Source organism: Diorhabda sublineata, chromosome 4, assembly GCF_026230105.1.
Source record: "Diorhabda sublineata isolate icDioSubl1.1 chromosome 4, icDioSubl1.1, whole genome shotgun sequence".
Taxonomy (NCBI): Eukaryota; Metazoa; Arthropoda; class Insecta; order Coleoptera; family Chrysomelidae; genus Diorhabda; species Diorhabda sublineata.
In genome coordinates, this window is record NC_079477.1 from 9,133,885 (window position 1) to 9,247,887 (window position 114,003).

At 31.2% G+C, this 114,003-nt stretch overlaps 6 protein-coding genes across 12 annotated transcripts; 3 read left to right on the forward strand and 3 right to left on the reverse strand.

Annotated features, from left to right (window-relative positions):
* Positions 1 to 3,261: 3,261 nt before the first annotated feature.
* On the reverse strand, positions 3,262 to 11,443 carry LOC130442814 (larval cuticle protein LCP-22-like). The gene is made up of 3 exons (XM_056777171.1): positions 11,258 to 11,443; positions 5,285 to 5,718; positions 3,262 to 3,575 (listed from the first exon to the last, which is right to left on the reverse strand). The coding sequence occupies exons 1-3, from the start codon at positions 11,267 to 11,269 to the stop codon at positions 3,326 to 3,328; spliced, it is 696 nt and encodes a 231-aa protein (XP_056633149.1). The 5' UTR covers positions 11,270 to 11,443; the 3' UTR covers positions 3,262 to 3,325.
* Positions 11,444 to 23,470: 12,027 nt separating this feature from the next.
* On the forward strand, positions 23,471 to 34,057 carry LOC130442916 (nibrin). 3 transcript variants are annotated; one of them, XR_008909808.1, is made up of 10 exons: positions 23,471 to 23,852; positions 24,058 to 24,173; positions 24,258 to 24,397; positions 24,790 to 24,949; positions 27,402 to 27,654; positions 27,795 to 28,323; positions 28,550 to 28,613; positions 30,749 to 31,228; positions 32,969 to 33,040; positions 33,114 to 33,482. XR_008909808.1 is itself a non-coding variant. In XM_056777323.1 (9 exons), exons 1-9 carry the CDS (start codon positions 23,822 to 23,824, stop codon positions 34,027 to 34,029), a joined length of 1,953 nt encoding a protein of 650 aa, XP_056633301.1. In that variant the 5' UTR covers positions 23,471 to 23,821; the 3' UTR covers positions 34,030 to 34,057. The 3 variants fall into 3 exon arrangements, 2 of the variants coding, with proteins under 2 accessions (XP_056633301.1, XP_056633302.1); XM_056777323.1 differs by lacking the exons at positions 32,969 to 33,040; positions 33,114 to 33,482 and adding an exon at positions 33,850 to 34,057; XM_056777324.1 differs by having other exon boundaries at positions 32,969 to 33,482.
* An 8,750-nt stretch (positions 34,058 to 42,807) lies between these two features.
* On the reverse strand, positions 42,808 to 45,123 carry LOC130442657 (transmembrane protein 256 homolog). Of its 2 annotated transcripts, none has more exons than XM_056776969.1 (3): positions 44,984 to 45,123; positions 43,304 to 43,579; positions 42,808 to 43,086 (listed from the first exon to the last, which is right to left on the reverse strand). In XM_056776969.1, exons 1-3 carry the CDS (start codon positions 45,059 to 45,061, stop codon positions 42,943 to 42,945), a joined length of 498 nt encoding a protein of 165 aa, XP_056632947.1. In that variant the 5' UTR covers positions 45,062 to 45,123; the 3' UTR covers positions 42,808 to 42,942. The 2 variants fall into 2 exon arrangements, with proteins under 2 accessions (XP_056632947.1, XP_056632948.1); XM_056776970.1 differs by lacking the exon at positions 44,984 to 45,123 and adding an exon at positions 43,846 to 44,213.
* A 120-nt stretch (positions 45,124 to 45,243) lies between these two features.
* LOC130442655 (PR domain zinc finger protein 15-like) lies at positions 45,244 to 57,352 on the forward strand. 4 transcript variants are annotated; one of them, XR_008909790.1, is made up of 9 exons: positions 45,244 to 45,513; positions 45,626 to 45,940; positions 45,999 to 46,161; positions 46,217 to 46,389; positions 47,008 to 47,472; positions 48,551 to 49,024; positions 50,760 to 51,553; positions 52,094 to 52,268; positions 53,690 to 55,841. XR_008909790.1 is itself a non-coding variant. In XM_056776964.1 (8 exons), exons 1-7 carry the CDS (start codon positions 45,442 to 45,444, stop codon positions 51,531 to 51,533), a joined length of 2,436 nt encoding a protein of 811 aa, XP_056632942.1. In that variant the 5' UTR covers positions 45,244 to 45,441; the 3' UTR covers positions 51,534 to 51,553; positions 57,028 to 57,352. The 4 variants fall into 4 exon arrangements, 3 of the variants coding, with proteins under 3 accessions (XP_056632942.1, XP_056632943.1, XP_056632945.1); XM_056776964.1 differs by lacking the exons at positions 52,094 to 52,268; positions 53,690 to 55,841 and adding an exon at positions 57,028 to 57,352; XM_056776965.1 differs by lacking the exon at positions 52,094 to 52,268 and having other exon boundaries at positions 45,246 to 45,513.
* LOC130442656 (cryptochrome-1) lies at positions 56,244 to 72,604 on the reverse strand. The gene is made up of 8 exons (XM_056776968.1): positions 72,496 to 72,604; positions 69,416 to 69,654; positions 66,693 to 66,903; positions 63,669 to 63,906; positions 61,171 to 61,553; positions 59,484 to 59,624; positions 59,280 to 59,431; positions 56,244 to 57,208 (listed from the first exon to the last, which is right to left on the reverse strand). Exons 2-8 carry the CDS (start codon positions 69,604 to 69,606, stop codon positions 56,929 to 56,931), a joined length of 1,596 nt encoding a protein of 531 aa, XP_056632946.1. The 5' UTR covers positions 69,607 to 69,654; positions 72,496 to 72,604; the 3' UTR covers positions 56,244 to 56,928.
* Positions 72,605 to 78,748: 6,144 nt separating this feature from the next.
* On the forward strand, positions 78,749 to 111,442 carry LOC130442658 (cadherin EGF LAG seven-pass G-type receptor 2-like). Its single transcript, XM_056776971.1, has 10 exons — positions 78,749 to 79,129; positions 83,499 to 83,591; positions 93,735 to 94,007; positions 94,996 to 95,404; positions 96,818 to 97,100; positions 97,178 to 97,441; positions 98,624 to 98,855; positions 100,711 to 100,936; positions 105,329 to 105,572; positions 111,269 to 111,442. The coding sequence occupies exons 2-10, from the start codon at positions 83,513 to 83,515 to the stop codon at positions 111,359 to 111,361; spliced, it is 2,103 nt and encodes a 700-aa protein (XP_056632949.1). The 5' UTR covers positions 78,749 to 79,129; positions 83,499 to 83,512; the 3' UTR covers positions 111,362 to 111,442.
* The last annotated feature ends 2,561 nt before the right edge of the window (positions 111,443 to 114,003 follow it).

Below are 114,003 nucleotides of genomic sequence, written 5' to 3' on the forward strand. Positions count from 1 at the left end.
ATATGTCGAGTAGAAAGCCCGGAGAGTCACATAAAATTTTCAGGGATCCATAAGCTCCCTGAGTATGTTAATATTGTAGAGAAAATGTTGCAAGCGTGTGTATAAAATAAATATATCACAAAATTAAATAGTTGCATTTTGCTATGCACATAATCCCAATCATGTGAAATTATATTCAGAATTTTATCAAAATGCGGATATCATTTCAAAAAAACTAAATATTTTTATAAAATACTAATTATATAATTAGAATATAAACAAATATGAGTTTACTAATAGAAAAGTTGTCTTGAAAGATTCAAGTTGTCTTGTCTCTCAACGTAAACCATTTAAATACATATTTCTAATTACTAAATGACAATATAATTAGCCAAGTAATAATACATTATCATAACAGATAATTATATAATGTAATGTAACCAAGCAATAGGTGATGACGAGGATGGAATAAAAATTAACGGCAGGGCATTAAACAACATACTTTATGCAGACGATACGGTTAACATTGCGTACAATCCAGAAGCCCTTCAACGCCTAATCAACAAAATTATGGAGAGGTGAGATCAACTAGGAAAAAAAAAATTAATGTAACAAAAACAAAAGTAATGGCCATAAAAAAACTTCCAAACCCACAACTGAACATCTATGACACCGCAATAGAGAAAGTTGAGAAATTCAAATATCTTGGCAGCTGTATAACGACAAATGTAGATCCTGACGTCGAAGTAAAATCACGTATAGAACAAACTAAAGCCACATTCCTAAAAGTGAAAATTATGTAACGCAACTTTGAACTTAAACTTAAGATAACGTTTTGTAAAGGCGTACGTGTACAGTTCTCTTGTATGGAGCATAAACATGGATATTAAAAGTGGATATCATGAATAAATAAAGTGCTAAGACGAATAGGAAATGAAATAGAGTTTCTTATAACAATAAAGAGAAAAAAGACCCCTTATCTGGGCCACATATACCGTAACAACAAGTATGATATACTGAAATTAATAATAGAAGGAAAAAACGAAGTAAACGTGGACCTGGTCGCAGACAACATTCATGGTTAAAAAACATACGCGATTTGACTGGTATGAACACTTCATCTTTAATTCGCACTCAGAACCGAAATAAGTATGCCGAAATTGTCGCCAACCTTCATTAGATGGAGATGGCACCTGAAGAAGAATGTGGCATACTATCGAAGCAAATTACGACAATAGAATTTGAGTTTATAAATATTCAAAAAGGTATCCATAGCTTTAATAAAACTTTATACCTTTGATGCACAATTGATTTACAAGTATTTTATTTTAAGTGAATTTTCCATTTTACAACTACTTAACAATCGAATGAGATTCGATCAAAAAACGGCTTATGTATGATGCTATATTGACTTTCGTAACATGATTTTAATAATCCAAAAAAAAAACAAAATATACTGGATTAATGAAGAAAAAAGTATAAGCAACCAAATTAGTTTGTAGAACAAAGACAATATCTGATTATACTGAACAGGGAATCTAAAATTTCCACACTGATAAAAATGTATAGGCTGAAATGTACCTAAAGATAAATGTATAACTTGTTATTGGAATATTATGTACACAATTTGGATAGTTCTATTACTCACAAGTCAACGGAAGTTATGCCAAGCCACGAGTTATCAGGGCAGATAGAAGCCGATTGCTGATCATCCATCAAGGAGGTTTTGGCAGAAAATTCTAAATCGTAATTTCATAATACTTTTTTTTGTCTTAGTCTTTCATTACTCATTGAAATAATTAAATTACATTGATAAATGAAATTCTAAGCCAATTATTATTTTTAGCTAGTTACGTTTACTAACAATCATCGATCAAAGTAAAGTAAATGAAAGATAAATGACGGAAGACCAATATTTTCATAGCTTAAAAATATGAGTACTTAGACGAATATCCAGAAATATTAGCATAAAAAGAAATAGTTTCCAAGTCTTTTCCTTGTTTTTTTAATGAGACCTTATTAATTTTCCTTAATAAATCAGCGCAGTGATAAAGTATCGTCTCAAGAAAGTCTGAAGACGCACCAGGCAGAATAATTGTGAGTGTGTTCCGTATTATTATCACCAACTTAATAGGCTCACAATTCATTATTTTGATTATCTTCAAACTCTAGCTTCATTCAACCATGATTGGTAACTTGTGTCATTCATTGCAGTAATGGAACCTTTAGGATAAAATCGAATATTTACTGATACCAATTCTTATATTTCTATTTTTTCTTTCCAAGCCCAAAAACAAAAATACTTAGACTAGAGAATCTAATATTTCTTTGCGGAAAATGTGCAATTTTCAATTTATTCATTTCATTATCAATCAATTGATTTATTACGCCGTTGCTTTGATGGTAATTTGAGGATCACTTGACTAAAATAGCTCACAGAAACAAAAGTCTTTTTATAATGGATACGAGTTGATTGGAAGGGAAATCAGAAGCAAAAAAGCTTTCAATAACTCGGACGAGGAAAAAGGATGCCGAAGAGATAGTTACAATATTACTGCCCATAAAATTGATTAGATACTTGAATCAGAACCATGATATTATAATCAAACTGAAGTGATTTCGTATATGATCAACGGAGACAAAACAAAAAGACAATAATAATCACTACTCACTCACGACCATCCTTTTTATCACTAGACACTGTACTGTTAGCTTCAGAAATGGAACAAATACTGAAAGAGGGTAACGAAGAAGAACGCGCGTCTTCTCGTACAATGCTCTGTCTTGAATGAAATATGATTTCAAATATTGATACAGTAAAATATCTGAGCCTTTTGCAATAAGCTTAATGATAGTTGGAACACGAGCACGTGATTGATCGGTTGTTTATATTGTAGATGATATTTTGAAGTAGAATGTTTGCAGCGGGTATTTTTGTCAAAATATAACGGGTATACAAGAATTTTTAGAAAGGGCGACTAATAATAGGTTAAATGCGTTAAAATTTTATGTTTGTTTGGTGCACATTATTCATATTTTACTTAGTATGAAATATGTCATTAAAAAAAACATTTTTGTTGGCTACAAAGTTTTCGGATATTTAATTTGGATGATTATAAATTTAAAGTGCTTTCATATTTTATCCCTATTTAATTACTCATCATATATTTTTGATGCATCGACTATTGTTCTAAATTTCTTTCTGCATCTGTTTGTTCCCATCACGTACTTCCAGAATCTGTTTTCTTCGTTTGGTGTATTAAAAACAAACAGCAAATATTATTATTAACCATTTATTACATAATAATAAAAATAAAAAATATCATACTTTATCAAATTAATTTATTTACTTCGTCTGAGAAGCTGTTGCAACGACTGGAGCTTTTGCAGAGTAGGGGACCGGAACAACACCTCTTACATCATTACTTTGTTGAGCGCGATAACCATTTTCATCGGCAACATATGTAGTACGGAAGTGGAGACCTTCCGGTGATGTGAAACTAAATGATCCGGTAGCTCCGGTACCGGGTTCGTTGTCAGGTCCTATCACTGGATAACCCTGTTGCTCAGCAGCAATGCCGTTGTCGGTTTCATAGCTACAAATAATGACACAACATATCATTTCGTATAATTCATCATCTATCGCATAACTCAATAAGTACCGGGTCTGATATAATGATAGCAGTGCCATACCACAACAAGATACGAGAACCACTCTGGATATTTTTAGATGCTGAGATTTGACCGTAGTTAAGCCACTGCTATTAGTGGGACATATAATTTCAAGGTGGATTTGAATGAACAATAAAGTCTTAAACTGTTGTAACGGGTATTTGTTAATGGAAGTCCTTCAGGAGCAGATACGAACATCGACAAAAGTAAAACCATTAACAATAACATAGTGCTCAAATACAAAAGAAAAAATTTGTTCCATCCAGACCTTGTAATAAAGCGATGAAAACCGTGGTCACATTGCACCCTTTGTATTCTCTAGATCTAGTTCCATTGATTGCTGAATCTTTGCAGATCTCGAGGGAATGTTACAGAGAACGAGGTTTATCCCTGATAAAGAAGTAATTAACGAAGTTGAAGGATATTTTCAATATTTCACAAATACAATACGTTCCATAGAAATATTCAATGTTCTACAAAGAATAATTTCTAGATACAAATAAAGAGTATGTCGGACTTATAAACATGTACATAGAAGTGAAGCTTCAAACAAATAACATAATATACGAACTAAAAAAAGCCAGCAGACAGTTACCGCTGTCAAAAACAATAAATTATTGGTGTTAAAATCAGTAGTTGATAATTCGAATAAAAACACCAGAAAAATTGGTAGACATTCAGGTTCGAGTCAATACATTGTTTCTAGGATTCTTAGAAAAAAAATACGAATAGGCTTCTAATCATGTTTCTTTGATTGCCCAGGAAGAAGAATTTTTCTAATTTGCTATAATCAAAATGAATATATTTTCGGCGATAATGGTCTAGTACATAGTCATAACCGTTAAGAAAATAAATATTATCGACTTCTGCCCAAACCAAAATTCAGGGTCACGCCTACACCTACCAAATTGTTTATATTGATCTACTTCGAGCTTACAGTAACAGATGCATTTTCCAAATTCGGACGTGCCTACGTCTTGGAGCATATTCCTTCAAATATCGGAGGTGTGCAGATGTAACTACAGTAACATGGTACTCAGGTGCATTTTCAGTGAGTTGCAAGAAATTATCCAAATAGAAAATTTCCAAATAGATGGATGGGAAAAGAAGATCCATACAGTTAACCACCCAGATTCCCAGATCTTACTATGATTGAATTCTTTTTAAGAAAAATATTTAAATATATAAAAATTTGTATTACTAACGTGTTTGACATTTCAAGAGATCTGAGTTTTGGATTTTATATTCAGGATTACAAAACAATATGCTCATATCTAGTTATATTTGTAATTTATTTTTTATTATTCTTTCAACTATTTATTTTGTTAATTTTTATTACCATGTGAGAAATTTTTTATTAATTACTGAAGAATTGATTTCAGTCGAAAGAGATACTTTTTAAAATATATGGTTCTCATAACGAGCCACTATTGGGGAATTCCATCAACCTGGTAAAAAAGCTCATGATAAGTGACTTAGGTATCATTCCTAAATAGTTCGATCGCACTAAATATTAGAATTCATTTGGTAATACATTTTTGACAAAGAAATAATAATAATAAATAACAGCAACAGTCCAAAATAAAACATTTGTTATTGTTCAAATAATCACACAAATCATAACATCACTTACCCATACTGGTAGGTTCCATCAGGATTGACATTACTTTCGAATCTCACAATTCTAGCAGCAGCCTCTGGACCAGCTACATAGTTCTTTGTGTAATCAGGATAATTATAGAGATTCTTATAGTACAAAGGATCGCTTTTATATACGTTATTCCTGAAGTCATTTTTTCTGTAAAATCCATCATTCCATTGTCTGTTGTAGTAATCGTTTCCAAAGTAAGGGCCAGTCCTATAGTTATTTCTGTAGTAGTCATTACCCCAGTAATTACCCCTGTAAGGATCGATGGTGTTAAATCTGCGGTATGGTTCAAATGTGTTTCTGTAATACGGATCGTATTGTCTATAATAATCATTTGTAGCAGTTATAGGTGCAACTGTTGTAGTTGCAGCTTGAGGAGCAGCGTATGTTGCTGCTACTGCAACAGCAGCGATTAAGAACTGAAAATCAATAAAAAGATTATTTTAATTTTGTCTTCAAACTGATTTCTTTCCTCCATTTAATGCCTGTATCTTATTTCAATGATTGTATGATGAAGAAACTACTTCTAAGTAGGTACTCTATATGTTCATTTGCTCACACTAAATTAAAAGATAAGATTCCATAGAAAAACTTGTTTCAAAATACATATTGATTTGATATTAATACTAAAGCTACTCTGTATATTTTGAGATACCACGAAACTAAAGTACTTTGAACCATAATTAAGTAGTAACCTTTGTCTTTAGTTAAGTCGTTGCCATCACAGAGGTACATAAAATTTTCCCCCAAAATATGAATTCCTAAATAAACATCGAATCCGTACCTAAACTTAGCAATAATTCTATTAAACTTTTATTCTCTCAACATACAAACGTAGAGTACAAATTTACGTCTTAATCGTCTTTGTAGGAGCGTAGGAGGAAAATCGCTATTCGAATTAAAGTTATAGTACAGTAAAATTTAGTTATAGTTTCAAGGCAGGTTATTCGATGATATTTAACTTCATTATTAATTAGTTTCCATCGATGAGTCAAATAAGTTGTTTGGATAATTACACTACTTTATACATTTTAATATAAATGATGGAATTAATCAGTTTTGATTTGTTGAAAATAAACAAGCAGTTCCAAGAGTCATATACGGTCGATTTCTAAAAATAATTTATAATGTTTATAGATTTACGCAATCTAATATAAGGTAACCATCAAATGAAGTCAAATTTGTTGTAGAAGTGGAGAGAAGGAAAAACTTGATGTAGTCACCATCATTTGTCCAGCTAAACACTAGCGAAATATGGAAATTTTCGAATTTTCTGGAAGGAGAAAATATTAATCTGAAAATTGTAGTTGAAACAGTGAAAAGTATATTCAACGAGAAGAAACAACGAAAAAAAATTACGCACAAACCCTTGGTGAATATTATAATAAATGATGTAAAAAAGAAAAGCATTTAACTAACAAAATAAGGACATGGAGAACCTTGTATAATGTTATAATTTCAGGAAAAATCATGTATGGAAATAAAAATTAAAATAAACTGTACATTTTAGTAGTTCTTTCTAAAAACAACACAAAATAGGGAAATGAAAAGTATATGAGGAGGAAGCTAAGGATATAAAACATATGGCTGACCTAGAAAGACACAAAAACAATTTCGGGGAACAGAACATATTAAAAACTTGTAATAATGAGAAGAATTAATTAATTAATAGCTGCTCTTTACACCAACTCCAAAAATTTATTCGACGAATACGGCAAGATCATCAGAGTTGTAGATATTAAATTTTGACTTACTGTATTGTATGGTATAACTATAATTGTATGATAGATGTATTACAAATAAAAATCAAATCAATTCGAGGTCTTCAATGGATTCAAGGCATCAATATACTTTTCTAACGTAGCTTATTTTTCACCAGTGGCCTTTTATTTTTGAAAATATTAGGTTTTGAAATTATCAAAATCGAAAAAATATGAATAGTAAACTTCTGTTGAAAATATGATATTTAAAACTCCTTTCAAATGTGGAACTCAAACGTCAGTTTATAATCTTTTCCTGGTACTCGAACTTGCTATACGGATTGTATTCAACCTGAGATGAAAGCAGTGTCGAAGAAGTGGAAGAAGTGGAACTATCGCCAAAAAAAAAAAGTCAAGTGCTTTATTCAGTGCAAAAATTCGTGCTTGCATTGAAGGAAATATTCATATATCAAATTATTTTCGAAAATTAGTCGTATTTTTAGAAAATAGAATAAAAATTCTTCTAAGGAGCCCAAAAAAGCCTCTATTGTTTCTAAATTTGACATAAAGTGGCAATAAGAGCATCAATTCATGGTTTTCTTTTGGCATGAAAACATCGTTTTCATGCACTTTCTACTTCATACTGAATATACTACCACCACTACACCAACACTAACAATTTCACTGTATGACGCGCGTTTCGATAACCAAGTTATCGTCTTCAGGGACTGAAGGTAAACCTTCCAGACAATATAATTGTTAGTGTTGGTGTAGTGGTGGTTGAAACAGTATATTCAGTACGAATATCGCCAACGGCTCCAGAAATTCCAAACGAATGTGTAAACTTTACCTTTTATTTTACTTCTGTATGTGTCTAGACTTCTCTTTTAAAGCTACACCTTTTTAAACGGAATCATTATCAAAAAATAACCTTATAAAATAGAAAAAGATTCCATGGGCGAGTAAGCAGCGGCTGTTGCTTGAAATTATATATCATACAAATTTAATTAAATGAAATAAATTTAACAGTTTTCCTAGAAATTAATCACTTCGATAACCTTAGGAAATATACAGTTACTATTCGATAAAAGTTTCGACGAGATGTAGGTATATAAGCAGCGAAGACATGATACGAGAGTGGTATCAATTAAGAAGCTAAAAAGTGAACAATAAATATAGTTTGAAGAAACTAAAAAACGCGCTATTAAAGTACATGAATCAATCAATAATTTATTAAAATAACCTTAAAACAACAGTGAATGAAGAATACCAGTATTATTTTGAAAAAGTATGGGGCGTTTAGCTCCATATTTCTCATACATCGAGCACCAAACCCTTTTTTCACAATAATATATTATTATTATAAGCTTATTTTGATGTGCTTTAGAAGAGTATTTTTTAAGTTTTTCTAAACTATATTTATTGTGGTCAAAAATTGTTACGAAAACTGTTCATACCACAATTACGAAATATTTGTCTTACCACTATTTGGAAATGTTTAGATCACATTACATAGAAAAGTCTTACATGGTAATTAATCAAATTATAGATTATTATCTTGTGAATAATTAATCACAAATGTGTGAAATTTTTTGTCACAAATAAATCATAGTACAAATAACATAACCTTGCAAATAATTATACTAATCTTCACGGTTTATGATATTTGATCATTAGGTTTGTAACACGTCTACAATTAATTAGGACTATAAAAATCATCTAATTAACTTCCAGGAAGTTGTGATAATATTGAAAAGTAAATAATGAAAACTCTCAACATTCATAACACAAAATTTTAAGGAAATATTATTGTTATAAATAACAATTACTATTGAACACTCGATTTTGAAAAAAAAATAATAATCAAAGTGGAAGAAAAAAAAGCTTTTGTGAAGTATTTGGAGAAAGTTTATTATTAATTTCCTCGTTTGCCTAATATGTAAGTGAAATAAACAGCTCATAATGAAAAGTAAAGAAAAATGAAGAAATGAACATAATCGATATAATTAACCTCTACTAAAATTATTTATTATTATTGATAGTGTTTATAAATACATTAATGGTACTTTTATTTACTTCTGGACCTGATTTTTAGCTTCAATATATACCTCTTATTATTTCTATAACTTTACTGGCTGAAGTAAAAATATACAAAGAGTCTGAAGATTTTCTTTCTTATCAAGATAACTTAAAAAATTATAATCTTAATATATAACTGTCTAACTGCTTTCCAATACTACGAGTATTTCTCTTAACTAGTAATGTTGTTTCAATTATTCTCATATTATTTAGCTACAGTTCGGGGATCTTGACTTCTTGACATACTTGTCTCATTGAATTCTTCTTAAGTTTTGTTCAATAACCTTTATCTTTTACCAAATCCCGGAAATGATAATTGAGATAAGAATTTTGGAAGATTTGGTAAACCATAACACGAAATGACTATTATTTCTTCAACGACAAATATTTCTTAAATTATGTATGTATGCACTATCTATTTGCGAATACGTTACATGTCGTATATTATAAAGATTATTTATTGCAATATTTTCCAAAAAAAAAACAATCCGCCTTTGATACTTTGTTATATAAAAAAGGATGTCTTCAAATCTCATACAATTTAAATTTTATGAGGATTATTAGTCCCCCAATTTCAAGACGATAAATATCATTTAAAAAATTACCTTGCGTCAGTTAGCAATTATCGTTATCACATTTCCCTTTGACGTGCCTCGAAAACGCTATACGTTTTTCGTAAAGTACGTGAAATATTAAAAAAACGATGAACAATCATCACAGCAAGATAATTGGTTATATATCTCATTAAGCTTTGTCAAATTGATCTAATGTAAGTTGTTGGAACATTTCTATGAACTATAATTATTGGCCTAGCAACAGATATTTAAACAGAAATTATCATATAATCACATTTTTGGTAGAGGTTCGAGAAACTATAAAACTTCTTGATCTCTGTTGGAAAGTTTCTTTAAAATAATCTTGAAATTAAAATGTTATTATACAATGAAGTATTGTCTTTAGTTAGTGAGTTTATGCTTGAGAGTCAAAGTTGCATAACAATTACGAAAAACAAAGCCACTTCCTGAATTTTTATGATTTACGTGGCTAATACGAAGTCTTCTTATTGTAGTAGCTTCTACTTCTACTACTCAAAAGTTTATTTTGAGGTGAGGAGTAGAGAGATAGTAGTTTATATATATGTAAAATTTTGTTTCATAAGGCATAATTTGATCCTTACTAATATTAAGTTGGAATAATAAATTGAGAACGCTGATGCATAGATTCACTCGATGTGTCGTAAATATATATATTTACACTACAATGATATTTAGTGGAGTTGTGGGTGTTTTAAGTTGAACTTCGCAGGGGATGCTCTGTTGCCACAGGAGAATAATCCACAAGCATAATCTCCATACAAATGCATAATTTAAATTTTTTCTTGTTGACATTTTAAATCTATCTCATTAGAAAGCAAAAAATTCAATAATGAGTGATATTCAACACTTCTATCCAAATATTACACACAAAAAATCAAATAAAAAAAACTGAAAAAGTTGTTAAATAATAAACGAATTAAAAATGATGATTTTGTTATGAAACTTGCTATATGGAGTTAAGAAAATATTCTTTTTAACATTTTTCAATCATTTTTCTCAATATCTCTAACGTGAAATAAATATCGATTATTTGGCTCGTACTAATTCGGGTATAAATTTCAGTTGATCGCTTGTGTGAAGGGTTGAATCTTTTAAAACGACGTAATATAGTTATTTTCATTCGAAATGGGACAAACTTGATATAAAAATAAATGAAAGTAAATTTTTTGAATAATTATATATTAAACCATTTACTAATAAATTTTGACTACAATTTAATGCAGAGATATTTTTGATCAAATTATTGCTTGCCCGGAGGTTGCATATTAAAATATTTTTCTGTAATTTGGAATTTGGAGGTTATTTCTAGCATTTTTTGATATTTACTATATCAATTGAATTTTAAAATTGAATAGAAAATACAGAGATCGTGATAGTATTGTACAAAAAGTTATTACAATTATAAGCAAAAATGAAATTATGGAATTATTTATTAGTTATTATGAATATTTGAGATCACAACAAATATAAATTTGGTTTTTTTTCTAAATTTATGTGAAGAACTATGATATTAATATACGTAATTCAGAAGGTAGTATGAACTATTAAGTGAAATAATTTGTCAATAATCTCAAAAGACTCACCAATTTAATCATATTTGCCACTGATTTTTATGGATCTGTGCTCAAGCGATACACACGGATTCTGAATTTTCTGAAGATTTTGCGCTATATATACCAATCCAACAATACAATAATTCACCAGAAGACGTTTTTAAGTGGTTCATCATCACTTTGGTACAGGGTCGGCCGCATAATTTAAAATTCAAATCTAGATAATTAAATACGTTACAAATATCTACTCGAAATTTTATAGTTATTTGTATTTTTTTAATCTTATACAATTTATTGTAATGTACAATTTACTAACAAGGATTCAGTAGAACCATTCGTACTTTAAAATTTACTGAAAGAAAATTGATATATTTTTGTTAAATAATAAAAGTTACAATATGTACTTTTTCACTTTCCTCTATGTTTAAATTTGGAATCAAAAACTCCATAGGCATTTGATTGTTAATAGATAAAAACTTTTAACTTCGGCATTTAAATTTTTGAGCGTACAAAAATTTGAGAGGCATTACAATTCAGAGGTTTTATTCACATTAGTTAGATGAAAACTAGACATTGATAAGAGGATATCTGTTCTAAAGTTTCTGGAAATTCAATATCATATCCCACACACGTTTGATGATATTTAAATCTGGTGACCGGGATAGTTATGACAAAACACTAACGCCCGTTTCTTGGAGAATTTCTATAGTTCGACGTGTAATAAGGACGTTCATTAAGATAAAGCTTTATAATTCTATATAAGACAAAAAGTCAAATGTCATACATTATCGAACAAATACTGAATTTCTCAATAGAATAAATTGTATTCTCAATGGGCCATAATTCTTTTAGAATCGCCTTCTAACTTGGAGGCATTTCGTTAGGCTTTAAACAAAAGTAGACTATGATCTGGTTGGAGATATTACCAAAAAATGGAGATCAAGAAACTTTCCTACTGGATTAAACACTTCTAATGTCACATTAAGATGGCTGTAATTGAATAAACGCAAAAATGTAAATAATTGTATGTAATAATTAATGAAAATTCGTAAAATTGAAATTTATTCAATCATAGCCATTTTAATGTATTATTTTAACTTACACTTAAATATATCCTCAAATGCAAATTCTAAGTTAAGTACCTGAATTTTCGATGTAAGTTACTTTGAAGTATCCGAAATAGATCTGTCAAAAATTGTTTGAAATTATGAGGTAGTGACGAAAATATAGATAAAAAGTGACTTTTTCTGTATTTTGGGAAAACGCTAAAAGAAAAAAAACTTCAAATCGAAGTTGTAGATCTTTTTATTTTACACAAAAATGCTTCTTTCAAGTGTTTGACTAATATTTACAAACTTAGGGTGGCTGAAGATTAAGGGATGATACTTACAGCTTCAAGAAAATCATAAAAAAGTGCGATTTAACCAAAAAACAATGTAATTTACTTTGAAGTTTCCGCAATAATTCTATTAAGAATTCTTCATAATTAGTTTCCGGGAAAATTTGATAAAAAGTATTGTTTCTGAATATTGGCAAAATAGTAAAAGTATATCAAATCCAAGTTGAAGGCATTTCAATTTTACACAAAAATGGTTTTTAAAATATTTAACGATTACTGATATTTACAAACTTAGGGTGAATATAGATTAAGAGGTGAGAGATAATGCGTTAAAAATCATAACTAGCTAAAAAAATTGCGATTTTCCAAAAAAAACGCAAAAATTCGTTGATAAGTTATATAAGAAATGAGAATTTTGGAATTTCATTTTTACCACTTTGCTTGATAATTTCAAGTAATATTTTCTGAAATATGTAAGAAAATACTTTGGAGCATTAAAAAATATTTTTTCCTATTAACCAATGCGATTTAAAGTGGAATTTGCTACTACTTTGAAATAAATATTTCAAATAAAATTTTCCCATATTAAAATTCATAATTTTCCAACTAAATGCGGATTTTGTCTCTTTTTGGAAAAATTGCATTGTTGAGCCATTTAGAATTTTTCGAAATTGTAATTATCATTTCTTAGCCTCTAAACGCCTAACATTGTAAGTAACAGTAATAGCCGACCATTCTTGTAAAAAATTAAAAGATATACAACTTCGATTTGAATTTTTTTTCGTTTTACGAAAGTTTTGGAAAAAAACTCTAACTCCACCCACTATCAGTGTATAATAATAAAAAATACTTAAGAAATCTATTAAAGTAGCTTAAAATTTGGAAATTTATTCAAAATGTGCATTTGAGGACCCATTTTATTAGACAATTCAAGACCAGAGCATAATGGCGCATTCGTTTGTTTTAAGTCGTAATTTTTTTTAAAATGTCCGGAAGGTGTTCCTGATTATAAAAGTGTAAGATGACACTTGATACCCTTTGATGTTATTGTTTAAACAACGAATAACTGAATAAGCCAGAAAAAATGCATTTTTTGCAACGAATTAATTTTTTTTTATATTCTTTACAATATTTCGAATGAAATTAATTGTATGAATTTTTAAAAATTCAAAATCGCCGATAATCCTAATTTTCCTGAATTCAATAATATACCTAAAAAATTGAAATGTTATAATTTTTAATTTTTTATCAAACATTTCAACTATCTTAAACAAATTAACCTAAATACATTTGAAGAATTTTGTCTTTTTATATGTTTTATTTATGTTATAACATTATGCTCCCTATGCGCAGATATTTTCGAGAGAGTATTTCTATCTCACTCCCATCTCAATGTATAAAATGAGTGAGAGAAAGGCCGACGACGCGCTTAAAAATTGTTGCTATTTTTCAGCACTAATACGTTAAAAAATATATTCTTACTGCTTCTAATATAAATCTATTGGATTTTCCAACTTATTGTTATGTGTAATGAGATTTTTATTTATTATTAAAATATTTTATATATAAGTTTTTTTATGAACCAGTAAACCAACAATGTTCAGTGAGGTTCAGGTTACTTCTTAGACGGTATTTGACAATGATTTTTTCATAAATAAAAAGAAAACAATAACATCAAAAGATTTCAAGTGACATCTTACACTTTTATAATCAGGAACACCTCCCTGACATTTAAAAAAAAATAACGACTTAAAACAATTTTACAAACGAATGCGGTACTACGCCCTTCATTATTACATATTCAATTGTAGGACTACTGCTTCTATAAAACTCTTACAAAGTGACTGGCCATCAGAAACCAACGTAGAAAATGCTTTGGATGAGAAGCTTGTTGTAACAAGAGCGTCTCCTTAAAACTATCTCAGATACTGAAAATGGAGGACAATCTGATGATGGTTCAGTTACAAGGGCAATTCTGATAGAATGAGCAATAAACCTTAGAAGTCACTATATAATTCTACTTCCTATATACTTCTACTACTTATCATATGTTAGTGAATTCTGAATCTTAAAGGTTCTGAAACTGTTAATGATAGATTAATTATCTATTCGTCACAAGATCATTGTGTCTAATGTAACCTTATACCTAGAAAGCAACACATCTTCTCAAAAGTATTAAAGAAACCTTCTCGATGATACTAATAAGTATTTGTTTTATTAGTATTTATTTATACTGAATAAAAATGAAATTTTTATATTACTTGCAGATTGAAAATACAGTTTAATAATTTCTAGGAGAAAGCTCCATTTTACTTTCTGATAGTAAAACATTTTATTTCGAAACTCATTTACTTTTGCAAATACATCTACGGAAATAGATCTACACACATTATTTTAAAATATCTTCATTATCAAGTTTAGTGGCTTTAATAAAGTTTCTCATCTGGGGAGTTATAAAAATAATTTCATGTTCAATTCGTTCCATTAAGTCTACTAAATTGTTGTCAGTCAACGTATACTCGACTTGTTTATAATCTCAACAAAAAAGATCAAGAAGAATAAGATGGGGTGACCTAAGTGGCTACTTCATTGGTCCACGTTTTCCAATCGACCTTCCTTGTAACTGGTTATCTCGAAACCTTTGAACATTGATACCATAATGTGATGTTGAACCATTCTTTTGAAACCAAGTACTAGTCTCAAAGTTCTCCCTATTAGATGGAACCGGAACTTTATTCAAAAAATATACTTTGTATATTGGTTGTTATTCATTTTGTATATTACTTTATCATAACTCTACATAAAAACTTGGGCCATTAAAAAATGCTTAAATTAGAGAGACACTATACAAAGACTATTGATATTATGAGAAAACGATTTACCATATCTATTTTATGCAGAAGCTGGAAATGACCATTATCTCAATAGATATCGAACCATGGATAACTTTGTTCGATAGATATCATCAACATCTATCTGTGTGTGAAAAGTCATGATGATTGACGTATGCGCAGAGGAGTTTCTGTGGAAAAAGTATTCAAATGGATTATTTTCATGAAAAATCAATAGATAAAATGAAAATTTAGTAATTTTTGTAGAGTTAGGTTAGGTTATGTTAGGTTGTGTTAGAGACCGAAATAATGGTGAACAAAAATTATTTTCTTCAATCAAATATTTTAATTGGACTTAAATCTACAACTTTTACATTTTAAAATCTTTTTTGATTTCTTTAATGAAATTAATGAAACGGATTCTATGATACGTCCTCCCAATCTTCTGAACTCTTCTGCGCATGCGTCAATCATCATGACTTTTCACACACAGGTAGATCTTGATGAGATTTACCGAACAAAGTTATCCATAGTTCGATGTCTGTTAGCCTTCCTGAGATAATGACCACTACCGGTGTCTCCGGATGTAAATGTTTCCGCATAGATATGATAAATCGATTTCTCTTATCATCAATAGTCTATATATAGACTTTTATGATGATCGTCGTGGGGTGGCTTATTATATTCTTACCCATTAGATTTTATGACAACTATCCAGATGTGTTTCTTGAATTCCACAGTATATTAACTGAATTAATTATCTACTGCTCTGCTTCTATTTAAACCCAGTTGCCAACACTGCCATTAATACAAACAAGATTAAGTATCATTGAAAAGGTTGTTCCAATACCGTTGCCATAGGGTACAGACACAAATTGTTATTGATATTCAGTGTTAAAATTTGACTTATGTATACTCTTCTCAAAGATAAGAAAGACCAAGAGAACTTTTGAATAACACGGAATAATCTAATCAACAACTTCTTCTCCTGTTCTCAAACAATATCCACATATTTAACACTTTGATAAATTATACTTTCAATTTGATCATTGTTATATCATGTCAAAAATTGGAATTTCATTCATTTCATAAATTTATTCACAAATTTACAATTCAATATCCAATAGTCTATAAATGTCTATAAATGAATGAATAAATTAATACATAATCCCAATATTTTAAGCACGTATTTTATGGCTTAAAATTTGATTTGAGTCTACTAATTCCTATATTACAAGGTGATTACAATTTTTTCATATCATTTCTGTCATTCCAATATTTAATTCTTTCCTTTTGGTATATCGTCATTTAATAATAAAGGAATTTGGAATCAACCATGGAATTGATCCTTGACTTCCCACATTTATTGAAAATACTGTCATGTAGAGATTAGGTTATAGAGCAAAATACAGTAGGTGGCTAAATTGTTAGGGATAGTACTTAAATTTTTGTATTTTAAAGTTTACCTAAAAAAATAATTAGTTATAGACCTTGTAACTATTTTTTAGTGTACGTGTATTATTAGGATCATATAAACATTTTGCGTAAGGAAGAAGATTGATAAGTGTATAAAAGTAAATTATAAAATAACAGAAAACTATTAAAAGTATTATTAATATACAAGGATATATTGAAAAATTCTTAGCCTACTATAGAACCAAACAAAATTTCAATATCAAAATATATTATTACTCGACATATTCTCCTCTTAATTGGATACATTTATCACAGAGAACCTGCAAAGTCTCTAGACCATTCAAAAAAATGTTTCTTCTTGCTCTGCAAACCAGACCTCCACAGCTTTTATTACCTCCTTGTTGGAAAAAAATTTACGACCTTTTAAACTTTTTGTCAGTTGAGAAAAAAGACGATAGTCGGACGGAGCCAAATCTAGTGAATAAGGGGGGTGTTCTAGTAATTCAAACCGTAAATGACGAATTTTTTATATGGCAACATGAGATTTGTATGCAGGGCGTTGTCCTACAAAAACAAATCACCTTTGGATAGCTTTCCGCGTCTTTCCTCTTTAATTTTTCCCGTAGACTGGTCAGTAATGTCGAATAGTAATCTCCAGTTATTGTTCTATCCAATAAACTGAAGCAAGAACTTTTCCAGCAGATTTTTGGACACGAAACTTCTTAGGTCTTGGAGAACCAGAGTGTTGCCATTCCATATATTGTTGCTTTGTTTCTGGATCGTAGAAATGTACCCAAATCTCATCCATAGTAACAATTCGGTTTAAGAAGTCTACATCTTTTTCAAATCGAGCACAGATGGAACGCGATGCTTCTACCCTTGCACGCTTTTGGTCAACATTTGGGGATCCATTTTGCAGCAGTGAACTATATGATGAACGCGTTCGTATGAATTTATTCAGTGCTTCAGATATCCGTTTTAGTCCAATTCAACGGTCAGATTAAATCATGTCATGAACTTGCATTAGTAAACTTTCCAGACAAGAATAGAACAATGATGTTTTTTTCAGTCAGAAAAGCAGTTATACTTTTTGTTTCGTGGCACAATTTCGAATCTTACATGAAGATGTATTTTATATCAACAGATAACCACACTTCGAGTTGTGGCAGTAATCGCGTTTCGAGTAATCGTTTTTACTTATCCTACGTCATAGTTGCATTTATCTGAGATGACAGTCTAAATACACCATTACACTAACCGGATGCTTAACTCTCTCTACAAAGCAGTCTGCATGGAACTGTTTACCCGGTTACCTATAAATGATTATAGCAATAGCGATCTGTGCAATTTTTTAACAGTTGTACTGCTTATTTATTACGCAATTGTTGAATTAGGAAGAAGTCAAAATATTAGCCAAAACAAGCCTCACAATTCTTCTTAAAATATTTTATAAACTTTGAACGGTAAATTTAAAAAAAAATGTTTAACAAAAAAATGAAAGTTACAACGTTTGCCTAGACTTCTATTTGCCATCACTCGACCATCATGTTTCAAAATTAAAAAAGATAACCTCAATTGAGGTCGATACGAAAAGAGTGCAAATCAAGTTATCCGTCTATAACCACTTCACATTGTTGTTGATGAGATTTTAGCCCTTTGTTGTCCAAATCATTCTTGGTGCCTTACTTGAATACATCTCATACCCTAGTTCATTCTACTAGTAATTTTTGGGAACATGAACAATTGTGAATTTCTATTAGGTAACATTTAAAACCATTGAACACGAAAGAATTCTGTATACTTGTATCGAAATTGTCAGATTAGCGCAGTACTCACCATAAAAATTGAATGAGATGAAATAGGAATGCTAAACTGACACCTCTTGAATTCATATCTTGCATTAAGAACTTCATATGTTGAATATTTTTAAATTGAAAAAAAATTTAGTGGATATCCGAGTTTCTATGTCACTGCGTATATTTTCACATCTAAATTGTAATTTAGAACCTATACATTAAAATTTATATAAAAACTATGAATATTAAAATATAAATCCTACTTAGACAAGAAGTAAAATTCTTGAAATCAAACAATTATATGGAATTTATGCGAAAATGTTAAGCACCATCTTTACTAAACAGGAAACATCAACAAAGTTTAAAACATTGACGAGCAAAATGCCACGTGTAATATAATGAAAAATTATCAACCCACGTCAAATAAAATTGATCGTATTTGATTTTAGAAAACACAAACTATTGTTAACAAATATTTTCTATTTTAATATTAAAATATTATAATAGACAATATGCGTTATTGCTTAATGGACAATATCGATTGGTTCATAAACATTTATCAATTATTATAATGATCGAAATAAATACAAGAATGATTTTGGTAGTAGGTAGCTCTATTATTTTTAATGATTTATTTGTTTTTAAACAAGACACAAAATTGAATTAGCATCATTAACTCAAAAGAAATAACAATATATAACATGTCATAACAATAATAAAATTGTAAAAGAATAATCTTGATAGATAATTTTTAAGGATGTACGTAGGCGGTGAAAGAAAAATGAATTTTTAGTTAGCTTCCGCCATGTTTCTGAGGTTATTTGACAAAATTTTTGTTAAGGTACGTGGTTAATCAAACAAATCACTCGTAATAAAAAGCTTTATTGCATGTTAATAAGAACAATGAAAAAAACATCTTACATAGAACTGGGACCTGTCAAGGCACACAACATACAAGAGATCATGCGCTCTCCGCACAATGATACACATGCGCACAAATATAAATGTAGTAGCCTCCACATGCCTCCTTACATTTATAATGTACTCACATTCATCTTAGATTCAATAGTCCTCGAAATTTTTCGAATTTTTCTCGGCACAGTGCCTTCGTGAAAATATCAGCAGTATTTTCATCAATATCAACTTTGATAATATTGATCATTCCTTTTTTTAAACATTCATAAACATAATGATAATGGGCCTCTCTACGTTTTAAATTCTTCGTAAAATTACCATTTCTTACAATATCTGTTTCTGTCTTCACTTATCTATACTTGTTGCTGGTCGACGTAATGCGCTTTTTCCATGCGCCGACTGCCGAAGTTGTTATGCGCTCTACTGTAGCTTCGTCTTCCGGCACCTCGCCGGCCACGCGGCGTTCGCTATGCTTCGCTTAACAAATCCGCTCCTGTCGACTTTTATTTACAGTAAATGGATACGATTTTCCTTCGGGATTTACGTCCTTTTTATTTTTGAACTCGCTCATTTGAATTTTACTTTTAACGTAATCGGCTGTTTGATGTTCTTTTAACGTGTCATGTAGATCACTGTTATAATTACGAAGAAACCACTGGAATATGCGGTTGTGAAGTGGTACAAGCTTTGTATTGTTTTCATATGTTTTTTTTGGTGGTGAAGTAATGTGGACCATGAAAGATTTAGGCCATAACCATGAAAAAATTGATACCCATGAAAAAACGAAGCAACACAGTATTCTAACACACAAACACTGCTTGTAGATAAACAATTACAGCTCAAAATGAGAAAATTGGTCATATGGATATTTTTAAATTAATTAACATGACGATCTAAGGACCCGATGAACAAAGCGATTTTTCAACGACTAGATTGCAGATCCCAAGTAATATTGCTTCGAGGTACTTTGGATGAAATTCGCAGAGAGACGCTGTGCTGTTTCTATGTCTTTCTCACAGAATTTGCAGTTGTCGTCCTTTGCCACACCTATTGTCTTAAGATGATATTAGACGAAGCCCAGTTTCTCAGATATGGTTATGAATCTATTTGATTGTCATAGACCTGGATTGTTTCTCTAGTAAGACTCTATCATATTGTTTAGGTCTAAACTATATAAACGGTATAAATAACACGAATAAATCTTTTTAACAGACCAATATTCATGCAATAGTGAATGTATGTTAGTGGAACAAACGCCCAATAATGTCAATTTTATGTATGCCACACGTCGAAAGTCATAAAAAATTTTCGCAATTCAATTTCATTTTTTGAACAAGATGAATTTTCCAAGTATCTGTAAGCAACTCAAATATTACTTCTACAACATGTTCGGAGTGCGTTCACCATTAAAAATTTCAAAAATTATGTAAAAATTATTACGTAAATAGCAACCCTCGTATACGTGTGAAGATAATTATTTTATTTGCAGTTACATACAAGCTACTTTCGTTTAATAATTAATAGTTTATAGATATGGCAAAATTGATGTGAAAATGTCAAATTTTAGTAGTAAACGTAGGTACTCAGAACGTGTTTGAAGATACTTGGAACATTCATCTAGTTCAAATAATTAAAACGAGAACATTTAACATTACTTTCGACGTAGATTAGGTAAATCAATAGTAATATGCCGATTAACTAGTTTCGACTCTTGGTGATGAAATACCATCTGTAGCCATCGTGATGGCTAGAGATGGTGATTTCAATCGAGGTCGCACTTCGCTAAAAGATGAATTCCGTCAAAGTCGTCCAAAACCGTCTAAAACAGTCTCTGCGGACCAACAATGACAAAAAATAGATTTATTTCGAACCCTATTAGATATTTTGCTGACCCTTCTCTTAACGTCACAAGCTGCCACTGGTATATTGGATGAAGTAACTCTAGTGGTGGGACGTAATTTATGAATAAAGCATATCATGGACAAAGATAAATTTTAAGAAGAGCTGTCAGGATTAAAAAAATTATTGTTAACCAAATTTTTTGCACAGATTGTCATCTTAAAATGCATCTTTTGCATACATTATGAAAAAATTATTAAAATGTGGATTTCTTCACATATGTCGACACTACCTCATCCCACGCTGCCAATTTCATAGTGAGTATCCCTCTGCTGTCTGAGTCAATATGTTGTTCCGCATTCTCTTTTCGTGAACTTTCAATTGCCTTCTTTACGTTGATTTATTTCTAACATTATCCAGTTTTAATCATCTACTGCTTTTTCTAAAGTTTTCCTTTCATGGAACACACGATGCTGAGACACAATATAGTCTTCGCTTTAACGCATGACAAATAAAAATGATTCAATTTTATTATAATTATATTGATATCGTGATAAAAATCACTACTTACCATAGTAACACATGTTTTTTATATAATTCGAAAAAATCACGCAGGAATTTTCCGTTTAAGACATTTTTTAAATGAAAACAACAAAAAATGAATTTCGAAACCTGCAGCAGACTTGCCTGCAAGACGTAAACAGCAACGGTCATAATTTACAGAATATATTGGTAAGAAACCAAATCGCATCAATTTTTAGATAAATGAAGTTTATTCATCCAAAACAAGCTTGCATGCTGAAGTTTTACAATTGGTGTGTGTTTATTCAGTTTTGAATGTTACCAGTGATAAAGTAATCTGGCAGAAAATACGAAAAGAACTCGACATTTCAGATGGTAAGGAACTTTTTGTTAATAAACTCTGTAGTGTTTGGTAAAAAAATTATTCCTTTATAATCACAAATGCCTCAAATAAATGGTTTGTCGAATAATACATTTGACCTCTTAATCAACCCATACAGTCGCGGGACTCATCACACACACGACACCCTGCTATCCAATAAGCGACGTAAACGCAGCTCAATATGCGCTTATGTGTCCGAACACATAATCTGTTCACGCTGCGCTATATGTTTCTATCTTAAAAAATTAGGTCTCGATTATTGAATGAAAATATTAATATTCAAATATTCCTGGTACAAACAGCAACAACTACATCTAAAGGTTTAAATTAGATCTGGCTTTGTATCATACTTAGCCGAAAACATAACAGAAAAGTAAATCCTCATCTGTAATGTAAAGATCACTACTGAAGTGGTTTTATTTTTACTTCCATTTAAAAACGGAACATATTTCAAATTACTACGAAACTAATATATACTCACAATCTATTCATATTATTCAAGCTATGAAACATATAACCATAATTCAAATAATTCTTATCAATTTAAGATAACATCGTGCATTGATATAATTAAATTCTTCTCACGGTTGTCTAATTAACCTTGGAATATATATTTTTGTTTTGTTGTCATCATCGACATTCTTCCCACGCTTTTTCAAAAAACCAATGCGAATTGCTCCTTAAATATTCATTCACAAGACATATTTCAACATCTATAAACTTATAAACTTCGTATAATTCAAAAATCCTTGACATTTCGACTAATATACCAATAAAACAGTAAATTTTTATGACATGTACTCATTATAATTAGATTAATGTTCACTTAATATATGTGTAAAATGTAAATAAATTGTCGATATACAAAAACAATAAATTTTTGTTTCATCAATTAATTTGCATTCGAAGTATAATTTAATCTGTAGAGTTTGGTGCAAAATTACGAATCAATTTAAAATGAATGGCAGCGAGAGAGAGAACTTCACTCATGACGTTATGACTAACATTCACGACGACCCTTGACAAGAGATTGGTCGGAGTAATCTATGAAATAATTATCGAAATTTTCAAAACTCAAACAACGCAGATTGCAACCATGAGAATATAACTCATTATTAGTACTTTTGAAGCATTCTTGTGACGCACCATCAAATATTTTACTATCGCCGCAGAATATATTTTGATTTTACTTCAATGTAAATCAGTTAAGCACTCGACTACAAAATTCAATAACTTACAAATTATAACATAATCTCTTAAAGCTTTCGCTTTATTTTTTCTTTTCTTCCATTCGTTAATATTTATCTCAACGTCTCGTAAGCCATTCCATTTTTGTTTACAATTATAAAGCTCTGGATTAAGTGGAACGGGAAAAATCGTGGTTGTGTACGTGATGTCCTGAGTGCTTAGTGGAAAGCACCCAATATGAACGGAATAGTGGCAAGAAGTTGAATTCAATTTCCAATGTTGGTTAAACTGAAAATTTGAATGTAATAAAATGTCAAACATATGATTTAAACATTATTTTTAAGGGAAAACTAAAATAGATTGAAAATGTTATATTATTTGCAAAATATTAGTACTGGTGAGTAGATAATAATTTTGAAAATCATTTGCTCTTGTCATTGTCGTAACTCAATTATTATGTATTATTCTAACACTAGTTGTTACTGATGTTAACTTACGTATTAATTGTTTGTATTCCAAAAAACTAATTAACGAAATAGTAAATAAACAAATTCTATTGTTTTGTTTAGAATAACAAACTAAAATATACATTCATTTTCCAGGTAAAACGTTTTATCTTATTAATCAGAATGAATTTATTATTGGTCGAAAAAATTGTGATATATTGATAGAAAATGATACTTCCATAAGTAGAGCACATGCTAAAATTTGCATCAAAGTAAGTTACTCCTTTTGTAATAAAAGTTTCTTTGATAATGTATTAAGTATATTGATGATTATTAAGGTACATTATACTTTTTAGGATGGTCATAAGGTTACTATTGAAGATTTAAAATCCACATATAAAACTTTTATCAATAAGAAAGAAGTAACACCAAATGTTGAAGTGGATCTTAAGGAAAATGATAAAGTTCAGTTTGGTGTCTTTAGCAGCATATTTAAGTAAGTTGATAAATGTATTGAAATAATATGTTGTAGGTAAATATGTGAGCATATTTTCTTGTTTATTTGCTTCATTAAGTTGAAATTTTTGAAACTATTGATAATATACATTTTGAACACATTGAGTGAATCATTTTTCTGTAAATAAATTCATTATTCTTAATATGTTCACTACCATTGAGCCGTCACTTACACTGTCACACATATATTTTATCTTCAATATCTGAAGATTTTGTTATCAAAATGTATATAAATTATTGAGGTATAATTACATTAAGAATAGCCTCAAAATTTCTCGTTTCTACTAAAATATTATCCCACAGATTTTATCTTTGCTTAATTAGAAACATAAACTCAATAGTTTATTATATTTAATTTGTTCTTTTTTTTAGATTTCATCAAATTCACTTTGTAACTACAGCCACTCAATTATCTGATAATTGTAAAGAAGCTTTGAAAAAACAACTTGATACCATTCAAGGAAGGTATTTAGATAATTGGACCTCAGAATGCACTCACCTTACTTTGCAAAAAATTAGTTTGACAGTAAAGGTAAAATGCAATTTTTTTTCATCGTACATATTTTTTATTACAAATGTATACATATGAGGTGTGTGAAAGAAGTAATGAAACTTATTTCTTATTTACTTAAGGTTTGATTTCAAAATAAAAACAAGTTATTGTTGTCTCTCTTGTAACAGCGTTGGAAATCTTCAACTAGTCGGAATTCCAAAATTATATATTTTCAACTTCTGGAAAAGAAACAAGTAAAAAAGACATCGTACTGTTGGCTCGAGAGACTAATTTTTACCATTAGCAATCAGTAAATATTAACAAAAAGCTTTCATGAAGAATAGAGCAAAAATAATATCAATAATTTCATTTATTCAATAATTTTGTCCTCATTATTTGGTGACAATTCTCATAACAATTGGTTTATTAAATGAAACATATGATTCATAAATGAAAATATCAATTTGGTAACCCCTTGATTTACAGATTTTTTCTTAATACCACCTTCTTTTCGCCTCACACCCATCCCCATTTTAAGTTTGCATTTTATAATATTTCCAAGTAGTAATCTTTGCCTCCTTGGACTCGTTCCCAAGCTCAGTTTTCTAAAATTTTATCAGCAGTGTCTCTATTGGCTTTTGGAATATGCTATATCGTGCTCCCACGCGTCTTTATGTAGCTCATGAGGTAATTGATCAATAAATTGACCACTCCTTTTTTAGTGTTGCATTTATTTCTCTTTCAATTAACCATGATCTTCTATTTACATATACCCCCAGTATCTTCAATAGGTGGTAAAAATGCAGGGTAATTCCCATATCTCTTTATATGTGGTTAACCGTGATTTTTCTCGTTAAAATTAGCAAACACGGTGCATATTTTTGTGATGATTTGAAATCATTGGACCTGGCAAAAGTGGTAAACAAATGCATTGCTGTCATTAATTTATAACCCCAATAGATTGAAATTTAAAAATATTTAAGTGAATTATAAAAGTTATCATTAACCAAAGTATACTTACTTGTGGAATCTTATCAAAACCATGAAAGAAAAACTCACTAATAATTTTTGATGATGTGTTTACATGCGATCAAATAATTATTCAAAGCTACTTTTGTTTTGGTCGCCTTAGATGTACAGATTGCTTTTATTGTCAAACATATTCAGCAATCCCCAAACATTCAATTATGGACAATGCAAACTTTTTGATTATATTCCAACAAGATTTAATGAACCTCAAACAAATATATGATGAACATGTGAATGTTGTCATGTCTTATCAAGATTTTAAAAATATATGTTTATATTGCTGGAAGAAGAATATATGAAGAAGAAATGTTTACAAATATGTCAGTCAGTCTCAAACACAACTAAAGAAAACTTATCAACCTATAACTGAACCCCTTAAGCAGTTCCTTATGGCAATCGAAAGGCCCATTAAGCAAGAACAAATCAAGCAACACACGCAACCGCCTACCGGATTGACCTTTGAAACCGTCGATGCCAAGTGACCTATACTCTACTGAGGTTGTTCTTCAACCCCTTTATAGGCTTATAAAGTTGATTTCTCTCAGAGGATTCACTAAGTTTAACTGATCCTAATGCACAACTTAGTTTGAAATTCATATACTTTATGTTTGTGAAATATAAATTTAAAACTTCATTGATAGCACTGTCAATAATACTGTAATACTATATATAGTTGAACTTGTCTAGCACAGGTTGGTAGCTACAACATTGCCAGATAACCTATAGTCTCATTACTTTTTTCGTCCACCAAGATTTGTATGTTTTTATGATGAAGTCTCATATGTCGCCAAAACAATTCATCATCTAAACCAATGAAATAAGAATACTGAATTATTTACTTATGAGAATTAATTTTGTAACATCAAGTTTCTATCTATGTTCATTCGGCTTGTTAAGTTTTTCTTCGAACATTTTGAATATTTCTCTGTTCACGTATTATGGTACAGTACTCACGTCGGATTTGTTTATTCTAACATTCAAGTTTTTGAGGAAATTAATTTGTTCTCGACCTCCCACTTCATTTGATAAATTCAATAAAACCTCGAAATTGATTCGAATTCTTCCTCTTCCTATCTACACTTCAAATAAAAGTAAATTTTAATAAATTTGTGGTATTTTATTCTATTCGTTCTGCTCCCCAAATAAATAGAAAATCACCACAAATTTACTAAAATTCACTTTTATTTGGAGTGTAGATAATTAAGGTTTTAATGAATTTATCGAAAGGAATGGGAGGTCATGAAAAGTTAATTTCCTCAAAAACTTGAATATTAGAATAAACAAATCAGAAGTGATTACTTTACCATAATACGTGAATAAAGGAACGTTCAAAATATTTGAGGAAAAATGTAACAAGCCGATTGGCATATTACAATAGACAACATTGATAACCGAACTGGTTTAATTTTAATACCTGTTGAGCTCTTGTAAGAAAGCGAATAACTCCACTTGAGATTTTTAGGTACTACATGCTCTCTTGGAGGACAAACCTATAGTTGTACCGGCATTTTGGGCAAAATTTGTAGAGAATGTGTCTAAAAGTATTGCTCCACCTAACATAACTGATTATAATAACCCTCCACTAGCAGAGGCTTTATTGAACAGAGTTGAATTTAAAAAAGCTGCACCTAGAAAAAACTTGTTTATTGGCAAACATTTTCTATTTTATTTGGAGAAAGAAGAAAAGCAAGTGAAAGATTTGATAAGAAAAGCAGGCTAGTATCCTTTTAATTTCATAACAAAATTTGGTTATTTTCAGCAACTTGTATGGTTAGTGATAAATATGTAGTATTTTAAACTTCTAGCAATAGATATATAAAAAGCTGCTCTGGTTATTTATTATTCTTTTTTGTAGGAGGTACTTGCAGCTCTTGGGAGAACAATCCCATAAAGATGAAAGATCTAACAGAAAAACATTTAGTCATGCAAAGTTATAAAGATGTAGATGACAAAAACTACAAAGAAATAATGAAACATGTATTGAAACAAAACAAACGTACTATACCCATACAAGAAATCGCAATGGCTATAATACACGGATCCTGTGAGAAAGATTGTAATCCTAGTTTCAACAGAGCGATTGAAGTTTTCAATGCACCAAATCAAATAGAAACAACACAAAATAACTTGTTGGTTCACAATACTCAAACTCAAGATTTTCGAATTGGAACTAGTACAGCACAGAAAAGTATTCAAGAAACAGTAGATTCTGTTCAAATGACTGCACCTCCTATAATGAAACAAGTGAAAATAGAAGATGAAATAGACTTAACCGAAGATGATGCAGTGACAGAAGAAAAAGTGGCACAAAAAAGAGTTTGTGATAGTATTGATGCAGGAAACCCATCAAAAAAAGTCAAAAAAGATGAAACTGATATAACAAGGTATAATTCGCTTTGATTGTTGTTATATTTGTAATATGAAAAAATTCTTCTTTTTGGGTAATGTTTGTCTCATAAAATGCTGTAAACTAAAAATAAAATCAAGCAAACTTATTAAAATAAATCGTAGAAATTCTAATGACAAGAATGTAGCATGGTCAAAATATAGCTGCAATTGTGTTGTTATTATTTTTATATCAGTTCCTCATTGGTCAAATTCTGCTTTTAGGTCTGTAGAAGATGAGAGAAAAAGTCAAACGAGGAAAGATAAACAAAAGGAACTTTTTTCTATGGTAAGAATTAAACTCAATTACTGTTTTTTGTTTCCTATAACAAACCATAAACAACTTTGATTTTGAGTTTCAAAAAGCAATGCTAAAACTTCAAAATTTGCTAATATTTGTTATGTCTCAACTTTAGAGTGGAGAGATCTTACATAGAGGTTCTATTATTATAATTATCATTAAAAATGGTTAAGGAAAAAATAAGAAAGAAAGAAAGAGTTTTCTTGCCATCATAAAAATAACTTAACTATAATGAAAAAATCACTTACAAATAATATGTATGTTACCAAAATTCCAAGTTTTTATAAATTAAAAACAAAAAATAAGAAAGATAACAAATAGACTTTGTAGCAATTACAAAACCGATTACATAAGAGCAGAATTTGCTCTTACATTGTAAAGCCCAATGATGAAAACTGTTTTAGCTATATAATAAATATAGCAGAGCACCAAGCGAGAAAGGCATTAAGTAGAGGGGGGGAGGTAATGCAAATGAAATTCGAATAGAACCAAAATTGGCAAGCAGAATAAAATTTCCTGTAAGGAAATTTGCCTGCTTAGAAGATACTTTTCTACATCCACACAAAAAGATTTAAATGAGAGGTTTTTATTGTTTTCCGGTTAACATATTCAACATTTGAATCGAGGTATACAAAAAAGCTTTGCGATGTTGTGATACTTTATAAAGGTTATTATTTCTAGTATTGTGAGGATAGTTGAGGGTATGGAATCAATTAAACAAATTAGTAGATTGACCGCTTTTTATTGTTTAAGTTTTGATTCTTGACACTTTTGGTTCTAAAACTCTCCAGTTTCAACTAGTTGTCACAAAGCCTTACTTAATCCTGAAGCTTTCTTACATTTTCATGTGTAAGGAATGCTAGAGTTGAGTCATTACGTGAGCTCCTTTTCGACGACAGTTTCCATTCTTTCCTGTGTCTTTTGTTCAATTTTTGTTGATCTTATTTCTTATACCTCCATTTTTTTTCTTTTTAATTGCATCTTTTATGACCTCAGACCACCTATTTATTCTCTTGTGTTGCATGATTGACGTTCCACATTCTTTTCCTCTGCATTTATTATTATATTTCTAAATCTTATCCACATTTCTTCTGTTGTATCTTGCCTCTTGATGTATTTAATTTTTTGTTTTATCATTTCTTGGTATCTCATTTTATTTGCAGTTTCTCTGAGTTTATAGCATCTAATTTATTTATTCAGTGTGCTTCTTTTGTGCTCTTCTGCCTTTTCGTTAATTTCATTCATTTTTATTTTCATCACCACTAAGTAGTGGTCACTCCCAATTTCTGATCTTGACATCCTTGACTTTTTTTCAAATACTTTTACTTACTAGGAAGTAAAGTATTATGGATTTCTGTTGTCTACTTTTGATTGACTTATATTGTTATTTTATTAATCTCTTTGTGTTGGAAATTTGTATTTGTAATTATAAGTTAATTTTCTTTGCATAAGTTTATTTTTCTTTCGCCGTTTGTCCACTCTACCATTCAGATAATCCAGTATTATATTACAATCATTGTCGTCTACTATCACTTGTAGCTCTTCAAAAAATTTGTCTTTTACTTCAGTTTTTTTATCTTCATTTGGTTCACATACTATAACCATTAATAGTTCTCCATTTCCTTTCTCTTCTTTAATGTTTGCTGTGATGATTCTTTCGTTTATATAATTTTTATTCTCTATATACTTTTATTATTAGAGAAACTCCCACTATGTCATGTTCATTTTTTGTTACCCCAGACCATATGATCCAATATGCTTTACATAATTTTATCACTTCTTTTCTTCTTCGTTTCTGTTAGTTGCTAATACTCTATATTTGTTCCTTATATTATGTACTTATGTTAGTTATTTGGATTAAATTTCATTCTGATCAATCGTAACGATTTTAAAACATATAATTTGAAAATTCTAACTGGTTCTGATGTTATTGTCTCAACTTATTTTCTTTCATGTTTGTTTAAATATTAAAAAAAATCAAAGTGACGAAAATCTACAATGAGAGCACTTCTTTGAATTTACTACTTTAAATACTTTCCCCCTTTTTTTAAATCAAAAGTTCTTCTATTAAATTATAATCTTGAGAGCATTTTCTTCTTGATTTAAAAACATTTATGTTCTAGAAACGCCAATCTCAAAAAAGGAAGACAATAGAAGACAGCGATTCGGAAGAAATTCCAATAAAGAGGAAAGCTAAAAATCCCTTTTTAACCGAACAACTCGATGAAAAGCCTTTAAAAAATCAAACAGAAAATAACAATCCATTTATTAAAAACCTTGAGGAGGATATAGGCAAACCTTTATTTTCGAGTACGCAATTTATCGACAACACATCAAAAGAAGAACAAATAAAATACACTAGTGTATCAGGAAACAGTAACGATAATTCCAATTCTACGTGGCATTCCAAAAGATATTGCGATAGTGTCAAAACTGAAGAACCAGAGGAAATCAGTTCTGAATTACTACAATTTATTAAAATGTTTGAAAAAAAAGTTCGGGTCGAGGTTTTATCGGAAGCTAGTTTCAGATCGAGAATTCCTAGCGACGAAGTTGATTGCAATGATTTTTCAAAATGCACGAATTTCAAGAAATTCAAAAAGGTGAGAGATATTGTAATGTGGATTTTCTATAACTGATGTCCATTTTTTTTATAAGAACTGATCTGCAAAAAGCTACGACTGCTAGTTAAGAAGCTTACTATGCAAATTCTTGCTTATTCTCTCAAATAATATCCAACCAATAGAAAGTGAAATTGTATGAAAGAAAATAAATACAGTAGAGCATCAATTATCCAAATACCGGCCATAAATTGTACCCAGGTGCGAGGTTTCGATAAATTTACATGCCTGATGTTCTAACTTTCGTTTCGCCTTGTGTAGCGCTCGCTGCAGTTCAAGATTTAGCCACCCGGAGCGCCAAGATCGTCATTCGCTGGTTACTGTATTTGCCGATAAATCAAGTTGTTTCGGAAACTAAAAAGCAGCGTCAAATTATCAAAGACTATACTTCCAAACTAGACAGTGAAGATTAGAACACAAAAAGAAAATCAATGAAATCAGGAGCTGGACTTGGCAATGTATACTTGGTTTATGCTAATTAGTCAAGTCAGGACAACCAGTTAACGAACAGATCATTTGTTAAAAAGCACAATAAATCAAATAATGAAGGGTGATCCTAATTTCCAAGCTACAACTGGCTTGTTTCAACGCACAGGTTAAGGAAGCTAGACATACAAGGTGAGAGACTATCAGCTGATGTATCTGCCGAAAATTTTAAGAAGACATCTAACGAATTTTACAAAGCTGATGGTTTTGTACCCAAGCACATTTACAATGCGGACGAAATAGGACTCAACTGGAAAATGGTGCCAACCAAGTCCTTTGTTTCCAAAAGGAAAACTGCAGAGTTGGGTGCAAAGCTTGCAAATGCTGCTTCTAGATATGGAGAATGGTGAAGAATCTGTGCAAAGCAGTTACAAAAAATTGGCACGTAAAAGACACCACACTTGAAAAAGCATTGAATAAGCTGGAAGTGATGATCGGAATAAAATCATGTGTGTTTTGTGGCAGCTACCGTTCATTGCCAGTTTATCTTATAGATCTAGATCAGTTAATTGCTGTTATTTACACAGTGGTCTTTATAATTGTTTGTATTGATTCTGATGACAGCATCGATAAATGGTGTATTCAGGTCATTGTAGATGGTTAAATTTGAGCTTCGAGCAACATTCCCATAGTTTTGGATTCAAATGACTTGAGATTTTTATTATAATAACAATAAATCTTTCTTGGTCTGATTTGTGTAACAATACAATTTACAAAATATACTATATACACACATCATGCAACAGGAGTGGTAAGATTTATATTATTCTTCTACCTAATCACTTCCAGCTGATTAACTATGCAAAAGAACTTTATCTAGTCTCAGATATAAATTAATCAAATAATTACAAAAACTCGAAAAAGATGAAGATAGTTACATATTTGTTTACTAAACAAATTTGTTCTGTAGTCAGATTTAGAAGAATTTATACCACACAATTTAAGGTCCTCGTAGAGTGCATTATAACCTTTGACAACGTTCGTTTTGGCAAATGTTACACCTGTTTAACAATTTCGCTCTTTACATAACTAGTTACGTAAATAACTATTTCAACAGTGTATTTTGTATATGAGGTGTCTAGAATCAAAAACCGCTAAGTCCATATTTTCTCGAAGTTGAGTTTAATATTGTTTCTATCTATAGATTGTTCCATGCTGAATTCAGTATAACTGTTATTTTGTTGCAAATCCCGTCACATCCTATTGTATTTGGACTTTGATTTACTCCATTTTCAGTTTTAGAAGCCGCCAAATCCAGTTGGTCAATAGGATCGCCTAGTTTCATCACGTGACTATCCATGATCCTCTGTAAGTTGTTTACCCTTTATGTTTTATGTTCCACAGAGTATTTGGATTGATTAATAAAAATTTTTAAAAAAAGGACACTATTATTAAGCCAGAAGAATATGAAGAAATTCTGGGGAAACATGGAAGCGTTCATCATGTTGGAGTCACTGCCCTGGTTAAAGACTGAAGTTTGAATCTGAAAAAGTGCAAAAACCACGAGACGCCAAAATTTTATCGAGATTTGGAAAACCAAGAAGCCGGAGGTCTCAACAATGAAGCCGAAGCCAATATTATGACGAAATTGAAACATATATTGTGTGATCTAATATAATAATAAAAACTTTGTTTACTTTTTATTAAACATTAAATTTTATTTTATGATACTTTGCAATTTGTGTAATAATTAATTAAAGTCAAGATTTTTTACTAAGCCTATACGTAATTAAAGTGTAAAAATAACAGTTATTATAGTTTTTATAGCTCAACCCCTTTACAGCCTAAGCTTATTTTATTATAAATCATTTGTCTGTTTTTAAAATTTTTTCCACTTTTCTGGAAATTTATGGAGATGGACTTGGCGGATTTTGATTCTGTTTCTCATATACGCAACCTTTTATGTTAGAAACTTGAATTATAGTGTATATATTATTCAAACTTTAAATAGAAATATAATATAACCGTTAATATTTACTGTTCCCTTCTCGATTTCATGTCATTTTTGATAGAAAATATCTCAATTTATTTAAAAATTTGTTACGACAATATTTAGTAGGATTTTACAGTTCGGTATAAATTAAAATAAGGAATATGACTATTCAAACTTGTTTTAGGTGAAACCTGTTTATCCTCAAACGAAAGTTATTGGTCAAGATTCTTTCAAATTGTTGAGCTGTACAAATACAACTGGTATAAATGACACTAGAAGACAAATAGCATATGATTCTGATGATGAAAGACCACCTTCATTAAATAGAAAACAAAAACATAAATTAAAAATCTTTGAAATATGAAAATTTCATCAATAAAAATATAGTAAAATAACATTGTTATGATTTACAGTACTTCAGGCATGATCTTTAATTACTAAAACTGACTCAAAACGAATAAGGTGGTTATAAACTTATTTATTTTTGTCTCTTCACAGTTTTATTTTTAAACCTTTTTCAAGTATAGTAAAGTAGCGTAATACCGCATAGGCTTCCGATATTTCTTAAACAAGACAGAGTTATATACAATATATATACAAGAAATAAGATAATTTCTGGTAAAATTATAGATCAGAGACTTAATATTCTGTGCCTTTTTGTTCTTGAGACAATTTATGTGTGTCAAAGATTTTAAGACCGAGTGATTGGAGCGCTTTTATTTCCAAAAGGTAAGATTTTATTTCGTTACTAATATATATATATATATATATATATATATATATATATATATATATATATATATATATATATATCATCGGTCTGAGCAGATTTCTGTCCTGGCATATGGAATATCATCAAGTTGAATAATTCCTTCTCTTGAAAAATAACAATGAATTTAGTTAGGTTGTGTGACATAATATCGGACAGTTTCGGTCCCCTAATATCACATATCCGATGTTAGGAACCAGTTTTTCGGGACTGAAATTTAATAGGTAGTCAGACGTGATTCCGTCAATTTTTTTCTAGATTTCCGCTAGATTTAATACGAAGTTCTTTATTAAAGACAGTAAATGGCCCGAATAAATAACCAAATAAATGAAAACAGGAACTATTTTGTTGTTCATAATATATACAAATAACTTATTCACTATAGAAACATCTGGCCAAATCTTGATTTTTGCTAACGATACCGTCATCTTGTACTATGTTAAAACATGGGCAGATCTAAAGTCAAAATCTGAAAAAGATATGGATGGCGTTAAAGATTTTTTTAACCAAATGGCATTAACAATTAATTTCGTTAAAAAGTATATTATTCCCTTTTCAATATATCAACAAAACATTCCAAATTATAGTGTATTAATACATTTTCTTTGAATTGACTATCTATATTTTTGAAAACAGCAATTATAGTAATGCTGGCAAATTTATAAAATTGGTTTTTGTCTTGAAACGCCTGCCAAAGTTCTACATCTTGCAAAATTTGTTCTATTTTGCACAATATGCTATTTACTAACGATATATGCAAACATTTTAAAACTAGATATTTTTAAATGTCGAAAAATTGTTTCAATACATTTTTTCTCCAGATATAATTCTAATGAGCTATGGCATATATTGTCCAAAACTTGTTTTATCATTTTCAACCTGTGACTAACATCTATCTATACCATCCACCTGATTAATAGTTTGAATATTCTTAATATCCAACTTATAATATCCTTTTTATCCTATATAATATCAAAGTTGCTTATTGTAGGAATATTACTAATAAAAATCAATAAAATACTTCAACACTGCAAAGCATGAATCGGTGTTATCTCTTCATAACTACAAAATAAATAAGAGCTACTACTACAACCTATGTAGACCGCCTAACAGAACTCGGGGTTAAGGATTTAAAATCACTTTGCATTTCAGGCTAGGAATACCAATACATTTTCTTCGAATCATTTGACTATCTGCGTTAAGATTAATTTTTGAGAACTGCAATTATAGTAATTGCTTCAGAATGGTAGATTTATAAAATTAGGTTTTCTCTTGAAATGCCTACTAAAGATCTATATCTTACAAAATTTGGTAAACTAAGGATGGATACATGCAAACATTTTATAACTTTTATATAACTTGATAGTGTTTCTAAGATTGAATAGAATCCCAAAGTAACCATTTAATTGAATAAAAATATTTTAAAACTAATATTCAGAATAATAATAATTTTCATTCGGTTTTGTATTAAAATATATTTACATTTGAAATACTTAAACTTTTCAACAATTCACATACATAAACATAGAAAACTAATCAAGACATTACATTAGGAACCACAATAATCTAGTATTTACTAAATTTTTAATGTCCTCTCTGTACTCATAATAATAATTAACGAAATGAAAAACATGTATTTATCAGATACGTATGGAAATTAATCAAAAAGAAAAGTTTAAATTGTAGGTGTTTATCTATCGCCTTGTCCAGTAATATCTTCATTTTCAGAACTGTTATCAGCATTCAACTTCTTAATTTCATTGCATAACGTTGGTCTCAAAAGTATATTGGTTACCACCTGATCGATCAATATAATTGTTTGAAAAATACGTCTTTCTTCATGTATACTAAATTTAAAATCTTGAGGACTCCCACTAAAACCACACGCACCTTAAAATAAATTTAACTAAATATTGAAAATATTTTATGCAAAAAAAGAAATATTAAAAATTTTTTCACCTTCTGTGTCTTGAATATCACTCCAATAAGTGAGACCTTGTATAATAGGTGCGTATAAATCTATTTGGTCGGCATCTCCAATGTAACGAAGTAAATAATTTAATAATACTTTCTCTTTTGGAGATAATGTGCACCATTTTAGAAATAATTTTTGTAGTAAAGGGCCTAAAATAATCATTTTATAATTGAATATCAACTGCTGCAAAACAATCGTAAAAATTATTATACAGACATGAAATGTATATTTGTGTAAATTTAGTACTAGATTAATATACCTACCAATTCTAAATTTAAAAAATAGCCCATTTTAGTATCTGATTTTGATACATAGATACAAAAACATTATTTATTAGCGCAATCAGTGTACATATTATATTCATTTTAATTAATTTTAATGAAAAATGTCGATATTTTTTCATTTGGGTAGTTAGATTTTTTATTCAATTCTCTCTTCAATACCAGCTGATAATAATTTTGACAATACGATCTGTTGCCCCTCAGACAAGGAAATGCAAAGATTATATACTCGAAATATCTAAGGTTGTTCCTAGAACGCAGCTCTGCTGCTGTCAGTACATTTGGTACGTTGAATAAAAAATGAATGTTATTACATATTTATTTATTGCTATTTAAAATTGTAATTCATTTATAATTGTTTTACTGAAATAAATCAATAAGAGAATATATATCGGCACTATAAGGTAAATAATTTGTTTCCTAAGAAATAGTTATGATTTTATGACTTTATAAATAAAAAACTAGTTTTAAAAATCAGGTAAAGATTGACGTTTCGACCAATATCGATCTTTATACCCCGCTTTCTTACATTGCACTGACAAATACAGCATTAAAGGTACAAATACAATATGACTTGGAATTTAATGAAAAATTAATATTAAGTGTTTAACAATATAAATAATTGTCAGGATTTTAAACACTACAGGAATATTATAGTTGAGTACAATAACTTGATTAGAATTTTTTCATAATTAATATCATATAATAATATACTAAATTATTTTTACTTACATTTGTGAATTATGTAAGAGATACATTCAAACACTCTTGAATAAAATTCTTTTTTATCTATTTCTTCAGTTTTCGTTTGTGTTTCACAGTTCATTGTACAAACTTCTGGCAATATTTATTTCGAGAAATTAACGTGACAAATGTCAATGTGCGTAAATATATATGATGATGGGATACAAGTACAAGACTAATTTGATCTAGTGAGCTTATTATTACGAGGTCATCGAAAAAGGTAATCAGTAGCTCCTCAAATAAACAAATCAGCAATAAAAAATTGATTTATCAACAACAATGAACTTAGAATTAGTAGGCGCATGTGCTGCGCCATCTTGACGCGTGTCGCCATGTTAGTTTGTTGAATTTGGTCAGAGAGCGCAGCTTTTTTTGTTTGAAATCAGCTGTGTAATAATAAGCGTAATTTTTAGCGAACGATATAATTCTACAGAAAAAGTTATTGTATTTTGGTTCAATAAATTCAAGGGATCTAAAAGTGTTGTATTAAAAAATATTCAGGATGGATTAAGTCCAGTACCCGACCTAGTTTGGAAATTGGTATAGCTAAAATAATAATATTCGTTATTAGGATCCCAATTACATTCAACTGAAACATGAAAGAAAACTAACAAAGTTATATTGACTTTGCCATTAAGATGAAGAGTAGCATTGACTTGAACCTGGAATTTGGAGAACATCCTGGAAAAGTCCTGGAATTTGGCTCTTTGCTTTTGAATTTTATTTTTTGTCCTGGATTTATAATATTTATCCTAGAACTTCAGTTCCCTCCTTTAAATGTTGCAATTTACAGTTTTCTTATCGCAAAATGTTTTCATATTTTCTTTCTTAAGCTTTATTTAGTAATATTTCACCATATATTTCTCAATAAAAGTGAATTTTTTAAAATATAGTTCAATTTACTGCCAGTTCTTATTTTTAAGAATATGTGACAACAGTAATAACAATTATGCAGTGCCGGATTAAGCCAGGGGCTTGGGGGGGGGGCATCATTTGGAAAACATTCTGTATTTTTTCAAGTGTTGATACTACAAATCTAACCTATTGATATTTTTTTTTTATTTTTTCGGGTATCCGAATTCCTTAAGGGGGCCTCGTCATTATTTTAGCCTCGTGCCTTACAAGTCTTAATCCGGCACTGAAAATATGGTTTATCAAATCAGTTTATATATAAGTATAATTCTGTTGCTATGGTGGTTTATAGTTTTCAAGTTTTTGTTAGAACAGAAGTTTGCTTGAACATTTAAAGAATTTCAGCTACCAACAGTTAAGCTTGAAACACTATTTCATGAGACTATTATCTATTTTCATTTGTTTACATTCTTCCTGACATATGACACACGCGAACAGACTACATATAGTTGACCGTGAGAGAATCTGGGCTTTTCTAAATGCACTCCCGCCTCCAGCTACATGTAATGCTTGCCCTTGTGCTTTGTTTATAGTAACAGCGAAGCTAATCTCGACGAGAAACTGAACCCTTTTGAATTGGCATGGAAGGTCAGTGGGAATAATTGGAAGAATAATGACCACAAAAATTTCACCTAAGCTCATAAATTCAAATAGTTTTATACTGCATATATAATGAGAGAAGAACATAACATTAAATATAGAAAAATTCCAAACAGCTGAAACTATGGTCAATTGGAATTGGGTTGGAACTTCATTACTGGAATGCTAAGTGGCGTTGAGGAAGCTAGATTTGAGATTTCTGACAAATATTTTTTTTATTCTTTTGTAAAAAATATTTTTTTCATAAAAAGTATACGATGTTATATTTAATACCTCCAAAATTATGTGTACAAAGTTTCATGTTGATCGGTTAAGTAATTTTCGCGTCAAAATGTAACAAACTTACATTCACATTTATATTATATGGTAAGTATGGATGATTAGGATTTTTGTAATTTTTACATAACATCGTTAATAAATGATTAATAGCATAATTATTTTATAATAATAAATTCTAATTATGAAGGGATCAAAACTAGAACGGATATTTAATAAACCATGAATTTTTAAATCCTCAACTATCAGAGTGTTGAAGTTAGCTTTTGAAAGATCGTGTCAGATTTTTGAGAATTATCTGTTTAATGGTTTTTTATCGCATGTGTTAGAAACTAACAAAATAATGATAACTAGCTGCTTATGATTTTCTCATGTTGGCGCCACTGTACCATAATTATGTAATCAATAGGCATATATATATATATATATATATATATATATATATATATATATATATATATATATAATTTTATACAACGGTGAACTAATTAAGAACTTTTTAAATAACTTAAAGAACACACAGTGTCTAACAAACTTTGTTTAGAAAGTGAACTATTACAACATGACGGCCGTGACTGACGTCACGCTCCGGTTGTCTATTAATGCTATATATGTAATACTCCTATATGGATAGTTGGTATGGGTAAAAACGTCCTTACGTTACGGTGCCGACAATATTTATTTTCTCACGTTCGAGACACTTTTTTATACTGCCGATGCTTTCATGCGCGCAAAAGATGCGCAGTTCTAACTGAAGCGCTGGGAGGATAGAGAGAATGATACACTATTTGTTTCACTTAATCGGAACACCTTCCACTTATAGGAATTATCCATATAGAAGGGATAAGAGGATGCGCCCAATGAATTTTCATATTTTTTCTTTTTTCATTCTTCTATAAAGAAGAAGCATAACCCTAACTTGCCTTTTGACTACGATTATTACACTAGAAGGTACTTAGTGCAACCGAAAAATCGTATAGATGAAGTTCTTCTAACGCGTCTCCGTCTAGGCCAGTGTTTCTCAACCTTTTTGGACCAAACGCCCCCTTTGTAAGAGCCGCTTCTTAATTCGCCCCTCTATAAATGTTAACAGATAAAAATTGTACGATAATCCCTAATATAAGGTAGATTTGGCTTACATTAGGCGTTAGTGAGATATATCCAAAGAATTTTGAAACAATATAGTAGAATAACATTTATTAGTTAGAAATTTAATTTAATTTACAAAAAAGTAAGATACATAAAGTAATGTGTTTTAATTTTAACATTACAAAGAAATAATAATCTAAATGAAATTTTAATGAGAACCTTGAGGTTGATGACCTTGACAAAGTTTAATAATATTGGGTTCTAATTTTGACAGATATTATCGTAAGTCACCTTGTTGACAAATGTTGACGCAATATCTTTGCTTAGTCAGCATTTGAGAAAGCGCACTAAAACCCTTTTCCACTAGGTATGACGTTGGAAATGCTATGATTAATAGTTTTATTTCTATCCATAGTCTCTAATTTTTATCCAAAATTCTTCTAAATTACTATGTTCAAATGAATGTTTCGCTTCTACATTCACGGAGTATTTCAATTCATGAAGCTTGTATGTAGATATTGACCATTTGTTCTCCCATTCATTGAGCACTTTACGTTTAGGATTGACTTTTAACGGCACTAGTTAAAAAGTTCATATTCTCCGCATTATCACTACCACAGCTTCCTTAGCGACCAGGTATGCCTCTTAGTTTACTTTTATTCCAGTATGTGAGAGGATCCAACAAATGCAATTTTTTGTTATTATCTTGTATATATTGCAGTTGCTGCTTGATTTTGATTGCAAAGGAATTTGTGGTGTCAATATTTTTAAAGAGTTTGGATTGAGCTAAGGGAATCTGTGAGTATGAGGTTCGTGTGTCGAAGCAGCGATATGTCTAGCTCGATATATTACATATAATTCAACAGTGAAAGTAGGAATTCAACAGTGAAAGTAGGTTGAAGGAGCTCTTAACATATATTTGGAGGTTGGTGTAACGATAGCAATACCTGTACCATCTTGAGTCTGATTGGTGTGATGTTTATCGAATGAGGTGAGCTGGACAATGAATTTGATGCTTTTGATTTTCCATGGTGGAGTCTCTGAAAATTCGAAAGGAAGGCATTCGGGAAGGAAGATATTTAATTCGCTTAAATATATCTAATTCTAGCATAGAAAGTTTTGGCGGTTTTGGGTTTATGTGAGTTCTCACATACTGAACATATATTTCTAGTTTTGTGACGTTTTTTCAATTCACTTTGAAGACAGCCCAGCTAGCAAAGTAGTTCTATAAATTTAGAGTAATAAGACTTCTATATTCTGTTTGTTTGTGTTTTTTAGTTCTATTTAGAACACTGAATTGCTACATGAATGTTGCACATAAGACTGTTTTTCCTTCAGAAACTAAAATGTTTTTAAAATTTATTCTAAGAACGTTTTTAGAGCATAATTTATATCATTACTGTAACGCCGATGTAAAATAGTGCATTATAGAATAACACCATCTCCTCCTTTCTTTCTGTCGCCATATTGTGAAGAAAGAAAAAAAAATATAAATGGAAAGTGAAATATATATATATATATATATATATATATATATATATATATTGAAAATTTCTAACATCATAGGTAAATTGAGGTAAGCGGAGGGCGCGTCAAAAAATACCATTTATGTACCACATATTTCACTTCACAATAAATCTTTTTCCACATTAAAATTTGCTCCCTGATAAACTCTATACCAATCAAGCAATTCGTAATGGTGTGAGTACTCTTATGCAGGTTGATGAGGTCTTGGTTCTTGATCCATCCATATTATTTCTGACATGTGCAGAGCATTCTATAATGCGATACAATATTTAGTTTTCAATAAATACATTTAAACGATTTCAAAGTTCTCTAAACAGAACATCATGCAACACAAAAATTGTATAACAAAACAAAATGCCCTGCTAGAGAATAATTTATGAGTTCTTTATTTGTTCTAAATCAGAATTCTAAGACATCAATATAGAACTGCTATAGAATTTTTGAGAGATTGCTTTGTGACTGTGTTATAAAAACTCTTTAAGATCTGTGAGAAAGTTTATTCAACAATTCTATATTTGTTTCCTGTAGATCTTACAGAGCAGCTTAAAGAACTGAAAACTTTTATAGAATGGTTATAAGTGTTGTAAGAACGTTTTGAAAATGTTCTTAGAACAAACAATGCTCTAAAAACGTTCTTACGTTTATTGTTATTGTAAATTGTTATAAGAATTTTTTTCACTATAAGCTGCATAGAAATTGCAAGGATGACAACAGCGTTTTGGTTTTCCTACTAGATCCAGCTCTCTCTCGCACAATATTACGCCGATTTAATATTAATTTAATATTCACTTGGTGGTGTTGCCGCTCTCAGGGTACCATCTTTTTTCTTAATACTTGATCCACGCTATTCATGAGTACCTGGTTATTAAACGATGGTCAAAGTTTGGTCATTGACCAGACGGTTAAGAATAATTCCTGTTGTAATAAAAAAAATTGATCAAATGTTTCCCAATAGTGAAACAAGATTTGCTTAAGACTTTATTAAATTTTATCATTCAAAAAAAAGAACTAAAAGTAAACTTCAATCAAATTGTGCTATATATGTCCATACTTGTAACCTGAAATAATTCAACAACTTTAATAAAACTAAAAATAAATTTACACTTAAACAACCATTGACAGCCATCCTAAAATCAAAAGGGTTCCTCCTAGAGGAGCAACTTTTGATAATCTTTTTTTCCCACTAAAAGCATGATAATATAATGTTCCAGAAAATAGTGCTGTGCCAACTACTAGAAGAGATCCAACCTGGAATATAATACAAACATTACATTCCCTAAATCAACAGTTTAAATAGAAAATTTAAGGGAGATTCATTTCTCCTGCTAAGTTATTGGAGATAATAGTTATCAATGTAATAAAAATTTAATTTTATAAGAACTTCTCTAATTCCATACAACTTGTAACTCTATTAACTATCTTGAAATATATATTAGTTATTCCTCATTATGGGCTTAATACTTACAATCTTAGGATATCTGCACATTGGAACTCCCAAAATAGCTACACTGTGGATTAAATGTATTCTATTTGCAGTCTCAAAAATATGGCGTAATTCTTCTGCTTGATCTTTTGGGTAAGACTTATGTGCACCATAAGCACTAAGTGCAATCGCGCTGGCTCCCATTAAACCACCAATTTTTATGTAAGGTCCATTTTCTGCGGCAAGTTTCCACAGTGGTGTTTTCTCAGTGATTATAGTTACTGATGGTGCTGTCGATGATGTTGTAAAGGTCTTTCCCTAGAAAATGGAATGGAAAAAATGCTATTAAGCGGTGAATGTAAAACTTATTACAATAAATAGTCCTACCTTCAATATAGGAAATATATTTAAATAAAGGATGTAAATCTACGAATCAATACCGATTTTTAAGGTTAAATTTAAAAACCAAACAAAATTTTAAATATTTACACGAAAAATGATGTTTTTTCTGGACATATAATAAAATATTTATAATAAATTATTTTAACTAATTATCTTTAGCTATTCCTTATTTTATAACTAACCTCTTTATTTGACATTATTATTTTTAGATATTATAGATGTAAAATGTAACCTTTGTAACGCGATATATCAATGATTATCGAAAATATTAAAGATTGTATTACTTTCAATAATTTTAGATTTCGAAGAACATTGAAACATAATTTTGAATCTGAATAAAGTATGAAGTACAAAAATAAGATAAGTCCTTAAACTATTTCCATTATATTGAGTTTTATACTTTAAAATTTTTTTAGGTAATGTATACTAAACTATGATAAGTTTTTTTCTCATACAATCATCAAAATAACATCTATTTAATCGAAATTTATTGGAAATTTTATTATTCGATCATTAACAGCAATATATTAAATTGCTGGTATTAATATATAAAGATACTTTTAGTATTACAACAAAAAAGAAGACTTTTCAAATTGATAGCTGTGATGAATTATACGGAATTTGTTCATTTTATCACATTTTTATCACGCGTTCCATCGAGCTCTTCTGTAAAGTCTATAATATAAAAATTATTTTTAATGAATTATGTACGCTACCTCTCTTTGACCTTTATGGTTAATTGAGAAAAAACTATATGATGCTAAAGATTGGGAAAAACCAATTTGCTTACTATTTGTTGAACATTAAAATTAACTATCTAGAACATCGATGATGGTTTCATAGTACTTAAAACTTATGTTTCGGTTCACAATGTCAAGAATTATTGATTCAGAACAAAAGAAATTAGTATGGTTGGTTTAATAGACAGATCCATTAACTCTTAACCCAAAATTGTCAAAGATGTCCTTGAACTTGATTCAATGTATATATTGACACTTTAATGATATTTTTGTCTCATAGAGAACATTTACGAATATGCAATGCTAATAATTAGATGAATTTTTATATATGTTATATGAAATGAACAAAACTGGTCTACTTTGCTTTTTTGTGAACAGTAAGAGTATATTGATACTGAACCCTTCATCACAAAACATCATCATTAACATATATATGTTATTCAGTATTGAAGAATAGCTAGCAATGATTTGTAACATTAGAGCCATGAGATAATTCATTATTTTGAATTAAATATTCTCAATAAAAGTATAATAGATATTTCGGAAAATGTGTAGGTACTTTGTATCAATTATAACTTACCTTTAGCAATGAAATAGTAGATTTGGAAACAGGGTTATCAAAAAGTACATAGTTGTAAACATCATTAAAACCCACCATATTTATTGACCACAAATTTGATGATTAAAAAAGCTAGTTGTTAATTTCAAATATAATAAATACGGTCAATAATGTTATGTCAATTTGACGTAAAAATCACAGATAATACACAGGAATAGATCGGTCACTCATTGCAAAAATTTTACAACACTGCTGAATCCTAGCGACATCTAAAATGTAGCCCACATTATACAGTCTAAGAGTCCACTACTTAACATTATCTATCTGTATATGTTTAAAATTTAGGGTTAAGTAATTTTACAAATAATATATATATTTTGTGTTTGAATTTTGTTCTAATATATATTTTTGCTCCAATAACATCGGTATTTGAACCCCAATTAACAAAAATAAGTATTAAGTGTATCATAGTAGCAAACATGCAAATTTGTGGAATATGTGGAAGTAGTCACTCTCCAATGGATTGTGATATAATTCAAATTGTCTCTCATGTAAGTAGAAAGGTTTGAATTATGAAAAGAAATATCATTAATATTTTAGAATGATTGTAAGATACAGACTTTGCAAATAATTCATGATTCAATATATAAAACGTATTTTTAGATTCCTGATAAAAGTATACCATCTAAAGCTAGATTAACTGTACCAGAAGATTTGGAACTAAGAAAAATGGCAGATGGGTCTTACAATATAATGGCTTTACGAACTATTGATAAAGGAACTCAATTTGGTCCTTTACAAGCAAAAAAATTATGTACACTGTTACCTTCTATAAATTTCCCTGTACGTCTATTTTATAATAATGAAGGTGATTTCTCTGAATATTATTTAGATACTAGTGATGAGAACGAATGTAACTGGATGATGTTTGTTACTCATGCCAAAGATTTTGAGGAACAAAACTTAATTTGTTATCAAGTAAATATTTGCAAGATAATTTATTATTGTATATTTTATTGAAAATTCTGTTCTGTAGGATGGTGAAGATATATATTATGTTACTATTAAGGATATATATTTGAACGAGACCTTGAAAATATGGTATTCTCCTTATTATGCATCTAAAATGAACAGGGATATTTTAATACCAATTAATAATAATAAAAATACTCAAAATTTGAAAAGTAACAATTTCATAGGTAAAATTATTAGAAAGAACTTTTAAAAATTTATTTCATTATGGTTCTTTTTTAGATCACTTAGTTAGAAATAAAAGCTCGATAGCATCAAGGGAAGTATGGAGTTGTAAGTTTTGTGGAAGGCTGGAGAAAAATCTGCCAGAATTTGCATCACACTTATTGCAACATTATAATTTTAAAACTAAGAGATATTGTCACATATGCAATTTTCTATTCCGCAAAAAGGAGGTAAATATCAGTTGCATAATCAAAGAATATGCTGGAAAAAAATCTTTTAGAATTAATAGTAACTGATTTAGAATTTCTGGAACCATTGGTGACATTCATACTGAATGCACTGTTTACACTACCACTACATCAAGACTCACTATTACATAGTCTGAAGGGAGCAGAGAGCCTTGCCAATGGCTAAAGAAACAGGTGGAGTCTTACTAGAGAAACACTGCAGGCTTAAGACAATCCAAAATCATATCAGCTAAAAAGTCTAAAGAACTTCTCGTGATGACCTGAAACAACATAAAACTGGTGGTTGGTCTTCTGACAGGTCACTGCCTTGTCAAATACCACCTTATGATGATAAGCATGGCAGAGGACAACAGCAGAGGTATAGGTGCCAAGTGACTGTAAAGCCAAAATGTTTCCCCAAAACAATCTGCAATAGATACTGTCTGATACATGTTCAGAGCTTTACCTTCAGTCTCTGAAAACAATAACTTGGTTATCGAAACGTGCGTCAGACAGTGTGATTGTGAGTATTGGTGTAAACAGTATATTCAGAATGATAACTGAAGTGAAATTGTGATATTTTTAATTGCCCTACAAAATGTGATCTCTTATCTATTTTAGGGATATCAAAAACACATGAAATTCCTACATTCAACTGATGTAACTTTAGACTCATCTGTACAATTGAATGAAAAAACTAATTTGACTCAAAATTGCGATATAAAATTACAAAATTTTCCAAAAGATGCCTACATTGGAGGACCTCTCCTATTTAATGAATTGTTAAATGACAGCATGGATAATAATGGCCTCACCCTCAATTCTAATATGGATACAAATCACATGGATTTGGCAGTGATAGAAAACCACAACAATCTTTTTGATAACGAAAATTTGAATTTAAACATGGAATATATACTCCCCGATAATGAAAGAGAGATGGATAATTTCAATTTTGAATTAGCACCTCCCGATAATGAACAATTTGTGTGTGATATTTGTCTTAAACCTTTCAAACATTTAAAAGCTCTAATTTGGCATATGAATATGCATATTGGAAATTTCACCTGTTTTGAGTGTGATAAGGTATGTAAGTTGTCATTTTAGTTTCAAATAGTGATTTATGTTGAAGTTAATTAGAAATGCATCAGTTCTTTGTAATAGCAAATCACAAGTGGTACTGTTTCTTCATAGATGTTCTCCTAATTTTGGAAATGTTTCTACATTTTTCTCTTTTTCCACAGGCGTCGCGAAGGTATTTTAATGGGGGGAGGGGGGGCTAGAAGAAGTAAATTTTTCCAACTGGTACTCAAAAAATTCTCAACAACTAGCACGTTACTTTCAAAAAGATGATTAAATTCTTGTATGAATATGAGTTATTGAAACAAAATGGGTTTAATTAAAAGAGTCTGATAAAATTTCATTTTAGAAATATTAAAATACAAGACTAGGTCAGTTGCTTAAGGCTTTCGCGGCCATCGGCCAGGTTTTTAGGCCATCGTTGGTTTACTTTTTCCTAAAATTTTAATGAACAAGTTTTTTTGGAAAGCAGTATTCTGTAGCAATTGATAACATACTTGGAACAACATGGAATAACGATGATAATTACAATAGCTCAATGTCTAGTGCTAGATAAAAAATTATTTTTAGCAGATTTATTTTAGTTATGCAGATTTGAAACAAAGTAGGGCAAACCTGAAATAACCTTCAAAACTTTAAAGTGTGATGCTTTGTGGTACTTCTTGGGGTTGTCTTGATTATACATTATGTCCTTATTCATTCAGCTGTGTTTTGTTACTTTCTATATTATTGCTTTTTGTTTTATTCTTCGAGTCTTCATTATTTATCTCATCCCAATTATTTTGTTCTCACTATTTTTATGTGGTATTCAATTTCCATTATGCTTATTTTTGTCTCATATTTCTAATTTTCTACTGAGTACAGTAAATCTCGCAGTACTTTTATGTATATATTTTTGCGCCGAGTATTTTGTTATTTAGTGTGTAGTAAACCTTTTATTGAATTAGTCACCCTGCTACTTGTTTCTAAATCTATTTATATAAATTTGATAGTTTTTATTAAACTCTAGATGCTGCATATTTTAATATATTCTATGTATCTATTATTTGTCTTCTTTTATAAAAAACTTTTTTTGTATTTTTAGGTATTTTCTCGAAAAGAAAATTTGGATTGCCACCCTTGTAAAGCTTTCTATAAATTGCAATGTTCCCTCTGCGAAAAATTGTTTTATCAAAAGAAATATCTCACTCTACATATGAAACTTTATCACAGCAATTACTGTAAATTTTGTAAACAGATGTTTAAAACCGGGGAACTGTTGCAGGATCATAATTGCCCAGAAAAAGAAAGAAGAAGCAAAATCAAATATACATGCGATGAATGTCATAAAGTATTTAATCATAAAACAAATTTAATTATCCACAGGAAACGACACAAACAATCGGAAAAATATAATTGTCCAATATGTAATAAAATATTGGGTTCATATAAGACTTATAGGAAACATACTAAAATACATGAAGGGTGTAGTTATAAATGTGATATATGTGACAGAATTTTTATGAGAAGTGATAATTTGAAAGTACATAAGGAAAGCGTGCATTTTGCTGCTGGAAAGGTAGATAAAATTGAATAACCTCAAACCTTTTTTTTTAAATTTAAATTGAAAAATATACATTTTATAGAAAATATGGAAATTCATTAGATAAGGTGAACAAACAATTATTGACACTTTAAGATTATATTATTTATAATTTCATATACATTACAGAGAGTATTTTATTTGATTCCTAATTTGTCCAACAATATTAACAGTTTATTGAAATATACAATAATTAAATATTACCAAATTATGAAAATATTAAATATAATAAATCAAACAGCCAAACTTGATTCAAACAAAATAGTTTTTTGTTCATTTTTTACCAATAGCTATGTAAAAGTTCTAAAATATGTTATCTGGTAAAGAAAATTGCTATGTCTGCCTTTTCCATGAATTGTGGGAATTGGTTAAATTTCCAATATCGATTTTTTGTTGATAAAAAAATGTATTTTTCATCAGATATAAAATTTTTTTGTCTTTAACTGATTACATCCACATAAATTTCTAGTTTGAACTTCACAGATGTATCTGAAACTTGTCTTTTTTTATTTTGCCTTCCAAAACAGATGCAACAATATAATCTCATCTACATCTTCATTTCTAAGTATTTTTTGCTCTATTAGAAATATTTTACCAGGTTCTGATGTGTTTTTCAGAACCATTTTTTTCAACTTGGTATAAAGGTTGGGCAAATCTCAGAATGTCTCTTGAGAAATACCATATGTCACTTGGTCTGTTTTTGTTTTTAAAAGTTTTTACATTATTTCATCCATTCATAATTTTTTTAACTGAATCAAGTAATTGAGCTTTTGACACTGAAAAAGGTTTTTTAAACATTGCAGATATTGCATTTAACCAACATTATATCTTTTTCTGTTGTGAGAATAGTAGGTAGCAAGACTAGGTGAACAAAAAACCGATGATTATCCTTGTTTATTGTTGCTTAAGGGCTTTTTTTAATTTGCCTTATATTTCAAAAAAGCCTAATTATGAACACACTACAACCAGTTATGTCGAAAAGTAGTATTAAACTCATTAGAGAGAAATACCTAAGTTGTATTGGCAACATATGAGCAAGAAAAATATATTTGAATCTCAATAGAAATATAACCACTCAAAATTAATTACATCAATTTTTCCAATTACTGCCACAAAGTAACATTTATAACCATGTTACCGTACATTATAAGGAAGTTATGTTTGCCACAAAGTCGTATTTATTATCCGCGGTTTTCTTATTTATGCTTGAGCAAGGAAAGGTTAAGGGTCGATAAATGTTTGTTTACTTTATGTTACTTCCATTAAAATATGTTTGTTAATTAATCTTTACTATAATGGTCTGCATATTGCCAGATAACTTGTGATAATAATGTTAATATGTAATGAATGTTGGATTTTCACTTATAAAATCGGAATTAATATATAATTTCTTATTTGGTTAAATCTTTTGGGAAAAAAATTGATGTAAAAACATTTTCACAGTTCTTATAAGGTCATACTAGATCTCCTAGCCATTTCTTTAATAGTAATCATCATTTTCTTTTTCCATCTTTTTATTTCTTTAGCTCTATCCATGCATATATTCTCTGCTTTCTCAGTCCTAAAAATCTCCCTATTTGCATATTCACTCTATTTATTGCCCTGGGCTTTCATTGCAATTTTTCTTCTCGGTTCTCATAGAAAATTTTGCATGGTTCATCAAATCTTTGGTTTGAAAATTGTTATTAATTTTAAGTGTTTTCATTTTCAGGAAACTTGTGAAATTTGCAAGAAATCGTTTAAAACAAAAAATCTTCTGAAAAAACACATAAAACTACACGACAGTACAGCTGAAGTTAAATGTCAATACTGTCCGTTAAAATATAAACAGCTTAAATACTTGAAACAACATATAAAAAACCAACACAATGTAAACAAAGTCACACAATCTGCCACATTAAATAATGATAAACAATATGCTTGTCCAAAATGTGGCAAAAAAATGAAATTGGAGTCTTCTGTTAAACGTCATCTCGAAGTATTCCACGGCGAGTCTAAAATGGAATACAAATATCTCAAGAAAGAAAAGAGAACTGAACATAAAAAGGTTTCAATAAGTATAATGCCATTTTCTTGTCCCAAGTGTGACAAGAAAATGAAGCATGAGTATTCAATAAAACGCCACATCGAATCTGTTCATCCAGACTATAAAGGCAAATATAAATCTGTAAAAACGAAATCAGAAACCAACAAACAAGTAGAAGAAGATGAACTGACACAAGCTTTAGAAAACATTAACTATAATACCGATGAGATTAATCGCGAAATAACTATAGAAATTGATAAATTACTGAACAATCCTGAAACATTTACCAGCGACAGCAATGATAGATTAGTGGAAAGTTTGATTAATACAGCAGTCGGGGAAAATAATTTGGATAATGATGATACTGGACAACAAAAAGATGCTATGTTGTCGATGCCAGACTTGGATTTGGATCATGATTTAGATTTAGTTAGTTGTAAGAAGACTGTTACAATATAATTTTTCTATTTTTGGATAAGGTAAGAGTACCAATGGTTGACACGTTTAGATTTGTTTTTGAAAATCCAGATTTGCTCGAAAAAAAGTGATGGGAAATCGAATTAACGAGGAACATACTTCTACTAAAGCAAATATTCTAATATTGTATTTATTATTAATTTTAGTGGAACAAATTGAAGTATATTGAAGTAAAAAAACCAATTGTCGACATATTTTTTACCTAATAATTTACATTACTTCTAAAATAATACTTATATATTCTAGTGATTAAAAATCGTAATATCGATAATAAAATGTGATTTTTCTAATGTTTGGTAATTCATATTTTACTAATTAATGGAGAAGGTATTGCTCATTTTTGAAATGCGGTCTGAGGCATCAATAATTGACATAAAAATATCCAATATTTGACAGGTCTTGATTTATGGTAGTAATAAAAGTCGAATATTGTCAAGTGAAACAAATAAGGAATTTTTGTATGATTACTAAGCACAAAAAATAGAACAAAAATTTGATATTTAGATAATTTTTTTAACCATTTACATCAATTTAAAAATTAGTAAAAGGGTGAAAACAATGAAAGCAGCGCTACAGAAGACGAGGTGGACGAGGAAGAGATTAGTGCGAAGAAGACTTATAAAAGAAATAAGATAAAACGTGATTGAGTGCAGGGGCATGCTTACAAAAACTTCAAAGGGAAGCAGTAGCAGTCAAGACTGTCAGCAAATCTTGCAAGTGAGTTCTGTGTTAATTTAGTCATAATAAATTTTATTTAATTTGTACCAAAGATGGCAAAATCTATCCCTGTAGGATTTCTTGGAATGGTGCTTGTAGGAGGTATCAATCTAATTTTTATGGAACAGCAAAATATCATTATTTATGAACACATAAAACAGAGTCACTGCTCTGGAAACTATAACATCACTCAGTAAGTCTTGTGACTGACACACAGATGACGTTGCCATTGTCAAATCCATATGACGTTTATGAAGTACCAACTTTCGAAAGATGGTGTAAAATTTCATTACATTTCGATTATTCAGAAAAAAGTGACAGCCTTTCGAGTGAAGCTACTTTTATATTTTCAAAACAATGGATTCAAAACAATTTCTTGTATTAATTTATTAATGCTTCTTGATGAGAAAAAAAATACTGTAGAACCTCAGCAATGGCTTCAAAAGTGTTATCCGGACTCTGCTCCATCGAAAAGAACCATTTGTTATTGGTTTGCTGAATATAAATGGTCGTTCAGACACCTATGATGGTGAACGTTCCAGTCGGCCAATTGAGGTGGTTACTACAGAAAACATCAAAAATGTCCACAAATTTGTGATATCTAATAGTTAATTGAAATTGCGTGAGATAGCTGATGCGGTAAAGATATCAGAAGGCGTCGTGTTTACAATTATGCATAAACATTTGACCATGAGAAAGCTTTTTTCAAAGCGTGTGCCGAGTTTACTCACAGTCGAGCAAAAGCAACAAGTCTTGATGATTCAGAGCAGTGTTTACACGTAATAAATCAGATTTTTGCATCGATATGTGACAATGGATGCAACTTCACTCCGGAATCAAAACGATCATCATCTAAGTGAAATGCAATCGGTGAACCATGGCCGGAATGTCTAACGGCACAACAGTCAGATGGGAAGGTTATGGCTTCAGTATTTTGGAATGCGCATGGAATATTGTTCATCGACTATCTCCAAAAGGGAGAGAGAACATCGACTATCTCCAAAAGGGAGAGAGTACATGGTCTATAGAATAAGGTGGGTCACCAATCCAATCACAACGAAGTTTCTAAAGAAGATGTGGAGGGCACAGATCACCTTCACATTGAAAGTCTGGGTAAAAAAAACCAACCTTCGAGGCCCTATTGGAAATTGAAAGTAAAGACGCTGTCGTTGAAGAACACCAAGGGGAACATAAGGTTTAATGGAGTGTATCAAAATAGCCCAAGTGAACGCTTATCACGTTAAAGGAAATTAGCAGCCATCGCCCAGACGATTACTGAATAAAACCTTAGCTGGGTCTTTATCCAGGACTCTTGGGTCAATAGAGAACCTGTAAAAACACCAAAGTAATGTTTGACACAAGTAGTTAAACTAGGTTATGTATCATGGTAAGAAATGACATAAATCACTTTTGTTTTTCAGAAACACTGACAAAGACTCCGTTCATTAGGGCATACCTGAAATACGAGAAAAGGCGTTAAGAAATCGTCACAGTCTCCTGCTACTTCCATGGATACGGGTTTGTACCACCACTGGAACTGCAGTACTGTCAGAGAAGAAAGTTGCCAATACTCCTAGGATGCTTTGAAAACACATTTCACTGTTTGTAACAACATTAAGTACATTGAACATAAAAGAATGGGTAGGAAGTTGGAGAGTATCGAATGAGCCGTCTTTCCCTGATCATAGAATAATCATGTTCAGATTTGAGGTAGATTCCACTGAACCAGAAATCTCAGTAGAAATCCAAGGGAAATTGATTGAGAAATATGTAATACTAAACCAATAATAGTATAACTTAGGTACCAACTAAGCTCTAGAAACAACTGAAATCAAAACATCATATAAGAAATGATCAGAAATGTCATCAAATGGTATATGGATGGCTCCAAAACAGCAGTCAGTTCTGAAATAAGAGTGTACGGGTCTAGAACTAAACCCTCTGAAAGCCTGGGTAACAAACCAAGGATATTTCAAGCAGAAAATATGACTTGAACCCTTTTGTGGTATCAGCTACGGAACAATAAAGCACTGGAAAAGAAGGTAGATAGGGTTTAAAACCAAATACTGGGCCAATCTATAGGAGTCGAGATACAGGCTAAGACACTCTTAGGGTAGCTATAACCAGTGAAGATCTATCGAATGTATAAAACTAGGCAAGAGCAACCTACGAATACTAACAGAAGACATGTCAGGGCACTCTCGCCTTAATGGTTATCTGGAGATGCTAGATTTGACATATTCTATTTCACAGAGGGCGAAACCTCCATTCACATTCTCTAGATGTGTGAAATATTATGAAACTCCAGAGCACTACACCTGGAAGCATATGATATAAAAGACGAAGATCTCTATAACTAGAATCATCCTTCATTCTGACTTTTTTAAAAGGAGTGAGATTAGTATATCATCTGTAAACACTAAGGAATGCCACTGTCACAGCACAAAAAAAGAGACACAACAGATATTTTTAATAACTGGAAGAAGAAAAGCAGAAACAATGTACCATCTGAAGGGACTAATTCCTTTTATTTGTATATTTTTCAATAAAATTAATTTCTATGGTATTTTAATAACGTTTTCTTTTATTAAAATTATTTTTGGGAAGTTTGAACAATGTTAATTGTAGAAAGTCACAAAGTTTTTTGACTTTTTTAGATGCAAAATCGACCACACTAACTGAAAACTTTATATATTACAAAATGTGTAAATCTGTCACCTAGGTAAATGTCGTATAAAAATCATAGGAAAACATTAAAACTGATTTAGAAGTTTTTTTATTATTTAGAAATAGTAAAGTTATTTACACACTTTAAGATGGAAATGATGCAATAAAATGTAAAAATTTAACAATACGGAATTGACATCATAGGTTGTCTCATGTATATAAGAATAATGTGAATAAACCTTTTATAGGTTAAGTTCTTACATTAATACATAATCACGTTAAAAATTGAAAAATTAAAAGCTCAATAAACATAATTACTATGATATATTGAAATAACTTGAAAAATTTGAATCTTAATAACATTAAAATGATCCCGGCAACAAAAATAATTACATCTCGTAGGATTGTCAAAACGACAAACACTTTCAAATCATTTTCGTTGTATATTCGAATTTTTAAGCATCATAAAAAAACTTTTATCAGGTGTTTTCACATCCTGACACAAAACCCGATTTATATACCATTTTTCAAATTAATTTCAAGTTAGTTGATAATAACGATAATTTAAGAATAACCGAGAGAGTAACTGTCATATTTACTTTGTAAATCATCATCATTTGTTAGTGCTCATTTTATACCTATGACGTCACGCAATATGGAGACCTTACTGAAATGTTTAAAATACCTACAAAATTTTTGAATTTTCAATAATTTTTCTCCCTATAAATATTGATGAGAAAATTAAAAAAAATACATATAATAAAAGTTGTACAGTTTATATCCAAAATTATTTTATATTATCTGTATATTTGTAAGGTAAAAGTAAACAACTACAGAAGAAATATTTATTTCAAAATAAACGAAATATGTTATACCTATTGATACAAAAATAAAAATATGCAAACATTTTTTTGTTTTCATTCAACTTATATGTAATTTTTTTATGTATTTATATTAATTTTGTTTGATTCTAATAAGTGTATAGCCAGAGGAGACTTAAAAGCGGATTGCAGTAACATGTTTGATTAAAAAGAATAAATAAAAGTATTAAATGAAATAAATGTTAAATTGCAAAACAATGATAAGGTTGTTAAAATCTCATATAAAAGCTATAAAATAGTACTCGTATCATGAAATACATCGTTAGGACATACTATACACACAAATAATAGATTTTGTAAAATTAAAATTAATTTAACACCAAATATTCAGTAATTCTAAGAACAAAATTCATTTTTTTGATATAATTATATATATATATATATATATATATATATATATATATATATGTACGTTAACTTACCGAACCAATTTTTTCAAAAATGACTTTTGATTAACTTAATAATTGCCGCTTTTTTGCCGTGAAACTCCAAGAATTTGCCCTTAGTTATTTAAACAAAAACCTATGATCCGCTATCTTAACACATAAGTGGCTATGTTATGTTATGTTAACGCTCGTGGTACACGTACGTTAACATAGCGGACCAATTATTTCAAAAATTACTTTTGATTAGCTTAATACTTGCCGTTTTTAGCTGCCTTTTCTGAAGTGAAATTCGGATTATTGATGTGTTTAAATATAATTGCCGTACATAGAGAAGCGGTTTTTCAGGGTGGGGCTCGCTAAGTTATATGGAAAATTGCTATTTCCCAACTTTGCGCCCGACCCCAATGTGCTCCGGATAAATCAACGATGATTTCTTGAACGGCAAATTAGGCGGCAATTATTGATGTGTTCAAATATAATTGCCGTACGTAGAGAAGCGGTTTTTCAGGCGGTGGCTCGTTAACTTATGTGTTAACATAGCGGACCATAGGTTTTTTTTTAAATAATTAACAACTAATTCTTCGAATTTCACTGTAGAAAAGGTGGTTAAAAAACGGCAATTATTAAGCCAATCAAAAGTAATTTTTGAAAAAATTCGTCCGCTAGGTTAACGTACGTACGATATTTTACATCGAAAATAATTTTATCATTTATCATGTTTCCTATCTAATAATCAGACATTACAACATTTTTTACAATTGTTGCATTTCCATCTTGTTCTCTTCTTTCACATTTTGCATTCTCAATTATTTGGTAATTTTTCAGCTGTTGGTATACTTGCTTCATCCTCTGGATGTTAATTCTACAAGCTACAGTATGATTGACCATAGGAAGAGGATAATCTTTTCCTATGATGCACTTCGCTGACTGTTGTATTTTTTCAGGAGCCAGCCAAGGCTCATGAATATACTGAATTGGCATATTCTTCAATATTGGAAGATATTTTCTAAAAATAAAAATTCCTAATCATTGCTTTTTCAATTTTACGATATGGAAGAATAGAAAGCTGAATTTTATGAAAATAGATACCCCAATATACAACTTTACACTTGTAATAAAAAGTTTTAAGAAATATATGTATTTATACTAATTTTTATAAATCTTGTACTCGGAAATTCATCTAGATATTAAGCGCAATTTAAGAAAACAAATATTCAAAAATTGAAATAAATAAATTTCCAACTGCAATAAAATGCTGCCGTCTTCAAAGAAAAATGTTCCGTAATTATTTCCAATGTGATCCTTTATTATCATTATATGAGGTTGTTAGATGAAGCGTTTTTCTATGATATGTAACTAACTCCAAATTGCTACAATGTTAGAGAAAATACGCAAGGAGTCAATTATAAAGAAAAATTAGGAAAGCAGACCAATCATTAATAGTCTACAACGAAGGTAACCGGTAGGTCTAAAATAAAAAGAAGATTGGTCTACTTAATAGAAAAAAGTCACACATGATACTAAAGTAACTAATTAACCAGGCTCTAAAAATAGTTTATAGTACAGTAATCAAAGTTTACAACTTTATACTAATTTTCGCGGTTTTCAAAAAAATGTTTTCTCTCTTGTGTACTACTTGTGTATCCTATCCATAATCCAACATTCTAGAAGGTTCTCCAAATACAGTCAAAACCATCTAGAATCCTTGAAAACACTCCAGAATAATCTATGGCAGCGTAATCATACACACAAAAATCAAGTTACAGGAGAAAGATGGATGGATAGGACTTGAGCTAAATTGTGGTTACTATTAAATAGATGATGAAGAACGGACTGTGAGAAAAAATCAAATATAACATCACTCAATAACTCATGTGACTAATACACAGATGGTGCTGACATTGTCAAATCCATATGACGTTTATGAATTACCATTTTTCAAAAGATTTGGTGTGAAATTTCATGAAATTTTGATTAGTGAAAAAATTGACAGCCATTTAGTGAAACTACTTTTGTCATTTTCAAAACAATGGATTCAAAACAATTTCGTGTGATAATTTATCATTGCTTGTTGATAAAAAAAAACTGAACAAGCTCGGGTAATGGCTTCAAAAGTGTTATCTGCACCATCGAAAAGAACAATTTGGTATTGGTTTGCTGAATATAAACGTGGTCGTACAGACACCTATGATGGTGAACGTTCTGGTCGTCCAATTGAGATGGTTACTACAGAAAACACATGTCCACAAATTGGTCATATCTAATAGTTAATTGAAATTGCGTGAGATAGCTGAGGCCGTAAAGATATCAGAAGGCGGTGTGTTTACAATTATGCATAAACATTTGACCCAGAGGCAGCTTTTTTCAATGTGTGTGCCGCGTTTACTCACAGGCGATCAAAAACAACGTCTTGATGATTCAGATTAGTGTTAACACGTAATAAATCAGATTTTTTTGCGTCGATATGTGTCAATGGATGAATCATGAATGCATCACTTCACTCCGGAATCAAAACGATCATCATCTGAGTGGACTGCAGCCGATGAACCACGTCCGAAGCATCCAAAGGCACAACAGTCAGCTTGGAAGGTTATGGCTTCAGTATTTTGGAATGCGCATGAAATATTGTTCATTGATTATCTCCAAAAGAGAGACAATCAATAGCTCATACTACATAGAGCTGTTGCAGAAAGAACCACTGTTTCACCAAAATAATGCACCGATTCACTTCAGGCTTTTCGCTGATCTCAAAAAAATGCCCACCGGTAAGAAATTCAGCTAAAATGAAGAAGCAATTGCTGAAACTGAAACCTATTTTGAGACAAAAGACAAATCCCTCTACAAGCACAGTATCGAGAAGTTAGAAAAGCGTTGGAATGATTGTATTGCTCTCGAAAGAGATTACATTGCTCGATATAATCGATTTTTGGCAAAAAATGTGTTTTTCTTAGTCACACGACTTTGTGATGTGTTAACTGACTATCCAATTCCCATCTAGTCCTTTTTATCAAAATTAATATCGATAACATTTTTTAGATAGACGGACAAGTAAGAAATAGATGAAAACATTATGTTACCTTATATAATCTCCATTAGGGTCGGCTTTTCTCCCGAACTTAACTGGGCAATAACAGTGAAAAAACTGTTGAAAGAAACTGGAACATGATAACCACATCCAAGTACCGGCATTCACTGACCAATCGGCATCCAATAAGAGTTCCTCAAATACCTTAAGATATTTATATATTAAAGTGTAAATAACAAAAAGAAATAGATATTACCTTCATTCCCTCTTCCCACGATATCCAAAGATCTCCTCGCGTTAGGAAACAAGCTACAGCGTGTCTTGCTATATGGTGGATCCATCCTTCTTGTCTCAGTTGTGTCATGATTGCATCTATCCAGGGAAATCCTGTCTGACCCTGTTCTTACAAAGAAACGATGTTTTAGCACCCTAAAATATAAGTCGTCGCGTCGACATGGATCTTCAACCAAAAATATGTTTAGGTATGGTTTGTTCAAATAAAAATTAATAAATGAAAACTTATGATATATTTTTTACACATATACATAGAAACAAAATGACCATTCAGTCGATGTGCTCCAAACCGGTTTCATTAGAGACGATAGTGCCAATATGATTTTCGAAAATATCCAATAGAATTCAACCGATTTGCGTTTCGATATTATGCGATTACACCAGTGCGAGTGCCTTGAACTTGAACAAAATTCCTCTTTTCGCTAATTCTGTTGCTTGCTCCGAATGTCAGACGATAGAAAATAATGCAGCCGCCTTTCTGTATACTATATCTCACTTAACTATATTTGTCTTTTCAGTGAGCCATGTTTTATTCAATTTCTACGTTTTAATTCTCGATATTCAACAAGGGCACGTAAATAATTCCTCCCAAAAAACATCTCAACCTAATCCCTACAAGTTGAACAGCCTTGCTTGCTTCTAAGTTGTTGGGTTCTTTCAATATTTCACGCAACTTGCACCTGCGGGACCGAATATTCCAACTCTCTTTTGCAGTTCAGACACGAAGAAGTCGATTACATCTGCACATAACGATCTGAATTCACTGTAACTGTGCGTCCTCTTCAAAAAAGTAAGTGCCTATAATTCCTCGCACTAACGTCACATACGCCCATACGGTCACTTTAGGCGAATGATACACTTCAGTAGCGGCAATTTAGTTTGTTAACGTATCCATTAAGCTTCATCCGAAAAGAAGATGCTGGTAACGTGTTGGAAAGCCCCCAATCATCTGGTTTACAAAATCAAGCCTGTCACTACCATCCTAAGGCTTCAATTCTCACACAAACAGAATTTTGTAAGAGTGCAGCCCAAAATCTTTGTGTAAGATGCGAAATAATGCTGATCTAAAGCAACAGCACGCTTCAGAATAGATAAGTCAAGCTTGTCAAGAACAGACCGAGTAACAATGTTTACGTTGTCGACCGTTCTATAAAACCTTGGACACCCGGATTTTGGTTTGTTTATCCAGTGCTGACCCGGCTTCTTTAAACTTCTAGACCCATTTTCTAACCATTCGAGCTCCTGGCGTATCAGTTTAGTGACGATCATTGCAAATATAGTAGAATTTTCTACCCACTATAGTCGCCGAATTACTGTTTTTGTAAAACTCATGCACGCACAGTGCACGGTCTGTTCTCGAGAAACTATCCATAGCGATTAAATTCCCAAGAGGCGGCTACCGATTGACATACCACCTGCGCCCCTCCGAATAACCGTGATCCCGCAATAAGCAATACAAAAATGAACTTTTTTTTTAAAACACCTTGTATTTGAGTGATATAAAGCATCCAGTGGTCTTGAAGTCTTGCAAAAGGGTATTTAACATGAAATCACCTTTTAGGAGGAAAATATTAATATGTGGAGAGTATCTGTTCATATAAAATATTTGTTAAGAATCGAACGAAAATAGAAATAGTATCTATACTTACGTTTGCCCACTTTGCTAATGCTGCAGCATTTTTATCCCAAGGTATTTGTACGCATATGGGATTTCCTAACATCTTATCGAAGTTCGAATTTTTGGTAGCAGCACAATAAAAGAACTCTCGCCATAACAATTGACCGTGCAACGACAAAGGCGGAAATGCCTTTTTAATTTTCTTGTACAAATCAGTTAGTTGGTAATAGAACAGTCTGGTGGATAAACAGCCGAATCTTAAGTAAGGTGATAGTCCTGTTTGCGAAGGTAATAATGATTGAGGTGTCATTTTTGGCCGTCCAAAGGAGGCAACCCATGCTTTTCTTTCCAAGTGTCTTTCTAAGCGTGCCAATGACTCACTTTCACCACCAAGCCACGTTGGTGGATTTGAACCTTTAACAAAAGATTGTAAATAATGGTCACGTAACATGCTGGATAAATGACAGTGCATAAAAGATTAAAATAAGCTGGAATAATAGGCGGAAGTCGACGGAAAACACTTAAAAAGGCAAAACAGAACCAGATGTTTCACACAGTTCTTACAAGCAGCTATTGGGTAAATTGGGAACCCGTTCATCGTAGAAAGAATGAATATAAACAATTTATTCCCATGCCGCCGGCCATTCCTCGAACCTCACCTCATGAGTTAATAAAATCTTGCCATTTTCTTCATTTATGTGATTTTAAAGATCAATATATATATATATATATATATATATATATATATATATATATATATATATATAAATGAAGAATAATTATAAGTTACTGGTAAACCAATGTTTTCTCATTTTACTTCTATAAAAAGGGTCTTTTTGTCATACAAATGTTGAAAGCTACTGACACTGTCTATCAGTGTTCCCTCGTCTACAGGACATTGATGATTTTTAGACATTGCTTTTTCCTATTTCTAGTTTTAATTTAAAACACCAAGGCGAAAATCAGCGCAATATTTTCATAAGCAAAAACAAGGATGTTGTAAATAAAACAACATAACCTCACAAAATTAAGGGATTAAACTAGAAGTTAAAAGTTGGCGAACTCTTAATCTAATTTTAATTTATTGTTAATGTTCTGCATGAGCTGCAAATACCATTTCTTTGTCTTCCAGCTAGTAATTTAAGTTGCTAGTTTAATGTTAATTTTTAATTTTGGCTGCATAAACAACCTTTTCATTCCAACCACCCAAACACGCTTAGGAAATTACAAAAATAGAGAAAACCCTACCAAAATCATAAAAAACTAAACAGCATCAAACACCCTTACAGATTATATTGTTGTTCACAGCTATAGAAGCCAAATTCAGCGCCATCTAGCGACACATGATTTTCACCAATACTGTCAAATTTTAATTTTATTATTGGCGCGTGATATAAATTATTTGAGGTAGTTCTAACTGCTACCTTACAACTAATAAATTTCCAAATTTAGGTTTTTGTTTATAATATTTCTCAAAATAACACATTTTCAAGCTATAGTATCACAGAAGATGAAATATTGAAAAATATTATGAAAAAATAATAAATATGGAAATTCATTAGTTGTAACTTAATATTAAAGATATTGTGAGAGCACTTTTCTCCTTACTTAAGTGAAATGTAAACAAATCTGGTTTTGGAAGAAATGTGATAATTCTTCAATTATAATAATAATAATCAAAACAAAATGGTTTATTATTTATGAAAAACGTAAAACTAAAACTTGAAGAAAATATTATTAAAAAAATATTGCATACAAACTTAAACAATTAAGATGTAACATATTAATTAAATAAACCTAATTTTAATTAATTTTATCACATGAACTTCATAGCAAATCCCTTGCAGTTAATTTATTATTGTTTATAGCCGGCAGCTATCTATTGAAACATTCTAAGTCCTTACGAGGAATTGGGATCAAATGCATTTTATTAATAAATTCTTAATGTTATACAAAACATTTATTAAAAATTGTTGATGCAGGCAAAATTAAAAATGAAATTGCATAAACCAAAAAATTAACATCAAAAAAGTTTAGTTTAATGTTAATTTTAATTTTTGTTGCATAAACCAAGCTTAACACTATACATAATCAAAAGGACACAAAAGCACGAACACAACACAACGATAATGAATCATCAACTGTACAACGAATACCTACCAACATTTAATCACAAAAATGAATCAACTTTGGACTATATGTGTAAAACATCGATAAAATAGATGAATTGTGGGTGAATCACTAAGTACGGACATCGATGAAAGAATCAGTTTCTTGAACCAAATAATTACAAAGATAGAAAGTTAACAAGTTAGAAAAATTCAAAGCAGGGAAAAACCTCAACATGAGTTAAAGTAATGACGACATAACTATTGTAGAATGAAAATAAAACGATTCTTGTCGTAATGTCTAGACCAAGTAAACGATACATATTGAAAAAATTTTCGTGAAATGACATGCTAGACTAACAAAGAGAGACAACATTACCCACAGGATGTACTAATTTGCAGTAATTAAAGAATTTCTTACCTTCCGTGTCAAATCCCAATTCTTCTAAAGTTGGAACACCATATTTATCATCATGATCATCACTCAAAGGTGTATACGCCCCGTTGTGCCAACCATAAACAGGTAATTCAGGTTTCGGCGGAGGGCCCATCGTAGCTATTATAGCTAAAAATTGGTTGTATGTTAATGGCGCCTTTCCACCATTTCTCTCTATTATATCTTCGAGATGGTAGAGTGTGTGAGATACACGTTGTATAACCTAAAGGAAACAAAATAATGAGCTAGAACAAACAATACATCACAATATAAAATTCATGATCAAACAGGTCTAAATTTCGAGGGATCAGGTATAATATAATTATAAATAATAAGCACTACCTACATTTCTTACCAAAATAAATGACGTAAATTCAATAATACTTATTACAAAGTTGTATACTGAAAACATGAATTTACTCTAGCATTTTACTTTTCTATATTTTCTGGAAATCATATTTCCAAATTGGGCAAACATGATTGTAATAAAATGCCCATTAGGAAATAATAATATTGAATTTTCAGAGCCTCATTTTTTGTTCTGTCACTCATACTAGTCAAATACATTTTGAGCACTGGGTAAACTGGACTTAATCGATGTCTAGGCTGTCTTCCAATTCATTTTCATAAGCACTGATTATAAATGGTGTTGTTTTTACTGTTCCAAATCACAAGTTAGTTTTTGATATGCTTTCATGCATTCATTTCTGGTTTGTGTAGAAAAATCATTATTAGAACAACAAGTGAATAAATTACAATTAACTGGAGATGATAAAAAATTATGAAGCTAATACGTGAATTAGTTACAGTGTTTAATATCAACGTTACATGGCGCAGTCAGTAGGATATACCAGGGGGATGTGCACCGAGGAGAATATGTAATGTCCTCTTATAAGAATCATTTTTAGTGAAATAAAACGTATCACAGTATTTAATACTAACGTTACAGTCCATAAAGGGTGTATCTCGTATCAAGATTTATTATAGACGATTGTTGCAACACAATATTTGCTTGAAAACGTTCTATGATTCTATTCCACGTTTTTGTCATTATCCTCAACGTCTCTTTTAAAAGAAGAAATTCTCCATTACAATTTTAGTTTTTTGAGTTTTAGCTCTATTTGGCTAAGGATAAATTAATAACATAATTCAAATTTAGAGAAGTTTCCAAATATCCTACTTTTCTATGAGGGAAAGTGTCATTTATGTCGCAAATATCTAGTCCCATATACCAAATTTCGAAATCACCTATCATCTACTATAATTTACAATTATTATAATAAAAAAGATATTTCATCAATGAAAATTACTAAAACCTATAATCAAAGCGGGCTAGTATTTTCTTGCGCCCTACTTATCAGTTTATTTCTTTCATTGTTTGGTATGGGATAATTAAATGCTCTTGATAATTCGTTCACAATTATATTTAACGAGAATTAACACTTTAATTGAGAACTATATATATAAATATATGTATGTATTAATAATATGGTTTCATAGACACGTGTGGATTTGTTGAATGTTGAGGATCGTAAAGCGCGTGAGTTTTCGATTACTATTAAGGATTGTAAGAGGGAAAGTGTCTCTATTTATGGGAGAGGTTATAAAATGGAGCATGTGTGAGGGAAATTGAAAGTTATAGAGATGTAGTTAGTTACAAGTATGACGTGTGATACTGGTATCAATAGTTGCCTACCCAAAAGAGTCGGTTCCTAGGTGAGATTTAAATCCGAACATTATGGAATGTAGTTACATATTTGAACAATATGAAAAGAACAATTTTCTGTTATTCATCTTCACCTTTACCTGTGAATTATTTTACCAACAAACGATCATGCCTAGTATATCCAATCGCAATTTTACTTGTTCACTTATTGTAGCTAGTTTTTTCCAAACTTCTGATCAAATAATAGGGTTGTTTAGAAAGTTTCCGACCTATTTTGAGTTTATATACTTTTTCCAACGATGCTCTATCATTTTTACCTCTTTAAATAATAGCTGCCGTATTTTCTCCTAAAGTAGGCATTTACGTATGGGATAATGTAGCCGTCCAGGCAAGTAAAAATTTGAGGTAAGGCTATAGGAAAAAGTCACTAGGAGTCATATCTGAAGAATAAGGTGTGTGATCATACAATTCGAAGTGGAATTTGTAAATTTTAGCCGTAGATATTACCGAAGAATGAAAGGGTACTTGCCCGGATGGAAAAGCATTTTTTCATAAAATAAAATATCTTATGTTATTATTTTATCTTTTTGATTATAGACGATGATTTTGACTATCTTTAAATATGGTCGCAAGTACTTTCCAGCCAATGAAAACGGTGCAGATTTACCCTTTAAAATCCACTGCCTTGACAGTTTTTTCGCTCTATGAGTGTAGTGGTGGATCCAGCTTTCATTTACAGTTATTAATAGACGCAAGAAATGAACTAATTTTATTTCAACCGCGTCAATAAGGCCTAGGAACTTTTATTCGACTGTGTTTTTGGTCCAAAATGAACAAACGCGGCACTCAAATCGGGGGTAGTTTACGTATGCTTTCTTCAGTCTGTATATGGAAAAGCGTTCTTTTGATCAGCTCACATATTCTTCTATCTTTCTAACCTTAATCCGTAAATGACTACACGTTTTCTAACTCTTCTTTTATCTGTGTAGGCATATTGCCGTCAAAAAACGAATATTTAATGCCAGCTCGATACTCAATTTTCATAAAATATTCAGAGGATTTCATTAATAAGCATCCAAAATTGCTAAAATTTCAACAAAAATCTCATAAATATTCAGGTTGAGGTCGGAAACTTTTCACCCAATCACATCATTATTTTTTATTTATACTTCATAATCATAATTTTGTTAATAAGGTAAAATTCATCATAATTTTCATAACGAACAATTAAATTTTGAACACTAGATTACTTATAATATATATTTTTTATAAGTGATCTTTATTAATTAAAAAAAAACAGTTTAATATTTCTCCAGTAAATTAATTAAAAATTAAGTGTTTACCGTTATTCCTAGTTCATTACATAGTGCTGTTATGTTGTGATCTCTGACTCTCCCAAATGGTTCTGGGTCTTCTTCGAAAGTGAGAACTGTCGTCCCCCATTCTTTGAAAAGTTTCGGAAGTGCGTCTGCAGGCTGACCACGGATAACGAATAACCTCGAATTAAATTTTCTCAAGTTACGATCTAAATCTTCCAAACATTGAAGCAGAAATCTAGAGCCATAATTATTATATTTAGAGTCAAAACTAAATATTCGAAGGTAATATTTATTTTACTTTTGTTTAATATAATAAGAAAGTTTAATAACAATTAAATAACACAAAAACTGTTGTTTACGACCGTACTATAAAAAATTCATCATTTAAAAGATTGCTGGTAGTCATTCAGTATATAATTTCAATACACTATTAGTAAATAATGTCATTATTTAGTTTAAATAGTTATACTATTGTCAATATTTTCTGAAAATAAAGTTTTCTTAAAATTCTAAATCAAATTTATCTATTGCTCAAAGCATTATCAACTGTTGTCTGCGGCCTATACTACTATATTATACTATAGTTGAATCTCACAATTGTATAGAGTTACTCATAGAGCAATTTTATATGCTAATCAAATTAGATGTTTACCCTGTACAAAATGGTTGTTGAATTTTTAAATACCGACAAAAAGAGAAAGGTTCAAATTAGTTCATATAAAAACAGTGGATTTGAAACAAACTCAATCTTCAAAGAATATACGTTCAGGTAGTTTCATAAACATTTACTATTTTTAGATATTTTTTGTATAACTAATTTTCAACATTCAATTCTGGTCAATTTGGCTGGTAGGGGACCTGACACGAAGGCGTAGCTTAAAAACCATGTCGGAAAGTAACTTATAAGACTTTGGATGTTTTTGTTTTCGAAAGAACATTAGTTTTTGACAGTTGGCAGTACGGTTACTTGTTCGGAATGGCGAATTAACTTTTTGTTTTTTTGTTAGTGTAATTGTTGGAAGAAGATTTCATTGTCATTTTTTAAAGAACACATTTTATTCAATCATTCCATCACAGTAGAAAATAAAAAAGGTAGTTATAATATTTTATTTTTGATGACGTAGTTAAGTATGTTTTTAGAGGTAGAAAACGTAGCGAAAAGCTAGGTAACGAGAGGTTATGTTGCGAGATTTTTTTAGGTTACGATTTGTTTTGTCTTTTCCTCATTTTGAATAAAAGTGAGGGGATGATGAGTTATGAGGTAATGACTTTCAAACTAGATCGACTCGGTTGTCATACATTGTTGTTTATCGAAACTTTTTAATTACCATTTTGCTTTATTTCATAATTTGTAAGTTAATATAACCTAATATATTTGAAAAATAAATGATACGATTTCATAAAAAATAAATCATCATTTCCCCACCTCACCCATAATTTCGAGATTTCATTAAAATTACCCTAACACTTAAATATATAATCTGTATGATAATAAAATAAATAAATAGGTGAAATGTTGAACATAATAGATGGGCGACGAATAATCCGCAACAAAAATATACTTGATGCTTAACGTATTTTATCCGTCGTCCAGTTAATTAAATGTGGAAAACCCGAGAAAGAATTAATTAATAAAAAAGTGACTTTAGTCACCGCAATTTATATCTGTCATTTCCAAGAAAAATACTATGAAATGAATGCAAAAATATCTAGAAGAAATAATTTCAATAACTAGTTCTTGCTAGAGTTGTGATTGAAGTTTCTCTATTATAGAAAAGATGATTAGAATATCTCAAGTACAGATTTTATATTCAATAATGCATTATGACACACCATTAAATTCCTCTCCTGAATTACACTCTAAAAAATAACAGAATAATAAAAGTATTATTTATATTGATACTTATTTACTTATAAAAGAAAAATTATTTTCAATAGTTAGGTTTCGCTTTACGTTTTGGCAATATAGGTTTTTAAAAATGTAAGGAGCAAACTTTCGTTTGAGGACCAACTTTGTTTTTTTAACAACGCTAAAATTTTATCACCTGGCTTCAAAAATTTATGGAAAACCACGTTTAATTTGTTTTACATTACTGCGACAATATTTGATTGCACAAAGAACTATATTTTTCATTTTCATTTTAATGTTTATCTATCAATAATTTCTTATATAAAATTTATTACTAACTACAAACTTTTTATCTTCTTTCTTTACAAGAAGCGGAAGATATCAGAAAAATTCTTGTTGACAAATCGCTAGGTTTCTCTGATAAAGCTTATCGTCTACCCGCTTTGTTTGATAACGCAAGTCATACTAAGAGGATAAATTTGTATTTTTTGAAAATAGACCTAAATTATATCCGTATAGAGATAATGTGATGGAACAATTCCATCAATCCCTGATCACTGTGGCTATGACCATATTGACAGAAAAAAGTTTTTGCAGAACAAAGTGGTGAGACAATAATTCCTTTAGCAAAAATATAGAAAAGTGACTCTCAGTTTGTATTAGCAAATGAAAAATATAAAGTACGGTAAAATATTAAAACAGGTGAAGCTGTATCATTTTATATTAATTATATACACCTTCAAGAAAGTAGATATCCATGCATTTTGGGAAGAGTTTCATTAAAGTAATATTGAAGTACAACACTATGTTTGACGCAGATTTATTCTTCTATGTATTAGCTCACAATTACAGATTGAAATTAATTTATTATAAACAATTTCAATCAATTGTTACTCACCTCCATTTGTTGACTCCAACGCTAGAAGAACCAGCAAACCAAGGGTCTAAGACGAAAACACAACGAATCGTCTTGGCCCCTTTGATACCTTCTTTTAAAGATGGATTGTCGTGCAACCTCAGACCTTTACGGAACCAATGTACTGTGTGTTTCTCATCTCCAATGGATGTGTGACACGCACTTCCGCTCATCTACTTGACATCAAGATACATAATTTTTGGAAGGTAATGCTGTTGTACCTAAAATTATTGTCATTAAAAATGATGATAATTTGTGTAAAGTAGATTTAACCAGAACGTCTAAGAATTTAGATCTAATCTAAACGCCAAAAAGAAACATCAATACATATATGAGCGGTCGAATATCTTACTAATTAATTGTATACAACCCAGAAATTATTATACAAGATTTTTCGAGGTCATCAAAATTGGTTTGTAAGACAATTTCGTGATTCCGTACCTTCGGCTAAAACTTTTTATGGTACTTAGCTGCGCCTTCGTTGAAGTTGTGGTGCGTTTTCTCACTTACATTTTCCAATTTCCAATCAAATCGATAGTCTAATACTAATGGCTATCAAACATAATCTAAATGATGCAACTTGCTTAAGTTTTGGCGGGAGACAAATAACAGATGCTCGTTGATGGGGGCAGTATTGCCCTTTCAGTTAAGAGGCGTAAAATTTGAAAAGTCACGGATTTATTGACTGGTTCTCGTACAAGGTCTTCTGGAGCTGCCTCTGCATCTTTTCCTGAGAGGTGGATTGCCAACTATCTTTCCACCTTTTAGGTGGTCTCCCGGGAGGCCTTGAGCCTGGCGGGTTGTTTTCTATAACTATTCTCGAAAGTCTGTTCTCGTCCATCCGTCTTATATGGTTGTACAAAGTAATTATGAATTAACTATCTCAAACAAATTCTAATGAGGTGGATTGAAGAGCTCGTAAGCTAGCATAGAATTATTTTTTTTTTGATGAAATTTGATTTTATTATTCAATATAGTTGCCTTAAGCGATACGATGATTACAGCAGTCATAGTACGATTTGTTTTTAGCCTCAAAATATGATTCAGTTTTGGCGATATTATCTTCATTGGCTCAAAATTCAGTTCAGCGAGCTTCCTATTGAGTTGTGAGAACAGAAAAAAATCGCTAGGGGCCGAGTCTGGAGAATACGGTGATTGCAGAAGTAATTTGAAGCTCAATTAATGCAACTTTTCCATCGTTTTCCTTAGTATGGGATACGATGCATCGTTTTGATGAAACAACACTTTCTTCTTCTTTGAATGGCACCGTTTTCACAATTTCGTCTTTCAAATGATCTAAGAACGCTACGTAATAGTTGCTGTTTTTAGAACAGTCGATGAATATTATACCTACGCAACACAACATACTGATGCCATAACCTTGCCAGCCCACATTTGTGTCTTTTCACACTTTGGAGTCGATTCATCACGTGCATGAACTTTGAAAAGAACTTTCGCATACCAAAATATTCATTCACGACATGTCCAACACATTCCTTTGATATTTTTAGGGTTTTCGCTATCCCAATCACCTTCATTTTACGATTGTTTGAAATTATTTTGTGGTCTTTTTTGATGTTTTCGTCATTGATAGCCTCTTTGGGGCGTCCATTGGGTGCATAATCCTTTGTGCCCATTTCGCCTCGTTTGATTTTCCTGGGGCAAAGTCCGAATACTGTTCATAAGAAAAAATCAAGGTTTTGATAGTATTTTTTGCCAAAAAGAAATGCTTTATAAACACACGCAATTTGAAGTAACAGAAGTGGCTTCACCCAAATTAGTTCGATAGCTGTCAAATTTATACAGGTGCTTTTTGAGCATTATAATTACTGAAAATCATATGGATTTAATACTAGTAGCTCCATCTAGATGTCAGCTTACCATTTTTTCACTTTTGTTATTATGGATTCTAGCTGCCGTTTCTATAACTAGTATTGTACAAACTAACTATTATCCATCTCTTACCTCTTGCCGTTTTGTATTTCCTAGCGTTTCATAACCATTTTCATATATTTTTTTGTGGTCATAATGTCACTGTAAGCGAGACATTTTTTTTCAACATAATCTCTTTATCATCATTTTCTCAAAATAACTTTCCTTCAAGCCATGTTTTTAAGTTTATGAATAGAAAATAATAGAAGGGAACCTGATTCGATAGATATTGCAGTCAAATGGACAGGTGTTTTGTTGCCAAAACGTGGTAATTACGTATAACCTTAAAATTGAACTTTTTCTAGATTGCACCATTTGGTGTACCCCAGTTTCATCTATCTTAACATATCGATAAAAAAATTCACTTTAATTAAATTTGAGCATATCCAAAACAATCGTTAATGTGAGTAACCCTTTGATTAGCATCACGCAATTGCCGCACCCACTTTGAAGATAACTTTTTCAAGTGTAAGCTTTTATGCAAAACATTGTCTATCTATTCGGTTGGAATCTTCATTAGTAATCTTTTACTCGACGAGAGGTTAGCACAAGAGCACTGCTTTTATTAACCATTAAACATTTCTGGCATGGTAGATAAGGGTTCGAACGTTCAGCATCATCCCTGCTTTTCAAAGCATAGAAATGCTTAGAAATTATTCCATTTATCGGAACACTTTCAGGATAATATTTACGTAACTTTTCCTTGGTTTCTTTAAATGTTTTTCCACATAAAAAGTAAAGTTTAATAATTAATACTCATAACTCTTTCTATGAATGAATACAGTTTTTTTTCAATAATTATTAAATTTAATCTATCGATCAGATTTATGTAAAACTGTAGCTGAAGTATTGTCGATCTATAAAAGGTCACCCTAACATAAAACAGTCCTCGTATTGTAAAAATTATACGGATTACTATCTCAAAAAGTTCGATTTAATATAGTATTTTCTATCTCATCTTTGTTATTGTGTTTTATTTGTAAATAATAAAAATACTCTATATGATTATTAACAAAATAAACTTATTCAGTTAATCCAAAAATATCGTATTACCATAATCAGTGCTAACATCATGGTCATTTATAAAGTATATTTACTATATACCTACAACAAAGAATCATCGTACTCACCAGTGTATCACCACTAATTTAAAAAATGAACTTTCAGCACTATTACAATTCAAAATTTTGCGCTCCGTTTCAACTGTCTTGGCGAATTTTAATGTGATGTAAATTCTTCAATCTTCTACGGCATTTGCAACGTGACTTTCCCCCGAAACATTTACGATTGGTTTTCTTGATCATGTGATTTATAAAGTCACGTTGCACTCAGTGTGTTCAATTTGAGCTCCCAGCATTTATTACGAGGTATGTTATAAAAGTTATTTTCAATTCATTCACAGTTTATTAAATTAATGCAATCCTTTGTCAGATGGGTTGTATAAATATGAAGCACCAAAGAAAGCAAATATCAGTTTAACGGCCAATAAAATTACGGCTTACACGATTTTTGTAACGTCGTTCAGACTACTATTTTTATTATACGAATACGTCTTTTTTTGTACGCGGCAAGTTTTGATATATTTATGGTGAAGTTACGAACTAGACCTCTTCTTCTTATTGTGCCTTATCAGGTCCCCCTGACGTTGGCAATCACAATGGCAAGCTGATGCCTGTTTTTACCTACACATTTTTCGATGCTTTGATACCTGTCCATTTCCGGATGTTCTTCAACCGGGAGATTTGTTTAATTGATGCTTCCTAAGCCCCTGTGGCTCTCTACCTCGCTTTTCGTTATGAATTGTACAAATCCACAATGATTTCATCTGTTTTTGAAAGTTGACTGGAAAAACTAAATGTGTTGATCTATATTTTTAATATGTTATATGTTAGTTTTGTGTAAATCATACAAATATGGCCGCAAATCTTAAACGAAACTGTTCTGTATGTAGTTTAATTAAAAAGTGTTATATGTTTTTTCTGGTCCTTTTTGAATTTAGATCATTCTACTATAGTATGTTATTTAATTTTATATTACTTCGTGAAAATTTTTTTTGTCTACCAGAGTTATTTAGAAAAATTGAAAACTATAACTAAGAGAAAAAAGAAAGAGTCAGACTTATTTACATCAAATTGCTCTATCTTTGGCAATATAATGTTGTGATGGCTTGTCAATTTCTTTCAGTTGCATACTTCTTCATGGTAGTTGTTCTAACTGAAAACTTTGAAAGCATACTCCGAAAGTTGTACCGATAGTAAGGGTTTTCTACAAGTAGAGAACATTATTTATTGTTATTAATTTATACATCGTTGGAAAGCTTACACTGTTGTCTATTTCCCAACAATTCGGAAGACGGTGCCCAGCTTTTGTATTCTTTAGTCAAAGATGTCTCGCGCCTCTGCTCGGATTTCATAGTCACTCTTGAAGCGTCTGCCACTTAAGTGTTGAGCTTTGAGCTTTGAGAAGATGTAATAAGCGCTGGGGGTTAAATCCGGGCTGTGAGGGAGTTGGGGAATAACAATATATTCAAATTTCTCCAAAGCTCTTGTATTTAATGAGCGATGTTGAGTCGAGCGTTGTCGTGAAGAACCACTGCGTTTATTTGAATTTCCTTGGTAATGTTGACCCAGAGTGACGCAACTTGACGAAATTGTTGTTTTGTTTCGCTTACTTTTGATCTCCTGTGACGATAGACAACCTCTCCTTGTTGCCTACCTCTGTTGTTGTCTACATTGTTGAAGAAACTTGCGAGCACAGTCAAGATGGTGCTCCTTACGATTACCCAATGTATATGCTAAAATTTTCATAATTGTGTCATGAGAAGCTTCAGGAATGAATTTAACAATTTCCCGGATCTATACAGCGTTTATACTTTTTGAAATTTGAAAATCATCTTTGGGAAACGTACCATGCATCTATTGAAGCCATAAACCGTACTGAAGGTCATTGCGTTGACTTTTCGTTACGATAATACGTAAAACTGTTTTTTTTTTGTGTCAAATCTGATACCTCACTTAATAAAAGAATGAGCCTTGATTATCCTTATCAATTCGTTTTGGATTTGCTTATTTTTAATGTTTATACTTATCACATCTTTCCAAATAAGATCTAATGTCAAGGTTTGTCAAAAGTATAAGAGTGTGTCAGGCAGTGCATTTTTTTCAAAAATATTATCAATATTTCTTTTACCTTTTTCGTTAATCATAGGGATTTTGGTAAGAAATAATTTATTTAATATGTAAAAATAAATTCAAATTTTTAAATTTTATGTCAATGAATATATAGAAAAATTAGAATCAGCTTCAGAAGCGAGTGGAGGCAGTGGACTTGAGGAATTAATAGCTTTAGACGCAAAAAATGATAAAAAAAATTAGGTACAACAATATTTTGTATAAATAAAGAAATAATGCTACAAGACAGAAACGGTGTTTTGAATAAAGACAAGGTAGCAGTACACATCAGAACAATGTTAAAAAATAAAGACGAAACATTCCAAAATGATAAACGATTGTAACGAACCAGCAGGTTAGAACAGAGCAGAGAAACCTTTAAATTTTATGACATGTCTCCATCAGAAAGATAAACAGTAAATATAATATAAAAAATAATTATTATAATTAGAAATGTTATAATAATTTATATTAAAATATAATACAAGTTGTACCAGTTTTGTTTGTTACAAAATATTATATAATTCCTGAGTTATGACAAGCAGTATATAAAACCAACGAACAGCGATACGCAATCAAGTGGCATTAGATTCGAGAAAACATCGTCAGAGACTGGTTGGGGAATGTTTTGGGAATGATTGTCTTTCGTAGCTGGACATGTGGTATAATACTACTAATGACTAAATTATCACTTCCTGTACAAAGATTAAAACAGACGATCAACCACGTCAGGCTGGAGGAAGGAAGCTCCACCACACAACGCACCCAATCACTTGGTTTTCTTCAGCCCCAACCTCGTCCAACTAGGCTTTTTTTGTTCTCCCGTCTCAAGAGATAGTTGAAATAACAACATTTGTAGACCCTGGATAATAACTAGTGATTTTTTTGCTGTTATCTTTTTGGCAACACGGTTTTTGACAGATCACCCGTGAATGGCTTCTTGTGTCATTGTCAAAATTGTTCAATTTGGTCTATAATTTAATCATGAATCGACTTAAGAACGAACAACGCGTGCAATTATTGAATTTTACTATGAAAATTCATGGTTGGTTAAGAGAATGCATCGCGTACTTCTTCCAATTTATGGGCAGATTAAAATTCGGACACAGTTCACACTGTGAATGACTGTAAAATGTCGATTCGCCGCCGTTCGCAGAAATTGGGCCTTTGGAAAATTTTGCGAAAGGCGCTGGCAAAGTTGGAGGAAGATCCACTTTTTTAGCGAAAAATTGTGTTCAGCGACGTAGCTCATTTCTGGTTGAATGGATACGTCACCAAGCAAAATCACCGCATTGGGAGTGAAGACCAGCCAGAAGCATTGCAGGAGCTACCAATGCATCCCGAAAAAGTTACTGTTTAGTGTAAACATTCTCACCCCGACCTCCAGAGGAATCAAGGAAATACCTAATAAAAAACATATACTAAAATTTTGTTTTGCTCACTCAATTTTTTTATGAATATAACAAACTTCTTTGCCAGTAACCTGCGAAAATAGAAGCTGATTTATGAATTGTGCATAGGAACCCCGAGGCCCAAACTTCTTCGATATAAGCAGCATCTAAGACTTTTGTTATAGCCACACAGTATATTTCAAGATGAATTGAAGAGAAATAATATTCACAAGAAAGGTATTTATATTATTGAAAACTAATTTTAATCTATAGTTATTATAATCACTCTAGATCTTTTAGGCATACATTTAGAAATCGCTAAAATTCGACAAATATATTTTTTTGTAATGAGTAATTTTCCTGATAGTGAGCGTGACTGTATTAAATGCAACTGACGGCTCGGAATATTTACATTATAAATAAGGGCAAGAATACATAAAGAGGGTGGGCGAGGATTCCAGTAGATAAACAGGAATCATGCTTGAGTATACATACAAATTATACTGATCAATAAGTTCACGTTGAGACAAATGACGGCAGATAAAGCGGAAAATAAAATCTAACAATGGAAAAGAGCTTAAACGATTGAATAATAAATATACTCTTCATGACTCGTTATTATTATGATAGGATTATGCAATTGTCGAAATTAAAGTGTATAAGAAAAACCACCTAATACAGAGTGCTTCAAAAAAATGATTCCGTCTCTAGGATAGGTAGAAAAGTGAAAAATAATTGGAGTGCATTATGTAATATACGATATCCGTATTCAAGATAAAAAGCGTTAAGGAAAAACATATATACTCATATTTTAGGATTTTGCCGAAACTACTGGCAACATTATGATGACATTTTATACGGATATGTTTTGGAATCTATTTCATCCAATGAATTTGTTTCTGGCCCTGGCGCTAGTTAATGGGGGCCTGTTTAACCCATGTGGTTGATCTATGGTTTCACCTGCCCATCTCATTTGAATCAAAAAGTTCTTTACGATGCCTACATTTCGCAAGGTGATAGAGTGTGGAATTAGATCTGAAAGGGGTACTGTTAGTTTTTTTCATATTTCGACTATTACGTCGTTAAAATATAAACAGTATCCTATCCAGCTATCCAAGGAACATAAAACATGATGGCCAGATGCTATATAAAAGAATATATTTAACAGAAGAAAGTGAAATGTACAAGAGTATGCTTCAAGCTCTTTGTTTCAGGTACGACCATATCATTAGTAATCTTGTAGGTGCTTTATAGTAACCTAAGAATAGTATTTTCACAAGTATATGTTAGCCAGATACAGCAGACCAGCCTCTACTTTTTCTGTTAAGGAAACCAACACGTCTGGAGAATACATCCTGGAGAATACACCCTGATTGGGTTTAAATATGTGCTATATGGGCTATAAGACAGATGGAAACTTCGTCTCTACAAAAAGATAGGAAAGAGGAAGAAAACTTCAAAAAGTAGTGTAATGTAGAGCATGTAATTATCGTAAAGTAAGTTGTCACAGATGTAGTTAGAGAAGTAAGATACCTCATACATTACACGAATTAGTTCTGTATTTGTGAAAGGTTACTAGAAAAGATTCTTCATGAAGCTTATTTCTTTTCAAAGTCTACTTCTGTTCGTAGTCACAACTGTTATTTGGTAGAATTTAATTCAATATCATTTTTTCATAAAAAATTAACTATAGGTTTTACTAGAGGACTCCAAATGTTCCAGAAGAATTTCCATGTGAATATATTCTAGAAGTTCAGACAGATTTATCATCAGAAGACATGTGATGTTCATTTTAAGTTAGCTCGTATCAGTACATTATTAAAACCCACCCTATCGAGGGAAGCTTTAAGAAATGATGAGAAGAAAACTAAATATTATACAGGAGTTTTTAAAATTATATATGTTTATTGAAGCCACACATAGTAATTCATTCTCACAATAACAAAATTACGTTAAAATCTGGATTGCCAGGGTAAGGATGTAATTTTGGAATAAAAACATAAACAGAACGGGTACACTGAAAAAGTAGCAAAACTCCGGATCATAATAGCGTTTAACATGTTGTTTGTCGTCCATATTAGTGTTGCGCAGGTTATAGATCTGCATTGCGCTAGTATTGTTGAACATTGAACTTTTTTGAGGTTAGATTTATTAACCAGAATCTCAATTGAACTAAACATCATTCAAATTTACACCATAGGGTACAATTGGTAAAACTTGATACTATTTACTTTTCAAACATCGATTTAATAATTATGAAGTAATACCAGATGCTGACATAAAGTTATTAATGTAACAAAAATTTCACGAATCCTTTTTCTAAAAAATATTAAAGTCTTAAAGTGACGTTGAATTCTAACTTCCAATTTATGTCTGTAACATAGATTTTTCCTTGAGATAAGAACAAATTGTGTGTTCCAAAGAAGTAAAATCGCATAAGTGAGAAGACCAATGAATCGGAGTTTCTGTACCTTTATCAAACTATCGATTCGGAAAATGGTTCCTCAACCAATTACGACACCTTCTATCAAAGCGCGGTGGAGCACCATCTGGCATGTACATCTTTACACACCCTATAAATATATCAATCAAAATGATTGTGTTGCGATTTAACCATTTCGACGATGACATATTTTTTTTAATGGTAAAACCCTATATGTGTTGTGTCGATTAGATATAGTAAACGATAGGTACTAGCATTTTTAAGAAAAAATAGATTTTTTTGAACTATTGAATTCATTCTATATATCATACTCACTCTATATAAGGTCTGATTATTACAACAAAATTGATTCATTCAAAAAAGAAAGCTTCATACCATTAATAATAAATTGATATCGTATTTTCAATTCTCTTTTTAAGTTTTAAGTGAAACATGCAAAGAATGAAAGTCTGTGCACAAAGAAAAAAAATATGGTAAAACTATACTTTGAGCCCACGTATCACAATTCTAAAGGAGGTACGAATGTAATGGATGAAAAAGTTTTTTACGTTTTCATTGTTTACGCCAAGTGAGCACGAGCTAACAGGTGCATGGAATAGTGGCTTTACTCGATAAGTAGTTTCAGTATTTCATTTATATCGTAACATCGACGTGGTGAATTAGAAAAAAAAGTGTCTTGCGACATTGTGTTGTGTTTTGAGTGACGGTGGAATAAGCAATAGGGTTGAAGAGGGGCGGAATATGGTAAAAGAGTAACAGGGTAAGATGATTCATCATATAATAGAATAAAGTCATAATTTCGATTTTAATTGATATTGAAAAATATCATCGTATTAGTCGAAATTAAATTTGGGTAATAATAATATTCAATAAGATTAAAGATTCCATTCTTTACAAAATGTCTAATTGTAATTATATATATAAAAAAGAATAATTAGATCAAAAATACTCTACATTATTGGTAAATCTTAATACAGAATTATTTTGTGTTATAAATTTGTACTTCAATATGCTGTGAAGGGTTTTCAATATTTTCAACACAGCAATTTCCAGCTTTTCTCTGTAAACACAGAATTAGGAATAGATACACAATATATTAAAAGGTACTTCATCACAAAAATCATCATAAAAAACTAAATGTTTCTAGTTCTGCTACCAAAAAAAAACTCATTGTTCCTAGATTTGTTTTCACAAAAAACTGACTGTTCCTAGGTATGTTTCCACAAAAAACTGACTATAACTAGATATGTTTCTATAAAAAACTGATTGTGACTATGAAAAATTAAATTAATTCCCTAAACAAATGACTGTTTCTAGATCTGTTTTCATGAAAAATTAAATCTTTCTAGATAGGTTTTCACGAAAAAATGACTGTTTCTGTATCTATAAAAAGTCTGTCTTTAGATTTGTTCATAAAAAACTGAGGGTTACTAGATCTGTTTCTATAAAAAACTGAGTGTTTCTATATTTGTTTCTATATAAATTGGCTGTTTCTAGATCTATGTTCCTTAAAAAAGCTGCAATCAAATCTTTTTCTTTTAATAACTTACTATTTCTTCTAGATTTGTTCCCACAAAACATTGACAATATTCAGCTTAAATAAGAAATAAGATCCCTATCCCGAATTAATTCAAATTCAAGCATTCCTCAACATCAGCTTTATTTGGTAATACTTGAGCATTAGAGCAAAATAAAAGCAGTTTGAACATCTAATCACCATTTGTAAGATCTATATTGGACGTAGAATCCCCAAAAGGCTATAAAACAAGATAATAAACAATAAAGGAAAAATATCTTGTGGCGTATCATAATATATACGTAAGGATCTATTGTGTTTCCTTTTCTTGCAGTGGCTCTAGGGATACTTAGTATTTACAGTTGATCTATAACTCTTTTCAGAGAGTGCAGGTTTTGGGATGGTTCTATCTTCCAGGAGTGACACTCTGTAGTTCCGTAGTCTCTCACAATGAGGCGGCAATACTACCCTTAATATTCCTAAATCGTTCTTACTGAGGTTGATATAATCAATGGATCTTCTTTGGGTACCTATAGTTTCTCAGGAGTATCCTATCTACTTCTTTTTCTAATGTTTTTTCTATTGTCCTGTTCAGGGGTATGCGTCTCTACTTTTTTACTTACTCACCAAGATCGTCTGCTATTTTCCTTTACTTCAGTGTGTCTCGGAATCCATTTAAGGATAACGTTATCTTTCATTCATTTATTCAACTCATCCAAGCATTTTCAAACCAACATCTTATGGCATTGAACCTCAGAGCTGAGCTATCGGACAAGCCTGTAATCTCCTGTTTGGGATTATTTCTTAACTAATTGAATTGAACAAATTTTTTTAATTACTATATTTAGAAAATTGTTAGGAATAAGTCCGTCAAAAATTATGATAGAAATCGAGAACTTTCTCATGATTTCATGTAATGGAAGTTACCATAAATTGGTATAGTTGAAGATAGGGATCACGTATCAATTCACGTTGGATGGGAAAATTGTACACCCAATATCCACAAACGATTAATGAACACGTTGGAGTAATAGATCAAAAAACAATTGGTCCTATTTTCACTGAGAAAAATTGAATTGTCCGGGGTATTTGAATTTAATGTTAATTAATATACAGTTGAATCAGCTCTTCATTTAATTTACAAAGATTATTTCAATCTTACAGACAATAACAATATGATAAACAAGATTTGACCACAATAAAACACACTTAAAACTCTTAGTGTTAGGGTAACAAACATTCATAAATTTAACAAGATTGGATCGATGAATTTATTCCAATATTTATATGGATTGGAATATTGATAAGAACTTTCTAATAATTGAGGTTCACTTCGTAAAATAAGTTTAGTTATGAGCTTAACTGTATCGGTGGTTCAATCATAAAACTAATTAACTACATGTCTAGCAAAGATAGTGCTAATTAAATCCCTCTTTTACAAGTGATTCGATTAAAGATTATATACTTATATATGAAATTATTACGGTAAATATTTCTAGAACATTTTATTAAACGGAACAACATAACTGGACGTATCGTTGTAGTTGTGATTTATGAAAAAAACGTAAATTATTCAAAACATTGTGCTCTAGTTGCCAAAGAAACCATACTAGCTCGTTAAGAACATCCGTATAACTAACTATTTTGAAATACATTTGAATATAAATATACGTGTTTACAATGAAATTTTTGATTTTTATCGTTAAGTTTGTATTACACAATATTGTTGATAAAAAAATTTGTATAGAATACATTTTACCATACAAGGTTTAACTATCGAATATATGTCAAACACAGGGGAAGCTTTTCACTTTACGAATACGAAAATTTTTGTGTAAAATTAATGTTTTCGAAATGTTTTTGCTAAAAGAATGTATAAATTGCGCAAAAAAAGTAATAACGATATTCATTAATAAGTTGTAATAAAATGAATAAAGAGAGAAAATATTCTACTTATTTTTTAATCGATCTTATCTATATTATTAATCATTTTTATTCATTGCACATGTGCAAATTGAGTCCTGTCAATATTTTAATAAATCTTTTAATAATTATTTCGTAAATCAAACTTCAAATCGTAGGATTCTGATAAATGGTAACGAGAGAAATTGAGCCGTTCACTTTGGCTATAATTAGTTTCGTTTTGGTCCTATCTGATGTTAGATCAGGCGGTGTTAATTAAAATAGGTGTTTTTATCTTGTGGACAGTTCTTTTGTACAAGTTTACTCTGAGACATTGATATTTTTACCTTTGTCGTTCTTCTTTCAGGCCAGTTTTCATTATATTTTTCCTACGTATTATCAGCTGCCGTATTTTTAGGGACATCCACGGCTTGTTGCAGGTATTTTATTTCTTTGCGACGCGGTTGTTTCTAAATTGTTTCTGATAGTTTCGCTGTTCTCTGTGTTTAGATGTTTTCTATGTTACTACCATCAAATCCCCGAATTGTTTGTTTTTTAGACGGATATGTTTCCATTTGTTTTGTCTAAATTATTTTCCTTGAGGTATTTAATTTAATGCGAAGAATTGTAACTAATAACTGAAGTTGAAGTCCGTACCCGGAGTATGTCTTGATATTAAGAATAAGATTTTTATCAATGATTGATCATAAATATAATCTACTTGATTTCTGCATTATCGGTTCACAAGTGATTTTCAAGTATAGAGTCGTACAATTTAGTGATTGGCTGTGGTGTTGAAAATGACTAGTTTATTCTTCATACAAAACGGTCAATAACATGCTTAAGGTGTACATTGTCTTTGGATCTCCAGCAACGATAGTTATCTCTCGTGATATAGAATTCTGCAATATATCTCGCAGCTATCTACTATATCTTCACTTTATGTCGCTGTTGGGCACATATCTGTATAATGTTTAGCTTAACAGGGTTTCACATTTAGTTAGGATATCACCAAAGTTTTTTTCGTGATAACCAGCAAAATAAACGGATTTCTCTTTCAATGGTACAAAATGAGCCTGTCGCAATATCTCTTCGTTGTTTTCTCCCATTTCTTTATTAGCTTTACCCGGATGCAGTATTCCTTGAGCATTTCAAGAATCGATTAGGAAATTTTGAAGAAGCGTGGGCTGCTTGCGTATTTCAGTCGCTATGTTGTCACATGTCGCCCTCACGCATATATAACCAATTGCACATTTCACATCCGGGGCCCGGAAACTCCCAAGCGCCGATTGCTAGCCACGCTGTTCGCCGTATCTACTCAAAAGGTTCCTGACATTTCATTGAAGTTGTCATGGAAAGAATAATAAGGTATATTGCCTATATCGTCTTATATCGTAGAGCGATTTTTCGGTTCATTCGCTTTAAGGACAAAAGTATTCTGCTTCTACCTTCTAAATCTGGTTTGCAACTTAGGTCGAATCCCTCACTTCGAAATATATCCGTTTTGTGTCTTCTTCGCCGATGTGGGTAACTATGGGTAAGAGTAAAGCGTTACACGTTACACGTTACAAAATGAAAAGGGCATCAATCCTAATAGCTTTACTTATTTTCACTCTAATGGTCGTATTAACGAAAAACTAGATCAAAATTTTTGATTCTATAAAAACATATTATAATCACAATGTATTATAATAAATAGTTTTTGTTTCAGATGTTTTTTATGCCATGGCCAAACCTGATTTGGGAACAAGTTGTAGATGTTTATTATTGGTTTTGGCAATTCTCCTTCACAAATCCGTAACAGGTTTGTCAACAATATTATTTTGATGTATCTTAGAATTTATTGTATTCATAATAGACCTTTTTTACCAAACATTATTTTTTGATAAGTACAGTCTGCACCAAAATATATAAAAGTCACAATTTGGAATACATCAGTTTTTATTATTTGGTTTTTGAAATCTTTGACTAATTGATATTTTTATTGATTTGGGTTTTTTCTCCTTTAGGAATGAAATAATCTTAAAATGGTTAGATAGTCATTTATATTGACTATCTAGCATATGACATTGACATATGACTTTTAGTTACTCTTACTTATACTATAGTGAAAAGATCCGATAATTATAATAAGAATAATCTCTTATATTTGCGGTTGTATTCACGTAATTAATATTTTCATAAACAACTTGAAAATCATAGAATTATTAGAATGAGTATACTCCTTTTGAAGGCCTCTTATTACAAGTACATCTATAATATTAAGTCTGATAAATAACAAAGATTGTTTACTTCGGACGGTAGTCGCGATCGCTGAAGGATGCCCAATAAAAATCACTGGTCCAAGAGAGAACTATGGTAGGAACTACGGTGTAAGGAGCTGCTTCCGCTTGCTTAAATATTTCCTTTCACCTGTCGGTCAATTTGAACTCTAAGAGGGTGATTTGAGAGAATAAAAAAACCGTTATAACAATTTTATTCAATACTTATTCTTATAAAAAATGATAGTATTAAATTTGAACATACTAAGACTATTTTAAATAACATAAAGTTTTGATTGCTATGTTTTTGTAGGGGTTATTAAAATCATGAACTGAATTAGTTGAATTTTAGTAATAGTAATAATAATAATAATAATAGTTATAGTACTAACAAAATGTATTTTATTATTTCATATTTAAATGGAATTGACGGAAATGTTATACTTTTGCGGTCCCCTCGTTTTTTAGCTCTAGAATATCGAAAAATCATTTCGATGACTTTTTTTTAAATCTTCGTTTTTACGGCGGATTTATGAAAAAAAAATGGGAAATATCTCACATTGAGATTTCATATAGTGTTATGACTTTAAATGTGATCATAAACGCACTTTTCGCATATAATCGTTCATAATAATCTACATAATCTACACAAAAAAACAACATTTTGGAAAAATAATTGAAAAATGTTTGCTTATTCATTTTTTAGTAAGATACCTTTCTTTTAATGGTGAAAATTTTCAATTTTTCAAAATTAACTTTTAATATTTTATACTTAATTACAATAAGTAATGTTAAGTATGTTTTTGTACATATAACTTTAATGATTACTTAAGAAAAAAGGTACAAACGATTATATGTGAGAAAAGGACAATTTTAAGAGAAATTGTTAGATATTATTTTTAACTATAAAAACATGATAAATCAACATTTTTGTACAATTTTCTTTTAATTTGTTCGTTTTTCTGTGTAGATTATGAAAAAATATATAACAACTTTATTGGATTATGTGGAAAAAAGTTATATAATTATACGTGAATGAGTCCATTTTCATGAACATTTAAAGCCCTGAAACCAATATAAGTTTTCATTGTTTTTATTCCCATAATTTTTTTCGTAAATCCGCCATAAAACGAAGATTTAAAAAAAGATCACCGAAATCTCGGATGATTTTTCGATTTTCTAGAGCCAAAAAACGAGGGGACAGCGAAGTATAAAATTACCGAATTGATTCGTAACTTCCGCAATTTTGATGTGCTCAAACACTTCAAACTCCTTTCATACTGAAAATACTCAAAATGGATTTTTATATTTTCATTCTGTTTTCCAATGCAAATTAATTCTATGAGTCATTTGCCATTATAATTCCTAAGTGTATGTCTTTCTTTTCCTCCTGTAACTTTAATATACTCTTCTTCTGTTCAGATTTTTGCATTCATATCTCCTATAACATATTTGACATAAAATTTCGGTATCTTATTGACTACTTGTTCCAATTATTTCTAGAACTTTCCTTTAGTGTCCTTCTCTTTGTCCTCTGAAGAGGCATGCTCATAAACTAATGTGATTTTTTTGTACTTCCAATTGATTTATATTGAACATAGTCTATTTGATACACCCTCTAAAATCTATAATGTTTGTTTTAAGTTGACTGTTCACTAAAACCAGGGTGTCTAGTAATAATTGAAAATTACATTCTCGTCTCTCTCCTGGTTTTTCCAGATTCTCACATTTTCCCGGTTGAAATTTCGTGAATTTTGTATATTTTCATGATGATCAATGTTTAATTAATAACATGCAAATATAATAAAACAAACAAGCAATTTTTTTAATTTAACTAATTCTTGCTCCACTGGTACAAAAGATTTTTGAGAGTCCTCAACGAGTTTTTTCATTTGTGCTTCCAGTTTTTGTCACTGCTTTTCTAGTTTCCTTCTTTCAGTTTCCAGCTAATCTTGTGTTTTTTTTCTCTTTTTGTACTGCGCCATGTCTTGAGTAGGCAGACATCAGTTGCACGTAATGTTCTGGATTTTTGTCAGTCTTTTTGGGATTAAGGAAACTAAGGGACATTTTTCCAAGTTCGCAAACCGTATACATCAAACGATTTCTACAATCCTTGCGAAAGATCAATATGTTCTTATCTTTGACCCCAATAGATTTTTTCAAAGCCACACTTGTTTCATAAAGAGCCGAAATCAGGTCTTCATAAAGAAATGGAATTAGGGGTCAATCACTTTGAAAATTTGTGAAGAATGGCTCTAGTTCTTCGGATATGGACTGAAAGATTGCTATTTCAGCCAATAGTAGTTTAATATCCAGAGACTTTTCCACGGTTTTAAAACTTTTATACGAGGGCTTCTGATCAGGGTTGCCAATTTCCGGCCACGGACATCCGAGACACGCAGTATTTATCAAGCCCATATCTCCTTCTTCTTATTTTAAAACTATGTCTTGTGTTTTCAAAGAAGCAGCCTAAGTTGTGACTCCGAGGACCAGCTTTCATATCAGCGCTTTGGTGGTCTTCCAGGCGGTCTACTTGTATTGGGTCTCTCTTCCTTTGCGATTTTCGCTAGTCGATCGTCGTCCATTCTATTGACATGATCTCTCCATGCTCTTCTTCTAGTTCTGGCCCATATCACTATATCCGGAACTTCACACATTCTTCTAATTTCATTGCTCCTTATTCTGTCTCTTAGTGTTTTCCCTGTGATTGAGCGTAACGTCTTCATCTCGGTCGTTCTGAGAATCCGCTTAGTAGTTGCAGTCTCCGCCCTCATTTCTATGGCGTATGTCATTACTGGTCTGACACAAGTTTTATATATCCGTGTTTTTCTTTCGATACTTAAAAATGTATTACTCCATATCACGGTTCGAGGGAATCCCAATATCCTAGATGCTGCTGTTGTTTGCGTTTTGACTTCTTGTTTCAAGTTCCTATTGCTCGTGATGTTAACCCCTAAATATTTAAAGGACATAATCTGCTCTACACTTTTATTATAAATTGCCAGTTCGCATCTTCTTGGTTCTCTCGCTATTGTCAAGGATTGTGTCTTTATCCCTTATCTTGTTTACAATTAGACAAGATATCAGTGCAATTTATCTCTAAATTTAAGATCTTCGGTTCTTATTAAATCCACGGTTTCTGGACACCGTTCATTTGAACTGTATATCAGAAAATATCCTCTCGACATAGGCGTTAGAAGCAAGGATACTCAATATGCAGTACACAATGGTTTTCAGCGCATCCAAATTCGCTTCTTTGGCACTAGCGAGAATCTGACCCGATTTCTCCTGAATTTTTAAAGTTAAACACTTGCTTTAGATAAAACTGGTTTTACAATAGGCCGCTAGGGTACGCTACTGAGAAGAGCGCCATTTCGATTTCGTACCAAAGCATCAATTCTCCTATTACATTTTGAAGCATAATAATCTTCCATCTCAGTAGTGATTCCCTTTTTGTTTTATTTCTTGTATTGCTAATTTATCTAGTTTGTATTTTCGCATTTCATTGATCAAGTGTTTTATGACTCCCGTTCTTATTTTATTTTGTCTTTGTTTTCGTTTAATTTCGGGTTTCATGAGCAGTTATTTATCTGCAATAATTTGTTTTTTGTCATTATGTTCTGTTTCATTTTCCCCAACTTCTCTTCCACCGCTTCCCATCTCTATTTTCCTTCTTCTATGTATATGTTCCTGGACCAAATTTCTTTTTTTGTCCCTTTTTTCCTTTACTCTCATTCTGGTCTTAATTTCTTTTTCTTTCTTCGAATAGTCATCTAGTATGAACAATGTTTCTTCTGTTCTAAATCTTGATTTTGGTTTTTTCGGCATTAACTTTCCTTTCTTTTCTTGGTTTGCCAATTTACTAAGCATGTTCTTCATTTATAATATTTTCCAGGAAGATTTCGATTGCATTTCGTAGTTTTTTGTTCTTCAGTGGTTCTATTTTAGTGACCTAATCGGTTATTTTTTTATTTTATCATTTTCTTCCTTAGTTGCTTCATTTCTTCTTTGTACTACCTTTGTTCTTCTCATGTTTTCTTCATCTCTTCGTAATGTTTATCATTTTTTCTATATTATCTCTTATATTTGCCGCTGACCTCTAAATTTTTTACTTCTTTGGAAAATTTCTTTTTCGGCACCATACTCTTCCTCCCTACTACTCTTTCTCTTTCTGTCGTCCTTGTTTTGGGCATATTTGTCAATACAAGATTTTATCTATATACAACGCAAGAAGTTCTAAAGCAAGTCAACCCGTCGGACACTTTTATTTGATATGATATTTAGCTTCGTTAATTATTGTTCTTTGTGTCATTATACCCATGGAAAAATGTTGACTACATTACTTGTAATTCTTATATAAAAACGAGCAGATATCAACAGTAGTTTATATTACTTGGACTTATACAATATGCAATTAAGTTGTATGCATACTTAAAACCTGATATTTGAGTTTGGATTGGAGACAGAACTCTTTGAAAAGTAATTCTGTTTCTAATATGATTAGAATTATTCTGTTTAATAATACAGAACTAATAATTGACGTATTGAAAGAAAATGATGCTTGAAAATATCAGTTTTATATGTATGTTTCTATTATACAGACCATAGAATCGAAAATACCTCTATTGTCACTGTATATCCTTCGTGTTTTATTGGAAACCAATACTAATCATTTATACCAGGGGTGGCCAAGACATTGACCGCGAAGATATTTTATGTAGTCCGCGTGAAGTGAATAGGATGGTCAATTTTCGATAGATGAATGCTTTGATTATTTTCGTCGGTAAATTTTCATTTTTTGAATATTGGTTTTAAGTTCTTTTTGAAAAATTAGATAACTTACAATTTTTTCTTGTTACGAAAATGAATATATGGACATTACGTTACGTTAATTTAGCTCTGCCATTGGTAGATCGCCTTCGATTTTTTAAATGTGGAGTAGACCAATTCTGTGTATTGTACTCCTATTTCCAACTATTGTGTTTCAATCCCAGATAAGTACGTAGCCACGGCATCCCTACATCTTTTTCCGGGGCAGCTAATATATAATACTAATCTTTGATTTTACTACATGTCCTACCCACCTTATTCAATTTTTTTAGAAATTATAAATTTGAATAATTGAATGCTTATCTATGTATGCCCCATTGTTTGAGGTCCTAGATTTAGCATTTTATGTAGGGTTATTTCTAGTCACTTTATTATTTATTAATATATAATTTCTCGAGCATCTATCACCTACAAGTTAGTTAACAGTAAGAAAAAATAATCTTTTACGAGTAACTCATCGGTATTCGTATGTCCACTTTGAAAAGCAGATACACAAACAAAATATTCTGAACTACGATATTATAACTTTTCCTCCTCGTCTTCAATCGTTTTGCGACGTAAAAAAATTATGTTTAACAGTCGAAATTGTTTTCTCCACTGTGTAATTGTCATGAAATTTTTTATCTCCACTCTGACATGTTTGCAAAAAAAATGGGTTGTATTCGATTTTTCTACGGTTACCATTTGATGTCTTCAGCTCATCGAAAAAATGTAATTTATATCTTGTAGCTGTCCCCTTTTTCCTCTTTTTTTTTCATATCTTCGACGATTACATTATTTCAAATCTTTTTGGTTCTTAAAATAAGCGTGTCTTAATCGGAGATCGGGGACAAATATATAAGGGATGTTATTCATGAATAAATAAAAATGAATATTTCTATGAAAATTATATCACCCTGATATACAATCTAGTATCAAGGGGCTAAAACGATCTTCTTAGTCCGATTATTTCTACTCTTCTTATTTGCATGCAAATAATGTTATAAGGCGTGTCAGTGAAGTATTTAACATTATTACTTGTTTCAAACTACTTAAAATATATAGTCTAGTTCTTAAGCTCTCAAATAACAGGATGTGTTTACATCAAAAAAAGTAATAATACAAAGAAAGCTCAACAATCACTGTCTATAACGGTTGAAGTAGAAGTATTGATACAACAGGTTTCTAGTTCAGAATCAGAACGAATGAAATCATAATAAAAGAAATATTTACATCAAATAATGGTCATGAGGCTTTGCTAGTCATTATCAACTCGTTAAATTTTCACATAGATTTTAATTCTGGATACTTCAGTGTGATTCCGCAACATATATTGGTTATTTTGCTTAAAAAATAATTCGTGTTGTCTTCACAAGTACAAACACATGACGGCTTATAACTTCTACACAAATGTTTATAATTCCTGAAACATATATGTACTTCTTCCGTTTATCTGTCTCATTTACTGAAATTGTTTCATTTTCCCTTCTAATTGAATGTTTCGAATCCCATAAAAGCAGAGAATATTCCTTTGTTCGCGTATTGTGGCAGTGTAATCACTTCTGATTTTTATATTCTAATATTCGAGTTTTTGAGGAAATTTTTATCGACCTCCAACTCCATTCGAAAAATTCAGTATTCGAATTCTTCCTCCACCTATCTACACTCCAGATTAATTTATAACCTCCGGAAGTGATAATCGGCTTCAATTAAGTATTTAAATAACTTGTATTTAAACTGGGACTTATCTATGGAAATCCGAGATTGTTGCAGCCCTCAACTGGATTCCAAAATGTTGCTTGTTGCTTGTGATGTTACACCGGTTGAACTTCAGGTTGTGTTTCAAAGAGTGTAAAGAATAATATCTTTATTGATTCTGGAGTGTAGATAGGGAGAGAAAGAATTCGAATATATTCCGAGGTTTTATTGAATTTCTCGAATGGAGTGGGAGGTCGATAAAAAGGGAGAAAAGTAATTTGTTTGTTGAATTTTCAATCTCAACACAGTGTAGAATAAAAGTAAAATGAAGACTTTGATGTATCTAATTTTTATGTAAATTATACGTTATTGCTAACAATTATTACTATTGTGAATTCAGACATTGAGAACATCCGGTGAAAACAAAAATAAAAACACGAATGAATTAAAATTCACACACAAAGTGAGAGTTTTATACGAGCACACCTTTAAATGAATGCTTGCTTGCAGTTCTAAACTTTTTGTTCCAATTCTAATTTGAAAGTAATACTAATAAATTTTAAACTATCTGAATTGAAATCATATTAAAAGTGTTATTTTCATGCATGACATTACATTGATATTGAAACCTGCTAATATAAGTGAATACCTACGAGCGTGGTTCGATAAGTACTCAGCCTACAAAATAATAACGAAACTTTTGGAAAAGTGGCTATTTATTTTCAACACACTTTTTTAGTTTTACCCTTATATTTGAAACTGACTTTTGATTAGGTTAGGTTAGGTGTTTGAAACTGTCTTTTGGTCTCGATTCTATCCTACTTTGAGTGATCAGATTTAATTCAAACCTAGCACACTTTTCAAAAACCGAAGACAATGCCATAATTAGATCAAAATATTCGATTATCCTGATTAAATTCGTCTGGATTTATAAATTTTCTTTTGTCTCCTTTTCATGAAAATAAGCGCACCGTCCCAGACTTATAGAATCGAGATGCAACAATTAACCGATCTGTACGTATTAAAAACGATTTCATTCAAATATAGTTTAAAATACTGAGGAACACGCTTTTTGAGTTAGCTATACTAAAAAGTGAAAAATAAGTTATTGTTTAGAAAAACTAAAAAAAATTAGCAATAATGAAACAATTCTTGGCTTAAAATTAAAATTAAAATTAGTGAAAAATAATAACCAGTGGCATCGAGTTATAGATTTCGACATCACAATTTTGAGTGAGTTAGGTAAATAGGGAAATGGAGAATAAAGGAAAGTGAGTAATTTTGATAACGAGAAAATAATTAGGAGAATTTGGAATAAAAATCGAAATAACTGTTTAGGGATAGTTAAATATGTATATGTTGAAGTAGCCCCATCATCAAAAATCATTGCTTATTTATTCTCAATATCCTCCGGAATAATTACGTTTTATGAAACATTATATTCCTCATATCCAATTTATTTCATGGGTTTGTTGAGATTCCACATTAAGTATAGATGATGCAGTCTTTTAGAATACACGTAAATATTTTCAAATCATAATCTGTTCGGGTGATCAATTGATGACAGCATCGCAATGTTTTTACCACTTTCGCTAGGTCTAATGATTAACCCTCGTACTGAATCACCGCAATAATGCACCGTACTTGTTAATTTTATGTTCATAAGAAAAATCATGGTCAATCAAAGGTGAAGAGATATGATTGTTACCACTGTGAGGAAAACGTTTGGTCAATACATTAAATAAATTACCATTTGAGTTACATCCATCTAATTATCGCTACTTTGGTCCGGGAACTAGGCTATCTCAAAGATTAGCCAGAATCGATCAACCGATTAGACGAAGCTGCGAGGGACCATAATGTAGCATACTTCAACAGTAATAATTTAGCCGACAGACACGCTGCTAATCAAATTTTGGAAAATAGGGCTTGGGAACGAGGGCCAAGGACTCAAATATAGATGGAAAGGTAGCTGCTGGATTTACAACAAATATTATGAAAGGCAAACGTAATATGGGGATGGGTCTGAGGCGAAAAAAGGTAATATCAAAAAAAACCACCTAAAAAAGGTGGGTTTCTATCGCTTTGCTACCGTTCCTTTTCACGAGCAGTTAGAACAGGCGCCGCGTCTATAGCGTCTTGAAGAACAAAAACGTCATGATCAGGCGATGGCAATGAAGGCCGAAGTATTGTGCAAAAGAAAGGGACTATTTTGAGACCATTCAGAGGACAAGGTATGGAATCAAAAAACTAAAGTTGCTCAATCGGGCGTTAACTGATAAAGATTTGCGAAAATATGTTGAATTATTAAAAATTCCGCATTTCAGGGGGGTATTTTAAGAGATACTTTGCCAAAAAAATCAACAAAAGAGAGTGCGGAATACTAAACACTGGACATCACTGGACTGCAATGGCAATTTACCACTGCCAACTGAATTGATGAATTATTTCAGAAGCAGGAAGAATGTACAGATATTTTACAATTATGATGTAATCCAAAAGAGATCTTATGAATACGAACATCACTCACTAGATTTTTTTATATAAATATTACAACTAAGTAAATATTTTAATTCTTAGACTTACCTTTATCACACAAATATTTCCTTCGTTTTTACTGTTAGCGGTAATTCATGAGAACAAAGCTACAGCCTCAACCCCTCTATTTATTTAGATGATGAGTATGAAAAAGGTCTGACCAATTTTAGTACATTTATCTATACCAAATATCGATGAAACGAACAATTTCTTTCAATGTGGAAAACTAGAAAATATACCATTGGGTGCATATAAATTGAACTCTAAAATCTTGAACACTCATATGAAAAGCATAAAGAAAGAGAGAGAAATATTGAAATAAATAATTAATAATCGTCAGAAGGTTGTAATTCCTGCTATAGTTTGATCTAGAACAAGTCCTGTCACCAATAGAATACGTTTGAGATGTCATAGCTCCAACTACCAAAGCTACTTAACCCTCTACAACACCTAAATTTGGAGTCAAGATCTAAATACCAACCTTAATTCTTAGTATAAAAGATCTTCTTCGTATATCTTAAAGAAAACGTTTCAGTTGTTCTATAACCAACCTTAGAAAACTGAATAATTAGATAATCAAATTTTCAATTAACTTCTTATATCGGTATGCTCTTTCATGGTAAATCCTAAATTATTTTCAGCTCTAACAGACAATCGTTGTTTTCTGGAAAATGGAGCATCTTCAGAAAACTTTTTTGTCGCCGAAGACCTTGAAGTGGGCTCTGTCATCGGTCAAATCCATGTACACGGTGACCCAAGAAATGGAGGTTCTATTGGACTTCGTCTCAAAGAAAAAGATAGTCCCGTAGCTATCATTCCTGGTACGAAAAATTTAACATTACGCAAATCACTTGATAAAGAAGGAGTAGGAGGACCATCTTCAGTATTTGTAAATTTAATATGCGAAAGAATAGGTGAGTTTAATCAACGCTTTATCTTAAAATTATTTATCCTGAACACACTGTTTAAACTACCACTACCCAACACTCACTCACCAAACTTCCTATTGTTATAATAAGCATAAGTAACAGTCCTAAAAAAAAGTAAAACAAAATAAGAGAGATGTTTGGGATTTTAGTGGATTTTAGGAGGGGTTTCCTTTCGTGTGGCATTTGCTCAATGCATGTGTGTCCACCTACTATGTCTCCCGGAATTAATTATTGACCGAAACAGCTTTTCGAAGTATTTGATGCTGGTGTGTGCCATGGCGGATACAGTTGCGGTAGTATTATTCCTTGTCGCTAACTATTTGGCTGATGAGCGCGTTCACTAGAATATAATTATTATATTCCAAATAGCAACATTATATTGCCAAAGACATTTCTGTAATTAGTTGATAATATTATTCCCCCCTCTAATGTTCAATTTAAAGGTGAGATAAGGCAGCGCTATCGATTCATGAATTAAAAACAACTGTAATTGATTTAGAAGAATGAGAAATGATTTTCTATTCTATCAGAAAGTAATGTTCCTCTTTTAATAATTGAATAGGAATGTATGAATTAAATGGATAATTGAAAAATTGAATTTCCGTTTTTAAGAAAGATGATTAAAAATCTCCAATGGTCGAAGTTGTTCTAATAGATGTTTTGATACTTTACTTTTGCTTGAAAGAATAGCACTCCAGGTAACTGTATACTGTAAGATTATATGGTTTAAAACCTCCCGATTATTTTGGTTAGGTTTAGGTTTAGGAAGTATTCGAATATTATGCCTTTTAATAATTAATTCTTCTACTAGATGCATCGATTTCTATAAAAGGACTTTTCATTCATTTCAGTTCTCTTCATCCTCATAACTCTAATGCTCTTCTGATTAGGTATATACTTTCACTTCTACTGAATTTTTGCCAAAAAATCGTCAATCTTATTTGATTAATTAATTCATAAAAATGTATTACAGGCACTCTCGACCCTGGTTTTGTTATTCCCATTAACGTCAGAGTAACCGATGTAAATGACAACGCTCCTGTTTTTATCAATGCTCCATATATTTTGAATATCTCAGAAGTGACAGTGGTGGGAACAAGAGTGTTACAGGGTGTTCATGCCGTAGACAATGATCAACAAGGTATTTTCTCAAGTGTTAAATACTCGGTGCTTCCGGGACAAAATTCGGACTTTTTTGAATTCGAAAATGAATTAGAAGGTACTTTAGTGTTAAAAAAACCGTTAGATTATGAGAGTTTGAAAAGTTTCGATGTGCATATTCGTGCTCAAGATCACGGAGAGCCTCCGAAGAAGACTGACACTGTTTTGACAGTTAATGTAGTTGATGCCGATGATCAAAACCCAAAATTCCAAGATGACAGGTGAGTAAGTTTATGAAGCGGTAAACTTTCATTAAAATAAAAAAACTGGACATTGTTTTTTTTCCACGTAAATATTTGTTCATGCTTTTCCAGTATCTATTATTTCATCTTTGGCTCTGTTATTTCTGTATCCAAAGTCAGGACCTACATGTAGTCTTATCTCCATTAACTTAAAATTTCTTCTCTATCTATTAGTATTTGAATAAAGAATTTTTGGAAACTTTAATTGTTTTTTTTTAATTTAAAAAAGGCATTTGCAGCAAAATTTCTGTATATTTTTTCTGTTAAGTAAATCAATTGACTAAGGCTGGATTAGCTATTTTTCGCTATTCTGTTTCATCTTTTGCTATTTTCTTCCATCTGTGGATGTTCGCTTTACATAGGTCTTCTTCTACAACTGTTGTCGATTTCCTTCTTGTTTTCTTCTATTTTACTTATACCCCACTCCTCTTTCCAGTTACTTCTATTGTTTCTTAATCTTTTTAATTGCCCTAGACTATGTGTTCTTACTACTTACTACTAATATCTTCTAATTTATTCGTCTTTTCAACACTCCAAATTTTTCTCTCATATATGTACGTTAGGGTATCTTCTTTTTCTATATGACCCTGAGATATTTTATTCTTAACTCACAGCTCAGCATCATACGATGTCACTTTACTGTTTGTTACATTTTTTTTTGGTTCGTATTCCAGTGGTCTTTTATTTAAATGGTCGTCACTTTTTTACCTTTCGCTAATATTATACTGGTTTCTAGGGTTTCAATGTCATGCATTTAACATAAAATTATTGATTATGCTGCGATATCGATTTTCATTGCTTTGAACATGAACTCCAGCTACATCATATTTGAAAAAACGAGTAAACTACATAAATTGGTGCATTTTTCTGGATCTAATGGAGTCAATAGGGTCTGTTGTGAGTTCAGAGCTTAATCAGCGAAAAGCTGGCGCATATGACGGTCTTGTGACTTCAACACCTAGCACCAAATGGATCTTATAATGGTTTAAGTCGATATCTTTACGTAAAATGTAGTGGACAAACAGAGCCTTAAGTCTTATGAATGACTATTAATCAAAAAAATTGTATCTTCTTCTTCAACGTTTCCAGCAACGACATCCTTCTCAGTACGCGTTTTCATTCTGGTCATAAATTGCGTGGATTGATGAGTGATTATCAGAGTAAATCTGGATAATATGGTAACATTATTGAAAGGACACGATGTATTCACGATTTTTCGCTAAAAATATTGATCACAAATGTCAAAAAGTGAGTTATTTTAAGAATTAACCTTTTCTGTCGTAAATTTTAATTCAGAAGAACAATAAAAGGTAATAGTTGTCTCAACACCAATAGTTGCCAATTTCCAAATGTTCTATAGAACAGTTAAAATATTTCAAAATGTTTTCGCAGATACACAGCTGTTCTTCCTGATCCTCCTAAAAAAGGTTCGCTTCTTATAATAAAACCGAGAGACATACATGCCGTTGATCAAGACTTAGGAATCAATTCTCCAGTTTATTATACTTTCAACGAAGTCGGTGTGGAATATACACTTTTCAAATTGAACAGAGTTGCCGGTAAAATCAGTTTAGCTAAAGATTTATCTGAGAACGATCTACCATATCCAGTAACTTTAGTTATCCGGGCCACACAACAAGACAATCCAGATAGATATGCTTTGGCTACACTGACAGTAAGTTCATATACGTATTTTATATAAAGTATATTAGTTGAAAAAACTATCTTGTATAAGAAATATTTCATTTATAGGTATCAAGATACATCGCGAAAGGAATTAAATTCCTTCATAGTACATTTTATGTTAGAATATCAGAAGCTCTTCCGACGGGTGCTGTTGTTGCAACTTTATCTAATAACAGACCTGGTGAACAGTTGAGATATTTCGTTTCCGATCAAAATATTTTTAAAACGTTCAGTTTAAACACTAAGGGAGAACTATCTTTAAAAAAGAAGTTGGACTATGAAGATAGACCGGAATATTATTTCAAAGTTTTTGCAACGGATGGAATCACTGTAAGTATAATATGTAAACTGTTTCTTGTGACCTTCGTTATTTCGTCAACTAGCAACTTTAAGGAATTATCCTGAAACTCGTCAATTTTTATTTTTAAACAAGCTATTCATAAGGATAACCTTTCATTTTTGACGTCATCTAAGTGAGTGTGATGACGTTCTGAGTAAGATGTTAGGAGTTACTCGTATTTGTGCAACCTCAATATCTTTGAGTTCAATCATATTTTGTGGTTTATTTTGGTCAAATTCACTCTCTAAGTATCCCCATAAAAAGAAATCGAGAGAAATCAAATCAGATGATTTAAATAGCCATTCTATTACTCCTTTTCGACCTATCCACCTATTTGGAAAGATGTTGTTTAAGTAGCTGCGCATCAAGACAGCAAAGCACTATTTTGCTGCAGTCATAAATGTTTTCTGTTTGGAAGCAACCGGTTCAATTTGGGGAGCAGTAATTTTTGAAAAATTTCTAAATATCAAGTTTTTTTCAAAAAAGCATGGTTCAATAATCCTATTATCTATTATTCCCTCCCAAACATTAAATTTCTCTGAGTTTTGAGTAGGGTACTTTGGCATCCAGTGTAGATTTTCCGTAGCCCAGTACCGATAAGTTTGACGATTGACATGACCCTTAAGTATATATGTAGCTGTGACCCCACACCTTGGTATTATAGAAAAACGAGCCTCACCTTGATTTTCAACTGACTTTGACGTGGTTTCTTCTATCTCGGCTGATTTTTTGAGCGTTATTTGCTAGATTGTTTCGAGGTTTGAAGTCATATTCACAAATTGAGTCTCGTCACCAGTAAAGATGCGCTTCATGAATGTAGATATTTTAGTACAACTCTATCATTGACGCACTTCATATCCAAAACATTAACCAAAATGTACTGAACATAATTTTTTTGATGTTATCGTTATTAACAGAGGTGCATGGATAACTCGAATCAGTTTTCAACGATCTCACTGAATATTTTGTGTCATTCAAATACTCGCGTTTGCGACTCCCTAAAACAATTCTGCAGCACTTTCAACGATTCCAAAACCCTAATTCCATAAGAAATAAATATTAGTTGAGATTTGGTGCTCCAACCATCCAACTATCTTTCTGATTCGATTTACACGAGCAGTATAAATACACCAGTATAGGTCAGATTTCATCACGTATTTCAATTATTTCAGAACGATTCCAGCGCTGTTAACATTTCTGTAGAAAATGTGAACGAATGGGAGCCAAGATTTCGTTATCCACACTACGAATTTTTCATAACCGGACAGCCTGATGAATTATTAGGAAGGATAGAAGCAGCTGATGGTGATAAAAACGACAAACTGTCTCTTACTCTAAGTGGTTCCAATGCCTCCATGTTTACTATTTCTCAAAATGGGGAGTTAAGACTGAAAAACGTAAAAGGTAAGCCAATAAAAAGCATCTAGTCCACAGATAAATGAAGCGACCGTGTACTTATTTAGAATGTTGGTTGAGTTCACTTGTTCAATTTCAGTTGTAACCACTGATATACAACTTTAAAACACAACTATAATTAAGCTGGAATTTTTGTAACCATCTGTGATATTCATACTGAACACTCTGTTGACACTACCACTACACCAACACTCACAATTACACTGTTTGACGCGTGTTTCGATAACCAAGTTATCGTCTTCAGATACGGAAAGTAAACAGTGTGTTCAGTACAACTATAATTGATAAAAAGGAAAGTTCAAATTAATAGCTCATTATTCACCCGATTCATAGCTTTAAAAAATTTCAAACATGTTAAAATTATATTAAAGTAAGATTTGAATTCCACTATAGTAGGGGTAATGGCCTCTGAACTATTATAAAAAAATTTATTCCATTAAAATCTAGTAAATTTTATTTTCCATTGGTATAGAAAGGACTACCTAGATACAAGTAATGTAAATTAATTGAAAATGATCGGTTTCATTTGGTCGTTCGTTACAGTTTTTTCTTTTCCGCGTACATTGATAATGAAAGTTTTCTCCCTCGTTCAATCACTTCGTAAGGTCCGTTATAAGGCATGCGCAACGAGCTTGACCGGTGTACAGGCTGAACAAAACATCACCAGACGACTATCCACCTACAAAATCGACAGGCATCAGTAGCTCGACCGTCGGGATCACCAGTTATGGGCACTTATTTCCGAGAGTGCGAATAACATGACTTTCGCTAGGTCTTGCTCTGTCTTTTCGAATGCCTGCGTTGCTTCTGGAGTCCATTGTATCGTAACCTTTCCTTTGAGTCTCCCTTTAGCATCTCGTTCAAAGGAGCTTGCATGTTTATTGTACGTTGCATACTAATTCGGTTAAGATTCAACATGCCATGGTATTCACGCGGCTGTTTGGCGTCGTTGTTGATGGCGTAACCCCGGTATACTAATTCGTTCACGCCGAATTCGCACTTTTTCCGAATCAGATATCGATCGTCGAGATCTCAGCGAAGCTGTCTGTTTCCAAAGATTTAATTCGCGCCACTTTCGATGTGTAGATTTTTGTGTCTATAGTTTTGTTGATCTATTATAGTACATTTAAGTTAACAAATTTTGTTTATTGTGCTACCTCGTCACCCACCATCCTCGACCAGAAAACTAGCGCCCATATATCTTTGAATTGGAAAAAATCAAATTAACTTATAACCTTGCACTGCCGTGTAGAATGGGCGTTTTTTGTGAAAAATAATAAACTATCCTTTTTTGAAAGAAACAAATATTTAACTGTATAAAATTTGAATAAATGATTCAGTATAGAATCATATAAAATCTCCAAAAAGTCTTCGTGGTAATCAATAAAGAAATTATTGGAAATCAATGCCAGTTCAAGAAATTATACAGTTTTTTGAGTTTAGTTTAAGAAAGTGCATTCTAAACGTCGAGTTTATTAAATATATCCAATAAAGATATCAAAAAGCATTGAAGGAAGCATTTCGAAAGAGCCGATGAGCCTTAGTTTTTGGTTGTTGACTGTAGTTCACATTTTCCTTCAAAAAATGAAATCTATCATTTGATTGATGAGATTCTAAGAAATACGATATTTTCGTTTCCAAGAATAACGCTTTTGGATATATCTATAGCTCTACATTTACCAATATCATTATTCTTATTTGAATCTTTTTAAAGAGATAAATACTTTCATTACGCATTTCATTTTTACACGAAAACATTCGTAATGATTCTAGAATGTACTTAAACACGAAAATCTTTCGTTTACCAAAAGAAACACCACCGTAACATAACGTTGTTTTCTAGATAATGTACGAATGGTTAGTTTCGCAGTGGTAGCAACAGATAACGGAAGACCGCCCAGATCTTCTTCAGTACCAGTTACAGTTCATTTTCCAGATATTGGGGACAAATCAGGAATTTTCGCTAGTAAGAAAAATGGTAATGCGTCTCTTCTTTTGGCCGGCCTTGGTGCAATATTATTAGTTTTATTATTTGTAGTCGTCCTACTCGTAGCATATATTTGTAAAGTGTAAGTATATTAAATTAAAATACCTCATAATTACTGTCTTCTAAAATTACAGTTACTCAAAAATTCACGATAAAGTTTAATTAGTTCCACCCGAATTTTCAAATTATAATCAATGTTTATTATTATTTAAAGTAATTGAAATTAAAACTAAAATAGAGAAAACGTTTAGAAACGATTTACATAAGAGCCAGATCACGTTAAAGGGACCCCCATTTTCCTCTTGATCATAAAAATTTGATCTATTAATTTTTTTATAAGTAATTACCATTGAATAGTTAATCCCCAGAAATATTTTGAAAAATTTTGATTTTAGCATTTTTTTGTAATGAAGAATTTTAATTATAAAATCTTGAAAAGTTTCATGGTTTAATCTTCTCTCGCAAGCTTTCGTAGATCTGAATATCTCTTTCGATGTTAATATTCTTCTAACACAGCTGTTACTTTTGGCAGTTCTTAGTTCGATTCCCTCTTCTTCTTGGCTTTTATTATTTAGTAGTACTCCCAGATACATGAAATTTTCTACCTCCTCGAATTCTATCAGCGTTCTATTATGTTTATGAACTTTGTCTTGTATCCACATTTATTTTTCATTTCCATAAACTTTGTTTTGTCATAATTGAAGTGTAGGTCTACCTCTCTTCTGCTGCTGTTTTGTATGTGACGTCTAGTAAGGCTATTCCTCTATAATTTCCACACAATGTTTTGTCTCCCTTCTTGTAAATGAGTAATATAATGGCTTTTCTTCATGCTTCTGGCATTTTCTCGGTTTTCCAAATCTGACAACGTAAAAATTGTAAATTTGTTCTTTTCACCACCATATTTTATTTGTTTTTTTGTTACTCTATTTTCTACGGAACTTTTATTGTTTTTCATCTTATTTATCACTTCTTCAACTTCTTCTCTGTTCGGTAGGTCTGTAAGGAGATTTTCAAGGTTTTCTTTTGCTATTTCTTCGAGTGCATTTTCGTTTCTGTCATTTTCGACCTTAAATATTTCTTCGAAAGATCCATATATATGGTAGAACTCTCGTTTTGTTTTCTTATGTGTTTAACATATTTGTAAAAATTTGCAACCTAACCAGAAAGTGATCCGATCCGATCCGATCTTCGACAAATTATCATTCAGAAAAATTCTTACGTCTCTATTTTCTCTTAACGTTTTATTCCACTTTATTCCACTATATTTCACTGGTTAACTATACTCTCAGAAATTTAAACACTCGTAATCTTCCTAGACTTTATTCTACTTTACTAGAACCGGACTGAACTTTTAAATAAAAAAAATGCAAATTTCATTGTTTTCTCGATAAAAAAATGGTTTTCGTTTACCTGCGTTATTTATTTGAGTTTAAGTTTAAGAAAGAACATTACACTGCTCCCAATTAGTTTAAACAAAATGAATTTATTATCACAACACGCCGAACACTCTGAGAACTCCGTGCATCCGAGCACCTCAAACTATATTGCACCTTCTCCTAAATTAAACGAAAAATAACAATTAAAAATATTACTATTTAACATTATTCATAATTATTATCAATATTATATGATTATTATTAACCCTTAACCACAGACATGAATTTGATTGACATTACAACAGACAGGAGTCAAATTGACTCTTTGTATTTTAAATGGGTTTTTTTAGAATTAATATGAAACACTTGAAGATTTATCTAATTAAAAATTATTTTCAAGTTTAAAACAATTTATTATAAAAATCATAATTATAAAAAACAAATAAAAAACACATTCTAAGAAAATGAGTAAATAATTATTTTAAAATTTAAAAACGTTTAAAACAAAACAAATTTATTCTAAAAAAAGATTAAAAAAATATATTTAAATGCATGTTGAACATATAGGAGATGAACATTGTAGGCATACTGGACGCCTGCATCTAGGGCATAATGTAGAAGTTTTCCTTTTTAGTTTCTTGGGGCAAATTGAACAGTATTTTCTAATGGCGAGTTTACCTACTGGTTCTATTGGTTGCTCTTCTTTTCTTCCCAAAATGTTTCTAATAGCTACTTTTATTTCCTGTCTTACACGTGAATTACTCTGTCTTCTCTCTAATTCTTCAGTGATAAGCTGCTTTCCAAGATTTTTCATAAACTCCAGTCTTGTATCTTTTCTTTCAATTTTGGTACTTTTAAAAAGAATATATGCATTTGCGGCACATATATCTAATATTCTAAAGAAAATTGCCATATTGCGTTCTACGGCCAATAGAATATAAAGCACATTTTTGATCTAGACTGTCAATGCCAGACTTCGTAGTATTATAGAAGTGAATCATTTCTGGTTTGTCGACATCAGGATCTTGAGCTGCGGAGGAATGCATTGATGACACGAGTAATACAGCCTTCTGTTTTTTTGGTACATGTGATAACAAAGTGACATTTTCCGAAAAACCATAAAGGGAACTTCCACTTTGTCTCGTCCTATTAGGCTGAAACTCGGGAGGTATTTCCGATTTATTTTTTTTCAAAGTACCGACGTATGTCAATTTTTTGGTCTTCAAAACATTAACCAATTCGATGGATGAAAACCAGTTATCAGCCGTTATGTTTCTATTGCTTCCTTGAATAGGTATTGATAAACGTAGTACTGCTTGTGTTGGAATCAACAATTTTTTTTCAGTTTCAGTAAGCGTATTCCCATCAGTTTTTTTCCCACAATACAGATATCCGTTATAAAAATAATTATTTCTTGAATCAGTTAGTGCCATTAGTTTCAGGCCATATTTGCATGGTTTCTGAGGTATATACATTTTAAATTTGGATCTTCCTCTAAAACTTATAAGCATTTCATCCACACAAGCCAAATGTCCTATAGTGTAAGCAGCTTGACAATTTGCAACAAATTTCTCAAATATTGCAGAAATAGGTGCTAGCGGATCATTCTCCTTTCGTTGTTGTCTGGTTTCTGAATCATCAAATCTAAGGCATTGTAATAAAATAGCAAATCGATTTCTGTTCATAACACAGCGAAAAATATCTCTGCCTTTCCCATCCGTTGAAAACAACGAAGTGATATTCTCGTCATTTGATTTGAAAGCCGCAGTATATATAAGTAACCCTAAAAAGGCATTTAGTTCAATCATGTCCAAGTCACGTAAATCCGATTTTGTGGGATCCTTATATAAATCTCTCATTTTTGATAGCTTTTGATTAGAACATTTAATAATTTCTTCTAACATATTTACGTCTAGAAGGCACGTCCACGATTCTTTTTCGGATATTTTGTCTCGCTGGCGCAGAGTATGGCGCAATCCAGGAAGTTGAACAATTTTTTGACTAACACATGAATCCGTGCGATATCTTGATGGAATATTTATTGTTGAATTTGTCATATTTCTGTTACGTTTTTTGTCAAATATTATTTATCATCTCTTTCATCTTCAGCAAAAATTGCTCATTCAGGACATACCAACCAATACCAACGCAGGCCTTGTTTTGCGTTGAAGAAATTGAAGTCGACAGAAGTGCATATAAAGCAAAACTGACTACCACTCTTGATCCCTGTACCGAAGATACAAGGCTGTCGTGGACAACATCGCACAAAGGCAGCAATTCTTCCTGCGGGTGACATACAAAAATTAATTAACAAGACATGGAAAATATATAACAAAAAAGGTTTTCTTTTAAAAAATGGAATCAAATATTCTCCAAAGACGTTGAAATATTCTCTACTATTCATTTGCATTGACTTGTACGCTAATGACAGACTTTGTCAGTTCAAACCCCAAAAGTGCCACTTCCAAAATACTGGGGACCTTTCCTTAAATCGCGCCATTGGCAGTTGAAGTCATCGGGATTATCAAAATTGAATTCCGTCTTAGAAGAAAAGAATTTTAAAAATAAAATATTCTAATTTTCTGGTGAACTTTCCAGTTGCGGTCCAATATCTGATGTGTAAACTGCAGCCTGGCAACTTTATAATCTGGTCGCGCCGAACTTTTGGCCCGTGATGTACTCATTTTTGTTCAATATTTTTCTAATCCTCTACCGCGAAATATGTCAAGGTCATGCTTGCTACTGCACTAATTCCTCAAGTTCTTGGTGAAATTTTCTATTATTCTTTTGTATTTTAGCCCATAAAGACATTTTCCACAAGATATTTTCAATCTGACTATAACAAGGTTGTGATAATTAATAATGTATCAAACCCAATAGCACTTTCTCTTCGAAAAAAATATTTTTGAAAAAATAAGGTGCGGCTTCTCAATTATTACATATTTCATTTATTATTATATTATAACGAGGTTACATAGAAAGCTCGGCTGGTTAAGTAATTCTTCTTTCCCCTATAACTTGTCCTTTGTCTACATAATTATTCAGTCATCGAATATCTCTTGCATAAGACATGTAAAATATTGAAAATTATATTTTAGGAAACGGTCTCCAAGATCAGATACTTCAACTTTACAATCTGAACGGGATAAAAATGGTTTGAAGAAATTTGCCAGTCCAATGTTTGGAGATTGTACTAGACCACCAACTGCAACCGCATTGGGAGGTATACCAAGTGATATTAGATCGAAAATTCCGAGTCCTAAAGTTCATCCTGCTCCACAACCTCCTCTATGGGCATCTGATTGTTCGAGAGCGAAGAAATTAAGTTGGGGAGATGATAAAGTATGTATAATGTATAATAAATGTAATGATACATTTTGGATCTATAAGGTTTATTCATCCATTTGTTGTTCCGTCTGCATTATAAAGATACTGTGCAGTTTTTTTTTATTTTTTACTATAAGATATTAACCAATTCAAATCTTACGTTCAATAGAGGGATAGAGAAAAACAAAACTACGTGAAAAGTTAGTCGGGAAAAAATGATAACACGAATTAGCTTGTTTTCAAACGCATTGACGGCATGATGGATGATTATTTTAGAGGAGTAGAAATGGTTTGTGAAATATTGGAAAAAACGAGCATCATCCGAGCTCTCTGAAACCAAGGAAATAAATCACTCGACCACTCCTTCATCAGGAGTCCCTCTTTAGGATACCCCTGCAGTTATTTCCAGATATTCTACATTTGTAAGGCTTCCAGATCGATTTAAAGACTACTATATGCCACTCCGGGAAATATTTTGGTGATTAAGAGGCAACTATATTTTAACAGGATTGATTATGTCAACTTCAGTAATCAAAATGTTCACTTCGTAATGGGTATTTTATATACATCTAATTAAAAGAAATAATATAAAAAATATATATTAAAGTTGTAATTGATAAGTTTCCTGGATATCTTTGGAACTCGACTCTCAAGCATATCCTGAAGATACTCAACTCAATACAGAAGACAGCAGTTCAATTTATTGGCGAACCAGAGTTGATCAGGAAACCTGGAGAGCTTAGAGCATAGAGTAAAGGTCGCCGACCAGACTCTATTTTACCGATACTACCAAGGCAAATGCTGTCCCGAGCTGTTAAACGTAATTCCAATTAGAGCAGTATTTGCAAGGCGTACTCGAAAGGCCGACGTGGTTCATAAACAAGTTCGTCAGAACTTAACGGGACTCACTTCTTTGGAGAAATGCAACACTGTGGAATCAGCTATCAAAGCACACCTTCCTACAACACTACAGCCTACAGAAGTTCAAGATTAATATCCACAGGTATCTCCACACGGCAGGCACCACTCGAATTATTCGAGTGTAAAAGGGTCTACCCTCTTGGGCTTGCGTTTTAAATAAAAAAAATCTCTTTGAGCAAGTTGTAACCACGTTTTTTGTTGCTTTATTGCAGTAGGCACCCGAATAAATAGTTTTGCTTTGTTATCAAGGAAGTATTAGCACACTGGAGAACTATACATCACTTACAAGTTGCCAAAGAAATTTTATAACCTAAAAGCAAATAAAACACTAAATAAAGCCGTTAACTTTGTACAAGCTCATTATTGACTGACACGGGGAATTAGCATTTTAGTTGACACTCAAAAATTTAATAAGTTGATTACTTATAGTTTTAATGTAAATAACGCAATATTTGTCCCCCAAATCAATATTGAGGCTACTTGTAACGTCATCGTAAAATGACCTTTGAGATTTCGTTGTTTTTCATGAACACAATAGTTAATCTAAGACGTCAAAATGACGGCTGTGGAGTAAGCAATTGACTTTCTTATATGTACCCAAGTTAGCTTTTCTTAGTTTTTTTTTTAATAACGGGAGTTGTTTTGTATTTTTTTTCCTTTGTGATGTTAAGAAGACTCCTCAGAAACTTTTTTAGATCTACTTCAATGAACTAATACAGTTGAAACCGCGTATTTTTGAAATTTTTTCTGTCAGACTGTAAGTTTTCAAATATTTCACTAAATTTATAATACTTAATTTTTTGGAAATTAATTACAGTTGGATTTAAGTTTATTAAACATGAGGGTGTACTTTTTAAGGTAGTTTAAGTTTAAGTGATAACCAAGTCGCATCTGAATAGTAGAAGGACAAACTTAAAATTTTAGGTGGAGCTCCATTAGGACTTTAAAAGATTAAAAATCCTAACTTTTCCTTCTTTATTCATCTTTTAATCCGTTTGCCTAATTCGTAAGCAAAATTCTCGCGAAATTCTCCAATTTCAAAAAGATCGTTGCATGGCTATCCACATAGGAACGCGGAGCACGACCTTTACCTACATACTCCACGTTCAGAATTAGTTAAGGGCTAAATATTTTATAGTTCAAAAAAATGCACAATCACTTATTAATTGAAATCCAATCGATCTCTTCCCGCATTCCGAAATAATTTGAGGGCATCTTTACCGGAGTGCCTTCTACTCTGTAAACGACTTCAATTCTAATAATAATATATATTTCGGGCATGCTGCATATTGGTTTCACCTTTGCTATGGAATTATATACCAATTACTACCTATAATTTTGTTATTCATTGTGGTTTTCTTGTGTATATTGAAATTTATTTTATTATTTTTATATTTGTTTTTTAGTTTTTACAAGCTTTTGTCTATGAATTGTAACAATTTTTTGACAATAAAGCGCGCTCTCTCTCTCTCTCAAAAAGAGCTTGAGTAAAACTTTTGCTTATTTTCCACCAGTTTCCAATATACTTGCTTTTCAGTCTCTATTTACGCTTTTGTCTACACTAAGCACAACACAAAGCTTAGTTTCCGGGAGGAAATTCCACGGCGGCCATTTTTAAATTAGTTTTGTTAATTCATTAGATTGCTCAATAAGGAATCCCGGCCTATAAAAAAGAAGAAAAACTGTCACAAATGATTTTTTTCGACGAATTCCATTTTTGTCATCCACATTGTCAAAGTAGTTATTAGTGTTGACGTTTATGTGATTTTGAAAATGAAAAAAAGTGATAGTAAATATGGTTAAAAATGTGAAAAAACCAAAAACAAAAACTGAAAGAGACGCTAATACAACGGACACGGAATTACCCGAGACCCGATTAGTTAAAGTAAACTTTGGGAAACCTGTATTGGATATACAATTTCGAACGATCAAAATAGTAACGTTTATAACTATAGTTTTACTCATAATGAGTGTATTATTTGCTTTACAATTATTTCGTAGTGCAATTGATATCGCTAACCATTTGGGTTACTTTATAAATATGGTTGCTACGGGGGAAGGAACTAAGCTGCCGATTTTTCAATCCATCCCACCACTATTCACGGTTTTTGTAAATATTGCTTCTGGTTTCTTTCTCTTTAGATTATTTAAAAGAGAAGCTCAACCGAAGCTAAACAATATTTTATTTTTATTGATCATTATTCACATCGTACTAATATTTGTTACATTTATTATATTATTTATTATTATGGGGCACATTTATGGTAACAATACTGGAATTCATGATGGTATAGTTGAGGCTATGAATAATTATTCTAGTAATTCTGCATTTAAGAGACAGATTGATAGGTAAATATTTATTAATCTCTACTTTTGTATAATAAGGGACAAGTCATATGAGAATAATTGCTCTAAAGTTTGCTTTCTCTACTTAGAGAGAGAGAGAGAGAGAGAGAGAGAGAGAGAGAGAGAGGCCAATTGTGAGGACTATGGTGGAAACTTCTTTAATAGGACAAATAATGTTTCATAAAGTTCTCAATATTCTTCCATTTACCAAGTAGTTAATGAATAATGTAATGTTTTTCTTATTTATTTATACGATTTCTATTCGTGGGGTGAATGAATAGATATTGTCCGTTGCGTTCTTAATTTATTCCAATACTAAACACAACACTTAACTAACTTTTCACTTATCACTATCACATAATTTATTTAAATTCTTGGATTACTGCTAATTCGTTCTAATCACTACGACTATTTATAGATATAGATATAGAATAACAAAGAAACAAAACAAATGAATAAATAGATCTTCCTAGAAATTATTCAAAAGAAATAATGTAAATAAACCGCTTGCTATAGAAACATATAAAAACAAAGATCAAACCAATTCCGGGTGTTCCATCAAAGGCCGAATTTCAGAATTCCACTATATCCAAGCAGGACCAGCTCCAGGGCGGAGATGAGTTCATACTAATAATATGCTTCGGGCGGCTTAGGCCGGGTCTACTCTAGTCAGATTCGGTGGTTTATTAGTGAATCAAGGTTTCATCTATGGTCATATATCAAAAAGGTGCGTTTTCTGGACGATCTGATCGTTGGGAATCATCGGTGGTTATACGAAAATGAACACAAAAATTAGGTAGCTGTTGTTAGTACTTCAACGGGAAAAATTGAGAAAGTGGTTCGCCAGACCAGGGACATCTTTTTGAGTAATGAAATTATTTGACCCAAAAATAACAAAATTGGGAGCAGATTTTTTTCAAGAAACCTAGAAATAACTAATAACTTTTAAATATTTCCTCACTTAATCACTTAATTCAATGTATGTATGTATTAGTCCAGGATCTCTGGTACATTTCTGCACTTGATTACTATCAAGCCAATTTTTCGTGAATAGCTTCATTTTGATAAGACTCCCAACAATTTCCTGTAAAAAATTCTCGATTGTGGTAGCTAACAGAGGTAGCCAGAATACAATATGTCAATTTGATGATGTCCAATAGAATATTAGGGACTTTATAGAACATTAGTTGTTCAATTGAAAGAGGAAATCATAAATGAATAGCTTTATTATTTCAAAATTAATTAATTAATTAATTATTCAATATTAAATTTCAAAATCAAAATAGAAATGCATTCATATTTCTAAGAAAGTTATACAATTTGAACGCTAATTCTTTACATCTAAATGAGTCAGATTTGATAACAAAGAGTTTTTGAAAGGTTGCAGATTGAATTCCAATGTTGCGGAAGCAAAAAATATGACGAATGGTATTCCATAGAATGGTATGATACAAGCTTAATAAAAACATCCAAAAGATTGAAAAGGAAATCTGATAACAAAAAAATTGGTTCGTCTACGGAATATTTTTGCGAAAGTTGTCAAGCAGATGAAGATATCTCTGACAATTCTTTGGATACCGAGCAAAAATCCAAAGGACAAATTCTAAATAAAGGTAGTACATCTGGTCGGAAACTTACCGAGACTCCTTCAAATACCCGATCAAGTACTTTTCGTTTAACTACTTCTCATCGTAAAGTTGATTCTAGTAAAGGCAATACTCCATTTAGGTTTGTTTTTCATTACTAAGTATACAAAATCCAAGTTAATATATAATTTTAGCTGTTGTTCGATATCTTCGCTGTTTCCTTGTATCCATCACAATATAGAAATCACAGGAAAAGGCTATTTGTACACCCCGGAGCAAAACTTGAGTATATCTACAGATGGATGTCACACAAAACTAACAAGGAAGACAATACAGGTTGGATGGAATATCATAGGAAATCTGATTCTTCTTATTTTACTTCAAATCGCTCTTATTATTGGATTGAGGATATTACAAACTGCTCATTTTGCTTCAAGTCAATTCCAAGGTCACAGTAGACCTTATACAATCTGGTTATTTGGCAAAGGAAGCGTGATTCCCAAAAATGCAATTGAGAAAGAAGTACCCCCTATACCTCCCATTCCTATTGATTTGATGAGTTGAAATTATTAAAAATAGGTAGACGAAATAAATAATAACATTGACAATAATAATTTTAATCAATATTTGGTATAAAATTTGCGGTAAAAGATATATATATATATATATATATATATATATATATATATATATATATATATATATATATATATATATATTGAATTGACTTGATGCAAAATATATATATATATATATATATATATATATATACAATATTAATTAATTATTTGTAACACCAGTAACATTATTTTTTTTTATATTTAGTATAGTATATCAATTTAATTGATTTTTTTCTAGACGGACGCTGAAAGCAACGAAAATATCACCGAAGCAGTAATAACTACTCCATCAACATTGCAAAGCAATACTAATTTAACAGTGTACTTTTGATTTAACTCATTTTTTATATTTGTGAAATTTTGTATAATAATGTATAGGTCATAATATTGTAATTAAAGAGTTCAATATTTATTATATTTGTATCAATTTATCATCTATATATATGATGTCGCATTTAAGGTAAACACAGTCGTACAGTTTGATGCGCCATCAACAGAAAAGTTTGGATGTTCATTGACAATCAATTCTCTCGCTTAATATCACGTCTTCTTCTTTTTCCTCTTTTTTTTTAGAGCTATGGCTCGCCTTTTCGAGCTGATATCCAACTTTCGTAACAACTCTTCGGTGGTCTACCTGGGAATCTTCCAATCTATCTATATGATCTCTCTAGTTTCTTCTCCCTCTGTTCTATTTGACCACATCTGCTACTTCAGCTACAGCAACAAATTCTTATGTTTCTCTAGTGACCTCTCAAAGTATAGCCTCTTACTACCTGTGGTATTCTCATCTCAGCTGTTCGCAATAGCGTTTTGTAGTTGATAGCTCTAGTTTTTTGTATCATGTGCCATGACGAGTTTCACATAGGTTTTATAAATTCTTAATTTACTCTGAATTAGGTGTTTGTTCTTTTCTGGTATAGTGAGTTATTTTGTATTGTCTTTTGTTTTAAAGTGTTAAGAGGACTCTCTAGATACATTGCAGAGAAACTTATACAGTTGAAACTGAGTATTTTTATAGTTTTTTCTCTAGTCAGTGTGCAGGTAAGCTTTCAAGCAATTCACAAAATTTAGAACACTTGTATTTATTTGGTGTTTAAATTACAGGAGTTTTTTGAACATTAATTTCCACTATTGTATTCAAATTTACCAAACAAAACAACGTAAGGTTGTTCAGTGATAACCCAGTGACATCTGAAAGGTAATGGATAAACTTAAAGCTTTAGGTGGAGTCAACCCTTTCATTAGATAACAAGCGCTTTAGTCAGAAGAAAATTTCGTAACTATTTGATTCAACAAATAACTTCACTTGTAATATTGATCGCATTCAGCGGAATCGTTCAGAGACACATACACTACAAACTCAACACGTTTTGGAGCGGACGCCATCTTTCGGAGCGCTTTTAATTTATGGTAGGTAGCGGTAGCGAAAGTGAAATTTGTTAAATCGACTATGGTCTGTGATTAAGCTTCAAGTTGTAACCTTTCTTAGAAGGAAAATTATTGAATTCGAGTATAAAGAATGAATTGAAACTGCACGAATTATTCTGTAAAATTTCGTTTTGATTGATTATAATGGCAATTTTTATATACATACATATAAAAGTGGGTGAGTATGAATACACCTCGTAGTTCTTTGAAAAGGAACTAGACAAAGGACCCCCACCTTTACCATTTAATGTGACACTTGATAAGTTCAATAAAAGCAACCAAAATAGCCTCTGTTTCGAAAATATACCTTTCGTAAACTAACAAGACATAGAAAACAAAAAAAGTCTTGACAGCGAAGGCTCAATATATTCCCGATCGTTATCGTTGTCGATAGATAGCAGTAGCGCTATGTGCGCTGAATGAAACCATTGAGACCAAGGTACTTAACCATTTCACTGGGTATTAGAGGTTCGTTTGGCGTTTGCGATAAAAGGATGTCTTAAATTTCAGTTTCTTGAGTTTTGAGAACAGACCTCACATCAAATATATGGCTAGAGGATAACATTCATTTTGTATTTTTGTTTGTATAGCTGGAAAGAAGATTTTCACACGACCGATAGGTAATCTCACCACTTGACAGTTTGGTAGTAATTTTTTGCATTTTCACAAGTCGATTTAATAGGTCCTCAAGCTTTGGATCTTATTTTGTATAGAACATTCAGTTATCTGCATATGAGATGTGTCTAGTGCTCAAGAAAAGTCAGTAAAATACTTCCCGTTTTGCCAATGTCCTATTTGTCTGTAAAATATTTGAAATATATTGTAGCATCTATGTATACTCAAAGTATACCCTGTCCAATCTGCCATGTTCGATACATGTGCTTAATTCAAGTTCCATTACATCCAATTTTTATACTATATTTGCAATTTTCATTGTCCAATAATTTGTCATCTGAAAAAAGCGACTTATATTGTTGGTCACTGTTACCGCTTCTAGCTAGAATTTCTTCCAGTTCTAAGATTAAAAATTTATTTCGGGTGTGCGAATTAAGTTCACCAGTATATATGACTGGTGCAGTCAGATCCTATTTAATTTTAAAAGACTCATTTCGGAGAATATTTGTCTTGAGCAGTGAAGGGCTTAGCTTGTTTTATTGTCTAATCATGTACAACCAGTTAGTAACACTTTGACTACCTAGATATTATCAGGGATTGAGTCACCTAAAAAAATATATTCAGATTGGATCTGCTTGCTTCTGGCATTCTCTATAAGTAGACTTCATTTTCAACTATATGAACAGTGCAGTTGGAACAACAGATCATTTTCACAATCGGTTTTTATTTATACATTCTACAAAGTCTAAATCGGATTAAAATTTCATTGGATTGATGTTATTGTTCCAAATTTGACACTAGCTATTCAACGTTTATATTACTTATTTTGTTAATTCAGAGAGTTAGTTCCATTATCTCTAAATTTTCTCATTTTATGATACTAACTTTCACATTCAACACCACTAACCCTTATTAGAAATTTTGAATAAT

Excerpts from the sequence above, each read along its gene's own strand:
- LOC130442814 (XM_056777171.1), bottom strand. Across the intron at positions 3,576-5,284 it reads GATGGAACCTACCAGTATGG|CTATGAAACCGACAACGGCA; the intron begins GTAAGTGATGTT and ends CATTATTTGTAG.
- LOC130442658 (XM_056776971.1), top strand. The coding sequence starts at position 83,513 with ATGGCCAAACCTGATTTGGGAACAAGTTGTAGATGTTTATTATTGGTT. Across the intron at positions 97,101-97,177 it reads ATGCTTTGGCTACACTGACA|GTATCAAGATACATCGCGAA; the intron begins GTAAGTTCATAT and ends TTTCATTTATAG. Across the intron at positions 105,573-111,268 it reads TAAGTTGGGGAGATGATAAA|ACGGACGCTGAAAGCAACGA; the intron begins GTATGTATAATG and ends ATTTTTTTCTAG.
- LOC130442655 (XM_056776964.1), top strand. The coding sequence starts at position 45,442 with ATGCAAATTTGTGGAATATGTGGAAGTAGTCACTCTCCAATGGATTGT. Across the intron at positions 45,514-45,625 it reads TAATTCAAATTGTCTCTCAT|ATTCCTGATAAAAGTATACC; the intron begins GTAAGTAGAAAG and ends ACGTATTTTTAG. Across the intron at positions 47,473-48,550 it reads CCTGTTTTGAGTGTGATAAG|GTATTTTCTCGAAAAGAAAA; the intron begins GTATGTAAGTTG and ends TTGTATTTTTAG.
- LOC130442656 (XM_056776968.1), bottom strand. The coding sequence starts at position 69,606 with ATGAGCGGAAGTGCGTGTCACACATCCATTGGAGATGAGAAACACACA. Across the intron at positions 63,907-66,692 it reads GTAATGAACTAGGAATAACG|GTTATACAACGTGTATCTCA; the intron begins GTAAACACTTAA and ends TGTTTCCTTTAG. Across the intron at positions 57,209-59,279 it reads CCTAATGGAGATTATATAAG|AAAATATCTTCCAATATTGA; the intron begins GTAACATAATGT and ends TTTTATTTTTAG.
- LOC130442657 (XM_056776969.1), bottom strand. The coding sequence starts at position 45,061 with ATGGTGGGTTTTAATGATGTTTACAACTATGTACTTTTTGATAACCCT. Across the intron at positions 43,580-44,983 it reads CTACTATTTCATTGCTAAAG|GGAAAGACCTTTACAACATC; the intron begins GTAAGTTATAAT and ends TCCATTTTCTAG. Across the intron at positions 43,087-43,303 it reads TGTGCAGATATCCTAAGATT|GTTGGATCTCTTCTAGTAGT; the intron begins GTAAGTATTAAG and ends ATTATATTCCAG.
- LOC130442916 (XM_056777323.1), top strand. The coding sequence starts at position 23,822 with ATGTTATATTATTTGCAAAATATTAGTACTG. Across the intron at positions 24,950-27,401 it reads AAATTAGTTTGACAGTAAAG|GTACTACATGCTCTCTTGGA; the intron begins GTAAAATGCAAT and ends TGAGATTTTTAG. Across the intron at positions 27,655-27,794 it reads AGATTTGATAAGAAAAGCAG|GAGGTACTTGCAGCTCTTGG; the intron begins GCTAGTATCCTT and ends TCTTTTTTGTAG.